Here is a 121,896-nt window from a genome sequence, read left to right as displayed (position 1 = left end):
GTTAAAGGTAACTAGTGAACTCTCTGGAGGTGAAATAGAATATTTTCGAGAGGACACAAATTTGACATTAACTCTAAATAAAGTTACTGCTTTCCTAGACTAATAAAGCTGATTTGATTTGCTAGTTGCCCCCTGATATATATAGATATGTATATCCCTGATGATAAAAACAAAATGCGCTAGGTTAATAATTAGGATAGATCTCTGTGCTCCCTTCCGCAGCACATACACTAAAATATATTTTCCAGTGGTGTTTTTGGTAGGTGAGAGAAAATCTTGCTGCTCAGTTGAAGTCAGTTACCAATAAAACCCATATATCCAACTCTGAAGACAAGCATTTGACGAAAAAAAGGGCAAATTTGAGATCTCTCATTTCCACTGTGGAAGCCTGTTTTGTCTCCCCCAAAACTCTGGGGCCCTGAGGCATTCTGAAATCCATCAGGCGTCCAGAAGCAGCTTAATGGGACATCTCAGAATGAAATCCCCGGGCGTCGGGGCCCAGGCGCTCCAGCCGGGATCCCAGCCTGCGGCCACTCCAGGCCGGAGGCAGGACCTCCTGGAAGGGCCGGTCGGGCCAGGCAGCCATGGCTCCACTCCGTCGCGGCTGTTTATTGAGCACTCATTTGACTCGGCCCAGCAGCCATCCCGAGCCGGGACAGAGATGCCCGGCCCGGGGACGGGCCCGGGTTAGGCTCGCACCTCGTGCACCGCGCACGCAGAACGCCCGCCGTGCGCGGCCTGGGGGCCCGGGGGACGCGGCCCCCCGGCAGGGCGCTCCCGCAAAGCGTGTCCCCCCTGCCCCGGAACGGGCAGCCATGCGGGGCGCGGCCGCGGATCGTGACCCGGGCCGCCGCTCGGGGAGGCGCGGGGACAAAGGGCGCCCGGCGGCGGCGGCGGCGGCGGCGGCGGGGCCCGGGGCGGAGGCTCGGGGCGGGGGCGGAAAGTGGGCGAGGAGGCCGGGCCGGCCGAGGGCACCGGGCGCGCTTCCGCCGGTCGCGCCGCGCACGCCGCGGTCCATGGGCGGCTCGGCCGGCAGGGGCGGGGGCCGCGCAGCCGGGGAGCTGCAGGAACTGGAGCAGCGGCCGGCGCCTCGAGTCGCCGAGCGCCGCGCCGCCGCCGCCGCCGCGCCGGGGCCCAGCCGTAGCCGCCGCCGCCGCGGGAGACGAGCCGCCCGCCATGGCCACCAAGGTGAGGGGCGCGCGGCGCAGGCCCGGCCGGGCGGCGGGCGCGGGCGGCGGGGAGGCCGAGGGGCCGCGCCCTCGCTGGGCCCGGTCGGCCGGAGGTCCCCGGCGGGGCGCGGGCGTTGCGGGGCCGGGTCGGGGCGCACGCGCGGCGCCGTCTGCGAAGTTCGCGCCGGAGCGCGGGGCTGCGGCCCGGACGGAGGGGACGAGCCTGCGGCCCCGGAGCGCCGCGCCGACCCCCGGACCATCCGGCTCCATCCCGAGCGGCGTCCCCTCCCCGCCGCCCCGCGCGGCCGGCTTCGGCGGCCGGGAGCGTCCCCTCCGTCCCCCCGAGGAGGGGACCCCAGCCCCGCGGGCCGGTTTGGGGGGCGCGCCCCCCGCCCGCGAGGACCGGGCGTTTTCCCCGCAGGCCGGCGAGCGGGGGCCCCGGGGAGGGAAGCCGCCGGTGGAACGGCCCGCGCTTCCCCTTCCTCCCTTTTTCTAGTTTTTTTTCCTTTTGTTTTGCTCGCTTTTCGGTTTGAACGGTGTTTCCAGCATGAATCAACTCCAGGGAGGGAAATAAACCCGTTTGCCTGAAAAAGAGGCCCAGGCCCGGATTACGTGGAGCAACTTTGAGGCTTGTAATTGGCTTGTAATTGGCCAGGAGCGGGGGGTTCGCTCATTTCGGGGGATTGTCGGTGGAATCGGCGGTCGCCTTTTACTACCTGAGTCTGCAGGAGCCGCCCGCCCCCGCGCCCTTTCCTGGGGCGTTTTCTTGAGTTTTTGATGTAAAACAGTCACTGGGAAAACCACGGGTCACCGAGCGAGGATTAGAAATAGGAGACCCTCCCGGGAGCCGCCGATGTGCTTTGGGAAATGGATTGACTTGTGCAAAGAGTTTTTGTGATGTCACCTCTGTAAACATCAGCGCCTGCTTCCACGTTCATTTTTGAAATCTCTAAGCTTCTTTGGGGTTGGTGAAAATAGTAACTTTTTTTGGCTGTCGGGTTTAGGGTTTTAGTAGATAACTTAGGGAAGTGATAAAGTTGAAATCCCTTTGAAAGATTAGATTATCTGATATCCTTTCAGTCTGTTAAATTTTGTACTCTGGGTCTGGCTAGGTGTGCAGTGTTGTTTTGAGAAAAAATGGAGATTGTCCTCCAGGGAACAACCTGTTGCTTGGTGTTACTGAAATAATTAGCTTCTTGTTAATATGTCGTTGGCTATGCTCTTCCTTGGTTTTGTTAGATGTGATAGAATTGGCTGGCGTTTTAACTTATATAATTTTGTGTTGATCTTTTGAAAAACAAAACTCAAGCCAGGGATTTCTAAGGAAATTTGAGGTTTGCTGCCAAAGATGCCAGAAATGACCAATTACACGTGCTATTTTACACTCATTCTGCAACCTTAAAAGCTGTTTGTGGTAGATATCTGTTCCATGGTGGTCATTGTTGTGGTATTTTGCTCTCTGATCTACTCATGCATGTTACACGTATTGTCCCTTAAGTGAGACCCAGCTTAGCAACTCCTGAGGGTGTACACAATGCACATTTTATTTGATTGTTAAACCTGAACTTAATTTTTCCGTAAAATTGAAAAGGATAGTGGTTCTTGCGCTAAACTTGAATTGCACGTGTCCTTGCTAAACACAAGCCTTAAAAGCTTGTGTCAGCACTTCCTACTGTGTTATCTACACTGCTCTCGAGACAAGTCCAGGAATACTGACTTTTCCTTTCTTTAACCTTTCTCATCACTATTCCACATGTTGCTCATTTCCATGTTTACATTATGACAAACCACTTCCAGTTTTAAAAAAAGGGGGAGCAAAGAAGCGTTTATGTAAAAAGGACCCTGCCTCAGTTTCCTGGTTTTCGTACTTCCTGGTGAGTCCTGGTGGTCAAACCAAAATCTCAGCTTTTGACTGTTCCCAGAGAGTAAAGTTGTCCTTGTTGTCCCCACCCCGCACCCTGCCCTTAGGAACGTCTGAGTAGTTTGGGGTTTTTTTCTTTCTTTTCTTTAATTGAGTAGGTAGGGAGAATGTACCTTTGGTAAGTAATAACATCTAACTTTTTATAAAATTGAAAACTCATAAGACACTTGGGCTCTTGCTACCGTGATCAGAAATAAAAACAGTATCTGGATATTTTAGGTAGTGTTGGGTTTCCCTTTGAATTTACCAGAGAATGGCTTCAGTTCTCTTCAGATATAATTTTCGTATTTGTTCTTATTTTCTTGAAGATGCAGCTATCTTTGAACTGTCATGCTTTCTTAAAAACTCCATTGGTGTATTCACAATAGAATGGAATTATCTTTTATAAGAAAAACTTGAATTGGGCCATTCTTCACTGCCAAAGAAAGTTAATCAGTAACTGCAGATTTTAAAGGGATTATCTGTTCTTTGTTTCTAATCGTTACTCCGGAGAATGCTGAATTCAGTTGTGAGTCTGTCTGTCGCTCTGAGGCCAGTCTTGTCTTATTTAACAAATACAGCAAAAGGCCAATAGGAGTGTGTAAAGTCTTGACTTCTACTCGAAACCTCAGGACGTTATTTCAACACAGTCGTATGGTGAATTTAGGAGTAAAATAAGTTTTATTTACTAAGTCTTGGGAAAGAAATTCTCATATTTGCCCATATATATCAAAAGGGACATGAAGTAAATAGTTAGTGGAAGTTAATCTGTTGCTGTATAATTTAACTGTAATTTCCATGTCAGAGTTGACCTTTAGTAACTGATTTGGATCCTTTTGTGCTGACATAGTCACTTTTAGGAGTAATCATTATAACAAGATTCTAGAAGTCCCTGATGCTTTTTTTTTTTCTCTCCAAAGATTTTATTTTTTTCGTTTTTCTCCCCAAAGCCCCCCAGTACATAGTTGTATATTCTTCGTTGTGGGTCCTTCTAGTTGTGGCATGTGGGATGCTGCCTCAGCGTGGTTTGATGAGCAGTGCCATGTCCGCGCCCAAGATTCGAACCAATGAAACACTGGGCCGCCTGCAGCTGAGCGCGTGAACTTACGCACTCGGCCACGGGGCCAGCCCCCCTGATGCTTTTTTTAAAAAAATTTTTCTTTCCAGCTCCAACATCTAAAGTTGTACGTTTGTGTTACTGTTCTTGTCTGGTTGAATTAAGTGGGTGTGGAATATTGAAAATACTGGTAGGAAATGAGTGAATTGGCCAGGACTGTTCCATGATATACATTAGTGAGAACATGTTAGAAAGCATAGTTTGTATATTCTGTCCTGAGCAAAAACCTCTTTATTTGAAGGAATGGAAATATCTTTCTGAAAGGCCTTAAGGCTTAAAGTTGGTTTTGATAGGTTTTTTTTTTTTAGACAGAATGGAAAATGCTAACCATTCAATTTTGTATAACAGTAATATTTTCTTAAGTGTCTTAATAAATAGAATATCTGGATAGTATTTGTATAGTCGGAGAAAACTTCTATGACAGTAGAAGGGGTCAACCAATTTCTAATTAAAGAAGGAATAGATTAGAAAGCATAAAAGTTTTGCTGTTTTTTATTGTGCCTTGTTTTCATGTTGACTATCTAAGAAGAAAATTATAGTTTTACTCTGATTGCCCACCTAACACTTTGTAACTTTGCATGTGCTGTTCCTTTCTTTTCTGGAATGTTGTTTTCTGGCCTCTCTTGTGTTACACCTTAGGTCTCAGCGAGAGCGTGACTTCTTCTGGCGAACTTTCCTGATCTCCCAAGCTGCCATCTTACGTTTGTTTCTGTCGCCTTTAGGATGTTGTCACCCCAGGAGGCTGGGAGCTTGTGTGTTTGCTCACCTTTGTATCCTCGGTGACCAACGCAGACAAGGCTCTTGATAAAGTGATATTACACTAATGAATGTTGAATTTTCTTGTCTCAGTTCCTCCCTCTCCAGTTTGAAAGAGCAAAAAGATATTCCATTGAGATAGGTGACTGTTAAAACTCCTTATCTTCAACTGTAAGCTTTCATTCTTTCAACTGTGCATTTTAGTAAACATTTTTTTAAGTATACGCGCACAATAGAAAATACACATCTACAGCTTAGATACTAGGAATGTTTTTTAAATAATTCAGTTTTACTAATGATTCTATGAGAAATTGGTTCATATGTCTTAAGGTAATTGAAACAAACTTCATACTTCTGACACTTGAAAGGGAATTACCTTTAATCCTTGAGTTGTTAGAAATGTGTTTGATTTCCAAAATAAGAGTTTTCCTATTTATCTTTTTGTTAATGATTTCTAGCTTAATTGCATTGTGATCAGGGAATCTGATTGATACTAACAGTATACCTGAAAATTTGCTGAAGCTAACTTTGTACTAGCATATAGTCAGAAATGTCCCACCTGTGCAGGGAAAGAATATATATATTCTCTAATCGGTGTGTGTGTATTTATTCTGTGTATGTCCATTACATTGAACTTAATTATGCTATTCCTATCTGTGTCCTTATAACTCTGTTTGATCTGGTGTATCTAACTGATCTTTTGTTTACTTGATGCAGATGTTAAAATGGTGAATTTTAAACTTTTTATCATTATGAAGGGACCCTCCTTATAGAGAATTTTTTCAAAGACACTTTTGTCTGAAGTTAATGCGGTTTCGCTGGCTTTCTTTTGGTAAATATTTCCTTGGTATATAAGGGTCTGGAGCTGACTTTTGCCTTTTTATGTAGTCTGGCAGTCTTTGTGGCTGGAGAGTTTTGTCGCTTTTATTTGTGATGACTGGTGTCTTTGGATTGCTGGCTGCCATCTTACAGATTGAGGATTTTCCCCCCTTCCTTCTTCGCCCCCTCTTGACTTTTTGGAAAGTTTGTCCTGTATGTCGCTTTTTTCCAGTGGTTACCATAAGCATGTATGTCACCATTTTTAAGTCAAAGTCGGAAATTACTCAATACCATTACCCTCATCCTGAATTGCTGGAAGACTTTTAGATATTTCACTCATTTCCCCAATATAGTCTTTTATTGCCCAGTATTTTAATTCTATCTTTTCCACCACAAATTAGACATTATTTTCGTCTTCTGTACAGTTAGTGTTTATTTGGATTTAATCACGTTTTACTTACTGTTCCTTCTTATGCTTCAGTCCTTTCTGCGATAATTTGTCTTCTGCCTAAAATGAATTCTTTGCAATTTCCATTAGAGAAGATTTGTTGTTGGTAAATCTTTTATGAGTGAAAACGTATTTTGTCCTGTTCTTGAAAGAGCTTCCTAGGCACAGAGATCTAGGTTGAGAGTATTTTCTCTCAGCATGTTTGAAGGTGGTATTCCCGTGTTCCACCGGTTTTCAAAACTACTGCTAAGAAGTTAGCCATCTGATCTTGTGCTTTGTGGATGGTTGGTCTCTGCCCTCTGCCTGTTTTTAAGACCTTCCCTGTGTCTTTAGCATTTTGTGGTTTCACTGCCGTGTGTCAAGGTGTGAATTTTATTCACATAGATTGAGATTTATTGGGTGTCTTAGGTCTGAGGATGGGTGTTTCAGTAGTTCCAGAAAGTGCGGTTCACTAGAACTTTCTGTGATGATGGAAATGTTCCACATCCGTGCAGTCCTGTATGGCAGCTGCCTGCACATGTGGCTGACCAGAACTGGAAATGTGGTTAGTGTGACTGAGGAACTGTGTTTGAATTTTAATTTAAGTGGCCGCACATGGCTAACGGCCTCCGTGGTGGGGAGTGCAGTGGTAGAAAATTCCCCGAGATTATTCTTTCATGAATGGTGCCTCTTCCTCCTCCTCTCTTCCTGGAACTCAACTTATCGTGGAAAGGTCCACCGACATCCAGTGTCCTGACTGTCCGCCTGCCGCGTTTCTTTGTGCTGCATCCTGGACGCGTTCTTTGGCTCTTTGGTTCGCTATTCTTTCTTTGGTTGAGCCTAATCCACTCTTCTACCCTCTCTCTAATTTTCAGCTGTATTCTATTTTTGGAAATTATATTTGGTTCTCTTTCAAATCTGCTTGGTCATTCTTTATAGTCTCTCATTTTTTCCCCGTTTTTTTAAGCTTCTCTTAAGCATAGTGCACATTTATGGTTGTGTCTGTTGATCCTTATGTCTGAAGTGTGATTCAGCTATCTGTTTCTGCTTCTTCTCACTCCTGGTGCCTTATTTTCTTCTGTGTTTTATGATTTTATTTATTTTTCCCGTGAGTTGCTCATTTTCCTTAGAACTTCGTCTGAGGGAATTTTGACCTAACTTGAAGTTACGTTCTTCCAGAGAGAACTTGTCTTTGCTATGCCAGTCTCCTGGGGACACTGCGTCCTTGGGGTCACTGTGACTTTAATTCCTGACTCGGTGGTTTTCCAGCCGTACTGGGGGACGTAAAGATGGACCTCAGATCTCAGGAAGTGTCCCTTATTCCCCTACTCTGGGTTGATGATAAGACAAGTTCCCTTCTTCCTTTTGCACAGCAGGTTCTTCGCTTTGCCCCTTTATGCTGAGATCCTTTGGGGTCCCAGCTTCTAGCTGAATCCAGGTGTCTTTATCCTTTACCTCCCACCCCCTTCCCCAGCCCTCCCGAGACAGCCTTCATTCAGCACAGACCCAAACTCAGGGTCTGCAGGGTTTGGAGGAGAGTCCTGGGTGGAGTCCTGTCTCAGCACGTTTTTCTCCCCTGGTTTCTGCTCCCACTTCCTCTGTGACCTCTCTGGATCCTTTCCTTTTTGCTGACTCAGCAATGTGTCTATTTGTGTGTCTTTTGCTTCTGATATTTTATTCAGCACTTCAGTGTTTCAGTCTGGTGGGGGTTCAGGGTGTCAGCCTGCTGTGCCTGCTGCAACTGAATCCAAGCCAGAGCGTGTTGATCAGAGCCTGTGAAGGGAAGGCATGGAATGTGTGTGCACAGAGCATTACTCTGCTCTTTGGAGGGGAAAGGGTAGAAAAGCAAAGTTGTTAAGCATTTTAGTTGAAAGCAGACCTTAAGTCAAGCAATCAAAGTAACAGACTGTGGGCATTTCACTTTGCAGTTGGTATTTCTTTTCTTTTTATCCCCCCTCTTGACTGTTAAAAACATGTGATAGATGTAGCCCATATTACTCATTTTTAGGCCTTGTAAATACAGCGCTTGAGGATGTTATTCAATGTGACTCAATTCTTCTAAGCTATTCTTAGTATCTGAAAATGGAGTCATAGAGTGTTACTACCTGCAGAGACAGGATTCAAAAGTCACCTGTTTGTGGTTGTTCATTAGGTCAAAAAGGCATGTAACGTTAGGGATAAGTTCACGAGGGCAAAAAATGCAACTTTATTCTGGGAACTGTTACCTGCCATTGTTCACTGACTCCATCATTTGAACTCCACATGGGCTCATTGCCAGGTCCTCTGCTCCACGCTGGGATGTCAGTCTGAAGGGCCTTCTCTTTGCCCTCAGAGAGCCCCTCACCAAAGTTTTAGTGTCCTAGGGGAGTGCAGACTTTCTGTGGGGCTCCTGCTCCAGCTTCTTGACCCAGCAAGGCTTTCAGAGGAGCTGAGTCTTGAAATGTCTATGTTTTTCTTTAATTCATCGGGTGAACGTTAACCCTCATTCTGTCACATCAGTCACCTTACAAACACTTACACAGTACATCTTGACAGTCTGCAAGTCCAGACTTTGTCCTGTAGGATCCAGATGTTCAGGAGACATTTCACTAGCTCCTATGTGCCTGTCTTATGCTGGAAGAGAGGGTGGTAAGATTTGGATCCTTGCCTGAGACAGCTGACATTCAAAAACTGATGAGCTCTCTGAAATGCACCAGTTAAATGCCAGTTTAAGTGGATTTTATGATGCAGGTCAGTGGAAGAGGGCTTGCAAAGGTAGATACACGTGTTAACAGTAGTTGTCTATCTCGTGATGGCTACACTTGGGCACTTTTTTCCGCCCCTTAGTGTGATTTGTATTCTCAAGATTTTGAGTAATGAATATTTATTGCATTTGTAATAAGGAAGAAATCAAGTTCATTTTTTTTTTTTATTTAAAAACTTATTGTCATTAGCCAGGCCTCTAAAGCAGATTCCCAGACTTACCCATCTTCTGTTAATTTGTTTTGAATTATACTAAGATGAAAAAACCTGTTTTTAATGAATGCTTATAAATAGTAGGTGGCACCTCAATGGGAAAATGCTAATACATTCAGGTGGAATACATTACAAGTGGAAGCATAAAAATTTTGCTTCCTCGAGCGCCATATTTTCTGACTTCTTCCAAAGGAGAAAAAGCATGCTTTTTAACTTTTAAAAATAAGTGAAAACTTCCTGAGCAACCAGCACTGAACCTGAAGGTCTTAAAAATTGCTGCTTTATAAATATGTCGTAATTTTCCCTGCCTGTCTGCACCCCCCCCCCCCCCCCCAGGAGCCTCGAGGAAGCAGAGCAGTAACCCTTTTTGGCTCAGGAGCAGTTTCATCACTTCTGTCCTCTCCCCACCTTCATAGATTCTCTAGTCAAGAGTTGAATTTAAGATTTTCAGCCCTTTCGTTGATGTGTCAGACTGACTTTGTCTCGTAATTGCCGTTACCAATAAATAAAGCATGTTCACTATCCTTATAACCACAACACCGGAAAGTCAGTAGCCTTTAGACTACGAAAGCCTGTGGTTATATTAGGTTGATCCATCTTAACAATTTAAACCTGAGGTGATACAAAAAATATAGAGGTTGTTTTTTAAAATTCTGGTATTTATAGCTACTTCTGGTTCTAGTCTTTACGCCTATATCTATAATATTTTAAAACCCATTCCCCTTTTTGGTAAGTAAAAATATCTCATGCTCTTCCTGTACTTTGTGTTCTAAAAGTGATAGGTGGTGGTTCTCTAAAATGCCGGTATTAAATAATTTCCCCCAAACTCCCCTCTTCTCTGACTCTTTAGGACTCTCTGTAAAGAAAGATTATGGCAGTGGTTATAAGCTTCCATCTAAGAGAGAAATTGGACACTCACTGAAGTGCCTCAAAGTTTTATGAGTGGCGATCGTGTTGCCTGAGTTTTCGGCATTAATGGTAGACCTGTGGTACCCGACTGCGTCACAGTCCCCACCCTGGGAGCTTGTTCAATCACAGATTGCTGCCTTCCGCCTCCAGAGTTTCTGATTCAGGGGTGGGGCCCAGAACACGCGTTTCTGCCATCTCCTGGGAGATGCTGCTGCTCTGGGGACGACACTTGGAGAACCACTGTTGCAGAAGATGGAAAAAGAAAGTAAGAACCTGGGTTCTGTCCTCGATTCCTCCCCAGCCTCTGTGGACTGTAAATTGGGTGGGCCGCGCTACCACGCCCTGTGCAGTCAGTGTTGTTTCTTGCTTAAAGGGCTCTTCTGTCTAATTGGGTTCAAGTGATGCTGAAAGTCAAGAGATTGGTAAATTCTCAAAAGCTGTTTAGTTTCTCATCAACTTGTGGTTTTCAGTAACTTTGCAGTGCCCTATTGATTGGTCATTTGTATTGTGTGCACAACGACTTGACACTGTTGGGGTCACTGGTGGTGAGGTGACTGGCCAGTTAGCCGGAAAGCATGCCTACGATTTTGTATGTCATTGTGGTTCACAGTAGTCAGTCCACATTTATTTGCTTTGTATCAGATGTTCCCAAAGTGCCTGTGTAATGATAAGAATTTTTAGTTCACTGGGGGGGATTACTGTATAAAATACTCTTGTTTGTAATTATTTTATAATTCAGATAATCTGATCTTTGTGTAAATCCAGTTTTTATCTTATTCCTGTGGTGTGCACCTGCACTTAATTTTGATGACTTTGAATTTCATCACAGTGAACTTTCCTCTTTGCCCACTTAGACGCCTCAAAGGAGTGAAATAGAACCAAATATAATTGCTAAAAATAGAATATAATTGAAAATTAACGGGATAGTAACAGAGCAGATTAGGCCCAAATAAAGAAAGAATAGTGACCTGAAGCCAAAGAAAGAAGAGCTTGAGAAAAGAATGGGGATAGTCCTCAAGTGGAGAAACCGCCCTTGGAATAATTAAATTGATTGTTCTAGGACTGACGTATGGATGAAGGCAGAGGTGTACACCGCCGTAGAAAGGAGCCTCATGATTGAGAGGCTGGCTGTGTGCACGCCACTTGCCTGTGCACTCAGGAAGAATTTACGTGTGTCTAGGAAGAACAGTGCAGGAAAATACTGTGAAGTCCTTGTTGGCATTTACACCATTCAGAGTCTTTTTGTTGGATCCATAAACAGCATATGCTCTTAGTTATGGAATACTATTCATTTTCACTGGCTGTGGGTAACGTTAGATTATCATCATACATAAATATCAAAGGATATTTACAGGAAATTTTAAGTGTGCTACCAAAAATTGAAAGCATGTTTCTTTTCATTTAACAGTCTCTCTCCAGAACTTATAAACCCTGTAAGTGAACAATGCATGCGCATTTTCCTACTCTCAAACAGTTTATCATTTAATGGGGGGGAACAGACACTTTCATCTCTTCAGTTAAGTTTAGTTGCTGTGGCAGAAGTATGTGCAGTGTACAGTGATGGCAAAGTATTTGGAGTCATGAATTGATGTCAATAAAGAGGCCACAGTTGGAAAATTTTATGTAAAAAAAAATAAACACTAGCTAAATACTCCAACGTGCGTTAGTGCTAATGTGGAAGAGGATCATTTCTCTCCTTGAGTAGAGTAGGGAGTGGTGTCAAATAAATGAAGATGGCTCCAGTTTGAGGTCTCCTAAAGAGTTCTTCCTTATAATGACTGCCCTCGCAGGCTGGGAAGTACATTTCAAAGAAGGCGTACGTTTCCAGTCTCCCTGTCGTGATCTAATATTTTATCTGGGGCTGGTCACACTCAGCCGCTTTCAGGAGCCAGTGAGCACCACGTGCAGAGTCTGTTTCTCTGGCACGGCTCGTTCTAAATCCCTGTGGCCGTGGACGTAGTGTCTCAGAATGGTTAAAACAGATCTGCTCCTTTTGCTTTGCAGCTTAGTGGTTTAGTTAAAATGTTTGGAGTATTTTCTGTGCCTGGTTGGAAAAATCCAGAGTTCATTCTAGATTGGAGATTCCCAGCTGGGGAGCTTTCAGGGGATCTTTAGATCTAAATGAGCAAAAACATTGTCACAGACTGTGTATCGTACTTCTTCACAGTTGCAGTTAAAATTCACAGTTGTTTTAAAAATATATGTAGATTATTAATAAAACATGGATACATTTAAAAATGCTAATGACTTCATAGTATCTTTTTGGTATTAAGTATTTCTAATGAATTGTACTTTTGTATAATTACTATTGTTTATGGGGCAACGTGTATGTAATGAATTAATTTTGAGGTTGTTGGCATTCCTCTATGATTCATGGTAGCTGTGACATAAAAGCGCATTTCCCTTATTACTGTTTGATTTCCCTTGAGTTTTACATTTAGAAGAGAAATTCTGTTGTGTCTTCTATTAGAGATGCAGTGAATGAGTGAAATCAGTTTTATGTGATGATGAAGTTTATTTCAATGCAGTAGTGGTGGAATGGCATGGAGATTGGGAGTCTGGGATCAAATCCAGCCACGTTACTTTGGAAAGTTACTTAGTGCTTCACTTTTCTCATCTGCAAAATATAAGTAATAATATGAACTTGAGTGTGAATTCCATTGCACAATCCGGATGGGCAAAAAAAATAGAACTTTATTTTTCTGTAATAATTTACAACAGCTTCTGTCCCCATCCTGCTGGGAAGTGGACCTGTATGTTCAGTTCGCACGCGGCCTCCTCTTGCCCAGGGTTAGGTTTGCTTTGAGGGCAGAGAGAGTTACATCATGCCCCGGGGGCGCACCCCGGCTAGCCCTCAGTCCCTCTGCATAGAGGTGTCGCTTGCTCCTGTGGTCCTCACCCCTCGGTGTGGTGGTTCCCTCCTCCACTGCTTCCTTGCTGTCACCATGCCCTGGAGGGACCCGCATCTCTGCAGCGCTGGAGAGACTTTCTACCCTGATGCAGTCAAGCGCTATTTTCCCTCCAGTCCACTTGTTGTTTCATTGCGGTCTGGCACCAGGGGGTGATGGTTCTATCTCCAGGTCTCACCACTGTCTCTAGACTCTGCTGTGTACTCCCCACTCTCTTTTCCGCAGCCCGGGTCATCTTTTCCAGGCTTTGAGGGTGGAGGCGGGGGTGGGAGAAACGAGGTGGGGCTTTGTCTCTCCTTTGCAGCATTTCTCACAGATGTTTCCCACTGAAGCTCAGAGTCCTTCTCTTCTGAGGGCCTTGGGACCCACAGCTGGGCAGACTGTGTTGTCCTGCTGCATCGTATCCCTCTCCTGAGGCAGGGGCCCAGGGGGCACTGCTGGTGTGGGTCAGGGTTGGGGGTGGGGGAGGGATAAGGGAAAAAAAGCCCTAAAGGTGAAAAAACAACGTTTCAAAAATACTGTCTGTACCACATTATCTCAAGAATTAAGTAAAAATTTATGGAAAGGGCTTACCAAAGGATAGTTGTTATGGTTGGGTAATCTTATTCAAATTATTGTAAAAATAAACTGTCAACTAGGATCTGACAGACGCCAAGGTCTAGGTCTGCCTTAACTGTATTCGGGGAGCTGAACCAAGTGTTTCTGGTTTCCAGTTACTCTTGTGGAGGTGATGAACTTTTCTATCTGCTGCTTCTTTATCCAAAACTTTGTTAACCCAGTTTCCCGTTGTCTGGGTTTCTGGCAATTTGAGTTTGGTTCTTTTTATCACTGCCTCAGTGTGCCTTGTTAATTCTGGTAAACTACCTTTCAGACATCCAAACGAGATAAAAACATTCCAAAAACAGTGTTGGAGGCATAGAAGACAGACGTATGAATGAGGTTCCGAAGCGCATTGGCATTACTAGAAAATCTGATGTGATACCACTGCGTGTGTTCAGCAGATCCGTTCACTAAGTTCACAGAGAGCAGCTCTCATTGGATCCTCACAGTGTGCCATCATCATGTTATTTTGTTCCTTCAGTAAATTGTTGAGCATCTACTATGGGACAGAAACTGCTGAAGCATTAGGAACACAGCATTAAAGAAAATAGTCTAAGATCCCTGTACTCAGGCAAAAATCCCTGCTCGCAGGGCCCTTGTCGTCTAGTGAAGGAGCTGGCAATAAACAAGGTCATAAGGAGAAAAAGAAGGTGAGGAGAAACACACAGCTGGGAAGGAGGAGAGAACGTGTGACGGGGTGTGTGCTGCTTGCATGCGCACAATGCTAGATGGGGTGACCGGTCACTGGGAAGGTGACCCTCAACTCAAGGCCTGAAGAAGGGAGGGAGCTCGCCATTTGGACCTCTAAGGAAAGAGCATTGCCCTCAGGCGGGAGCATGCCTAGAAGTCAGTGTGGCTGCGCAGAGCGGAGCTGGAGGGAGCCCCCAGGAAGAGTGGCATCGTCCCCCAGGTCCTAGAGTTCTGGGGGATGAGGGCTTGGCATTTTTTCTGAATGAGATTTGAAACCACTAGGTTTCAACACCTAAGATGACTTTTTCCTTTCTTTCTTGTTTTTTTTTTTTAAAGAGTTGAGCTTGCCTTTATTGACCAAAGCTAACTTCAGGGAGTTAACACTCTGTTATTTTTATATTGAAGTTGAGTCTTACTTTATCCCTTCTTGAAGCTTAATTGATTGGATCTAGTTAAAGTCACTCTAGGAAAATCCTGTGCTCCATTTAAGCCAGTGAGTGAGAAAGCTACAGAACGATTGATAGGTTATCCTTTTATATAGGAGGAATCTCCCAGTCAAGTCAGTTGAAAAGAATTTTTAAATGAAATTTAAAAAATCTCTAACATACTGAATTTTAGGTTCTGTCTGACAGAAAGTTTCAGATCGTGTCACCTGGATATACTGAAAGTAAATACAGACACCCATCAGACCATTTCCCCCTTTGGGCTGTAAAATAGTGGGATTGGCTGTCATCATCCTATTGACTTGACCGGTGTTCGTCTGGACTGTAAGTAAAATATGTCCAAACTGGCAGATTTTGAGCAGATATAAAAGTATTTATAACCAGTTACAGCCCACTACGTTCCTTTCCTAATTGGACTCGCTGCTGAAGCAGTTTCTTGAGTAAACTTTCTGAAGCCTCAGCAATTTCGAGAACAGCAGTGTAAGAAAGCAACCGGAACACTGAGAATGGGGTCAGAATGTTCTCACGGGCTTAGAAGAAATGGCATCAACCTGGCTTAGGATTTTCAGATTCCATGCGTCTTCATTTTCCTGGTTCCATTAAGTGATTTTTTTTTTGGTATGAAATATATTACTGAAATTTCATACTATTTGCACTTAAGAACTCCATGCCTGTGAGTTTTTAGGGTATTATCTAAACAGTTTGGCATGATTCAGTATTCTTTATTTTAACTTTTTATTTATAAAATTTCCAAACGTAGGCAAAAATAGAATATGTGGTGAACCCACTGTTTACTCATCGTCAGCCCCAGCAATTAACAACTCCTGGCCAAACTTGTTTCCTCTAAACTTCCTTCCTCCTTTTCCCCTTCCTTTGTTATTTTGAAGCAAATTTCACGCATACTATTTCATGATAAATATTTCTGTATGTACCTCCCAAAATAAGACTTTTTAAGAACACAGTAATTCCTATCACATTTAAAAATTAAGAATAAATCCTTAATATCTTGAAATCGCCAGTCTGATGGTATATGGTGTAAACATATTCGTAAATTAATAGTTTGCTGTATTTTTGTGGCTTGATATGCGTTAAGGTAAGGACAGTGCCATCTAGTTCGGCCAGATGCTTTGGTGATGATACTTAAAACTGTCATTGCTTGGCATTTGTATGAATCTGCCAGTGTTCATTTAGAACGGATTTTGCCATCGGTAGAGTGGCTACAGCTAACATCCCCAGAGGTTTTAGGATGTGTTATGTTGCTGTCTGCTTGTCATCTCACTGCACTTAACACAATCCTCAACAGACAAGGCGCTCCTAAGCTGGCAACAGGAGGATGCTTAGAACTAGAAGTGAAGAGAATGGGATTATTTGCATCTGTTACATCAGAGGTGACCAAGACATGGCCTGACCTTTCACCTCCAGATGTTAACTGTAGTTGGCTAAAAAGTTGATGAAAATAACAGTTGAAAAGGAAATACCATCTTTTTTTAATTTGAAGTACATAAATATACATTTATTCACCAATCCTTTGATGGAAAGACAAGGTCTTGTCTTTGATTCTGTTCCTCTGACTGGAGTTGTAAGTGATCCATCGTGAATGATAGAATGCATTGCCTCTGGCTTCCATTTTTAGTTTCTTTTAAAGAGCTTAGAGAATTTAAAAACAGTTTCAAAGCATTGTGAATATAGAATCTTAGATTATAAAAATTCTTTCCCATATGTCTTAACTGTTGTCTCAACTACACTGAACTTTGACAGTAAACTTTTCAGCAACTTATGTTTTATCAAGGCTCCTGAAAACATTCAACTTAATTTTCTTAGAAACAATTACTCTTTTCCACTGTCGTTTCATTAGCTTATGTAATAATTCAATTGCTTGGCTACAACTATAAGTACAACTGACATAAACGAGTTTGAGAACCATCTTGGTAATCATGTGATGATTCAACTGGTGGGATCAGAGTTGCCGCTGGATATTAGACAGTGGCTAAATGAAGAGTTCAACATGCCACGTGTTTTATACGGAGCTCAGAGAGCGTCAGTAATTGGGTAGATTGGCCACATGCCATACAGGCTGCATGATACTCTCCTATTAATGAGTCAGATTGTTGTGATTTGTGGCTAGTTCCCTGGGATTGCTTAGGTTAGAGTCTGGTTCTCGCAGGCCCCTCAGGCTTTGAGGAGAGTTGATGATGGGTGGTGAATTCAGTATTCTTTCCTCACTATTTTAACTTGATCAACTGCCTTTAGTAAATCGGTATCCTTGTGCCATATCATGATTTAAACAATTATCTAAAAAACAGCAAAATGTAGTTTACTTAAGTAATCTATCATTTTTGTTTTACAAAAGAAAATGGGATCATAGCTCTTTAAATTTAGAGGCTCCTACAAGGATGGGGAGCTTAATAGTTACAGTATCTGCAGTAGTCTTTCCTTCTACCCTAGAAGTAGGGGAAGACTTCCTCCTATGAAAAGATATATTCTGCTGGTGGCGATGGGACACAATCTTTCTTGGCATTTCAATTTAGCCTATTTTCAGTGCTTATTTATAATTTGAAACTAAATGAACTAGGTTTATCATGGAGGATATAAAAGAAGACAGACATGGTCTCTGTCCTTGAGGCCTTCGTGATTTTAGTGTTTTAAAAAACAACTATACAAGACCACATTCGATAGGAAGATGAAAGACACTGACCAAGTCGTTAAGGCTCAGGATACCCTCTCCCCTACTTTCTCGGATTTGTTCCCTCGCTGCCAACGCCTCCTTCCCTGCCCACAAATAAGATCTCTGCCCACTGTGCTGCCATTCTCCTGGTACAGTCTCTCTATTACACCACATTCTTTTGTAACTTTGTCTCTTTTCCCATCAGCCTTTGAGGGCAATGGCTCTTCCTTGTTTTCCTATCCTCGTAGAGTGATCAGTAGTAGACACTCAGTAGACGAGTTTTCGAGTAGGAGCTGGGAGCCACCTGGTATCCTGGAAAGGCCCAGGCTCTACCACGAGACAGTCCTGGGTTGCAGCCTCAGCTTCACTGCTTTCTAGCTCTGTGATCGTAGGCAAATTAGTCACTCTGGGCTATGGTTCCTCATCTGTAATTATGCCAGAGCCTATCATATCCTTTAGAGGGATGTTAAACTTCTTATAATGTGCAGGAGAGTTCCAAAAGAAAGAATATAAAAAACTGTCCTCCTGTTGCCTTGATGTGAATTGTGTCACCGTGAGAAACATTGGCCCAGGCTCATCAGGCCTAGGTCTGTCCCCAGAGCTGGACGTGGGGTTACCTTACCTGACTCACAAGAGGGAGGGATGAAAACCTGAACAAGATGGGGGTGGGGGTCCAGTAAAGAGGGAAGAGGAGGGCCTGAATGTGTGAGCATCTACACTGTGGCTGCCAATGGTGGCTTCCTGGGTGGGAGAAGAGAGTGCTGTGGGAGGGGGTTTGGTGTTGTGGAGGAGGAGATGGGGTTAGATTTTTAGGGTGGGGTTAGATTTTGGGCGATCTTGCCAGGGAAATGAATCTGAACTTGATCCTAGGTAAGAAGTTATTGATGTGTGTTTCTCAAGAGAGCCTCCAGCAGCAGTGTGCGGAGTTGACTGGAAGAGAGGAGAGGTGGCCGGAAGATCAGTTCAGGGGCCAGGATGGCTCCAGGGTAGCTGACATCACAGAAGCTGGAGGGCAAGGAACTGGATTAAAATTCCAGTTTTTCCGTTTGTCGGTCCTTCTGCCTCAAGGCAGGTTAGTCGAGGTGTGTAATTGGTTTGAGCTGCTGTTTCTTCTGTAAAACTGAGTAACGCCAGGGGCTGGCCCCGTGGCCGAGTGGTTAAGTTCGCGCACTCCGCTGCAGGCGGCCCAGTGTTTCGTTGGTTCGAATCCTGGGCGCGGACATGGCACTGCTCATCAGACCACGCTGAGGCAGCGTCTCACATGCCACAACTAGAAGAACCCACAACGAAGAATACACAACTATGTACCGGGGGGCTTTGGGGACAAAAAGGAAAAAATAAAATCTTTAAAAAAAAAAAACAAAAAAAAACTGAGTAACGCCACCATCCCAGGATTGTTTTGAAAATAAGTCTGGACCTGGGTGAAGTGCCTCATGCCTGGAGACGTTAGTTCATCCTCCCTCACTTTCCTCATCTGCTCAGATTTCCCTTTTTGTGCTGTTTGTTAGTTTGCGGGAAGGGTCAGCTGGAAGAGGAAAAGAGGGTGCTGGCGCAAACCTGGGCAGAGGCACATTTCGTGCCCCGTAGGTGTGTAGTTAGGCCGCCACCAAGGAGCTCTTCCAGCTTCTCAGTCTTCACACGTGACGAATCCCTCATTCGGTAATCTTTGCCCCTCTCTTGGTTGCTGTTTGGTCTAAATCTCTTCATCTGAACCACCGTGATTCATTCTTCCATCTTTGGTACAATAAACTTAGCCGCTCAAATTGTGTTTTGTTTTGTGACTTACTTCTCTCTGGCAGTCTTGTTTTACTAGATCTTGAACCTTACACCTGTGATACAGTTAATCCAGCTGTAGTTCTGTGGTGAGTTTTATATCAACTGTGAGAATCTAGAAGAGGAATCGCCCTAAAGAGAAACCGCTGTTAAAAATAAATCACAGTTAAGAGTGCCGGCGTTCCTCCAAGCGTGAGTTCGAAGCTGACACCCGTATTCCTCATGTAACCCAGTTGTATGTGTATTTATGTCGATGACCTTAAAGAGAAGCAACGTTTTGAGTAGTTTAATTTTAAACATCTGTACATTTCACTTTAGTGGTGTTCTTTAGATACATTAATGTAAGATATTTAACTTACGTTCTTTAAACAGGCCCAAAGGGCCTTGCAGGTCATGTAGTCTAACCCCATCATTTTTCATGTGTGAAAGCTGAGGCCTCGGAAATAAATATCCAATGGCTTTTACCTTCTACAGTAATTCATGGTTATGATGGAGACCCTGAGGCATTAAGAAGAATCTTTTCTTGATGAATTATACTTTCAGTGTAATCTTTTTTTGAAACCAGGTAAATGTGTGATACTTAGAAAAGAAGGACCATGAAAAATGGTTAATCATATATTCTTGAGGAGTTTTCTAAGTAAAGAAAAATTTGTTTTTAATTTCCTCCCTGTTGATTATTGAGCTTTAGGATAGACGGCAAACAGGCTGCCAGGAGGGCAGTGCTGAGAAGGGCTGAAGCCAGGTACAAACTGTGCTCATAGATGAGTGGTTCTAGCCGGGCCCAGGAATCGGGGCGCCCACCTAACATGTTACACATCTTCTCTTCTGGTTTTGGTAGCGCTTCATTCCTGTGACTTATTTTTCAGTATATTTTATTCATGGGTTTAATAAATAATATCCCCTTTTTCCTTCTCAATGCTAGTTGATTTGCATAGACACAGCAGGGGAGCCCTTCTAAAAATAAGGTGTTAATTTTAAATACTCTTTTTTGTAAAATTACCTTTGTCTTGTTTGACCTCTGACTTGTGTTTTTCCACTTAGCTTTACCCAGCGCGCTTTATCCAGGCTTTGCGGTGGCTGTCCCTCTTGCCATGCCTAGCCTCGGGCCTCCCCTATCCCTGCTCTTCACAAGCCGGCTTTTCAGAGTGACCTTCCCAGCCACATTATTTAATGTGGCCCTCCACCAGCCGCTTACTTATCACATCACTCACTCATTTCTTTAGTCGCACCTGCCACCGCCTGGAATTACCTTGCAAGTCGAGCGGCTGTCTCCTCCTAAAACCAGCGCTTCTGAGGGAGGTAGACACCTTGCTATGCTTTTCACCACTGTACCACCTCGGATGGAGCCGGCAGGAGTGACCGCCTTCCATATTTGTTGACAAAATGAATGCCTGTCCACCACCCAGCTTCAGTCTGGTATCCGGCATCAGCCTCAGCAGCCACAGAGCATCCGTGAGAATGCAGACTTTTGAAATTCCTGCTGATGGCTTTAAGCAGGAAAGCCTAGGATATTGGGGGGAAATTCCTCCCCAGAATCATGGTAGGGATTTAGGAAAAGTATAATTAAGAAATGTTTGGGGGGCCGGCTCCGTGGCCGAGTGGTTAAGTTCTCGCGCTCCACTGCGGTGGCCCAGGGTTCGGATCCTGGGCGCGGACATGGCACTGCTTGTCAGGCCACATTGAGGCGGCGTCCCACATCCCACAACTAGAAGGACCTGCAACTAAGATATACAACTGTGTACGGGGGGGTTGGGGAGATAAAGCAGGAAAAAAAAAAAAAGATTGGCAACAGTTGTTAGCCCAGGTGCCAATCTTTAGGGGAAGAAAAAGGAAGATTGGCAACAGTTGTTAGCCCAGGTGCCAATCTTTGGGGGGAAAAAAGGAAGATTGGCAACAGTTGTTAGCCCAGGTGCCAATCTTTAAAAAAAAAATGTTTGGGATAAGCATTGGCATTTTGGAAAATGAAGTTTACTTTGTAAACCTGAGACACTTAGGTTGCCTGTTAAAGCATTGGTTTTTGGTTCTTTTAGCTTGGGCGTTAAACCTAGACTAAAGAAAGTTTTTCATCTCAAGAAAATGGCACTTTCTATTACTTCAAAATTGAAACAGCAAGATGAAATTTACTTGGAAATGGAGTGAATTCATTAGCTTGAATGCCTAAGCACCTGTTAGGTAGTGGCTATCGTGCTGGGTGGTGAAGAGATTAATCATTCATTCAATCAGTCATTCATTCATTTGAGTGACTGCTGTGTCAGGTACTGGGCTGGACAAGATAGAGAAGGAACTTAGAATTTAGTAGAGAGTGCACCACAAGCAAACAAGCAAAACTAATAGCGTAAATACAACGATGGGGGAATATAGCGCAGGCCCAAAGGCAGTCTGCAGGAGAGACGCTCACCAGGTTTGGAGGTCCCAGATTGCTTCCCACAGTGAAATCTAAGCTGGGACCCGAGAGATGAGGAGGATTTGGTCAGGCAAAGAAGGAAGAAGGCATGTACGGGTTTGGGATCCATCAGTATAAAGATGGCCACTGAAGTTGTCAGGGCGCCTGTGATCCAGGGAGAGTGTATCAAGAGCATTTATAGTGTGGCCTGTGTCCACAAAGCAGCCTGAGAAAGGACAGGAGACAGACGGGGGAGGAAAAGCAGAAGAGGGCGGGGGCGGCAAAGCCAAGGGAGGAGAGTGCTCCAAGAAGGACGAAGTGGACAGCAGTGTCCAGTGCAGCGAGGGGGAGAAGCGAGCTGAGGGCCAGCAGGCTCCCCTGGCTTTCTTAGGAAGGGGGCTGGTGTCCTTGGCCAGAGCCGTTCCGTTGTGTGACTGGGGCGGAGCTGGGCCACTGTGGGTCCCAGGCGAGGAGCAGATGAGGTAGACACGATGACCGTGGCCAGCTTTTCTCACGTTTCTGTTTCTTAAGAGTAAGAGAAAGCATGGGGCACAGCGGTCTTTGGGGTTGGGGAGGACTTTTTCTTTGTAAAGATGTGACACATGTGGGTGGTTTAAATGCTAATGGGAAGAAGAGTGCAGAGAAGTTTAAAATCCTGGATAGTGAGAAAGCCTCGGGGGCTGAGTGGTCCCTCTGTCACTGAGTGGGTGCATGAAGGTTACCTTCCTGCTTTGCTGAGGGAGTTTTCTCATGGCCTCTCCTTCCTTCCTTTCTTTCCTTTTTGAAGTTAGAGCTAAGGTCGTGTGCTTACATGTAACCCCCAAAAGTGCCCTCAAGCAAAAGTTTGGAAGTGGTTTTTCAGCGTTAAGCTCATCTGTTTCATAATGCTTGGTGATTGTAGATTTAAAGTATTTTACTTTTCTTTTAAGGCTTCTGGCAGACCACTTTTGAGAGCATATGCTTGTTCCTATGGCTTGTCAACCCAGAGGACTGCTGGCTGCTGGTGGCTGTGAATGTGTTTGAGTGTCCCAACTGTCAGCTACAGAAGGCTAAATCTGTAGAAGGAAGAAAAGTGCAATTAGGGTACAACCCCCCGCCCCCAACAATTGGGCATTTTTATTTATTTGTATGGTCTTCTAAAAATTGTGGTAAAATGTACATAACATAAAATTTACCATTTTAACCATTTTTTAGATGTACAATTCATTGACATTAAATATATTCACAATGTTGTCTAATCATCTCCTCTATTTCTATTTCTGAAACTTTTCATCATCCCAAATAGAAACTCTGTCTTGTTACTGATAACTCAGTATTCCCTGCCCCTAGCCCATGGTAACTTCTCTACTTTCTGTCTCTGTGTATTTCCTATTCTGAGTACCTCATACAAGGGGACTCATGCAATATTTGGCCTTTTATATCTGGCTTATTTCACTTAAAATGATATTTTCTAGGTTCATCTCTGTCTCAGCATGTATCAGACTTTCGTTCCTTTTTGTGGCTGACTAATATTCCGTTGTGTTTTGTTTATTCATCTCTTGGTGGACGTGTGAGCTGCGTCCACCTTTTGGCTCTTGTGAGTAGCGCTGCTGTCAACATGGGTGTACGAGGATCCGTTTGAGTCCCGGCTTTCAGTTCTTCTGAGTGTGAACCTAGATGTGCTCTGTACCTTATGGTGATTCCACATTTAACCTTTTGAGGAGCTGCCAGACTGTTTTCCACAGTGGCTGCATTGTTTTACATTCCTGTCAACCATTCACTTTGTTTTATTTCAGCTATTTTAAAAAGTATGTCCGAATTTTACAAATACTCTAAAAGAATAGTAGTTCGAACTATTTGAAGTGGAAATTAGTTTGAATTAATGAAATAGCTGAATTACCAAACATCGAAAACTGATTTATGTTAGGTTATGACTCTCAGAAGTCACAATCCTTTTTCACTCTGCCATATATCGCCCTGATTTCTGTGACTTCTGATTTCTTTATGGTGACATTCCATTATGCTAGACTATACTGAACCAGAGTTTGCAACCATACGGCTTTTTGGTTAACCAGGGCTGCAAGTATACCTCTGGTGTCACATAATAGTATGATAGAATACTATTTATGAAATTTTTGCTTAATTTTCTATTGTTCAATCTCATCCTTTTACCAATAATCATGAATTCATGATGCTATTTATTCAATAATTTCTCTCTATAATTTAGAAAAATAACGTCTATAAGCAACCTAATGTTACTAAGCAATAATTATTTCTAAGTAAATTATCCTTCATATTGTAGTTACTCAGTAGATTTTTGTTGAACAGATTCTAAACTTTGCTTAAGAACTAGCACCCAGCTTTAGTTGCTTTGGTCTGCATTGTGTATATATCTTTTGAGTGAATACTTTTGTTTTAAGTGACCTGAGAAGCACGTAGGCTCTCGGTAAAGAAAACAAAACAAACTTTGAGCTATCTACAGTAGAAGATTACAGCCCTCCTTAGTTTCCTTGATTCTCATCAGGGTATTTTTTTTTTTTTGCTGGGGAAGATTCACCCTGAGCTAACATCTGTGCCAATCTTCCTCTGTTTTGTCTGTGGGTCGCTGATAAGTAGTGTAGGTCCATGCCCAGGAACCGAACCTGCACTGCTGAAGTGGAGCACGCCGAACTTAACCACTAGGCTGTGGGGCTGGCCCCTCATTTAATTGTTGTGTTTGCATCCTTCCAGATGTTTCTAAGATACATTTATACACAAGCGTACACATAATTTTAATAAACAAGGTCATACTGCTATTCTGTGACGTACTTTTGTCTTTCAAAATATATATCTTAAGAGCTCTTTGTACATCCTTATAGATTTACATTGGTCTTTTTAATTGCTATATCAATGTTTAATTAATTTAAAATTAATGTTTAATTTTTAATGTGTATTATAATAACTAATTTAATGTTTAATGTTAACTTGCCACAGATGATAGAATTAGTAGACATTTCTGGGTCAGCTTCCATTGCTTCCTTCTCACCTCGTTGGGGGTCCCTTTTCCTGCCTGTAACTTTTGACTGGATGCCAGGCACAGTGAACTTTACCTTTTTGGGTGCTGGATAGTTGTGTATTTTCCAGAACATTCTTGAGCTGTTTTCTGGGATGCAGTTAAGTTGCTTGGAAACAGTTTGATCCTTTTGATGCTTGCCTTTCAGCTTTGAAGGTGAGGTCAGATTAGCCTTTCGCAGGGGCTGTTTTCTCCCAAATACCGAGAAGGGTACCTGACTGAATAATCTACTCAGGCCTCGTGGAGCACATGGCCTTCCACTGTGGCTGCTGGGAGCACCACCTCTGGGTGGACTTTGGAGGTGGTTCTGTCCTCGGGCAGCTTTCCTGCACGCGTGTGCTGATCAGTTCTCAGCTGCAGACTCAGAGGGAGGTCCCTCTGCAGATCTCCGAACAGTCTCTGCAGCTCTTTCCTCGCCCCTGCTCTGGCCAGGGGACCCTCGCCCTTTTGGCCTCTTGCGAACTCCCACCTTTGAGTCCGCAGCGCGTAGAGACTGACAGGCTTTGCCTGGGTTGCCCTCCCCGCACTGTGGCCTGCAGAAAGTTCTTGGGCTCACCCCGTTTCTCCCCCTCGCTCAAGGATCACTGTCCTGTACTGCCTGCTATCCATTGCCTGAAAACTCTTGTTTCGTAGATTTTAGTGTTTAAGTTGTTTAAAGTTTGATGCACCTGATTGTCCATGTTTTGGGAAGTTGAAGTTTGGCCCCTATTTATTATGAAATTTTTGTGTACTTTCTAAAGTATGTTCTATTAAATTGACCTTTTTCCAGGGCCAGTTATCTTCAGAAAAAAAGTGCCCAGATCTCCTCCTCCTCTCCTCACGGCTCACTCTTTCCTGTCTCTTGTGTAGCCGTTGAGGAGTGACGCCTGCCTGCCTGCCTGCCTGCGTTTCCGCACACGTCCAGAGTCGGGTCGTACAGGCCTTCAGAGGGGCTGGCCCTGGGTGCTCTTAGGCATCTGTTTGATGCAGTCGCCCGGCCAGCTGGCAGAGTGATTGGGTCCTGGAGAAAAAGCTGCCTGGCCTCCCTGTGCTGCCTGAGCCTGTGTCCTGATGCGGGCCCTGCAGCAGTACTCCCGTCTGTTTGCAGCTTTCCAGCGTTTTCCTCCTTCTGCTTTTGAGTCTTCTGTCTCTTTGTACTTAAGGGGCATTTCTTATAGATAGTTTATAGTCAGGGTCTTGCTTTTTTAATCTAGTTGACAGTCTCTGTCTTTTATTTAGAGTGTTTGGACTATTTACATTTAATATAATTATTGATTTGATGTGGTTCAGGTGAACCGTCTTGCTGTTTGTTTTGTATTTGCCCCGTCGATCTTTTGTCCCCTTTTTTCCTTTTCCTGCCTTCTTTTAGATTATTTAATAGAATCACTTTTTATCTTCACCACTGGCTTATTAGCCATACAGTAGCACCCCCTTATCTGCACTTGCACTTTCCATGATTTCAGTTACCCACAGTCAACCAAAAATATTAAATAAAAAAATTCCAGAAATAAACAATTTATTAAGTTTTGAATTGTGATGAAATCTCTTGTGGTCCCACTCTGTTCCTGCCAGGATGTGAATCATCCATTTGTCCAGCATATTTGTGCTACCCACCCAATAGTCACTTAGTAGGCATCTCAGTTATCAGATCACCTATTGCACTATCACAGTGCTTGTGTTCAGTAATTTCGATGTGTGATCCTTGTTTTAATAATGACCCCAAAGCACAAGAGTAATGATGCTGGCGATTCGGATATGCCAAAGGGAAGCTGTAAAGTACTTCCTTTAAGTGAAAAGATGGAAGTTTCTGACTTAATAAGGAAAGGAAGGAATCGTATGCTGAGGTTGCTAAGGTCTACAGTAACTTTTATTGCAGTATATTATATAGTCATTCTATTGTATTATTAGTTGTTGTTAATCTCGTACTGTGCCTAATTTATAAATTAAAGTTTATCATAGGTATGTATGTATAGGAAAAAACATAGTATATATAGGACTCGGTACTATCCATAGTTTTAGGCATCCACTGGGGGTCTTGGAATGTATCACCCTTGGATGAGGGGAGACACTGCACATAAATAGATGCATCTTCCATTTCTTTTCTTTTCTTTTTTTTTTAGTGAGGAAGATTGGCCCTGAGCTAACATCTGTTGCCAATCTTCCTTATTTTTTTTTTTTCTCCCCAAAGCCCTGGTAAATAGTTGTATATCCTAGTTGTAAGTCCTTCTGCTTCTTCTATGTGGGATGCTATTGCAGCATGGCTTGATGAGCAGTGTGTAGGTCTGTGCCCGGGATCCGAACCAACAAACCCCAGGCCACCGAAGGGGAGTGCACAAACCCAACCACTATGCCACTGAGCCAGACCCACATGTTCTTTTTCTTTTACTTTCGTTCTTCCTTTTTCCCCCTCCCCCTCTTCTCCTCCCCATCCCCTTTCCTCTCTCTTCCTTTCTTTTCTTTCTATTATTGCCCTCGGGTTCACAGTATGCATTGGTGTCTTGACACATTCTAACTTTGAATAATACTATAGCACTTCATGTATAAGAACTCTGTGACAAGATACTTGTGTATTTCCCTCCTGTCCTTTGTGCTGTTTTTGTTGTACATTTTATTTCTCAAGATTATAAACGCCACAATACTGTTGTTACTCTTGTTTTAACAATTATCTTTTTAAAGTCCATTATCTATTAGGGAAATTAAACAATGAGAATTATTTTTATATAGATCACATATAATTTCTGATGCTCTTGTTTCTTTAGTGTAGATCCAGGTTTTCATCTAGTATGATTTTCCTTCTGGTTGAAGAGCTTCCTTTAACATTCCTTGTAGTCTTGGTTTGCTGGTGACAAATTCTCTCAGCTTTTGGTTGTCTGAAAGTGTATTTATATTGTCATTATCTTTCAAGGATGTTTTTACTGGCTATGGAATTCTAGGTTGATAGTTTTGGTTATTTTTCAGCACTTTAAAGATGGATTTTTAAATTTTTATTTATTTATTTTTTTGCTGAGGAAGATTTGCCCTGAGCTAACATCTGTGCTAATCTTCTTCTGTTTTGTAAATGAGTCGCTGCCACAGCATAGCTGCCACAACCTCGGCCGCTGAAGCAGAGTGCGCCAAACTTAACCACTAGGCCACAGGGCCAGCCCCTAAAGGTGGAGTTTTCCTTGTGTTGTTTGTGATGAGACGTCTGCAGTCATTCTTTGTTTCTTTGTGTGTCGTGTATCTTTGTATCATGTACTTTTGTATGTCAAAGGATTTTTTCCTTTGGCTGCTTTTAGGACTTTTCTCTTTATCGCCGATGTTCTGCAATTTAATTATGATGTCTGTTTGTGTGTTTTGTTGTATTTTGTTTTTTCTTTGTGAGATTTATTCAGCCTCTTGGATCTGTGAGTTATAGTTTTCATGAAATTGGAAAATTTTTGCCATTACATCTTCAAAAAGTTTTTTCTGTTCCACCTCCCCATCCTTCTGGGATTCCAATTACATGTATGTTAGACTGCTGATTACTGTCTCACAGGTCAGTGAGGCACTGCCCGGTGTTTTCAGCCTCTTTTATTCCTGCTAATAGTTTCTCTTGCTATTTCTTCAAGTTCACTGACCCTTTCTTCTGGAGTGTCTAATCATCTAAGTCCATCCAGTAAATTTTTTCATTTCCAAAATTGTGTTTTACAGCTGTAGTCGTTCCAATTGGTTCTTTTTTATAACATCCTTATTTTCCTTATTGTGATCATGTCTTCCTTGAAGTCCTTGAACATATTTATGTTAGCTGTTCTAAAATATCTGCCGGTTTGATTATGTCTGTCATTTCTTGGTCTGTTTCTGTTGACTGATGTTTTTATCCTGAGTTACGTTCTTCTGTTTCTTGGCTTGTCTCCTTATTTTTTATTGGCTACTAGACATTGTGTTGGCACGTTGTTAGTGTCTGGATTTTGTTGCCTTCCTTTAAACGGTGTTAAAGTGTGTTTTGGTAGGCAGTTAATTACCTGTGAATCAGTTCAAGTCTTTCAAGGCTTATTTCTGAGTTTTCTTAGAGTGAGTCTAGAGTGGCCTTATCCTGAGGCGCATTTAGCCCTCCCTGAGCCCTATTGGGATCTCGACCACGAATGCTTTGGGTGTTCAGTGAGGTTTCCCGCTCGGGCTACTCAGAACTCTGATGTCCTCCAGCTCTGCCTGCCCTCTGAGAATTGTTTCCCTCCAGCTTCTTTGCTTGGCCTTCAAGAGCCTCACCCTATTGTGTGCAGTTTTGCATTCCTGACCAGGCTCAGGTTGGCCTCTGTGCAGGTTTCTGTAGCTTGGTCTCGGAGCAGCTCCTTTCTGCTAGTCTGTCCTCAGGTTCCAGCTGCCCTAGCCTCCTGGGGTTCTGGTCTCTGTCTCTTCAACATAGCAAGACCTGTGCTTTCTGCTCGGGGCTCTCTGCTTGGGTTCTTCTCCCAGCGTTTGGGTCAGAAAATGCCTCCAGGCAGGAAGCTGGAGCCATCACAGGGCTCCCCTTGTTTGTTTCACTTCTCAGGGTCCACTGCCCTTTTGCCCAATATCTAGAAACTCTGGTTTCATGTATTTTGTCCAGTTTTCCAGCTGTATATGGTAACAGGGCAAATCTGATACCAGCTACTCCATTGTCAGTGGCTTTCTATTTGCTTTTGGTTAATTTAGTTATTTTAACCACTTGATTTTGATGTATCACTTATTTAATGTACTAGTTTTTCTCCTCTCTTTTTACTTTATTTGCTAGGAAAATGATACTGAAGTTCTGGGGCACAAGTTTATTTTTTGCCGTCTTTGCATGTAATCAGTGTTTCACAGTTTATCCGCAGGGTCTCCAAATAGCGATGCAGACTGCGCTCTAGCTTGGAACCCCGTTAGTGCCCAGCACACAGGTGAGCCCTCTGAGAATCTTTGTGTTGCTGGGGAAATACGGATTTAGGAGAAACTTCAGTCCATGGGAGGAACTTAAGGCACTGAGTGTAATAGAATATTTTGATAGGTACTTTGTGAAGACTATTTCTCTTAACTTTTATGAGATAAGGCATTTCTTTCTAAACAGAGTTGTTGGACTACTCAGTACAAAGTCATCAGTGTGGTAAAGGGCTTAAATAATACTTGCCAGTGGTCATTAGCATAAGACAAAAGGGACTAATAGCTAAAATGGGAATTGATTTTACAGGACAGTTTAATCTGGAGAAAGTTTTCAACCTCATGTGGAAAATAAATATTTCAAGGTAGTTTGTGCCATTTTGGAAACTATGCTGAGTTTGTTTTAAAGAGCTGGATGAAAATGTTGAAAATCTTCACCATATGGTCCCTGGCTATTGATTTTTTTTTTGTGGCCTTAAAGTGCTAAAAATAAAGTATTGCCATTCTCTGTTTCTCAGGTCATGTTATGTTTCAGGTGCCCCTTTTTAAGTGAGCAGAGTACATTTGGGACAAGTTCACTTGTAATTTCTCCCAAAAAAAGGCCCTTGGGGTTTCGGATGAAACGGCCCTATATTTAGAGACAGACGTCTTTATGGTTTTTACCTTTGTTCTCAGGAACAGAGCATGGTATATTGACATGGCTTTCTTCACTAAGGTTTTCATGCTTTTGATTATCTCTTCTGCTTTGTTTTTTGTTGCTGTTGGGAATATCGCCCCAATTATGGTTTTTTATTGTTATTGATTACAGAAAAGCTGTTGATTTTTGCGAGTTTGTTTTAAGGTTGGTCTCCTTAAATATTTGTCATTCTGATGTTTCCCGAATGACTGGGGTTGGGGGACTCCCTGTGGGACTGTCCTCAGCTTTGCTGGGTCCTCCCCGCCTGTGCACATGTGCCACACTTGGGGCTGGCGTGGGCCGGGGGCGACGGTTGACCCCCTCAGGTGGGTCTGGTTCTCGCACGATCTGGTGAAGTTGACTCCACCACCTGTTGTGGGAACAAGTAAGACAGTGCTCAGCTCTTTCCCTGGAACCCTGAAGCTAGTTCCAGAACTTTCAGCGGGCAGGAAAGAGGACTGTTAGGCAACAGTGTTTAGCACGTGCAGAACGTGTATATAATGTTCAGAAAACCCAAAGGTCGTGGTACCTCACATTGCCTGGGACCTTTGTGCTGTTACCATTCTGAGCGCTTTGTAATTATGACTTCATTTATCGTTTGTGTCACGAGGCGCATGCAGTTATCCTGATCTTATTCTTGAGGAATTTGAAACAGAAACTTTAAGGAATTCGACCAAGTTTTACAAGGCTGGTGACTCGGCGGAGCTGGGAGCTGAACCCATGTGCTGTGGCTCCGGAGTGAGCTCAGAATCGCATGTGGCCAATAATTACATCTCCCCCGCTCCTGGGGGGAGTCAGAAACCGTCCACACAGAGTGCTGCGGGAGGGGACCATGTGCTGGGTGGGGGTGAGTTTTCTACCAGTTGTCTCCAAGGTTTGGGATTTGGGGACTTGGAGTACGGTTTGTTTTTCAACTTTCCTGTGTTTTTTCCCTGCAATGCACATGTTACAATCAGGGAGAACAATGAAGCTGTTTTAAGTGGGGCTGGAGGTGAGGCGATTTTCTTAGCACAGCTGAGTGAGTTTTCATGCGCTCGGCTCTGGAAGTTGCACAGGGATTAGTAACCTTGCAGCTGAGAGAAGAACAAGGTGGATATTCCAGTGGGACGAGTCCTAAGAGAATAAGACATGAAATGTAGGAGGGTGTGTGTACTTTGGTTCAGATTGGTTCAGCGTGTCTGTGCAAACGCATGATGTTTTCAAGGATACTTTTAGATCTGTCAGTGCTTGTGCCCTTTGGCAAGAAAAGAGAAACATTTTTAACTCTTGTTTTTTTAACTTCAGTCTATTACTGTTGTTGTGAAAGTGCATTTATGTATATATTTATGTACAGTGAAAACAGCAGGACTCGGGATGAGAACCCCAGCAATATGGAGCCTTACAGACAGATTCTGTTTGCCTTCCCATCGTCCGTGGAGTTACACTTTGGGGCATTTTGCGCTTTGTTATAACCAGGAAAGCATTGTCTAATAAACTGTGGTATTTTCAACAGGGTTCTGAGCTGTTTTGGCAGAGATGTAAGACGGTGATTTCAATTTTTAGGTTTTTTGACTAGGCAGTAGGTTCATTAAACACACACACACTAAAAAGGTACGAAAGGGATAACACTGAATATTCTTCCGTTATTGGACTGTCTGTCCCTTCCCTCAGCCAGCCATCTCCTCTCCCCAGAGGCAGTGTCACCAAGTTCTTTTCTGTCCTTACAGAGACAGTCTGTGCGTGTACAAGCAAATGCATCTGCCCCCCTCCCAGGCTTTTTTTTGTGTGAAGAAGATTGGCCCTGCGCTCACGCCTGTTGCCCGTCTTCCTCTGTTTTGTATGTGGGTCGCCACCACAGCTTGGCTTGACAAGTGGTCTAGGTCCACACCAGGAATCCAGACCTACAAACCCTGGGCTGCTGAAGCAGAGCATGTGAACTTGACCACTGCACCACCGGGCCAGCCCCACATTTTCCCTTTTTTTGTACATAAATGGTGTACTTTGTGGTGTTTTCTCATTTAATACATATACATTAGAGATAATTCCACATCCAAAAAATAAGCAAATACTTCTTTTTTCCTGGGGTGCCCGTATTCCATTTTTTGGAGGTACCCTTCTTTACCAGGCCAAAGCAGGCCCTCCTTGTGGGCTGTCTGGTCCTCTGCTGTCGTAAGCAGTGCTGCAGCGAATGGCCTTGGATGTGTGTCGTTGCACGTACGTGAGCATTTCCAGTAGTTCTAGTATTTCCCAGGGGTGGAATTTCTGAGTAAGGGAGTGTGCGTGTTTGTGACTTTGTTTGCAACAAATTGCACCGTCGCCATCACGATATTATTATTGGAGTTTTGCTTTTGTTTTTTTTGTCAGCCTGATAGGTGAGAAATACTATTTGTTTAGTTTTGTAAGTGAGGTTCTACATTGTTAAGAGCCATTTTCCTTTTTTTCCTTACTGATTTGTGTTACCCTTTATAGAGTGGGGAACCAACCTTTAGACTGCGATGTGAATTGCATTTTTTTCCCCCAGTTTGTCATTTATTTCTTATCTTGTTTCTATTGGCTTTTGCCAGGCAAGGCAAGTATGTTTTATTTTGGGTGAAGAGAAATTTCTCCATCTCTCCCTTTTAAGGACTTTCGGGTTTTGTTTCATATTTGAAGTCCATCTCCACTGCAAGATTATTAAAAAGATTCTCCTAAGATTTCCTTTGGTACTTTTTATAGTTTCTTTAAAAGCCTTTTTATTGTGGAGGGGCTGGCCCCATGGCCAAATAGTTAAGTTCACGCACTCTGCTTCAGTGGCCCAGGGTTTTGCCAGTTCGGATCCTGGGCGCAGACATGGCCCCACTCATCAAGCCATGCTGAGGCAGCGTCCCACATTGCCACAACTAGAAGGACCCACAACTGAGAAAAAAGACATAACTATGTACCAAGGGGGCTTTGGGGAGAAAAAGGAAAAATAAAATCTTTTAAAAAAGAAAAACCTTTTTATTGTGGAGAATGTCAAACATACTCAAAAGTAGAATAGCATAATGAAGCCTGTGTACCCATAACCCAAATTCAGCAACTGTTGACTCATCTCGTTTTGTCTAGAACCCGTCAACTTCCCATGCTCTTGCATTTTTTCACTTCATCCATAAATATTTTAGTGTATATGTCTAAAGATGGGGGAGTCCTTTAAAAATATAACCATAATATCATTTTGACACCTAAAAATTGAACACTTTTAGATGTTGCATAGCCCTTAAGTATTCAGATTTCCAACTGTCTCAAATATCATAATCTTGTTTGCAGTTTGTTGGACTCACAATCCAAATAAAGTCTGTATGTTGCAGTCGTGATCCATGTAAGTCTCTAAATTTGTAGGTTCCCCTACTTCCTCTCTTTCTCCCCTCCACACCCGGGCTTGTTTTTCGAAAGATTTGGGATTTGTTTGTTAGAGAAAATGGGTTCTGTAATTTCCTGCATCTGATTTTCTTATTGCATCTTCATTGCATAGTTTAATATATTCCTTTGTATTTGCTGTAAATTGGTACAAGGATCTAGAGGGTCAGTAAGGTTCAAATTCTTTTTTCTTTTCAAGTATATTTCAAAGCTGGCATTGTATTCCATTAGAAGGCTAATATTTCCTGGTTGTCTTTTGGGTATACTGTGCTCAGATGCAGTAAATTACTGGGGGTTGAAAAGTGATGTCCTAATTCGTCTGTTCCTTTTTCACGTGTATACCGCATTTTCTTGGTCCATTCGTCTGTGAAGGACATCGAGGTTGTTTCCATGTCTTGGCCATTGTGAATGGTGCCGTAGTGAACCTGGGAGCGCTAATACCTCTTCGAGACCCTCATCTCAATTCTTGTGGATAAATACCCAGAGGTAGAATTACTGCGTCATGTGATAGTTCTATTGTTAATATTTTGAGAACTCTATACTATTTTCCCTAGTGGCTGCACCATTTTGCATTAGCTGGAATGTTTATAGAAAGAAAACCTTCTTAACTGCTACTTGATTAATTAGTGGTATAGTTTGTAAAGGAGAGGCAGAATAAATGCCTGATTTTTTTCACCTTTATTTACCAGTTTTCAAAATGAATTGGTCGCCTTGTATCCTATAGTGGTGCCCAATTAGCTCTGTCATTTGAACTCGTGGGTTGAAACAGATTTGATGTGTGCGGTCCTTATCCTTATGGATACTCTGTTGTCAGTTAGTTGGACAGCAAGCTCCTCTGCAGGTTGGAGCCTGTGTCCTTTTGATGCAGCCGTAGTAGATTTTGCTGGTGTCTTTGATATCTGGTAAGTAAAGACGTTCCAGGTGCATCTTACATGTTGTGTATGGGTTTTCTTCTTGTTTTTTTCCCTAAAACCTGGAATCAATCATTTCTCTAAATAAATCTGATTCCTTTTAATGAAAAATGCTGTTTGGAGATTCCAATCTGGGTACTAGATATGTGGTTTCTTTTCTTTTTTAATGTAAATCTTTGATCAATCTTGGAATTTATTTTGGTATAAGATGTGAGGTAGGGATTCACTTGGCTTTTTTCCAGATAGCTATTTATTTATTCTAAAACAATATGATGCCACCTTTATCGTACTACTGTATTTCTGTGTTTTGGGGACTAGTTGTGGACTTTCTACTTTTCTAGTGTCTGCTTGTTTTTTTGTGAAAAAAATTTTTTTGGCTATTCTTGTGTATTTATAATGATCCAGTGTTGGATCCAAATCAATTTTAGGATCAGTTTGTTCTGTTTCAGAAAAAAAAAAATCCTGTTCATATTTTTATTAGAATTAATAAAGGGAAAGTTGCTATCTTGATGATATTGGGACTTTCCATCTAAAAACATGAGGAGGTTCTTTGTATGAATTAGTTTTTGTTGCATAACAAACTACCCCAAACTTAGTGACTTAAAACAACAAACACGTATTATTTCTTATAGTTCTGTGGGTTGTCTGTGGGTGTTCTTGTGGTCTGGAAAGCCCGGCTGAAGCTGGATGGCCCTGGGTGTCGTCGCTCACGTGTTGGGGTTCTTACCTTCTACAGCTAGGATGGTGGTCTCTTGTCTGCAGAGGCTAACCCAGGCTGGTTCAGTGGTTACAGAGGTCCCAGTGCTGAGAGAGAGCAAGACTCCGGTGTGCAAGTGCTTTTCATGCCTTTGTGTGTATCACATTTGCTCTCATTCTGCTGGCCAAGGCAAGCACATGAATGAGTCCAGAGTCAAGAGGAGGGAAAAACAGCATTCACTTCTTAATGGGAGGGGTGGCAAAGTCACATTGCAAAGAGGTATTCATACAGGGAAGGTAAGATTTATTGTGGCCATTTTTGCAAACAATCTGTCATACTCTCCAGTTTTTCCAATTTTGTGTTTCTTTCAGGAACATTTTAAAGCTTTTTCCAGATAGGTCTTACACATCTCTTTAGCTTATTCCTAGATATTTTATCTTTCGGTGCTACTGTAAATGGTGTCTTTCTCCCCTTATTTTAATTTAGAATTCTTGGGTAGGTGATACATGTACACAGTTAAAACGATATGAAAAGAAATATACTGAGGATTTTCCCTCTCACTTCTGTTCTTATCCACTCATTGTCCTCTCCCATCTCGATAGAAAGCCAATATAAAAATGATTTCTTTTATTTATCTAATGCTGCTTCTTGGAAATACTGACAAATATAAATATTCTTCTGCCTGTGAAAAAGGTTGCATACTATATGCTCTATTTTGCAGCTTGCAAACAGTGCTGCAGTAAATAACCTTGTACACATGTGCACGGGTGCATCTAGACAGTGGATTCCCAAAGCGAGATTTCTCGGTCAGAGGGTAAATGTATCTTTAGAAGTATATTGGGGTAGCATTTTTCAATTACTAGTTTGGCAAAAATCCAAAAGTTGGGTGATTTATCCTGTTTGTGAAGAACCATCACTTTTGTCTGTATTTCTGGTAGAGGTTTAAATGATGCAGTCCCTAATAGAGGGCAATCTGGCAACATCTACCAAATTAATTCATCTTTTTTTTTTTTTGAGGAACATTAGCCCTGAGCTAACTGTTGCCAATCCTCCTCTTTCTGCTGAGGAAGACTGGCCCTGAGCTAACATCCATGCCCATCTTCCTCTGCTTTATATGTGGGACGCCTACCACAGCATGGGTTTTGCCAAGCAGTGCCATGTCCGCACCCAGGATCCGAACCAGCGAACCCTGGGCCTCCAAGAAGTGGAATGTGTACACTTAACCACTGTACCACTAGGCTGGCCCTCATCTTTTTTTCATGTGTAAAATTGAGCATTTTTTTTCACATGTTTAAGGGCCATTTATATTTTTCAGTGAACCCTTTATTCCTCTGCCCATTTTTCTGTTAGGTTACTGGTCTTTTTGTTGACTTCCAGAAGCTCTTTATATGTTAGAAGGATTACCTCTGTGATATGAATTGCAAAGATTCTTTCCTTTAGACCTCATGTTTTATATATTAATGATTTTTACATAATAACTTTGTTCCCAGCCATTTTATAGGGATCAGCAAATTACAGCCAATGGGCAAAATTGGACCTGCCCAGGTCAGATTTTGTGTTTTGTAAATAAAGTTTTATTGGAACACAGCCACACTCATTTGTTTACATAATGTCTGTGGCAGCTTCTGCACTATAGCAGTAGAGATAAGCGGTATAGCCTGCAAACCTTAAAATGTTTACTGTCTGGCCTTTTATAGAAAAAGAAAACCAACCCCAATTTAAAGCATCTACATCAAAGTGTTTCGTATGATGCAGCCGTTTTTACATGGCCTTAAAAATAAAAAATCCAGTTGCTTTCATGTGTGTGTTGTGTGTATGTTTAATTATGAAGCAATGGGCAGAAAAGCAGTCGCATGTGGGTGTCAGAAGTGTCTTTTCTGGCACGTTACTTGGTAACAGTGATGTTGTGTGTGACACAGCCAGTTTGATGCCACCACATCAAATAACTGTTGAAATGCCTTTGTCTGATTATTCTCATGTACACCGTGTAAAGAAGCTTTGATCCGGGTGAGTTTGGGTAGAAAGTCTCTTAAAATCATCCCAAATTCCAGCTGTTTGGTCACAACATGGCCTCCAAGCTCTCTCCGGAACTGTCCTGCGTGAGTGGAGAGAGGGAGGGTGATGTGGAAGTGGATGGTACGGCTTGACTGTAACTCTAAGTATTCGGAACTTTGCTTCCCTCTCGGGATTGTATAATTGCCCTTGGTTACACTTAGATTTGAGATTATTCTAAATGTTTCTTGGAAATTTATATTCCTACACTCAGTGATTTTCTATTCACATTTCTGTTTGGTTGGAAATTTCCCAAACTGCTTGTCTAACTGACCGCCAGTTAAAAAATTTCTTTAAGTACATCATGTTTCAGGAAAACAGATATAAACCCATTTTTAGGAAAAACGTTTTTGAAGAACATATCAATTTTACTGGTAATTCTTAAAAATTTTGCCTAAGAAAAATTAAATTTTCAGCCATTCTCAATGGCTGCTTCCGATTCTTTGTAGAAATTTCTTCTATAGGAAAAAGATCTTTTACTAAAACAACTATTAAAATACAACTTTAACAGAATTCTGTCATCTTAGCTATGTTCTTGAATAGATTATTAAACATTCCTTGTGAAAACATTTAAGAAAGCAGACGACCTTTACTTCCTTCTTTGGAAATTTTAAGAGCACCATACCCAAAACGTGAGAATTAATTGATCCGTACCCCCGTGGAAAGGATTCTTAGTGTGTGCAGCTGTCTGGGGCCCTGGCCCTGCGATGTGTTAACAATGTACTAATGACACAGGTGACACTATGGAGAGCAAGCTTGTCAGGCTTTTGATGACTCAGCAGAGAAGCATCAGGGATAATTGGATGATGGCCTCAGGGATAATTTAAGATTCTCTATTTTATTCAGAATAACAACTGAACAAGCACAGGCCGGGATTTAACAAAGACTGTTGAAAGCACAGATTGATATAAACTGAAAAGTGTTTAAGCCTTAACCAATTAGAATAAGGACAAAGACATCTACATGTATTAATAGTATAATAATGCTCTCAGAGTCTCTTAGAGTAAGTTCTGTTTCTTCTGGTGATTTTGCTGGTTAGGTAAAGACGAGCTGCAGGAAGGCATTAATGTGTAAGGTTTTATAAAAAGTCAAATGGGTGTGCTTAAGTAAAACAAGCTTGCCGTTAAAAAAGTAGTTATATAGAAATATCACCTACATGCAAAACTTTAGTTCTCAAGGGTGTCAAATTAATAAGATCCTTGAGTCCCTTGAATTTCTGAAAGTTTACGCATATTACTTACTTTTTAATTAAAGTTGGGAGAGGCACATTGCTGAAAATTTACTGCTTTTTCCCAAGATTTAGTTGTGCTTTATGTGAAACTAAAGCAGATGCTTAAGAATGGGGACTTGTCTTCTGCGTTCTAACCCCCCTATGAACTTTTTTGCTGTCAGGATTTTTTGCTATTTTGAACCGTTTAGTTTAATTCTCTATTATTGTTTGTTTTAAAAAGGCTCTAGTGTTTTGGGGGTTTTTTTGTTTTGTAATATAGGAAATACAGCAATGTACTTCTTACATCCTGTGTTTTCTTTATTTAGAATGTTTCCTTTGTAAATTCTTTGATTTCAGGTGATTGGTTTGGATTAACGTGCACTCTCTTGCTTGCACGGGGCAGAATCTGAAGTCACAGTAGCTTAAGCACCAAGGAGAGACCTTGCCTCCTGTGACTGAGATGTCTGTGCGGGGAGAGAAGGCTTCTGGCTGGTCCTCCACTTATCTCAGCTTTGTCATTCCGCACAACTCTTTTTTCAGACTTGCCATGCCTCAGCTAGTTAGCCATTGCAATAGTATCAGAGAAAAAGACCCGCTCTCCCCAGCCTCCGTGTCGGTTTCTAGGAGAGTTCTGATTACCCCTGTTTGGGTTATATGCTCACCATTCACTCGGAGTCAGGCAGGAACCGTTTCCGGAAGGAAGGGATTGGCGCAGACAGAATAACAGATGTTTACAACATGGGTCAGAAAGAGTGAATGTTTTTTATACCCCTCTCCTCTCCCAAAAGGAAATCTGTGTTAAGGATGATGGCTTATGCACATATCAGACAGGTGTATGGGGGCGCACTCGTGTTCCAGTGCCTAGAGCATTTGGTGTGAAAGCTTTGACTTCGCCAGTGTTTATTTTGCTGTATCTGGATAATGGGACTCTTCTGTGAGATTGTTGTGTACTAGCCTTTCACCTTATCTGTATTACTTTTTGAAATTGCTGTTGAAGAGATTGTGGTTGACAGTATGTATTCAATATATAGTGTGAAGTTATCTACTGACCAGGAACTGTGTGGAAATTTAGCTCTTAAAGCTATTTAAGTCTTCTCGAAAAGTACAGCTAACTTTGGAAAAGGCAATGTAGAAAAATGGGCCTTTTCTTTCAAAGGCCACATCAAAAATAGCTAGACTGATGGGCATTTGGGGTCGAGGTCAGCATCTTTATCTGTTTGGGTACTGTCAGTGGTGAAGGGGACAAAGGGGAGAAAGTGGGAAGGCTAGGTGGAAGCTAGACACAGGGATGGGAGAGAGAAAAGACGTCGGGAACATTGCCAGTCTCACCGAAGCTTCGTAAGAGTGGTTGCTCCCCTAGGCTACATGGTCAGGTTTTTTTTCTGTTGACATGTTATGCTCATTTGGGCATGTGCTTTTTCAATCTTTTTGTTCTCTAAAATTATCCTCAATTCTAATTTTTAAGAAGCATCTCTAGGTTAAAAAAAAAACCTCTGAGATCAACGTTTTAAATAAACCTACGATGTTTGTGTACATTTTTCCATGAGTAAATGTTCAGTAATACTTGAATGTGTAAGGGAGTTTCCATTTTTTTATTTTTGACTTGTTTCACATTCTGTTTCGCCAAGTAGTCATTTTAGTAAACTAGAAGCTTTGGTTTTCTGTATTTGGGGATTGGTGGATTTAGCTGGATTGAAAACAGTTGTTAACCAGGATTCTTCAGGAACAGTAACAAAGCAGCAGGTTCCTCATCCAGCTGCTCTGGGGACCCCAGGCTGCTGGCTGTCCTGTGGGTGTGTCCTGGCCTGGGGACCCTGCTCACTCCTCACACATTTGTCTCACGGCTGCCCTCCTTGCACGAGGGGTTGAGCCTGGTGTGACATACTTTTAAAAAACACTCTACAACATGACAAGCAGAACTGTATCTACTTTTTCAGCTGTTTTGAGAAAAATAGCTCAGCACAGTTTCGTGGTCCTTTGTAATGACCCAAGGAAGGCTGTAAACGCCTACAGAATTCTCTCTTTGCCTGCAGTCCCGTCTTTCACTCCCCCTTCCCAGCCTCTCAGTGGACAGAATTCAAGGAGCCGAGGCCGTTTCTTGACTGACAGGCTGTACACTACCATTGGTTTCTTTCCAGCATTTTATCATGAAAAATTTCAAATATGTAGAAAAGTTGAAATCACTTTCCATTGAACACCGTGAACCCACCATCTAGATTCTATAAATAACATTTTATTATACCTGCTTTATCACATACTCATTTATCAATCCATCTTATTGTTTTATTTTTTGAGGAAGATTAGCCCTGAGCTAACATCTGCCACCAATCCTCCAGTTTTTGCTGAGGAAGACTGGCCCTGAGCTAACATCCATGCCTATCTTCCTCTGTTTTATATGTGGGACGCCTGCCACAGCATGGCTTAATGAGCGGTGCATAGGTCTGTGCCTGGGATCCGAACCCGCGCACCCCAGGCTGCCAAAACGGAACACATGAACTTAACAGCTACACCACCGGGCTGGCCCCCATATTATTTTTGATGTATTTCGAAATAAATGAGTTTTTGGGTTTTTTCCCCCTAACCTTTCATGGCTACATATGAATCCTTAGTCCTTGTCATAAGGATGTCAGGCATCATTAAGTGCACGTAGGGAAGAGCAGTGTTGAGTGAGAGGGCCGAGCTCAGTTGCCATATGGTAGGTGTTCAGTCACGTTTGTTAAATGGGTTCAGTTCCCAGTTCTGTGTGACAGTCCACGGAAGACAATTACTTAGAATTTGAAATGGACTAAAAACATATATGTTTATTATATATTATAAAGTCATATAAAATATATTTTTTTATAATACTGGTTCTGTCTCTTGGAATACGTAAATGGCAATATTCCAAGGAATCTGCATTTCTGGGCTGATTCCTCAAGGGTCGTCTTGAGGAAGAGGCTGAAAGAGTAGCCCCCTCACGTCAACCACAGCAGCTTCCCTTTGGTCTGTTTTCTATGAAATTAAGATCTCATTGCAGGATAAGTTTGAAAATCGCAGCTATTGAGGTTACCTGATCTCCTGGCAACCTGACCTACGCAGGCCTGTGAGCGTCGTCGTAGCGTGGGAAGGATTACAGAGGAAGCCTGTCAATGTGTCTTCTCCCCAAATCTTACACTTCTGAGTTTAGTTGGCTCGGGACGCTGCATTATCTCTTGGTAAAGAGTAGGGGGAGTTTTAATTGTAAGGGATGAATCTAAAAGGGCATGAATCTTCTATATGTGTACATGTTTGTATGTCTGTATGTATACCTCTTCAGTCCTCAAGAGCACGTGTTCCCAGAATGAACGATATTTGTATTTCCACGTCTTACCTCCTAAAAGGAACGGCGTGCTTTTTCCCTCCTTCATGAAATGGGTGTATTTTGAGTACTTCTTGGGTGACCTCTAGGTGCAGTGTGGGCAGCTGTCAGAAGCCTTGCCTGTGTCCAAAGCAGAGCAGGCCTCCCACGCTGGTGTCGTTCTTCCTCACGGTGGGGCTGATGAATCATTTCGGTAATGTGTCTTCCTTTCTTCCAAAACAACCCCGGCCACGGGCGTGAAGCGTTTGTTCACACCGGCAGGTTTACAAGTGAACTGTAAAGGTGGTTCGGGTTTTTTCTGTTAAGTTTACATTTCTAACTTCCTCTTTTCCTCTCCACTCCCAATAGGCTCGGGTTATGTATGATTTTGCTGCTGAGCCTGGAAATAATGAACTGACAGTTAATGAAGGAGAAATCATCATCATTACAAATCTGGTAAGAGGACTGTTCTGTCCAAATCTGATTCTCCCTTCAGGACTGATTTTTAAAATTGTATATTTTTAGTAAGTTGATCATTCAGACCCACATGAATTTTTGTCCTGTTGCTTATGAAGTATTGATGGTCAAGTAAGAATCGATTATATAAACAGTGAGAAAAGTTAAGTCCCCTAACGATAGCTGGCTGGAGTTCCATCAAACAGAAATGGAAAGACAGACGTCCCAGACAGATGCCGGCCGGATTGAAGGTGTGGAGATGAGAAAGTATTCAGCTGTTCTTGGCAGTCCCAGCAGCCCTTTCTTGACAGCCTAGGAGCCAGGCGTTTGGCTCAGTCCTGTGCACATGTTCTTTGATATCTTTTCCCCATGAACTCGCTGAGGTTGGTGTTTTTCATCTGTTTTACAAAGCAGGGTAATGAGACTCACTTAGAGGTCAAGTAACTGCCCAAGATCGTCCCGCTTGTAAGTAGCAAAACAAGGATTTGAGGCCACGTCTGTTTGGGCTCTGAGGCTCTGCTTTTTCTTCTCCGCTGGGGAACACTCTGTGTAGACAAGTGTCCCACGAGCACCGGGACAGGGCATGTATATGCCAGTGGGAGACAGGCCAGGAAAACTGGCTCCTAGAGCCAATCAGACAGGCCTGTGGGCCAGGCTCTGGACTTCAGGCTTAGTTTGGGAAGCAGTGGGTTCATTTAAGGGTTTTGCTTGGTGTTTATTGTTGATATTGTTGCACTTCAAGGAAATTAACGTAGCAAGGGTGTATAGAATGAATTGGTGTGGCTGGAGACTAGGGACAAGATTTGGGTGGTAGCAATAGGAATCAAAAGAAAATGGAGGCAAGAGGCTTTGAGAGTCAGACCAAGAGGACCTGGTGCTTGATTAGATGGTGGTGGTGAGAAAAGTCAAGGATCACTGAGTTTTTGGCCTCTGCACCAAATGATGAATGATGAGAGAATGATGAATTTAGTAAAGTACGTAGGTCAGGAAGAAGAGCTTTGGAAAGATTAAATGAGTTTATTTTTAGATGTGTTGAGTTTAAAGAATAGTAAATAATCACCCCTGCCCTATAATTTTGCATCAGTTTCAACATGGAACTGCAGAGCCAGCCCTGATGCCTTGTGGTTCAAGTTTGGTGTGCCCTGCTTTGGCTGCCTGGGTTCATTCCACAGCATGGAAACACACCATCAGCCCGTCAGTAGCCATGCTGTGGCAGCGGATTGCAATAGAAGAACCAGAAGAACCTACAACTAGAATATATAACGGTTCACTGGGGTTGGGGAGGGGAAAAACAAGAGAGAGGGGAAGATTGGCAACAGATGTTAGCTCAGGGCGCATCTTTCCCAGAAAAAAAAAAAAAGGGAACTGCAGAGGTAGAGATGAGGGAGTGGCCTGGCTCCCCAGACTATCCCTTTGAGAGTAAGCATGTCAAGAAAGGCGCTAGGAAGGCCGAGGAGACTCTGGGAAGAGGAGGAGGAGAAGCAGATGTGTCCTACCAGGTGGGAGGGAGGAAGGGAGGACTTTGGCAGCACAAAGATGAAGGAAGGAGAAGGAGGAATGCCCAAAAGGATGGTGGTTTCTTAATATTGATAGTATTTTTTAAACCTATTTTATATGTCTTAGATGCAAAAAGGAATTACTTGGTAGAAAAAGTGTATGTTTTAGATAATGTGCTAGTAACACGTATATAAGTAAATAGGTTCTATTTTCAATCAGAGGAGAGAGTAAAGATTCTTTTATCTGCTCATCTATTTGGGGGGAGGTGGGGTTGAGGAAGATTAGCCCTGAGCTAACATCTGCTGCCAATCCTCCTCTTTTTTACTGAGGAAGATTAGCCCTGAGCTAACGTCTGCTGCCAATCCTCCTCTTTTTTACTGAGGAAGATTAGCCCTGAGCTAACATCTGCCGCCAATCCTCCTCTTTTTTGCTGAGGAAGACTGGCCCTGAGCTAACGTCCGTGCCCATCTTCCTCCATTTTATATGTGGGACGCCTGCCACAGCATGGCTTGATAACCGATGCGTAGGTCCCTGCCGAGGATCTGAATCTGCGAACCTCGGGCCACTGAAGTGGAGCACATAAACTTAACCACTACGCCACCAGGCCGGCCCCTAATTTTTTTTTTTTAAACAAAGAAGTATTCTTCATTTCTTGGTAAAATAGTATTGTCTTTAAATTACTGTTGTATCAAAAATGGACAAATTTGTGACTTAAAGTGATTTTTAAAAAGAATGTGTGTTCTAGATTCAGGTAATTATTAACTAATTAGGGCATAATTTATGAACTTAAGACAACTCATACTATTTTAAGGGGAAAAAGTAGGACATTGCTGCAATAATAGATTGAAAAATAGGAATCCTGGTATAAAGTTCTTTATTATTTAGCTTATTAATACTGCTTATCCAGAAGAGCTAAGGAAACATAGATCAGTTAGCTTTTCCTAAATAACAGGCAATCCCAAAACTTAGTGGCTTAAACAACCATGTGTTGTTGCTCAGCAGTCTACAAGTCAGATGGATGACCTTCCTGACCTGGGCTCGCTCACGCCTCTAGCAGTTCCGCTCTTGTTGGCTGGCTTTGGATGGGGCTACAGGGAGACTGGGCCTTGTCTCTGTCATCATCTAACAACTCAAATTTATTTACGTAGCAGCTCTTTTGGAAAAAAGAGCGAGCTGAGGGGCTGGCCCGGTGGCACAGCGGTTAAATGCACGCGTTCCACTTCAGCAGCCCAGGGTTCGCTGGTTCAGATCCTGGCTGTGGACATGGCACCACTCGTCAAGCCATGCTGTGGTAGGCGTCCCACATATAAAGTAGAGGAAGACGGGCTTGGATATTAGCTCAGGGCCATTCTTCCTCAGCAAAAAGAGGAGGATTGGCAGCAGATGTTAGCTGAGGGCTAATCTTCCTCAAAAAAAAAGAAAAAGAAAGAAAGAAAAAAGAGCGAGCTGAAATGTGCAAAGCCTCAAGGCCAGGCTCAAGGCCAGGCTCAGAACTCAGCCCATATTATGTCCACCTCGTTCTGCTGGCCAAAGACGTCACACGGGACAGCACAGATTCTAGAGGGGGGGTGTGCATGCTACTTTCTTGACAGTTGGAGCTGCAAACCATTTTTGTAATCTACCACAGACCAGTAAATAGAAAGGAATTACAAAATGAAGGCATTGTATTAATGGACTCTTTTTCAAGCTTTACTTATTGTTGAAGTTTGATTTTTCTTATTTTTCGATTATATAATTTTCTGGAGAGAAGGCCTAAGAATTAAAAATTTTGAAGTGTTAACTCTGTAGGAATAAAAACGTAATTTATGTTAATTACTTTTTCATGTGTAACAATTCCCAAATCAAAATTTCTACCAGAAATTCCCACTGTAATCTTTTTCTTTTTTTTTAAATTTTATTAGGATGTTGGTGGAGGATGGTTGGAAGGAAGAAACAACAAAGGAGAACGAGGCCTTGTTCCCACAGACTATGTTGAAGTAAGAACGTACTATCATTTATTAATTAAACCTGGACTCTGTCAAACACATTTTTATAAATTATCAACTTAAAGGACAGACTGGAAGATAGCAATTTTATTTTTAATAAAAAAAATTTCCATTGTAAAAGTAATACAGGCGAATTACATAAACAGAGGAGAATACATTGGAAGTAGAACTAAGAAAAAATATTACCTGTAGTCTCAAGCTCCAAAGAGTGACTCCAAATGTTTAGATTAAGTTCCTTCCAAGGATAGCAACTTTTACTTATTCTGAATAAAAGTATCTATTTTTCCTTTGTTCCTATTATATGATAGCTGCTGCCTCCCATACTATGTATTGTAGAATTGATTCACAAAGTTTAAATAGTAGATTTTTCCTGCTCCCTGTGCTAATTTTAGGATGTCTCTCTCAATTCCTTCTTCTGGAACATAGACAGAAGGGTCTAGAATGAGCTGCTGTGAGCCATGCCCGGTTTAACTCTCTTATGATAGATGCCAAGGTTGGTGTGGCAACACCGGAGAGAGGGCTGCCCAGGGCACGCCCACTCAGCTGACAAACCCTCTTCTGAGTCAGCCTCCTGGCACCCCCTGCTGGTGGTCTGTAGGTCACTCAACACTGAGTACTGGGTACTTGGTGAGCTTGCCTCTCATCTTGGGTGACAGACAGTAAGGCTGCCTGGTGCCCTGTGAGCAATTGAGTGAGATGGAGAATGAAGGTCCCCTCCAGCAGAGAGGAATAATGCCCTGGAGGAGGTTTGCGTGGGTGCTGTCTGTCTGCTGTTCCTGATTGGGAGCTGAGGTGGGAGTTTTGAACCCTCTGGAGAATCTGATGAAATCTAGACCATTCTCTCAGAATATGTGCCCGTGCACGCACACCCAGCCTAATCCATACACTGGTCACAGGTCCCTGAACCCATTGTGCGTCTTCTGTTTGTGCTGTGTTTACCTCCGTACACTATGCGCTCAGGACAAGAAGCAGGAAATTCTGAGGATTTACGTGGAAACTGGCATGAATTGCATTTTCTAGAACTCTGCATACTTACAGAAAGGAATAGTTAATACAGACATTCTCAGGCTTGCTTACCGTTTAAGAATATGAACCACTTTTCCATTATAGTAACAATTCTTGCTGCCCTTCAGGGACTTATCTCTGAAATAACAGATCTATGAAAATAATTGTGGTCCTTTCTAATATTCAGATCTTGCCCAATGATGGAAAAGATCAGTTTTCTTGTGGAAATTCAGTGGCCGACCAAGCCTTCCTCGATTCCCTCTCAGCGAGTACAGCTCAAGCCAATTCATCAGCTGCCAACAGTAGTAACCAGGTAAGTCTTGCGTCATCCTGCTGGATGCCCCGGCTTACTGAGCGCAGAGGGCATTTGTGAAAGCTTGTGATGTGTTAACGCTGTTGCTCTCTGCTGCAAGCATAAACAAAGTAGCTGTTAGATGTTTGTGTGGCGTTTTTGTTGGGTATTAACAAAGAACTCACCTGTTAAGCCTGCTGAAGACTGTTTTTAAAGTTGATTGTAAGAGCGAAGGCAGGGTGTTTATCGATCTGCTTTTAAAAGTCTGACATGATATGAACACAAACCCTGTAAATTGCAAATACTCTCTCAAGTGAGGGTGCGGAAAGAAAAGAAGGTTCCTATTGTTGGGACGGTCAGTGTCAAAGCTCTGGCTGGAACAGGAAATGATTTCTCCACCCTTGGCCTGTTGTTTCCATTCTCAGCTGGAGCCCCCACCTCTTGCAGGTGCAATGCATGTACAAGTGGCTGCAAATCTGGCGCACAGCACTTGGTACTATGGCTGTATTGCTTCTAGAAAACTTAGAATCATGGGGTGATTTGAGGAAAATACGCTGAAGTTTTCTTTAATTTTAATGAAAATTTGACTAGTTTGGTTATTGCTGGATGATTATCCAGAGTAACAGGCAAGAAAATTGAGAAGATGGATATCAAAATGTTATTGCTACCTACGTCTTTAGAAATGAATGGGCGTTAGGGGATATTATTTCCTGATAATTTTTAACTACATAAAAAATTTTAAGTTATGTGAAGTCTAATAATCATATCACTTATAATTATTTGTTACAGAATGTCTGTATCTTAAGCTCCCAAGAGAGTTTATCAAAGTGGTATTACCATATATTAACCACAGATTTTATATAGTTTAAAATAGCTTTTTGTGGACATCCTGAACTGCAAATTAGTTTGGCCCAGATATTTCAGATTCAGAGGCAAGGTGATCCCCATACTTGAAAATTTCGTTGTTTTTTATTAAAGATTGGCACCTGAGGTAACATCTGTTGCCAAGCTCTTTCCCTTTTTTTCCCCTTCTTCTCCCCAAAGCCCCCCAGTACATAGTTGTACGTTGTAGTTGTAGGTCCCTCTGGTTGTGCCATGTGGGACGCCGCCTCCGCATGGCCTGACAAGTGATGCCATGTTTGCACCCAGGATCTGAACAGGCAAAACTCTGGGCCACCGAAGCAGAGCACATGAACTTAACCACTCGGCCGCAGGGCCAGCCCCCATTTTCCTGTATTTTGTTACTCTGTAATACCCGAGAACGTTGGTCAGTTAAAGACTGCTGCTGACAAAATGTGAGGAAACCACGGTTAACCCTCACTCGCAGTTTTGCAGGGATTCCCAGCCTGAACTGCTAACGTCGGGCCTGAAGCTTCCTCGCTGGGATGCTGAGCAGCGTCCCTGGCGTCTGCTCACTAGTTGCAGCACACCTCCCTCAGTGTAACAGCCAGAATGCCTCCAGATATTGCCACATGTCCCCTGCAGGCACAGGGCACCCAGCAGAGATTCACTGAGTTATGCAGAAACATCAGGGAAATGCGTTTGCGTTAAGTAAAAGGCAGCATTTTAATAAAAGGGAATTATAATGAGATGATCATAAAATAAGTGAAGGAAACAAAAGATGAAAATATCCATCTTATTTTTTTTCTCCCCAAAGCCACAGTGCATGGGTGTGTCTCCTAGTTGTAAGTCCTTCTAGTTCTTCTCTGTGGCCCGCCACCACACATGGCAACTGACAGATTAGTGGTGTGGTTCCATGATGGGGAAGTGAGCCCGGGTCACCGCTGAAGCGGTGCGAGCACCAAGCTTTAACCACAAGGCCATCAGGGCTGGCTCAGGACTCATCTTACTTTAATTCAGGGACCTGCTTCAACCATTGTCTCAGGAGAGGCTGACGCACTTTAGCCGACGAACACAAACCCGAAATCAGGCTCAGATCTTGTTCTGTTGTGAAGTGAATTCCTCAGGATTTAAATGTGCTAAAGTACACTGATTAGTGTAAGTCTAAACTTTTTTTCTTTCAAGTTATTTGGAAGATAATATCAGCAACTTTTTTTTAAAGTTAGATTTTACTAATTCGATCTAATGTTAAATCTAATCAGATCCTTTGAAAGCAAAGAAAAGGTGAGCTGAAAATAGAAGTAACACAATACAGAAAGGATAACCATAATTGATGAATTTGAGCATTTGAATTTAATTTAAATCAGGTAAAAATATTTTTAACAGCCATTGGTGCTCTCAGTTATCTGGGATATGAGAACAATTTAAATAGGCCAAAATTGTGGTTTTATTTTATAAATGCCATGAAAGATGTCATGAATAAGAAACCAGACAACCATTATTAATTGATAGCGTTTAAAATCTTTGCTATCAGGTTTCCCCGTTCTTTGATTTACTGAATGTCAGTCAGAAAATATTATTTTGGTTCCAGGGATATTCTCTTGGGATTTTCTAATTACTCCGGTGTTGGGCTCTCTCCCAGAGGACCATTTTGTTTTGAGGGCAGGCATGTCAGAGGAGCCGGCCTGTCTCTCCCCGTCGGGGCTTCCATCTCCTGTCACTCAGTACCCTGCAAACTTCCAAACCAGGATCCGTTTCCTCTTCTCAGCATCCCTAGTTTTAGGTTTGGCTTTCTTCCCACACATCCAGCTCCTGGTTATCCAATTTTCTGACTGTTGTATCTTTCTTTTAAGTCATGTCTTTTAAACAAGACCTCTCTAGGAGGTTGTCCAGCTGCAGATGTCCCTGAAGAACTCACTTCGAGCCTGCTGTTTTTCAATTTATCTGAGCCTTCCTTGCCTTTGTATTTTTAGTCTACACTGCATTTCAGTTCATAAATTTATGTCTTAATATGTAACACAGCACTTCCTTTTGTTTTTCTTGAAACTCCTAATTTCAGGTTGCGTGGGGTACCTCCTGGTTCTAGGTTCTTACTGAGCAATCACTGAGGCAGGGGGCCTACCTGGGGTCGAGGTAGGTAACGTGGACACATTCATTACGGGACCTTTTATGAGCTTTTCCTTCCTTTGACAGTAGATGAGGGAACCTTTGTAAAAACATAGTCCAGTCGCTTGGCTGTGGTATAGACTAGAATTGTAAATGTCAGAGGAATAGAATGCATTATTTTTGAAACGTTTTGGAACAATTTAATTTGGAAAATTATAAAACTTTTTTTTTAAGTACTTGGAGAGAATATAGACCTTATTTTTTACAGCCTAGGAATATGGAATGCCTTTCTAAGCATGACATAATGTCTAGCAGCCATTAAGGAAAGAATTGATACACTGAAGTCACAGTAATAGTCAACTAGGAAAAAGATTTCTAACATGCCACAGATATAGGCAAATTCTGTTAATATACAAAGAACTCTTGCAAATCTATAGGAAAAAGATGAACAACTCAGGAGAAGAAAATGCTCATTTTGAGATTCCTTTGTCAAATTAACAGAGAATTAAAATGTTTTAATACCAGTGTGAGGAGAGGCGTGGGCAAATAGGCGTTCTGGTACGAAGCTGGTGAAAGGATAAATTGATGAAGCTCTTTTGGAGGACAGGTTAATAATGGAGATTAATATTTAGATGCATGTACTCTCTGACTCAGCACTTCTGAGTTGATCCTGCAGATCTCCTCTCAGAACAGACATGGGGCAAGGGGTTTAGTGCAGCATTGTTCTGTCTGTCATGTAGGGGAGCTGGCCAGGTAGACTACAGGACAGCCACCCAGTGGGAAGTGGTGCTTCTTTTAGATGTACAGATATGGATGTATTATTTTTTAAAGGCACCTCAGTATGGGTAATGTTACCTTTCTTGTGTTTACATATACACACACCACAGATGCAGTCATGTAGAACATTCATTGAAGTATACCCAAGAACTGAATCAAAGTCTCCTTGTCGTCTTATTCTTTTTGTTTTTGGTTTTTTTTTTTGAGGAAGATTAGCCGTGAGCTAACTATTGCCAGTCCTCCTCTTTTTGCTGAGGAAGACTGGCCCTGAGCTAACATCTATGCCCATCTTCCTCTACTTTATATGTGGGACACGTACCATTTGCCAAGCAGTGCCATGTCCACACCCAGGATCCGAACCAGGGAACCCTGGGCCACGAAAACAGAACATGAGAACTTAACCGCTGCGCCACCGGGCTGACCCCCATGGTCTTCTTATTCTAATGGGGATTTTCAGTTGGATGAGCTACTGCAGTACCTTTGGAAGAGACTGATTTTTAGTGGTTGATATTAGTTTCATGATTAATTATTTACATGGTGTTTTCCAGTTTCGAGAGCACTTTGTATTCAGGGCTGTGCCGCTAGAATGAGTTAGCCGGCTGATGGAAATGAAGCTCAGAAGTCACTGAAAGACATGTCTTGTTAATAGTTGTCCTGGTCTTGTTTCTCACCCAGTTAATAGGGTTTAAATTATATCATTGCCTCGATTCTAAAAAGGTTCTCAGTATGGGTGTATAAAAACATCCTTCGATGACTTCCTCTTTCAAGTAGAAGCTAACGGGTGGGGCCAGCCCGGTGGCCGAGTGGTTAAGTTCACAAGCTCCGCTGCGGTGGCCCAGGGTTTCGCAGGTTCAGATCCTGGGCGCAGACATGGCACCACTCATCAGGCCACTCTGAGGCGGTGTCCCACATGCCACTGCTGGAAGGACCCACAACTAAAAGTACACAACTATGTACCAGGGGGCTTTGGGAGAAAAAGGAAAAATAAAATCTTAAAAAAAAAAAAAAAAAGAAGTTAATGGGAAGTTTTTGTTTGTTCTTTTTAAAGAAGAATAATGGAGATTCAACATTAATTAAAAGTTCTATAAAACTAGATGTTCTATCTGAAGATTTTTGACTTGAGAGATTCATATTCTGTCTTCTTTAAACACTGGAAGGATATACATACTTGAAATAAACCGATTCTCTTTTTGTAAAGTTCTTGTTGCTTTTTAGCACGCTGTATCCCAGTTCCCCTTGAGTGTCTGTTTTTCCGTTTCACGGTTTCTCATCCCATCCCTCCTCCTCCCCCCAGGCAGCTTGGTGCAGCAGGAAGCGTATGAGCTCTGGGGTTAGACCCCGGTTTGGCCGTCTGGCTCCTCTTCGTAAGAGTTGTGGCTTTGGTATAATACCCGCTCCCTGAATTGTTGGAGGATTCGGCCACCTGTGTAAAGAGGTGCTGGAAACGTGGGAGACATTTCATAAATATTTTCCTCCTTTTCTCTCTCCGTTCTCCATGAGATATTCTCAATCCACTTATCCTTTTTCGTTCCAGCCTCTCTCCCTCTTCTGCCCTCCTTAACTGTGTAGTTGATTCCCTTATACGCGTCTCTCCAATGTTGAATTTTCTCTTCAGTTTGCCCACCTCCCAGCTTCTTGCTGATCAGCCCTATGTGCCTCCTCTGTATCTCAGACTCACCATGCGCAGAATCCCTGATTATTTCCCCACAGAGCTGGTTTCTCTTCCCAAGTTTCCCATTTGTGTTTCTCTGAAATGTTATTTATTTCTCTGCCCTCTTTTCTTTCCACTTTAGAACCCAGAGTGTCATCCTGAGCCATCGTTATGGACAGGAGTGTTGTGCATCCTTTAGATGTGTAAGGGCAGGAAAACCCTTGGTTTGAATCCCAGATCTCATACTTTCTGTGTGACTCAGGGGAAGCTACTTAGCTTCTGTGTGCCTCAGTTTCCTCATCTGTAAAACCTCATAGAATTGTTGGAAAGAGTAGGTGGGAAAATACTTCTAAACTGTTGAGAACACTTGGTACTTAGTAGGGAGTTAATGATTGTTCATTATAGTATGTTCTACTCTGCTGCCTCTAAAATAAGACATTAAGCATGGCAGTTCTTTGCTCAAGAAACTTTAGGAGTTCCCTGTTGCCTCCTGAAACAAGTAAGCATTTCTACCTGTCAAGAGAGAGCTATCTGAGGAGGTAGTCACTCTCCTATCAGTTAGAATTATGCACTCAGACACTGAATGATGCATGGTAGGGAAATTGTAGAAGAAACTCATGTGAATTTGAGGTGGGACTGGATACTTTTCCAGCCTCGATTGTATTTCTGTGATTCCACAACATGGCACCATCCTTACCTTACCTCATATACCTAGGCTTCAGCCAAACTGGCTGTTCTCCAGTTTGCCCCATTCTGTCCCACTGCCTCCTTGTGTCTTTTGCTCTCTCTTCCAAGAATGACAGAATGACTCCTTCTGTCTCGCAAAAGTCTGCCCATCCCCCCACAGGGATGGTTCAACATCTGCAGATCAGTCAGTGTGATGCACCACATGAACAAAATGAGGAACAAAGACCACATGATCATCTCAGCAGATGCAGAGAAAGCATTTGACAAGATCCAACATCCATTCATAATAAAAAAAACTCTCAATAAAATGGGTATAGAAGGAAAGTACCTCAACATAATAAAGGCCATGTATGACAGACCCACAGCCAACATCATACTCAATGGGCAAAAACTGAAAGCCATCCCTCTGAGAACAGGAACAAGACAAGGGTGCCCACTCTCACCACTTTTATTTAACATAGTACTAGAGGTTTTAGCCAGAGCAATTAGGCAGGAAAAAGAAATAAAAGGAATCCAAATAGGCAATGAAGAAGCGAACCTCTCTGTTTGCAAATGACATGATCTTATATATAGAAAACCCTAAAAAATCTGTCAGAAAACTATTAGAAATAATCAATAACTACAGCAAAATTGCAGAGTACAAAGTCAACTTACAAAAATTGGTGGCATATCTATATACCAATAACAAACTAACAGAAAGAGAACTCAAGGATACAATCCCATTTACAATTGCAGCAAAAAGAATGAAATACTTGGGAATGAATTTAACCAAGGAGGTGAAAGACCTATACAAGGAAAACTATAAGACATTACTGAAAGAAATTGATGATGACATAGAGAAGTGGAAAGATATTCCATGCACATGGATTGGAAGAATACACATAGTTAAGATATCCATACTGCCTAAAGCAATGTACAGACTCAGTGCAATCCCTATCAGAATCTCAGTGACATTCTTCACAGAAATAGAGCAAAGAATCTTAAAATTCATAGGGGGCAACAAAAGACCTTGAATTGCTAAAGCAACACTGAGAAAAAAGAACAAAGCTGGAGGCATCACAATCCCTGACTTCAAAATATACTACAATGCTGTTGGAATCAAAACAGCATGGTACTGGCACACAGGCACACAGACCAACGGAACAGAATTGAAAGCCCAGAAATAAAACCACACATCTATGGACAGCTAATCTTCGACAAAGGAGCCAAGAACATACAATAGAGAAAAGAAAGTCTCTTCAGCAAATAATGTTGGGAAAAGTGGACAGCCACATGTAAGAGAATGAAAGTAGACCATTCTTTTACACCATTCACAAAAATAAACTCAAAATGAATCAAAGACTTAACCACTTGAGACCTGAAACCATAAGACTTCTAGAAGAAAATATAGACAGTGCACTCTTTGACATGAGTCTTAAAAGGATCTTTTCGGACACCATGTCTTCTCAGACAAGGGAAACAATAGAAAGAATAAACAAATGGGACTTCATCAGACTAAAGAGCTTCTACAAGGCAAGGGAAAAGAGGATTGAAAGAAAAACAAACCCACCAACTGGGAAAAAAATATTTGCAAATCATATATCTGACAAGGGGTTAATCTTCATAATATATAAAGAACTCACACAACTGAACTACAAAAAAACAAACAACCCAATCAAAAAGTGGGCAGAGGCTATGAACAGACATTTTTCCAAAGAAGATATACAGCTGGCCAATAGGCACATGAAAAGATGCTCAACATCACTAATCATCAGGGAAATGTAAATCAAAACTACACTTAGAGATCACCTTCCACCCATGAGAATGGCTATAATCACCGAGACGAAAAATAGCAAATGTTGGAGAGGATGTGGAGAAAAGGGAACCCTCATACACTGCTGCTGGGAATGCAGACTGTTGCAGCCACTATGGAAAACAGTACAGATATTTCTCAAAAAATTAAAAATAGAGGGGCTGGCCCCGTGGCCGAGTGGTTAAGTTCGCGAGCTTCGCTGCAGGCGGCCCAGTGTTTGTCAGTTCGAATCCTGGGCGCGGACATGGCACTGCTCATCAGACCACGCTGAGGCAGCGTCCCACATGCCACAACTAGAAGAACCCACAACGAAGAATATACAACTATGTACCGGGGGGCTTTGGGGAGAAAAAGGAAAAAATAAAATCTTTAAAAAAAAAAAAAAAAATTAAAAATAGAAATACCATATGACTCAGCTATCCCACTACTGGGTATCTATCCAAAGAACATGAAATCAACAATCCAAAGAGACTTATGCACCCCTATGTTCATTGCAGCATTATTCACAATAGCCAAGATGTGGAAGCAACCCAAGTGCCCATTGACTGATGATTGGATAAAGAAGATACGCTATATATAGACAATGGAATACTATTCAGCCATAGCAAAAGACAGAATTGTCCCATTGGCAACAACATGAATGGACCTTGAGGCTATGATGTTAAGCGAAATAAGCCAGACAGAGAAAGACAAACACTGTATGATTTCACTCATTTGTGGAAGATAAACTTACGGACGAAGACAACAGTTTAGTGGTTACCAGGGGTAAAGGGGTTGGAGAGCGGGCACATTTATATGGGGACTGACAAATGATAATGTACAACTGAAATCTCACAATGTTATAAACTATTATGACCTCAAAAAAAAAAAATCTGCCCTTCCCTGAAGTTCCATGTTCTTTATGAAGTCTTTTTTAATTTTTCCTTTCTCCCCTTTCCCCCTTCTTGTAGCACCGTGTGCGATTCTTAGCACAAATGATATTACTTACTTATAAACTTGGTGAGAAGCAGAGATTTTGTGTTATTTTTTTCTGTTCCCATAACCCATAAGAGGCCTTGCACCATAATAGAGTGCTCTGCACATGTTTGAATAAGTTTTTGTCCAGTCCTAAATACATCAAAAGGTCTCTTACAGTGTAAAATGTTATGAGCTTTACGGATTTCAGCCTGACTCCTGTCTGAAGGAGCTGTGTGTTCTCAGCATCGGCTGTAGGACTAGGAGCTGCCCCAGCCCATCCTCTACCATCTGCTGGGTTACCCAAACAAAAAGAGTTAAATTCTCTTACAGAAAATCCTCTGAGATTGTTCATTATTTTTTAACAGATTAGATATGAAACAAAAGCTTCAAGTTACGTGGGTATTTAGGAATATAACATCTTTTTATTATGCAGAGATTTGCAATGTAATGATACTTGTTAGGAAGGAATTTTTATTGGTTAAGGGATGAGGAAGACAATAGTAACTACGTTTTGCTTTCTCATTTCTCAAAAATAGTCCATTTTTAGTCCATTTAAAAATAAGTCAGCAAAAGAAACAAAAGTATTAGATTGGCTTATTATTTGATTGTCTCAAATGAGGTCCGTAATGCTCTAGACGTCTCAGGATTGCTTAATGGGAGATTGCCTCTTTAGGAGATTCTTATTGAAAAGATTTTCTCTGTCTCCCCATCCCCACTGCTAGCCCACAGGAATCCCTTTTACTTGGTTACACGGCTTTGTGAGGAACGCTGTCTACATCTGTTCAGAGGATGTGGTTAGAGATATTTGCCCTCGAAACTGCACCAGGCTGGCCATGCTAACTTCTTTGTGCTCACAGATCTTTGCCTTGTAAGAGACAGCTGTGTTCATCCAGGGACCCTTTCAAAAATGCGTGCTGGTGAAATTTATAGTTTAGGGTGGTTTTGTTGTTTGCTTTTGTCTAACTGGAAGCAAATGACAAAAGCAAAGGGTTTGTTTTGTTTTTTTTACCTTGAAACTGCTGTGATGAAAGGCCAGTCAGCATTGTACGCATAGCCTATCGTCAGAAGAGTGTTCATGAAAACCCATTTCTCAAGGACCTTCATTAACAGGTCTACCTGGGAGTAAACTATGTTTTTTACTTGTAGCATCATCCTATTTGGTACATGAAACTACCTATTTTAAGACTTTGTGCTAATAAGCAAATTCTCTAAGCTAATACAAATATTATCCATTTTTTAAGGCAAATTTTATGCTTTTAATTTTCTTTATTTAAAAAATAAATACCTGGAATTGACATCTGTGGGTTCAGAATGTAAATTAACAAAGGATTTGTTAAGTAATTTAAACTCTTTTGAGTAATTTCCCGTCGGTAGTGTTGACGTGACTGGCTAAAAATGGATTTAATCTGTTCTTGTGATCTAGCCTCATTTCAGAAAGAATGTACAAGTTTTATGTTTCTTTTAGTGGTTTTCTGAAGTCTGGAGAGGTTTGTCTGTAGAATTAGATGATGTCCTTGGAGCAAAAGATCTATAAAGAACAAATAGGAAATTTTACAAAGTCTTCTCTATTTTGAGCTAAAATGGTTAAGCTTTTTACATAAGAAAATTTTATACCCTCTCTCGGCCCTTTTGATAAAAAGAGTTAAATCTTTGTCCGAAACTGATTGAACTATTTTTGGGTATAGGAATCACATTATTTGCTTTCTGTTCCCACTTCCTAACACAGCTGGCACACAGTTATTAAATGTTTGATGAGTGAGGAATGTCAGAGTAAAGACTTTGATATCTCGGCCGTGCAGATGAGTTGAAAAAGAAAAAGCATAGTAAACTCAGCCTTCACAAAACAAGTAACTTTCCATACATTTTTGTTGTATACCCCTGGACAAAGTCTTGCCCTGGAAGTTTCTAGTTACAAAATTCCATCCTTTTTCCTTTCCTTCCAAGCAGGAGACCATTTATTAGGGGGCAGTTGTGTCATGGGCCATGGCTGTGATAACCAAATGACAGCACGTGTGTGACTGAGGCACAGCAAGAATTTCCTTGTGTGAGATAAGCTGGACCCTCAGACGCTCCCGGGGCCTCTCCCCAAGATGGTAATATAACAGGCAGTGAGCCCGTGATTAGGGACTCCCCTTACCTGGTTGACTTACCAACTGAATGATCTCTGTTGACCTGGGTTGAATTTGGGGCATCCTCTGTAAGGAGCTGGGTGGGCCATTGGAGCTGTGACTACTTACCAGTTTCTTTTGAGCTTCTTCTATCTTCCGGTGAAGAAAATCAGCCCTGAGCTAGCTAACATCTGTTGCCAATCTTCCTCTTCCTCTTTTTTTTTTTTCCCTCCCCAAAGCCCCAGTACATAGCTGTGTATCCTAGTTGCACGTCATTCTAGTTCTGCTATGTGGGTCGCCGCCACAGCATGGCTTGATGAGTGGTGTGTAGGTCCATGCCCAGGATCTGAACCAGCGAACCCTGGGCCACAGAAGTGGAGTTCACCACTCGGCCACAGGGCTGGCCCTGAAGAACAGTTTCTGTTGGAGTTCAGTATACATGTCCAAGGTTCATATTACCAGTTTTCAAGTAAGAAGTTTTTTAAATGACTGCCTCAAATAGTGACAAATGAGTTTTCCTATCTTTCTTTCTTTTAGTATTATTATGTACTCCTGGATTTACATGGATTCAGTGTGTTTCAGTCCACTAGAGTGGCTTTTTTCTTTATGCTTAAATTTGTCACCCCTTGGAAGCCCATTCAAAGTGTTGCCTCTGTCTCATTGGTATTCGAAAGCTTCCTTCTCTTAAATATTGCTAATTCTATTATCGATGTCATTCCTGAGTCAGCTTGGGTTGGCTGGTTTTTCTCTTGCTGTGGGTCATGTTTTCCTGCTGTTTTTCATGCCTGATGATTTTTTATTAGGTACCGGACATTGTGATTTTTACTTGATAGATGCTGGATATTTTCTCTTCCCATAATTGTTTCCTAGTCTTATTCTGGCATCCAGTGAAGTTACTTAGAAACAGCTGAATCCTTCAGGTCTTGAAAGCTTTTTAAAGTGGGGCTGGAGCAACCTTTAGTCCAGGGATGTTTTTGCCTCACCGTTGAGGCAAAACCCCTTTTAGTGCTTCACCCGATGCCCTAGGAACCCTGAGGTTTTCCCTTCTGGCTGCTGAGCACGGCCCAGTGGGAGGGATCGCTACTTCATCGTTTCCTCTGCTCGTTTGCCCACATGCATATGCGGTCGCTACTGAGCCTCAGCCCTGAGGCCCCCTCTGCAGATCTCTGGAGCTCTCTGTGCCGCTCTCTCCTCCCCAGTTCTCTGCTCCGGACACCCAGCTCTGTCTCCTCAATTCGCAGAGACCACTGGGCTTTGTGTGGGCCCCCATCCCCGATCTGTGGCCTGGCAAATCTCTCCAGGCAGGATCAGGTCCTTTATTGCCTGATGTCCAATGATTTGAAAACAGTTTCATATATTGGGTCTGGTTTTTTTAGTTTTAAGTGAAAGTGTACACTGGATCCCAGTTACTCCATCTTGATTATCTTCTTTGTGTATTAACTGATTTCTAAAACTGAGTTTATCTACATCTGTAGAATGGAAATAATACCACTACTTACTTCACAACAGAGTTGAACCTGGAAAGCGCATTTTCGTAACGCTATGTAAATGTTAATGGTAATGATTTCCCTACTAGACAGTTGTGGAGCTGGGATTGAAGCCTGGAAATTGGACTGCAAAGTTGTTCTCCTGGCAAGGCTGCCACTTTGGCCATTGGTGTCTTCATGGGAGTGTATCAGTTATCTGTTCTCACAGCGATGCTGCGCTGTGAGCCAGGCACCCTCAGGAGCGCACATCAGAAGCCCTTGCTCCTGAGAGCCTGGCCTGGCCTGGCCTGGCCGCTTTGTGCCCACAGCTGGGCTCGGTGGGGCTCATCGTGGTGCTGTGGTTGCTTCACGTCGACCAGGTGGCTTTGCTCATCTCGGTTGGGCTCTCTCTCATGTCTGGTGACTTTGAAAGCAGAAGGTTCAACAGCTGAACGTTTTTTAAAGCTTGGCTGTGTTTTTCCTGTGGAGCTTCTTTCATCGGCTGTATGACTTGCATGGTATTTGTTCTGTTCCTTCTGTGGTGCTTATAATGATTGTTAGTGCTTCAGTGACACTGTGTTGTGACAGCAGCAGTCTTTAGAATATGTACTAATCCGTTGGAAATAACCCACTGCTACACGATGGGAGCTCTGCTTTTGACGTGTAATGTTTTGAATGAGTGGCATGCTAGAATTTTCTGGTGAACTTAGACCTGCCATAAATTTACATTTTTAGTTAAAAACTTTGGTATACCCTTTCTTTTTTTTTCTTGCCCATTTACTGAGCACCCTTTTTATTTTAAGGCGGATATTTTGGCTCAGATTGGTTGTGTCGAAAGTCTCAGCCACTCGGCACCTTCTTCATCTTCTCCTCCCATAAATAAGGTAAAATTCAAAGTTGAAGGCAAGAGGAAATAAACATTTAAAACCCCTAGAAGCAATCCTTTTTTCCAAGAGAGGAGCCTTTGTCAGGTAAAGATCTTATCAAAGCTATTCATGGGGCTCAGGAACCTGGGAATTGAGTGTTGTGGGATCAGGAACTGAAGGGTCATCGCCATTTACACCTTGGAGACCTTTCCGCTGAGACCTGATTGATGAATTTATTCACTGGCAGTGAGGTCTAATGAAGGGTTTTAAATTTCATGTGGTTGATAGTTGGTCAGGAGGGGTTTGGTACCACAAAGGGAGGGAGAAGAGGACGAAGACATTGCTCAGCAGAGAGAAGAGAGGAGGGAGCTGGACGAAAAGTAGAGGAGAAGCGCCTCAGAGTTGAAACTGAGTGGGGGAGCGGAATGGATTATTGTGTGACCGCGGGTCTGAGGGACCAAAGGGGTTATTGGGATTGAGAGCACAGAAGTCGGAGGCCAAAGGATCATTAAACCAGATCGTTGTAGCCTGTGTGTGACAGTAGGGGGTAGGCTTTGAAGAAAGCAAGATCTCAGCGTCTGGCCCACAGAAAATGTTTGCCCAGAGCCCCGAGAATTAGGAGTTGCTGTTGAACTTTATGGTGAACCATTTCTGTCTTCTTCCTCTTTCCTTTATGTATCTGAAGGAAACAGGTCTTTGGCTAGAATAGACGATATCTTAAGTGCCTGTTATCACCTCTTCAATTAAGTTTCTTTATTAATGTGATCTGGCCTTGAAACCATTTGGAAATAGAACTGTCTGATCTTTTCTTGTATAGCATAATCTAGTGAGTGGGGCCCGGCCTGGTGGCGCAGCAGTTAAGTACGCATATTCCGCTTCGGCGGCCCGGGGTTCGCCGGTTCAGATCCCAGGTGCGGACATGGCACCACTTGGCAAGCCATGCTGTGGCAGGCGTCCCACATATAAAGTGGAGGAAGATGGACACGGATGTTAGCTCAGGGCCAGTCTTCCTCAGCAAAAAGAGGAGGATTGGCGGCAGATGTTAGCTCAGGGCTAATCTTCCTCAAAGATAAAAAATTTAAAGAAAGAAAAAAAACAAAACAAACTAGCAAGTGTAGTACTCAAATGGGGATTTACTCAAAGAACTGCCAGTCTCCATTCTTTTCCTTCTGTATTCTAGATGAGCCCCTGTCTGATAAGGTCACCCCTCCTGAATGCCCCCGTGCCGTGCACCACATGTTAAATGCTTTATAAGCATTATGTCATTTAATCCTTACAGAGCCCCTGTGGGGAAGCTACTGTTAGTATACCCATTTTGTAAGTGGCAATTAAGAGAGATGAAGTCAGTCGCACAAGGTCACTTGGCAGTAGCCCAGATCCACTGGCTGTAGAGCCCGAGTTCTTCCCCGCTGTAGCCCCGTAAGATGCGCTTGAGGCAAATTCCTGCTGGTTCAGAAAGGGATGTGAAATTTACCCAGTGGACCAGTGTGCCTACCCTTGTTCCTTTTATGTGTTTATACCCCGTATTATATGTTTGTAAAATGCACAGCTTTCCTACAGTTACCATCTCAGGAGTGCCCAGCACTACCCACCCTCATGGCCATCCTGACCCCACTGCGGTTTTTCTGGCTCTGCAGTCAGGCACAAGCCAGTCTGCTTTCCAAAGAAACTTACCTTAGGCTATAAATCTTTTCAGTTGATGTATTTAAATAAGTCTTATGATATAAAGCTAAGGTAAGTGTATTTCTCTGTTTGTCTTATGAGGATAGGATAGCTTGTAAATTCAGAGTGCTAAATCAGCAAATGTATTTCGTATTATTGCTCCTGGCCTTAAGGAACATTTAATTCAGTAGGAGTGGGGGTAGGGAGAGTGTTGGATATAATCAGCCAGTTCTAGTGCAAGGTGGATTAAAACGTGTTTGTAACAGAGATACAGATAACCATCCTTTGGGGGCATACTCATTTAGCACATCCTGAATTTACTAAGCCATTACTGTGTGCCAGGCCCCTGTTCACAGGCAGGCGGAAATCACTGGTGACCTGATGGACACAGTCCTTCTCTGTGTCCCCTGCAGGCATCCTAATGGAGTTCAGAACCCAGAATGATTGTATATACAATTTGTGTTTGTTGGATTTTTTTCACTATTTGTTAAAACTTCAAGCATAGAAAAGTTAAACAAATTTCATAGTGAATAATCGTACGCCCCCCTTCTGGATTTGACCACTAACATCTTACTGTTCTTGCTTTATCACACGTCTGTCCGTCTGTCTGTCTGTGTCTTCCGGCTTCTTTACAGTGGCCTGATACAGTTATTATGTAACTTAGAAGGCGTTGTTGCTCTAAGAGTATGGTGGTGTCATGTGCTAAAAATTGCTTGTTCTCTGATTGGCCACAGCAGGTTATTTTCCCAAAAAAGACTCAAGTCAGTATACATAAGGAAAATCTAATTTCCCTCTTCGTGAACTAATGATAATCTTATAAAGTTTAGATGTCTGATAAAGAATAATATGTATTTCACACAAATACCCAAGAACATCATATTTAAACACTAAAGTAAAAAAAAATGTTTGAGTCCTTACCACTTTATGTAAGGCATTTTGAGAATCTTTTTGGGGGAAATGTTTTTTAAATAAGGCAGGCCTTGTGCTCTGGACTTCCTAATGGGAGTGACCAGCTGATATGCAAATACCTCTAACAGAAGACAGACCTTGGGAGAGTGTGGGAGGCCTGACTGAACGGCAGCAAGCAGGCCCTGAGGCCAGAGCCCTGAGCGGGAAGGGCTGTGACAGAATTTAGGAAGATTAGGAGGAAGGCTTTGCGTGCGCTAGAGAGCACAGTGTGAGCAAAGGCAAGGTTGTAGGAAAGTCTGGGAAGCTGAGGGTTGAAGCACAGAGTGAGGTTCAAGCGAGTCATGAGAATGGGATGTCATGGAAGGCGAAGTTAGGATCTGGACCGATGGACTAAGAAGCTAGGAGTTTATTCCGTGGGCAGCGGGATCTAATGAGGGGTTTTTAATTACGCGTGCTTGGTAAAGGCAGGAGGGGTTCTATACCACGATGGTAGGGAAAAGAAGATGAAGACATTGCTCAGTAGAAAGGAGAAACGAGGGAAAACTGGAAAAGTATCAAAGAGGCCCCTCAGAGCTTGAAACCTTAGCGGAGGACCAGAATGGATTACTGTGTGAGCACACTGTGCAGTTGAGGAACAGAAGGGTTATTGGGGGTGAAAGCAAAGAAGTCGGAGGCCAAAGTGTGGGAAGAGTGGGTTCAGACAGACAGAATGTGGCAGATTGTGCGAGCTGATTATTAGTCATTGATGTCGGAGGTCAGGAAAAGGTCATCTGAGAGAGAGAGAGAGAGTAAAAAGTCAGTGATAGAAGCTGGAGAGGAAATTTCCAGTTGGTCAGGTTTTGAAAGATTTATCAGCAGGAGTCAGGTTGAAACAAGATGGAATGTTCCAGGGAAAAAAAAGACCCAGAGAGAGAAGCAAACAATTACTGGATTTACCTACCAGGATTATATAGCCTAGGTAGAGAGCTAAGATCATATACATAACCAAATAATACAGCTGTTACTACAAGCAATTTAGAAACAAAGTAGTTTTTAAAAGAACTTCCCTGTTACGTGCTTCTCTCCTAATAGGTTTTAACTTTTTTAGGATACTTGCTATGAATAGTTCACATGCAGGTTTGTCCTCAGTACTAAATTTTCATCTTTCTTTGACAGCTTGCTGACACTTAGAGTCTTGCTGTTATAGCAGTGCTGAACTTTCACTCTTCTGTTCTAGTTCTTTCTCAGTCGACTTCATTTAGCTTCTGTTAGTCTTTCTGAATTGAGTCAGGCTGCCTGGGTTGGAATTCCCGCCTGGGGTTACCCAGCTAGAACAAGGTGGAGCCAGGAGTGCAAGCAGGCAGCCTGCCCTCCTTGGCGCCTTCCACTAACTGCTTCCTGGAGGCCAGGCCCAGCCCTTGGCTGCAGGTCCTGCTCAGTCAGCACTTCCGGAAATCACGCTAGACAAATGGATGTCTGTTCTTATCATCTTACTAGCCAAAATTTTTGTGCTTTTTGAAGTTTTTATTCTTAAAACAAAACCTCGTCGTTTAGAGTTTGGAGGGCGCAGAGTATATGTTGCTGAATAAGACTCCCTCCCTTAAAGAAAGCTGTGGAAGGAAGCGATTCTCTTGCATGGGGTGTGGTTGTCAGGCCCTCGGTGTGACCGCCTTCATTTCTGGTATCCACAAGAGTGGCTGGACAGTCTCACTTTGTAAGCCATGTGTTTGAGAAATTCAGTCATGTGGGTGACACGTCTTTCTGATGTTAATACTTAGAGCAAAATCACTAGTAACTTCATTTTTTTCTTGAAGGTATAAGAGATGCTAGAATGAAGACATGCTTCCACGTGTAGAACATATACTCTGTTCTTTGATGCTTCTGGTGTGTGGCTGGAGGGCAGTTGTCCACCCCATCTGTCAGTTAAGAGTTAAAAAGACCAACCACTATAGCATTCTAAAACAGTGAAGAGGTATATTAGACAGTTTGGGTAATTTTCTTGCAAATCTCTCTCGCTTTTTTTTCTTTTAAATAAATACCAATTTTATTTTTTTAATGTAAGGAAGAAGACTCAAGTGTAGAGGAAAATTTGCTATTCCGTGTTCTTGGATAAACAGATTCAATATTGAAATTATTTTCTTTTAAAAAGGCACCGTTTATTTTCCCTGAATTTATATGTGAATTTAAGGTGACTCAAATGAAAATCAGCACTTTTTTTAAACTTAGCATTCTAATGCTAAAGCTCAGATTGTTTTAGTTTTAAAATGTTAAGCTCATGCTACAGTTCGTGAGTGAAAATAAGCAGATGAAAGATGGCATGCTAAAGTACTGATGGTCTTCTGTCTCGTGGGCTCCAGCGTAGCTTGGTACTAGTACAGATAGATGGCTAGGATACGACAGAGGGTCCAGAAATAAGCCAAGTCCAGGATGTGATCCAAGTGACGTTTCAGGGCCCAGCCCCATGGCCGAGTGGTTAAGTTCGCATGCTCTGCTGCGGCGGCCCAGGGTTTCACTGGTTCGGATCCCGGGTACGGACATGGCACCACTCATCAGGCCATACTGGGGCAGCGTCCCACATGCCACAACTAGAAGGACCTGCAACTAGAATATGCAACTATGTACAGGGAGGATTTGGGGAGAAAAAGCAAAAAAAAAAAAAAAAAAGATTGGCAACACTTGTTAGCTCAGGTGCCAACCTTTAAAAAAAAAATAAGTGACATTTCAAATCAGTGGGGGAATTGGTGTTGGGGAACAGACTGACCACAGCAAGAAATGAAGCTGGATTCCTATTTTTTTTCTTATACTGATGTAAATTTGAGACAAATTAAAGATTTAAAATTTTAAAAATCAAGGAAATGAGAAACTGTGGTTGCCTCGGGTGGGGGGCAGTGATGGGAAGTGGCTACAGGTCCTCTTACTGCACTGCTCCTTGAAATTGGGTGCTCTGATTGCCCATTCCAAAATTTTATTTATAATGTTAGTAGTTAAACTATGAAATTACTCAAAGGAATAATGAGAGAAAAATATTTTAAAAATAATTTTGGAGTGTGGCAGTCCCCTTTTGTGCAAGACAGAACCCCTCTGGCCTGTCAGTGGTGTGCAGGGCTGTGCACCACAGCGGTATTTCCAGGAGCGAGATACTGGAAGCGAGATGAATGAGCATAAGCGAGTGCCGGTTGAAGTGTCACAAGTCAGTGTGGTGGAGCTCTGGAGCCGTGTGGAGAACGATGCCATCCCCGTGTGCTGTTGCACCTTGGACAGTGTTTCAGGCTATTAAGTGGGGAAAAAGCCAAAAGTGCAGAGCAGAAAGTCTAATTTGGGCTCTCTTGTATGTTTAAAAACAAATGCTTTTTATGCTTTCCTACATGTTTAAAAAATTTGTTATTTAAATTTAAGATTGTTTTAAATTTCTATCAGTTTTTTTCAGCACCCTCGTTGTATTCAACTGTTAGGTGATTCCTCCTGAATTGAGTAGTGCTTTCTAGAAGTCACAAATACTCTTTTTACTTTTTTTACCCCTCACAACAGGTCAGCAGTGGCAATGACCCCTGGTCAGCCTGGAATGCTTCCAAATCTGGAAACTGGAACAGCACGGATGGCTGGGGAGCCAAGCCAGAGGGGGCTGCAGCCCAGAAAAGCACTTCCAATAACTGGGACAGTGCCTTTGGTCATCCCCAGGCCTACCAAGGACCAGGTGAGGAAGAGGAGCCCACGCTTAAAGCCAGGAGGGCATCCGAGTTAAAAATAGATTTTAATCAAAGAGGCTGTTCTCAGGTGCTCTCATTCATTAACAGCGAACCTGTTTTTCTGGATCCAAATATAGGTGGTCGTTAATTATGATCTCTAGTCCAGTCTCAGTTATGTGTCAAGGAGTCACAAACACAAACACTCGGCAGGGGCCAGGTTCATAAAGTGAAAGAACAAAGCGGCCCTGAGGCTGCGGAAGACAGAAGAAGGCAGCCCTGCTCTGGCCAGCGGATTGAGACCATTGCAGGAGAACTGAGCCCGTGTTCCTGCCTCCACAGCTCCAGAGAGAGCCTGGAAAGCTCGATTTTTATGTCATCTTCCCACTTTAAAAATCTTGGCAACTAATGCACATTTATTTTTAAATCTCGGGCCAAAACAATGTGTATACAGATCGAATATGGTTTATCACCTGCCAGTTTATGACCTCTGACCCTCCTGATCTGCCTGTTTGACTGCCAGGCTATGAGTGGAAGTACTGAGGCAGAAGAGGAGTTGATTGAAGGGGAAACAATTCAGGAATTAAGAAAGGGTATTTATGTCTGTTCTGAAATTAAATGAAAAGAGATCTGCACATTATTTTTTTGTGTGTTCCCTGTATGAGCACCATAATGGGCACGGGTATGGGTTCCAAGTTCCTGCTCTAGACAGGAGCTGGCCTGTCACAGGACCAGGAGTCATGGGCTGGGCAGAAATGTTGGGACCAGACTGCTGACCTCTAGTTCTGTAGTAACTTGGCATGACCCCGGGAGACTGAGCCTAGATCCTTCTGATACTTTCCATTCTTTTCTTTTTTGTTTTGGCATTTGTCTCAGCCTCTCGTGGTGGCACTCTTAGGGCGGAGGTCCCAGGACTATGGACTGTTTCCTGCCTGATAGTGAAAGGACACCTCAGGCCCTGAGAGGCAGGAGACAGGGGCACAGACAGTGGGAAGAGGAAGGAAGGGAGGACACTGGCAGCATCTTATCTGACCCGGGGATTATTGTTCGAATATTAGGCTACAGATGCTGGTTAATTACTCCTTGTCTCTCTCTTCTCTCTCTCCCTTCTCCACCCTCATCCGGTTCCTTACCGTCTTTCCCCTCACTGCCCTTCTCCCACCTTTAGTATTATTAGTGTTAAACAATTCCTTTTCAGAGCTCTGTCATCCCATTTGTCCTCCTCAATCTTCTCGGTGTAAAGGGCGCTTTACCTGTTTATTGGCGAGTTTCTAAAGCTGGGTTCAGCAGTGAATAGGCCTCTGGAGGGCCTTCCCTTGTGTACCACGCGGCGTTTTCACAGTCTGCATTTATCTACAGTTCCTGGGGCTGACAGCCCTCTTAAGTTGTTTCTAACTTGTCTTTGGCACTAAAGGGCAGACTCTACAGTTCAAGCCTTAAAACTAGGTAGCTGCAGAGGCTGTACCCTTCACATCTGCAGTACTCCTGTACCGCACCTGTTTCTTCTTTTTTTTAATTGGTTAGCCCAATTGGCAGTTAGTAGAAAATAAAGTCGTCCTTTTCTCTTTTTCTTTTTTGATTGTTTGGCCTAGTTGGTAGTTAATATCAGAAAATTGTCGTTCCACTTTTATTTTGTTTTCCTTTATTGACGATCTTCTATGCCACCTCCAGCAGCTGGTGATGACGACGACTGGGATGAAGACTGGGACGACCCCAAGTCGTCGTCTCCCTACTTCAAGGATTCGGAGTCGGCCGAAGCAGGGGGCGCTCAGCGGGGGGGCAGCCGTCCTGGCGCCTCTTCTATGAAGCTGCCACTTAACAAGTAGGTTTAACGGAATCGGGGAACATGGAGTCTGTGTGGAAACAGAAGAGAGCCAAAGAGACTTTCTCTCCTTCCAGTGATCTGTAAAGTTTTGGGTGTGAATTTGGTCATTTTTATTTGCATCTTAGCTTGGAAGCTTATTAAAAAATTTTTTTTTTTCATTTTAAAGTGAAATATCTGTTCTATTTAATGATCTGCCGAATACTGTTTTTACCTTTATCAAATCAATAATGTATTAAGATTTTATTGCTGATGTTGCAGGAAAGCTAAAAATAACAATATTAATAATAACTCTTTTAAAAATGTTTTGCTATTTATTCGTGTCAATGAATAAGAGGCGTAAACTGCAGAAGGGGCAAAAAGTTTACTTGAGGTCTCAAGAATTGCAATTCGGGAGACAGATATGAGTAGAAACTCAGATGCGCTCTGAGGAAGATGCTAGAGGCAGGGTTTGTGAAGGCAGGGGACACAGGCCTACAGAGGTTGACACTGAACAGCTCATGGTTGGTTCTGGCATGGGGTGAGCTGACTCAGCAGCACGCAGTTGGTCCTTGAGTCGTATCTAGGCAAGTTGGCCGTTCTTGGAATGAGGAAGTGCTTCAAGACGTGATGTCTGGCAGCAGGTAAAGGTCAAAAGTTCAGTTAACATCTGGCCACGGTGGATGTGGTGTGCGTGCATAAGCCTCACTTCCTTAATGGCCTCCCAGCTCCATTTTAGAAGCCTTGACATATGTTACTCCATTTTGTTATCGTCATCCACGTTGATCACTTACCACGTGCCACACGTTGTGCACAGCAGTTTCTGTGCATTCTCATGTGTCCCTCATGGCCCTTTGTGGTGCATATAATCTCTGTTTCACTATGGCGGAAACTAAGCCCAGGGGCTAAGTAACTGCCCAAGCGCACCCGGGTGGAAAGTGACTAGTGTGGATTCCAGTCCAGTCCCTCAGTGTCCTGAGCACATGCCTGCTCTCAGCCACTCTCCCTAACATGTTTAAGACTTGGTTTTCACGTAGATTTCTCTCAGATTAAAAAAAATGTTTGAACAGTACCTGTAGCTAGGCTGCTTACCGGGAAGGTGTGGGCGAAGGGGCGAGTGTGGACAGAGCCGTGACAGATCCTGCAGAGAGTTCTGGCTCAGTCTGCAGGCCCCCTCAGTGTCCTTGAAGGAGATAGAATTTATGACTTCGTAAGAATCTTCAGATACTCTTCTTACAGCAATCAGGTTTAAAATCGTTTTTCTAAAATGAGTAACACTTTTTCTCAGTGTTCCAAGTCCATGATTCAAAGCAGATATCAAAGAATGTTAATCCGTGTCTGGTAAAATTGTAAACAGTGTTTGGTAGAGATCTGGATATCAAGATCCAGATCCAGATCTGCATATACGTGAGTTTAATGAGCCCTGCAAGTCGGTGTATCTGAATAGCATCAGGTGATTAAATGAGTTATCTTTTAGCTACACACTTTTCCTACCCTTCTCTTCGGTTTCTTCCGTTTGTATTTTCATGTTCAGTTGCACACGTAATAGAGTTAGTCGTTCGTTGTTGACTGTGGCCTATTTCTTAGGTCAGATTTGAAGTTCTCAGTGTATGGTGATGTGCGTGACTCTTAGTGCTTTAAAGCTAAATACGGAGTAAATTTAAAACCCACTTTATTATAATGATTCTCTCAGCCCCATTTTGAAAACGAGGAAGCAGAGACTCTGAGAGAAGTGACGGGTCGAGTTTTCATGGCTAGTAAGTGCGGTTCTGGCTCGAGCCCAGGCCTCTGACTGCTCTCCTGGCTCCCCCTGCTCTCTCAGTTGCTGTATGATCTTGGGGAAGTTGGTGGCCCCTTTGAACCTCAGTTTCCTCATCTCTAAAGTGGAGGAGTTGACTTCTGTTACGAACTCTTCCTGCTCTAAACTTTCAGTCCAGGATGAAAGCAAATCAGAGGGCTCCTGATTTGTCCCTGAACCTCTGAGGCGCTCCTCTCTCCCTGGTGCTGGGAGCTGTTTAAAATCCTATGTATTTTTATTTAACTAGACTAATGTGTAAATGACTCATTTATAACAGTTGTAAAACTTTTTTTAAAGTATTAACACTTTTCAGCAGCTAATCCATTTTATATGACTGCTGTAGTCCAGTCATGGGACATAAACCTTATACTAGAAAAGGAGATGAGAAATTTGAGCGGTGTAGGAATCCACCTTGATAATATTCAGAAAATTTCATTGCCATTCAGTGGGTATTAACTGAGTGCACGGCTGGCCCTAGAGTTTTACTGTGGTCCATAAGAATGCCAAGATACGTGTGAAATGTGATTTCTGCACTCAGAAGCTTACGGTCTAGTCAAGGAGTTGTCACTGAGTGTAATTCCCAGATTCTTCCAACAGCATTTTCTACCAAAATTATAGGTTCTTTAATAAAAGTGGCCCAGGTGAGCCAATTAATTCATTAAGCATTTAGTATATTCCCATAACTACTTTAGGTCCTGGAAGTGTGAACGCTTTCTCTAAGGTAGTTCTAGTCTGCTGCAGTGTGTAAATGGATAATGGCGATTACGCATGATAAATCGTACAGCAAAAATATGCTCTGAGTGTGGAGGAAGCACAGAGAAGGTTCTACCTCAGTGGTAGGGAGTATTTCAAAGAGATGATGGCGTAATTAGAAATAATTCTAATTTAGGAGTACATACTAGGCTCTTTACATAGATCTTTTCATTTAATTCCCTTATCACCTTAACAAGTAGATCGTATTGGTCCCATTCTTTGCACAAGGACACTGAAGCTCTGAAGGTCACATAGCTGTTGTGTTGGAGTTGGAATTGAAACCCAGGGCCATCCCGCTCCTAGACTCCTCTTTGTTCTTTCTTGGATGAGCTGTGTTTTAAGCATGCCTGGGGAAAAGGGAATGGAGGAAAGTCAGTAGAGAGTGGAAGAAAAGATCTGGGCCCCTGAGAGCATCTTGTTGGCCTTGAACTTGGTATATGAATGAACTTCGAAGTAATGGAGCTGGTTTTTTGTAGAAATAAGATTTCTTTTGCTATATTAGGTATTTTGCTTTCTGAAGGTTTTTTCCTTCCTGGTTATTAAAAAAAAATTCTAAAACCCAAATTAATTTTTTCTTCTTTAAAAGTAGCACTTTGTGGGGGCAGCCTGGTAGCATAGTGGTTAAGTTCACACGCTCTGCTTCAGCAGCCTGGGGTTCACAGGTTCAGATCCCAGGCGTTGACCTAGGCACCACTCATCAAGCCATGCTGTGGCCGCATCCCACATAGAAAAAATAGTTGAAGATTGCCACAGATGTTAGCTCAGCAACAGTCTTCTTCAAGCAAGAAGAAGAAGATAGGCAACAGATGTTAGCTCAGGGCCAGTCGTCCTCACCAAAAAACGACAAAAAAAAGTAGCACTTTGGACGGCTATGCATTTATTCTTGCCTTTCTCCAAATTTAGAACTTTATAGATTTGATTTCTGGAGGTAGCCAAGCTTATTTGTTATAATTTGAGTCTTTTTAGTAAGGAGACTGGTTTTCTTTTGTGTCTCAGAAACTGGTTCTGAAGGCAATTCCAAAAGGGTACAGTCAGCAATGAACAGTGTCAGCTTCTTTGGTTTAGTTGTGGCCTTCTGAATGGAGTGTGCTGAAGGGCGGCTTTAATTTGGATATGCAAATGCTGGCGTGTGGCTGCTGCCCTGTGTGGTCGCTTCACATTGCTGTGCTGAGTACTTCCCCTCCTGTGACTAGGGCGGGGGTGGGGGACATTTTCTGGTCTGCCCTTCACTCTTCATGGGGTGACAGAGTGTTTCAGATCAAGTTAAGCAAATAGAGCACCCATAAATATCACACCTTCTGGAGTCACACTGTTCAATTAGCAGATGAAGCTTAATTAAATGTCTAATGGGCCATTGAACAATCTGATTGTGTCGGGTCTCATTTACCGCAGCTTCCTAGTTCTAGTCCATCTGAAAGACAGAACAAGGTGAAAACTAGCGTTGAGTAAACTTGGACGAGAGCTGTAGAATTCTTAGAAGGAAAGACGTAAGACTCACAAGCGTTGTCTTCATGATTAGGTTTCCTGGATTCGCAAAACCTGGAATGGAACAGTATTTGTTGGCCAAGCAACTAGCAAAACCCAAAGAGAAAATTCCTATCATTGTAAGTTTGTCCATTTTTGTTCTTTGCTTTGTGTCTCATTAAACTCCTTTATAGTAGCTTAAAGCCAGGAGAGTGTATTAGTCTTTGGAAAGCGTTTTTAAACACATTTAGTGCTCCAAGTAACTGACAGTATGTTTTAGCATGTCAAGAGTAGTAAAGGTGATTAGCATGAATTAATGCTTGTCATTATATTGTGTAGATATTCTTTATTTTTACTTTTCAAACTATTAGTATTGAACCAACAGCACTCATAGCATATATTCTTTTAATAACTTTCCTTCTCTGAAGTGTCTTCAAGTATCTTTTATATCCTGTTTTTCTACCAGCCCTATATATTTAGCTGATAAACCCAGTTCAGGTATTTAGGTCTCTACACCAGCAAAGTACATGCATGTTGTCAGAAGGTGCCTTTTCCACTGGTTGGCAATAGTCTTCCTTCCAGTAAACCAGCTGTCAGCTCATGATAAGAACATGGCAAATAAAAGCTGAGCGTTGACGACACCGTCAACATTATCTGTCTTAGAATAACTTGATCATTACATACGTGAAGCAGGCTCTTTGGTGTCACCCAGATGCTGATTGCTAATAGATTTTTTTCTGCCTAAGCATTATCTAGCTCTATATTCCCAGAAGAAATTCTGGAGAAGAGAACCGTGGCTATCTTCTGACCCTATTGACTTAGCCCTCTCACTCTAAGATGAGAGGGAAGCTTTGAGTGTAATCACCGTGGACTCAAACAAGGATGAGGAAACATCTGGTCTTATTCTATAGTCTCTGGGTCCTGGGAAACTTGATAAAATTGCGAGAATAATACTGGATTTTTTTTTTATTACTTGTTCCTTTATCTTTGAAAGGCTTGAAATCCTAGAACCCTCCAGAGAGAAGGGCTGTGACCAAGATCCCCTTTTATCCTCCTTCCCTCAAAGCAAATTTGGGGTAATCTTCTGAGTGGTTAGATTTAAGATTATTTTAAACTTTTTTATTCAGACTTTTTTTTAAATGCTGGACGTGCATCATTGTTCTTTTCATTAAATTTAAAGCCTCACAGAATTAAGAGCCTGTGGCGCTGCCCTCAGATGTTCAAGGGGACCTTGTCACAAGCCTGATAGTGTTGGGACAGAGCTAAAGGCCCCCGTGTTTGAGTTGTCCCACAGCTTTAGGCGGAACTGGGCCCACGTCCCCTGTGGTCAGTCCTGCCTGTGCAGACCTCTTCTGTGGAGAAGGAAGCTGAGGAAAGCCGTCGAGTCTTCTGAAAACCGAGAGAAAGCAGAGACCTGGTTCTCCGCTTTTCAGGCACAGTAACCCTCCCCACTAATAAAGTGTGACCCTGTGCCTGCTGGGTCCTCGCGGGTCAGTGGTGCCTCTCTTGGTCCCAGGGCTCGTCTTAAACATTCCTGCTCTGTAGCTTTAAGAGGGTTTTCCAGATCTGGGCTCCCTCTTGGGCAGTCATAGTAGCTTGCTGTCACAGGTCTTCTTTTTCATCCCTTATTAAAATTTCCAGGCTCCAGTCACCTTCCTGACCTGATAACCTCTGAACTTTCGTACCGCACCCCACTTTTTCCTCCTGTTACCTTTAAAAACAATTAGGACTGGGTGCGCAGAAAATGAGAGGAAGTGTTGAGGAAGTGTGATGGCAGTTGGACGTTGTTGAGACATCCAAGTGTATAATTTTATATTTCACAAAACTGTCAGTCTGTGATAGATTGGAAATTTTAAAAGGAGCCTTTCGTCACCTATAACTAAGACAGCTGAACTAGAGAGAGAAAACTGTGTTCCATCCAGCCCTCCCCAGAGGGGAGGCCAGCAGGCATCTGGGCCCCGTGGCCTGAGACAGCCCACGTGGGGAGCAGAAGGGTTCGTGTCAGCAAGCGAGTTCTTTAAGTATGACCCCCAGGGGAACAGAGCATTTATGCAACTTCTCAAAGAGGGGCAAGAATGACCCTCGAAAGGACTTCGAGTCCTAAAAAGAATCATTTGATGACATGTCAGTTGTATCACTGTCTTTCCACGTAACAACGTTAACTCTTCCTGGAACACTGTGTAGGTCGGAGATTACGGCCCAATGTGGGTTTATCCCACCTCCACGTTCGACTGCGTGGTAGCAGATCCCAGGAAGGGCTCCAAAATGTATGGTCTGAAGAGCTACATCGAGTACCAATTAACGCCTACTGTGAGTATCCCGGTTAGCAGACACAGTCGTGGTCACCTCACTAGTTACAGTTGGCTTTTTTCTTCATTTTCTGTAGCTGGCCTTGGTAACTTTTTCCTCTTTCTCTTATTTTGTAGAACACTAACCGATCTGTAAACCACAGGTATAAGCACTTTGACTGGCTATATGAGCGTCTCCTGGTCAAGTTTGGGTCAGCCATTCCAATCCCTTCTCTTCCAGATAAGCAAGTCACAGGTGAGTGTGTGTGACCCAGAACCAGGATGACAAGTGACAGGACTCCATTAGAGCATCATCGTATAAACTGGTGACAGCATTGTCCATCCTCCAGAGGAGCAGGATGTATACGTTTGGAAACAGTGGCTAAATGTAGCGGTATCTATTGTACATGTATTTGGAAGTTACCTAAACACCTAACGAGAATGTCACATAAAATTTTCTCTCAGAGTTCTTGTGCACATATCTTAGATTCCAGCAAAATTGTTGTGTCTTTATTGCTATACTCTTTCCTATAGAAGAAATATGTGAATTTTTAAAATGTGAAAAATGACACTGGAGAAAATAGAAATGATCCAAATAGCCTAAAATGGCAATAGCAATGTGTGACCCAAATGATGCAAACACGTTATACAGTGCAGCTGTGTCGTTTTCATTACAAGTGTGTAAACGTCAGCTGGAGAAGTGGCGGAGCTTCCAGGTGTTAATGCAGGCAGCTGCCAGGTTCTCTGCTCAATTATTTGAGTGATTATTGATATTCGAGTGTTGTTATTTATCATTGATTATTACACTCTCCCTTTCTTATTTGTTTAAAGTGTCGTGTCCCCCCCCCAACCCCACCCCAAGTAATCTTCTGGTAACGAATCCACAGTGCTGCCACAGCCCCTTGTAAATATGCAGATAGAGAGTATTTATTTCTGTGTCCGTTTTGAGAACGGTCATTGAGTTCCTTCTTCTCCAGTGTAGTATAGAACTTGGAGTTTGTGTGCTCAGACTCTGATTGTCTCGGAATAAAAGTTTGTAAAGAAGCTAAACTTTACTAAAGAATAGAAAGGGGTTTAGTGTGTAGCTCGAAAATTTTGAGATAAGTGAAACTAGTAAGTATAGAAAGGACGGGGTCGAAGATGAGAGTAAGGCTTAGAAGATCAGAGCTTTATTGAGAGGCCTCCAAGAGAAGTGAAAGGCTGAGCCCAGAAAGGAGAAACTTGGGATCTGGGAAGGAGGGGCTCTTTCCCCAGAGGGCGGGGAACACCAGAGAGGGGCGAGTCTTGACTCAGCAAGAGGCCAGATCAGTAGTTGAGGGAGGGACTGAGAATCTTAGCCAGCCAGATGGCAGAGGCAGCTCCAGATGTTCTCAGGCTCCGTTTGTCCTGACGTGCCAGGTGTGCCGTGTGTCTGGACGCTTCCCATGTGCTTTGTCACTTCAGAGCAGAGACCTTAAACGGGCGCTGCTCACTAGCGCTAAGAACAGAATTTGAATCTGCTTCGGAAGCCGGCTCTGTTGACCTTATGAGATGTGGACCAGCTTGTCTTCAGCTAGAATTAGTAACCTTAGGGGAAGAAACTTATTCTCCTTAAAACTTCACTTTGTACTTTACTTTGTTTCATGTTTGTTTCCTTAAAACTTTTTGAGGAGATGGAAAGTTTTATTTTTAAGGAAGTTGTTTTGATTTGGATTTTTTGAAAACTTTTCAGAAATTTCAAATTGTCCTAGGAGAGTGGAGGGTGGGGTGGCATGGCCCGGTGGATGAACCCATCCCGGCCTCATATGGGGGTCCTGAGCAGTCCCTCGTGGAGCCAGGCAGGTGAGGGGAAGCCGTATCAGGGCGACTAGGTCAGCATCAGCTGCCACTTCTTCCACACAGAGGTGTCACCATACCCCCAGTCCCCTGCCCAGTTCAGATACTCACTATCCCTCATTTTTGCCATTCTATTGCGTTAAATCACAGCTCTCTTTTGAAAAATTTTAGCATTCTTTCCATGGAAACTTCAGTTCTGCCCTTCTCCGTATTTTCAAATTTCAGTCCGTTTCCTGAATTTTATCCTCTCCTTTATCAACGTGATTAGCCCAATATGCACTCTGTAGTGTTTAAGGAAATGGATCAATGAGCTGTTTTAGGGTTGTGGAGATTTCTCATATCTTTCAGGCTTTAACACATCTATTCTGAGTCAGATAACTTGGTGCCATTTTAAAGCATCAGAGTCACGGTTATCCTCCCATACTAAGGTTTGTCTTTAAAAAAAGCAGTTCAGGCCTGAAGCCGGGGGATGTCACAGAAAAGCGAGAAAGCAGCAGCCCCCAGTCAGAAGAGAGTTGGGCTTTGATTCACTGGCTGGGATGTGTGCCGAGGAAACGGAAAAGCACAGAAGCCGCTTTCTTTCTCCCTGATTTGCCTCCTGCCCGTGGTACCAACCAGACGTGATTCTGTACACTCCCCTCTCACGGAAACCCTGGAGAAAAGAAACCGGACTGCCAAGTGGATGATGTCATGACACTTCTGTGGACTCGATAATGGCTCCGTGAAACACTTAGAGATAACGTTTTTCATTTGTGCAAGGATTTTGTTCTTTGTGAAATAATACTGAATGAATCTGGTTTGATTCCTGGACGCCAAACTGGTACATTCACATTCTTAGTGGAAAGCTAATAAGTAAGGTTCATTGAAAATGAGGAAATGGCAATCCTTCCTCCCTGCCTTTTCCCTGATTCTCTGGAACCTGGTATGAAAATCTTACCAAGCACAAAATAACTTCCGAAGTCATAGTTTGGAAATAAACCGGCGATGTCAGAAAATAAGAAGAAGAAGAAGAATCATTAGTTAATTAATTTCAACCAGTGAATAGATTATGAACTCTTGGTGTAATTCACTTTCTCCTATGGGAAATTCAGTGTAATCCTGGTCCACAGTGAGTTTCTGGGTCTCTTCTGTCCGGGAGGTGGGTCTGCATAGCTTAAGTTTATGTACTACTTAATCTCTACTCCCAGTAAGTGCAAAATTTGAAGTGTTTTACTATACAGGAGGTGTCCAGACCATCCTGCTGTTCATGGGTTTTTGATATGTGGGTTGATAAGACTCTTCTCATTAAAAGACTTGTGCTTATTTGTACTCATAATTTCTAAAGGAAAGTCCAGGCTGCATTTTTTTAAATTTATTTTTAAACTTACATACAGTAAATTAACTCCTTTTTGGTGTACAGTTCTAAGAGTTTTGACAACTACCACTGCAGTCTTGTAACCACCACTGTATTCAGGCTACGGAAAGTTCCATCACCTTCCAAAATTCCATTGCTTCCCCTTTATATTCAACCCCTCCCCCTGGTCCTGACTCGTGGCGACACAGGTCTGATCCTTGTCTCTATAATTTTGCCTTTTCTAGAATATCATAAATGGAAGCATCTAGTGTGTAGTCTTTTGAGTCTGGCTTCTTTTACTTAGCACAATGCACTTGAAATTCATCCATCTTGTGTGTTATCAGTAGTTTGTGTCTTCTTTTCACTGCTGAGAAGTATTTCAATGTATGGCTGTATCATAGTTTGTTTCTCCGTTCACTCACTGAAGGACATTTGGGTTCCTAGGTTTTGGCAATTATAAATCTGCTATAAACAGTCACATACAAGTTTTTATATGAATATAAGTTTTCGTTTCTCTTGGGCAAATAAATACCCAGGAGCAGAATGACTGGGTCATGTGGTAGGTGTGTGTTTAATGTTTATGAAATTGCCAAACTCTTACCCAAAGTGGCTGTACCATTTTGGAATCCCCACCAGCGATGGATGAGAGTGTCAGGGCACTTTTGGTAGTGTCAGTTTTTCTTGATTTTAACAAGTGTAGTTTAGGATATGTGGTGGTATCTCATCATGGTTTTAGTTTGCATTTGCCTGATGACTAATGGTGTTGAGCACTTTTCATGTACTTATTTCCCATCAATGTCTTTCCTTTGGTGAAATGTCTGTTTAAATCTTTTGCCCATTTTTTATTAGATTGTTTTCTTATTGTTGAATTTTGAGAATTCTTTATATATTCTGGAAACAAGTCCTTTTGCAAATAATTTCTCCCAGGCATAGCTTGTCTTTCTCTTAACAGTGTCTTTTGCATAACAAAAGCTTTTAATTTTAATAAAGCCCATTGTGTCAGTTGTTTCGTTTATGGATTGTGCTTTAGGCATTGTGACCAAGACCTCTTTACCTGACCCAAGTTCACATTGATATTTTCCTCTACAAATTTTGTAGTTTTAGGTTTTCCATTTAGGTCGACCATGCCTTTTGAGTTAATGTTTGTATAAGATGTGAGGTAGGGTAAGGTGGTATCCACTGGTTCCAGCACTATCTGTTGGAAAGAGAGTATCCTTTTTCTGTTGAATTGCCTTTGCACCTTTGTAAAAAATCCAATTGACCAGATTTGTGTGGGTTTATTTCTGGCCTGAGGTCCTGTTCCGTTGATTTATGTGTCCATCCTTTTGCCAGTACCACACTTTCTTGATCTGTGTACCTTCAAAGTAAGTCTTTAAATCAGGTAGTGTGACTCTCCCAACTTGGTTCTATTTCAAAATTGTTTTTGGCTATTCTTTTTCTTTTGCCTTTCCCTGTAAATTTCAGAGTGAGTTTGTAGATAACTGTAAATAATCATGCTGGGATTTTGATTGGCATTGCATTGATTGCATAGATCAATTTTGAGAGAATTGAAATCTTAATATGTAGTCTTCTAATCCAAGAGCGTAAATATGTCACATTTGATTTTCATTAGTATTTTGTAGTTTTCAGCATTCAGATTCTGCACATATTTTGTTAGATTTACATGTAAGAATTTTATTTGAGGAGTTCTGTTATAAATGGTACCATTTGTTTTCTAATTTCTGTTTTCCAGTTATTTGTTGCATCTAGAGATAAACAACCAATTTTTGTGTATTGACCTCATATCTGCAATGTTGCTAACTTCACGAGTTCCAGGAGGCTTTTTGTGAATTCTTTGGGAATTTTTTATGTAGACAATCGCATTATCTTGGAGTAGAGATGGTTTTATTTCATCCTTCCCAGTCTGTCTGCCTTCCATTTCTGTTTTTGCCATATTGACCTGGGTAAGGCGTCCGGTATGATATTGAATAGAAATGGTGAGAGCAGACATCTTTGCCTTGTTCCCAATCTTAGAGAGAAAACATTGTCTTTCACCATTAAATAGGATGTTAGCTGTAGATTTTTTGTAGATGTCCTTTTATCAAATTAAGGGACTTCCCTTCTGTTCCTAGTTTGCTGAAAGTTTTCTACTTGAATGTATCTTGTGCATCTGTTGATGCAATTGTACAGTTTTTCTTAATATGCTGAACCAGCCTTGCGTTCCTGAGATAAACCTCACTTGGTCCTGACATAGTATTGTTTTTTTTTGTATTACTGGATTCAGTTTGCTACTATTTGGTTGAAGATTTTTGTGTGTGTGTTCATGAGGGTTATTGGTCTATAGTTTTCTTGTAATGTCTTTGCCTGGTTTTGGCGTAGGGTAATGCTTGCTTCATAAATAAGTTTGGAAGTATTCCCTCCTTTTCTGTATTCTTGAAGAGATTAGAACTGATATTATTTCTTCTGTAAGTGTTCGATAGAATTCACCAGTGAAATCATCTGGACCTAGAGTGTTCTTTGTGGGAAGGCTTTGAGTATGAATTTCCTAAGTAGGTATAAGGCTCCTCAGGCTCTCTCTTCTTCAGTGAGCTTTGGTTGTTCAGGTCTTTCTAGAGTTGATCTGTTTCGAGTAAGTTGTTGGGTATGAGTTCAGAATTGTTCACGGTATTCCTTTATACTTTTAAGGTCTGTGGGGATAGCTGCTCCTTCATTCCTGATTTTGATAATTGGTGTCTCCTCTCTATTTTCTTGATTTTCTCTTTTCTATTTCGTTCTTTTCTGCTCTTTTGTTGTTTCTCTCCATCTGTTTGCTTTGGATTCAATTTACTCCTTTTCTAGTTTTGTAGCATGGAAACTTAGATTATTGTTTTGAGACCTTTCTCTTTTTCTGCTATGAGCATTAAATGCTACACAATTTCCTCTAAGTCCTGATTTAGCTGTATCTCATAAATCTTGATATGTTTCATTTTCATTCAGTTAAAAATATTTTCTAATTTCCCTTGTAAGTTCTTTGACCCATGGATTATTTAGAAATAGGTTTAATTTCCAAATATGTGGGCATTTCCCACGTTTTTGTTGTTGCTTGATCTCCAGTTTTTTTCTGTTATGCTCAGAGAACAAGCATATCCTGTATGATTTTAATCTTTTAAATTTATTGAGACTTTTTTATGGCCTGTCGTGGGGTCGTCCTGGAGAGTGTTCCACGTATCAGCTCTGCAGCAGTTGCATAGAGCCGTCTGTGTGTCTTGTTGGTTAAGCTGAGGTGATTGATAGTGTTGTTCAGGTTTCTAGATCCTTGCCAGTTTTCTTTCTAGATCTGTTCATTATTGAGAATAAGGTATTTGAATCTTTCGCTATTATTGTTGGACATGTCTCCTTTCAATTCTGTCACTTTTTGCTTCATATATTTTGAGGCTCTCTTGTTAGGTGTTCATTCAGTTTGTAATTGTATCTTCCTGATGTAGTGACCCTTTTATCATTATGAAGTGCTCCCCCTTGTCTCTAGTAAGATTTCCACAGGAAGTCTGTGTTTAAGTCTGTTTTGTCTGTTTTTAATATGGCCACTGCAGTTCTCCTATGGTTACTGTTTGCGTGGTACATTGTCTCCCATCCTTTTACTTTTCATCTGTCAGTGTCTGTGAATCTAAGGTATGTCTCTTCTTGGCACCATAGTTGGATCTTGCTTTTTTATCAAGTCTGACAATCTCTGCATTTTGATTAAAGTTTTTAGACTATTCATATTTAATATAATTTTTGATCCAGTTAGACTTACATTTGCTGTTTTGCTGTTTGTTTTCTATGTGCCTTGTTTATACCTCTGTTCCTCCTTTACTGCTTTTCTTTTGTGTTAAATGTTTTCTAATGTGCCTTTTTAATTCTTCCCATTTTTAAAACTAAATTTTACAAGTTATTTTCTTAGTAGTTGCCTTAGTGGATATAATATGCATCTCTTTGTAACATCACAGTACACTTCAGATTAATATTAATTCTAGTAAAGTTAATAGAAAATTTTCTTCAATATAACTCCGTTGCCTTCTCTTTTTATGCTGTTATTATCATATATTACATCTATATATGTTAAAAATCCAGCAATAAAGTGCGATAATTGTTGCTTTCTACACTCATATCTTTTGAAAAAGTTAAGAGAAGACACGAGAAAAAATACATCTATAGTGTCTTTCATATTAACCCACATATTTCTGGTGCTCTTCATTTCTCCTTGTGGATTTGGGTAATTTCATTTTAGCCTGAGGTAATATCCTTTTAACCTGCAGGACTCTTTATAATATTTCTTGTAACACAGGTCTGCTATCAGTGAATTGTCTCAATTCTTTGTTTATCTGGGAATGTCTTCATTTTTCCCCGTTAGGAAGGATAGGCTTATTGGTTATAGAATTGGTGGCTGATAGTTTTCCTTTCAGCGTGATGAATATGTCCCTCCATTGTGTTCTGACCTCCGGGTGTCAGATGACAAACCAGTCTGTTCTGTCGATCACACAGCTACACACCTGTGCGCACACTCCCCATAAATGTTGTCGTTTTTCACTTACTACTTTCAAGATTTTCTTTTTGTGTTTGTCTTTCAGCAGTTTGATTCTGCTGTATCTTGGTGTGGATATCTTTATATTTATCCTACTTGGAGTTTGTTGAGCTTCTTGGAAGTATAGATTAAAGTTTTCCATCAAATCTGGGAAATTTTTCCCCACTATCGCTTTAAATGATTTTTCTTTTTCTCTCTTGTCCTTTGGGGTCTCCCATTACACGTATGTTGGTGTGCTTGATGTGGTCTGGGGCTCTGTTCATTTTACCTCAGTTTCTTTTCTGCGTGTTCTTCAGATGAGATAACTTCTGTTGAGTTATCTTCAGAGTCCCTCGTTCTTCCTTCTGCTGTCTTGAGTCTGCATTGAGCCCCTACAGTGAATTTGCAGTTTCGGTTATTGTATTTTCAACTCCAAAATTTCCATTTGATTTTTTTTATAGTTTCTGTCTCCTTCTTAAGAACCCCTGTTTCTTGATTTCTTTGCATATTTTTCTTTACTCTTTTAAACACGGCTTCCTTTAGTTCTTTGAACATATTTATGGAAGCTGCTTTGTCGGCCCTTTTGTTTTTGTCTGCTGGAGTCAAACAGTCTAGGGGGACGTTTAGAGACAGTTTCTAGTGACTGCTTTTCTTTTCCCCCCTCAGTGTGGGTCATACCTCACTGTTTCTTTATGTATCTCTTAATTTTTTGTTGAAAACGAGACATTTTAGAGAATATATTTTAGCACCTCTGGATTCTGGTTTTTCTTCTCTGAGGGTCATTGTTGTTTCTGCGTTACGCTTGCTTGTTTGGTAAGTAACTTGCCTGGGCTACGTCTCTGAAGTCTGTCTCCCCTGCAGCTCCATTATTTTTATGTTTTCCTTGGTGAGTTTGGCTCCCCAGGCCTGCTCCTGTGTCTGTGTAGGTTGGCAGTAAGCCCCCCTCCAGCCAGAACGGCCTCTGTCCTCTGCTGATGGATCTGTGTGTGGGCAGGGAGTGCGTTCACAGTTCTGGTCCTTTCCAAGTTAGCCCTGACTTTTACTTTCTCGTGGGCCCTTTCGTGTCTCCTGTACATGTGCCTGCAGCCTCAGAGGTGGCTAGGAGGATGTGGCTGGCCTGGACCCCTTCTAGTCCCCTCTGTTTCTCCTCTCACTCTCAGCCTGGAGTATGCTTGGCTCAACCGTGCAAGCTTGGCCTCTGGGTTGTCACTGCCACCACCCCGAAGCCTGGGTGTCTCCTGCTCCAGATCGAGTGAGCCTCCTGCCTCCCCAGGGAAGCTGCAGCTGCAGTCCTCGCAGCTGGCCTCGCCCTGGCACAGCCTCCATGTGCACCAAGTAGAGGGTGGGGACGTGCAGGGGCAACAGGGACCACGGGAGCGGCCCCAGGCCAGAGTGCCCCATTCTCCCACTCTTCTTGCCCGAAGTTCAGCAGTTTTGCAAACGTAAACACTTCTTAGATGGCTGTTTGCCTTTGCTTGGTTTCCAGAGCACTGCTTTGGTGGGTTTTGTTCAGCTTGGTAGTTGCTTTTTGGGGATAGAATTAGCTGATTCTCTCCCTGGGCTGTAGCCAGAATTTCCATCTCCAGGAGCCTTTTAACTGATAGTGACTTTGTTTAGTAGGCTTATAAAAATTCTCAGTACTCCTTTGATGTTTGGTACGTTAAGCTGATTTTCTACTTTTAAAACAGAATATCACCCATTAAGCTGTGTTTTAGAATAGTCATAAGTTCTGGGATAGCAGCTTCCATTATTGCATTCATGGAAAAATTGCTTTTTCTATTTTCAGTTCAAGTAATTTAAAAAACAAAGCAGATGAAAAAGCTATAGCCCTAAGTTACTTTTCATAAATACTAAATTTGAATTTGTATATCTGAGATTATATTGCATTTGGGCACATTTTTATAAATAGAGAAATTTCATGTGCTTCATAAGAATTACTTATTAAATTCCACTCTTTCACTCCTTTCTTGCCTATGGGGCTTCATATGGCCACAGGAACTGGCGTAATGTTACTTTATAAGAAAGAGAATTTTTCATATTGAGGTAAATTTGCTTTTAAATTTGTTGAGTATTTTAGGGATCCTTGAAGAAAATAGCAGTTTGAGGCTATGATTATTGTCTCAGTTAAAAGGTTTGTTAATTTGTTAACTTGGAATTTCGTTCTTTCAGAGTAACAAGTCTGTTGTATCTTTCCTGGAGGTCTTTGAGCATTCACTTTGTTGCTTGGTTTTAGGTTAGTGAAAAATTGACCCTGGTTTCCCTTTTACTAAATGACTTCCTACCGAGTAGCCAGCAGCGATGTAAACGGCTCTTCAGTTGGAGCAGCAGTAATCCATTTAGACGAAGTTGCACCTCACTCCGGGCCTGTCTCTTGCAGGTCGCTTTGAAGAAGAATTTATCAAAATGCGCATGGAGAGACTGCAGGCCTGGATGACCAGGATGTGTCGCCATCCAGTAATCTCAGAAAGTGAGGTTTTCCAGCAATTTCTAAATTTCCGAGATGAAAAGGTAAGGCTTTTTGTTATGATAGCCTTAGAGGATATTGGGAGTTCTCACATTCACACCAATTTTGTGTCTGAAAGGAGTTAAAATTATGTTGGCCGCTTGGTGATTTCTCATTTCCTCCAAAGACAATGAGGAAACGGAAACGTAAGTCCCAACCGTAGGAAATCCGTCATGACGTTCAAAAGAGCTGCTGCCGGAACGGTTCCCGTAAACGGGGAGAGTGGGCTGGCCCAGGGTGGGCAGCGGTGAAGGACATGATAGCGTGGGGAGTTTTTTCCTAGATGCTTTTAAAACTAGGATAAACCCCAAAGCACGCAGGATATCAGCATGAAGTGAGGGCAGTAGAGTGAATGATTTCTCACGGTCACGTCTTCATCTTACAGTGTAATAGCATTTTGAAAGGAAAAGTAGGTTTGGAATTAAATTGTGCTTCTCAAAGCCAAGTTGTTTTCCAGAACTGTAGTTGTGAGTGCAAAGTAAATGCTGGGGTCTGCCTGCCCCCGTGGGCTGTCATTCTGCCAAGTCATCTGTTCTTTTTTGAAAATCAAGACAAAATTGGCTACTTGACATCTCCTTATTGTCTGCTTTGGAAATCGTTTTCTCTCTCAGCAAGCTTTTACTGTACTCTTTATTGTACCTTTTTATTCTCCAAAGGTGTTTTCTCCAGAATTTCTCTCATAACAAATATTACATATCTTAGAAAACAGTCTGAAGAATAAAAGCATTAGTTAGCTCGGGCGCCAAAGGCAGATAGGAGATATATTACGATCCTAGAAGAAAGTCTTGACATTATTTTCATGTTTGATCAAATAATAAAATACTGTATACCGTGTTGGAATTTCAGAGATTTACTTGCTAAACGTCTTTGTGGTACTTTTCTCTTCATACAGTGAACATGTTTACAATAACAAGCGTAATATTAGGGCTGTGCATGTGTTTACAGACTTAGGCATACACTGAACATAGTTGAAATATTTGGGGCCTTATTTTCAGTTACCGCTTATTTCTAGAATTGACGGGCTCATTTGCGTGTGTTGTACGTGACCAGGTCAGGAATTAGAAAAGACTGATGCGCTTCAGCATTTCTCTGTGAATTTGTATGTATCGTAGGTCTGGCCTTATGGTCTGCTCTAGAAAACTCTATAGTTTTCCTGGCGAGATGCGATATTCAGTCACAGTATGTCGTGTAGCTGTATAGTAGTGAAACTAGGTTCTTTGGGTGAATTCTGTGTAGTTACAAAACTGCACGGACCCCTCCAGGTTTTCTGCCTGACTCATTCCCCACAGGACTTTAACACGGGCTTGTTTGATTGATTTGCCACGGATTTGATCTAGAATGCACTTCTAAAGGTTGTGTTTTATGCAGAATGTTGTTATTAAAAAAATAAATCTAGACGTTGGCTTTTTTGGTGGTTTTGATATATTAGAAAAAAGAAAGAACGCGCAGCCAGGGCACTTGAGTTCTAGTCTTGGTTCTGCTTCTGATTACCTCTGTGGTCTCAGCCATGGCATTTCATCTCTTGGCCATACTTTCCTCTCCTACTAAATGACAGTGTAAAACTAGATAATCAGTAAAAACGGTGATTCTGTGGTCCATAGTAGCTCATAGAGATGGGTGGACCTAGAAAATCCCAAAAAATCTGCAGAAAAATGCTTAGAAATAAGTGGTTAGTAAGATAGCTGGATATAAAACATTGCATGTTTATATATGAGCAAAAAACAAAAAGGAAAGTCTTAAAAAAACTATAATTTACAATAGCATCAAAAATATCGAATATTTAGGAATAAAAATGATCAGTGTACCTAAAAATGTATGAAACATTGTTGAGACAAATAAAAGAAGACCTAAATAAATTTTCCAATACTGTTTCATGGGTTGAAGATCAGAAAAGATGTCTTATGTAGAAAATCAAAGTGCTGAGAATAGCCAAGATGCTCTTGAAAAAGTAAGAAGTGGGAGGTGGGACAGCAAGACTCATTATAAAGCTAAAATAGTTTTAAAAGCATAGTATTGGCGAAGGACAGACAGACCAGTAGAGCAGAATAGAGGGGACGCTTGCTTTATGACAAAGGTGGTGCTGAGTTTAGTGGGGGAAGGACAGTCTTTTTGGTAAATGGCGCTGGGTCAGTTGGATGGCGTCACTGGGGGAAAAAGAAAATGTGGTCCCTCCTTCACAAAAATCTACTGTTGATTTTGTTACAGTTGATATTGGTGTTGTGGTTATGTTCTTAAAACATGCTCTTATCTGTTAAAGACATGTAATGAGGTATTTATAGGTGAAATGATACTATGTCTCAGATTTCCATTAAAGTAAGCTGGAAAAGATGAAAGGTAGAATGGAGAAGAGTGGATAAAGCAAGATTGGCAAAATGTTGATCGTTGTGGAAGCTGAGTCTGTAGGGGTTTATTATACTTTTCTCTCTACTTTATATGTTTTTAAGTTTCCATTGTAAATAAAATCAAAAATAAAAATGAAGTCAATTCCAGATGGTCCACAAGTCTAAATGTGAACGGCAACACAATAAAGCTTTTAGAAGGTAACATAGCAGAATATCTTCATAGCCCCAGAGTAAGGAAGGATTTCTGAAATAAGACACAAAAATGACTAACCATACAGGAGTAGATTGATAAATTAGACCACATTAAAATTAAGAACTTCTCTTTCTCAAAAGAAGCTATTAAAAGTGAAAAGCTCAAAATGAAGATATATAACCAAAAAGGGCTGGATTTTAGAATATAAGAAAGATAACCCAGGAGAAAAATAGGAGATTTGGTAATGTACCTCACAAAGGGAAGTATGTGAATCATCACCAGATGTATAGAAATGCACCTAATCTCACTAGCAATCAAGGTAATGCATTGAAAACACAGCAAATACCACTACACACTCCCCAGAATGGCTAAGATAAGCAAGACTGACCATACCAAGTGTGTTCTTGAGATGGGTTGCTGCTGAAACTCTCACCCACTGCTGGTGGGCGTGAAAATTGGTAAGACCAATTTGGAAAACAGTTTGTCATTATCTACTAAAGCTGAACCATTTTCCACCCTCAATATATACCTAACAGAAATGCGTGCACATTTACACTTGGAGACATGTATCTAGCAGCTTTATTCGTAACTTGGCAGGGGCTGGAGGTGGCTACCATTAGTAGAATGGATAAATAAATTGGGAAATATTTGTACAGTGGAATATTATACAGCCATGGACTGAGTGAGCCACAGCTGCAACAGCAGCGTGGGTGTAGCTCCTACGCACAGGTTGAGCAGAAGAAGCCAGACACCAAAGAATACGCTGCATAGAGTTCTTTGCTAGTTCAGAAAACTAGCAGACCTATAGTTTAGGGACTCACTCTTAGATGGTCAAACTGTAAAGAAAAGTGAGGAAGTGATAGCCATAGAAGAGAGGATAACGGCCCCTTTGTGGGGGAAGGAAGGGGTAGCGATTGGGAAAGGCTATGAGGAGCTTCTGGAATGCTAGCTCTTTGCTTTCTTGGCCTCGTGGTAGTTAGACAGGAATTCACGTTGTGAGAATTCGTTATACTGTGTATTTTTCCTTTGGGCACTTTTATATAAATATCTTGCAATAATATGTTTTTTATAAATAGCTCATAATATGAGTTCCTATATTATATTTTAGAAAAGCTTTAACCTTTTTTAGAAAGCAGTTAACCTAAAAGTTTGAGCAATTTGTTCACATTGCTAGGGTGTGTTTGTTGTCGCCGTGTTTCTGTTGGTGTGCAGTGGGCAAGGCAAGTGGCTGACTCACCTCACTCCGAAGGTCCTGGGCTCATGGGACCGTTGCGCAGTGGCATGTTCACATGCAGGATTGCACTTGGGATGTGTGGGCATTTGGTCCATGGTGCAGAGGGATATGGCGTGGGAGCTGCTTCCTGAAAGTTAGAAAAATAAAGATGATCAGCGAGCTGATTCTGTTAGGGAATTTTGAAAGACTAGTTTGACTTTGCTTTTCACTGTAATGTTACAATGTTCCTATTTACAGGAGTGGAAAACTGGGAAGAGGAAGGCTGAGAAAGACGAGCTGGTGGGAGTTATGATATTTTCCACCATGGAACCAGAGGCCCCTGACTTAGACTTGCTAGAAATGTAAGAGAGATTGCCAAACTTTCCTTCTCAGACTGTGTCCGCCGTCTTTGCTTACAGGTTTTGGCCAGTACAACTACAACTGGAATTCCAATTGTCAGACTAGAGCGTATGAAATGAGTGGGGTTTGTAGTCAGATACAAGGAAAGCGTCATGGGCACATGAAAGCACTGTCTTTCTAGCCATAACAGATGGAAGTCTGCTTCCTTTTACCTTGAAGCCAGTGATTTCATGGCTGGCACAGTGGTTAGTAGTTATTTCCAATAAAGTATGATGGAACACAGTGCCCAGAGCCAGCCAACACCCACTGAATATTCAACAAAGCAGAAATTTCCTTGAATATTGCCTTGAAGGAAGCAATTTCTGACCTGCTTGTTCTATGTTTTTTTTAATCTGTTATCTTTTTTTTTAATGTAGGCTTGGTTGAAAATCTGGAGTAATTCCTTTTCTATATAAGGACTAATAAGAAATCTTAGGGGATTTTTTTATTTTAAGAAGCTTTTTTCTTATCACGAAATCAATGCTTGTGTGTTACCAAAAATTTTGACAGGAAAAAAATCCACAGTCTTCCAGCTACCCAGACAGAAAACCATGTTAATATGTTGTCCTAAGTGTTTGGTCTTCCAAACAAACCCTCCTCTGTACATACGTATCTAAAGAAAAAATTGTTTAAACAAAAATCATCTCACACTATGCGTTCTGTCTTATGATTATACTGCTTTTTTCATTTAGCAATATATTATGCTAATTTTTTCAGGTGGGTAAATGCTTTTTACATCCTTAGAGAACTGGTGTGTTCAGTATCACTGAGATGATTGCACATGCAGGTTATTTTCTCTGATTCATTAAAGTGCTTGCTGGAATTGCTGGAATGGTTGAGCAGCTGCCATCAGCAACCATGTTGTTGTATAGTCCACGGTACCTCCAGTGATGGGATTTCACTAAATAAGATATGCAAGAAATGATTCTTTTATTTACTTTAGAATAATTTTCGTTAAAATTCACGAGGAATTGAGGGGGAACGGAAGCAGAGTTAAAATATAAATGGCAGATTTTTAAGTAGTTCTTGAAAAACCTGCATCAAGCCTGTTTTTAAGACTAATTTAGTTAAAGGACAGTTGTTAATAATGCAAGAAAACAGTAGCCGTGGTTCTGTTTGGTGAGAGTCTCCCTTGACCGCAGCGATCTTTCTACTCTTATGCCTCACCCTGTTGGGACATTTGATAGCAAAGGCAAGGACGTGCCTTCTTGTGTTTCTGCCCCACAGAGAACAGAAGTGTGATGCTGTGGGTAAGTTCACCAAAGCCATGGACGATGGCGTGAAGGAGCTGCTGACGGTGGGCCAGGAGCACTGGAAGCGGTGCACAGGACGTAAGTGCCGTCCTCCGGTTTTTAGAGGTGGCGACGCAGGCTCAGCTTTATGACTTCCATCACACTGAGGAACTGTACCCCCCAAACAAAAATGCATGCCGTGAACTGAAGTCACATGGTTCCCAGAGCTCTTTGACGAACCCCACTTTTCAGCCCTAGTTGGACAACAGAAAAGGGGCTCCAATAAAGCCAGTTCAAGAACTCTGACACAAAACACCATGTTCAGGGGCCGGCCTGGTGGCTTAGTGATTAAGTTCACACACACTGCTTCGGTGGCCCTGGGTTTGCAGGTTCTGATCCTGGGCACAGACCTACACATTGCTCATCGAGCCATGCTGTGGCAGCATCCCATATACAAAATGGAGGAGGATTGGCACAGATGTTAGCTCAGGGCCAGTCTTCCTCACAAAAAGAAGCCCCACCATGTTCACTTAAATATTTCCAGTTATTTGCAGTTTGTAACCTATGGAAAATTCATTTTTTCTGCATGTTTAGAGAGTGCTTTTGTTTATTTTTAATCTTATAATTTTACCTTTTAATCTTCATCCATTTGGGAAGATGTATATTTGACCAAAGCCCTAATTTTTAGGAAAGACTAGTATAGTTGGTAATAGAAAATACAAAAGAGGGTCAGGCTAGGAGCAGGCCTGGGGGAAAGAGGCGCTGGCAGCCATGGCCTTTCCTGCTCTTTCCATGTCCTTGAGAACTTCGTGTCCCCCCCCTTCCCTATGTTCGTAGACCGTCATTCTGCTGGACTGTGTTTTCCTGTGCTCCCCAGAACCGTGCAGCTCTGTTGTCAGGTGGCCCAGGGGAGAGACACAGGAGTCCGGCTGTGGGGACCGCGCCACAGCATGCTGCCCCATTACCCCTGAGGCCCGGAAGGCTGTAGAGGCAGTGGACTCGCACAGATGCCATTGACTGCCTAGGGTACAGGAGTTTTCTCCCCGGTCTATCCATCCATCCTGCGCTCACTGCCAGCAGCCTTCTGAGTCCCAGAGAGAAGGCTGAGCTCTAGCTGCAACCGCCCAGGGGAATCTCTGGGAAAATTCGAGGCAGTGCTAGTCTCTCACGAAGAGTTTTCTGGCCTTCAGCTCTTACACTCTACAAGAATACTGGTTGTATTTGGTTATTTCTTAAAAATAAAAATGGTTTCTAGTTTGTGTAAAAGTAATACATACCTGCCTTCAGAGTATGTCAGTCCTGTGGTACTCAGCGTACGGAGGAGCTTAGTTATCTGTTTCTGTGAAGATTTTTTAAAAGGTGGTATTTTTCTTCTAAGTAAAGGAAAAGAATCAGAATTTTGAAGTCAGAAAATAATTTTCATGAACAAGAAAGTGAATCGTGAAGTGACTTGTAGATGAATTCTTCAAACAGCAAAGCCAAGTTAACAGCGGTATTAAGGTCTATTAAATCCAGACCCGGAATCTAAGCCTTACATCAGAAGGTGGCAAACCGTGGCCTGCAGCCCAAGTCTGGCCTGCTGCCTGTTTTTGTAAATAAAGTGTTACTGGAACACAGCCATACTCATTGATTTGCGCATTGTCTGTGGCTATTTTCCTGTTGCAGTGGCAGAGTTGAGTGCTTTCAGCAGAAACCTGTGGCCCCACAAAGCCTGAAATATTTACTGTCTGGCCTTTGCGGAGAAAAGGCCAAGCCTTAGACTGAATGGCCCTCTGCCATTCGCATAATAATAACAAAACCCCTGGTAGTATAGCAGCTGCTCGTGCTCGAGGGCCAGACGCCAGGAGTAATAACAGTTGCTCCTTTCTCATGGCAAAGAAATATGATGCTGTGTCCTAAGGATAGAACGAAGACTGAAAAAATAATGTATACAAATGCAGCATTATAAAAAAACGCAGGGGCTGGCCCGGTGGCGTGGGGGTTAAGTTCTCACGCTCTGCTTCAGCAGCCCCGGGTGCGCAGGTTCAGATCCCGGGCGCAGACCCAGCAGCACTTGTCGAGCCACGCTGTGCAGCAGCATCCCACGTGGAACAGAGGAAGATTGGCACAGATGTTAGCTCAGCACCCATCTTCCTCACAACAAAAAACCAAAAGACAAAATCTGTTTCAAGCCGTGGTCACAGGGAATAACTCTTTAGCAAAAAGGGGAATGACATTTCTCTAAAATAGTAATTTCATTTTAAAATAATTAATTTTAGCTATAAACTCTTAGGAGGCCATAATAGCAGATCATTTAAATCTGTATATTCTTTGAAAGCTATTTCCTTTTTTTGGAAATATTTTAAATGAGTGTAAGTCTTGCAATCAAATCTTTTAGAGGTATCACAGAACCTCAGGATTATGGTTTCTTTTAAAGAGTTAAATCCTGGGGCTGGCCCCGTGGCCAAGTGGTTAAGTTCGCGCACTCTGCTTCGGCAGCCCAGGGTTTGACTGGTTCAGATCCTGGGTGAGGACATGGTACCACTCATCAGGCCACGCTGAGGCAGTCTCCCACATGCCACAACTAGAAGGACCCACAACTAAAAATGCACAGTGATGTACCGGGGGCTTTGGGGAGAAAAAGGAAAAATAAAATCTTTAAAAAAACCACCACATAGACTATAATCACTTCAAATTTCTTTTATTATAAAAGGAATCACTTTTAGAAAATAGTTGAAACCCATTTCAGTTCACTCAGAGGCCTAGTCAACAATTTTTTCCTTTTTCTCTTCCAGCATTACCCAAGGAATATCAGAAGATAGGAAAGGCGCTGCAGAGTTTAGCGACGGTGTTTAGTTCCAGTGGTTATCAAGGTACGTCTGTCTTTGTTTATTCTTTGGGGCTCCAGTGTCTTATCCAAACCAGCTGCCTCTTCAGGCTCTTGCAGACCAACGGTAACCCCACAGTCAAGAACCCTTGTCCCTGACCCTAAAGTGGCCAGGCGACTCCAGTCGGGACTTCCGTGACCTCACCGTGTTACTTTCGAGAAAAGTGAAGGTTGTTAGAATTTCTATTTTTTGCCAGCTTCTTTGTGCTCAGATACAGCCCTTGGGTTGTAATAAAACAGGCGGGCGATACCTAACACTCTGCCCTTGCTCTCATTTCTCTGCCACACTCTGAAGTCAAGTCTTCCTGTTACAGAGGCCAGAACCCATCAATGTCATTGGGAGGAGCAGTTTTTGACTAAGTAACCAATTCACGTTGCCTGTGTCTCTCCATAACTCACAATTGGTCTCAGCGTGCCCCGAGCTCTGTGGCTCACCTGTGGTGTTTCGAGTTCACTGAGCTGTGTTCACACTGACAACACTCATGAGAGCATCTTAGCTGTTTCTCCTTTATATTTTGGTTTATGTTTACGTAATTTGACCTGTGGAGCAGGTTGGAAGTAAAAGGATTTGTCAGGTGAGTGACACGTCTTAAATTTGAGTGTGTCTGTCACTTATCGAAATGACAGAACTGGCGTTTCACCAGGGTGTTTTCCTGATCCCCAGGGAAGGTAGGTCTTTGGGTGTCAGTCTCTGAGTATTCTCAGGAATAAGAAATTGGTCTCACCAAAATTTAAGATTCGGGGCCCCCGTATGTGAATATTTCTCATCGGCCTGGCTGAAATGTGTCTTATAATCAGAACTTTTAGGCTGGACAGGAACTTTGAAGATTGGTCTGGTTCCCTCGTTTTCAAGATGGGCGACCTGAGGCCTGGAAACATAAGCACCTTGGCCAGGGTACCACAGGTGGTTGATGGATGAGCCAAGACTAGAGCCATATCCATTGCTCAGGTGCTGGGCAGACTCTGAGAGCCCGTTCGTCTCTGTGGCTCTCTAGTGTCTTGAGTTTGTTCTGGAGTTTCTGGAAAAACATCTGGTTGGTCCCCATGGCGTCCTTCTATGTCAGAGCTCATCTGAATCCACGCCTGCCTTAAACCTCACCTGAGGTCTCTGCTCTTCAGCCCTGCCCTCACTTCCCACTGTCACTTCTCGGTCCACAAAGTCCTTGTGGGAGAACCAGCTCTGTCTTGGGGCCCCTCCAGGTTCAGGTCCCTGACACCAGCCCACGTGTCTGGTGAAAGCTCAGTGGGTGCCTGCTTGTCTCAGCAGAGCTCCTCTGCCGGTGGAAGGCTCCCTCTTCCACCCCTCGGTGCCCCCAGACCCAGCAGCTCGCCTGGGGCGCAGGCTCACCACTGTCTGAGTTTATGTGTTTGCATTTCTTCCTTCCAGCAGAGATTCCATGACTCTGAGGAAAAGTATGACTTGTTAATTTCTTTGGTGTTTTCTTGTTGTGATGAGAGCAGCAGCCTTGCAGTCATCCACATCCTATCTAGAAACGGGACCTCTCCGAGATTAGGTTGTTAAGGCTAACAATGGTCCTTCAGTCATTTCAGAATTCGTTGCTAGGTTATAATAAATGTGCCCAGATTTGGGGTCTCTCGTCACTTGAAGTCACATATAAAACTTAGAAACTGTTGAGAGCTAGACCATGGAATTTTTAAAGAGCAGTTCACTTGTTCTCCTGGTCGCTGCTCAAAGAGACAAAGGTATCACTTGCTGTTGCCTGAATCTGCTGTGATTACGGAGGGTGCAGATAAGTGAACGCCAAGTCTTGGGAAGGGAGGAAAGAGAAGACAGTTATAATCTGGGAAATGGTTCCTGGAGAAGTTCTCCGACGACTTGACGCTGTGAATAAGTCTTTTCATAGATTACTCATTCTCGTAAAAAAATGTGGTAGAATTCACATGCCTCCAAAATGATCAGGTTCTTCTGGAACTGCTGTAGATATTGCAGGGTAAGGCAAGTGTGTAATTATGTTACTGTTAACAACGAAGATTTTTTAAATGAAAGAGATAAACATAAAAATCAGAAGTTTTAAAATATATTCAGAAAAGCCCTAGAGTCCTAAATTGGAATTAGAAATATCAACATGAGCTCATCATGTGTTTTCCCCTTTGAAAAGTAATACAGTTTGCCTTGCTGTGTTCACTGAAAAGGCCTACAAATAGTGACCCAATGTGGTAGCAAGAGGCAGCCTGACATCACCCACATGGTGATTTCTAAACACTTTGTCCCCCTGAAATGCGCCAGCGCTCCTGCTTATCAAAAAGAACTCTGCAGCGAGCTTGAAGAGCCTTCCACTGGCCAGTGAAGAGGAGATCTGAGCATCAGCGGAAGTAATCATCACTGTGGAGTGAAGCATACCAAGTCTGTTTCAGTCCAGACTCACAATGATGCTTAAACGAAGTTAATCTCTGTTACCCTTGGGGATGGTAGGGAATCACCTCATTATTCTGAAAACTGTAAAGACAAGGAATCAAGCATTTAATCTGCTTTTCCTGTTCAGACTTGCCTCAGGGTAACCGAAAAGTTGATGAAGGAAAGTTTCTCTTTATAGAAGCATTTCAGCTGATAAAGAAGGAGTGCTAGAAGCAGAGTAGCAGCATTTTGCAAACCTGTGCTGAAATAAAAGGTCCAGACAGGGATCATTTGTGGCTTCTAACACTGTACAGAATAGAAATGACTGGACAACGTGTCTTCTGAATCCGATCAAACCTCTAGATCTAACGACTGGTGTAGAAAGATACGGGAGACAGGACTGTTACGTCATCACCACAGAGATGCAGTCAGCAAAACCCAGACGGGGTACCAAGGCAGATGAACTGTTTCTTCAATCCCCCAAAGAGAAATTTGCAAGGAAAAAGGGGGCGGGGAGAAGTAACCTGTGGATTAAGAAACTCATCGGCTCTATGCCGGGTGGACCTTCCTTCTTCCTGATTCAAGCAGCCGCCTTGACAGGAGACACCAAGAAGCGGCACGCTGACTGGATAGTCTATATCAGGAACGCTTGTCGCCTTAGCTGTAGTGCTCCTATATTGTCCTTATTTTTTTAAGACTCCTTACCTTTTACGTAAAATCTGTGGATGAAATGCTATGTGACCAGTGAAGGGGGGTAGGGAGTAGACAGTCCAGGTGAAAGAGGATTGGCCATGAGCTGTTAAAGGGGAGACCAGGTGATGGGTGGAGGGGGCTCATTGTCCTGTTCTCTAGTTTTTAAAAGTTTGAAATTGTCTGTAATAAACTTCTTAAATAAATGAAAAGAGAGTCTAACTTATAACCACTGGTATAACTGAATGATTTTCAGGCGAAACAGATCTCAATGACGCAATAACGGAAGCAGGGAAGACTTACGAAGAAATTGCCAGTCTTGTCGCAGAACAGGTATAAACAGAACCACGTAATGCCAGTTAAGATTTTATACTAGTTAATGCACGTTTCATTTAAAACCTGTTTTAAGACACTTTCGAAATGGCTATCCTCTTCCTTTCTGGCCCTATGTATCTTTGTTAGCTGTATTTGGTAATAGTGTTTCGTAGGTTAAGCTGAAGTGATGGATAAATCTGTCTTCAAGAAATCTATGAATACCTTCCAGTGTCAGTGGCTGGGATCCCCTCTTGGCCGTCAGGGGATTAGGACATACGGGACGAGGCGTTGCCCAGGTCTCCATTTGGACTCCCTTAGCCTCTCTGAGCCTTGGTTTCCTCATCTGGTAAATTTCGACGGTAGCTCCGACTCCGTGAGGATCTCAGGACTCAGCAACTGTAGAGAAGAAGCTCCTGCCCCAGCTCCTGGCATGGAGCAGGGCTTCGTTCCAGCCACATGGCTTTCACTGCAGTCTTTAGGAGCCTGATTTCAGTTCTTTTTACAGACAAAAGATAATAAGTTCCCTTAAGGAGAATAACCATCTCAGTTGTTTCAAATCTCTAAAGTAAAAAATTTTTTTTCCAGATGACTTCTAGGAAAATGTTTGTGCATACACACTCATGTGTACGCATTCATGTGGTCATTAACCACTCTCCTGATAATTGTAAAAAAGATGCATTTTTAGAACTGTACATAACATAGCTGTTAAAAATTGTAATTCAGAAAAATGAAAAAATTCAAAGTTGCCTCTTAAGATAATTACCAGATTTATTAATATTTTTATATTCTCTGCTAAAATTTAGACATTATAGCATCTTTTTTGCTTATATACATTCTTAACTAGTTTTTTTTTCTCACAGTATTTTGGGCTACCCCAAATTGCTAATTTTATCAACCAACCTGAAAATGATCCGATGTTTTATCGTTTTCTTGACAACCTGTGATGGAGAGTATAGTAGTCTTGGGGGTTATTTTCTTGTAGGAAAACAAGGCTGAATGTGTGGCACTCAGTAACTGAACGTGGTCCCTGGGGTTTGGCTAGCAGTCCTCAGATCTGACAGTTTTCTTTTCCTTGACCGTCTGAATTCCTCTGCCGGTAACAACCACCTTGTGTCTTGTTATAGCCGAAGAAGGATCTGCATTTCCTGATGGAGTGTAATCACGAATACAAAGGTTTCCTTGGCTGCTTCCCGGATATTATTGGCACTCACAAGGTAACCTGATGGTGGAAGTTTCCGGAGGATGCTGCGGTGACACAGGGCCTTGTGCCTGGCCACCTGCGCCCCTCGCCTGTCAGCACATGCCTGAGTCGGGAGGAGGGGCCCGCTAACGTGTTTCAGTAGCGAGGTCCCATAAAACTAGGGGTGGTTTTTACATGTCTTTTCTTCTATAAAAGGTGATTTTGAGGGAAGTGAAAATATGAAGAATATTTCTTTATGCATGTGGTTAGGTCATGTGTCAGAATGGTCATGGTGTTGGAAATTCAAGACGGTAGTAAAAATAATACTTTCCCTCATCAGTGAGACCCCGTGAGCTGTGGGCAAGTCGAGACGAAACAAGATTTTCTGTCCCTGAGTCTCGTGAAGGGTTTCCTAATTAAAATTGAAATGAGAATCTTGATTTATGTGTCTGTATTAATAAAAAGGAAACTATATAATTCCCAGCAAAAAGATATTTTTAAACTAAATGAGAAATTGGCTTAGGGTGTCCTCAGGTTTTGGTTATGGATAGTTTTTCTGTCTCTGTGTCAAAATCTGTCTATTACCTCAGAATCGTGGGTATTTAGCAACTGCAGTGCCCCCAGGATATTGCGATGTACCTGGGTTTGTTAGGAAAATCCCTCTCGAGGGCTGGTCTGTGAGCCCAACAGTCCTGCCTGTGGCCATTTGGCATTTGGCTTGTAATTGAAGCACCACGAAGGGTGGCATAGGAAACAAGAAGGCTGTGCAGCTTCAGACAGCTTAACGGAAGACTCCAAACGCTTTCTCTGTCCACTCATCTGCCAGTGGACACTTAGGTTATTCCCATATCTTGGCTGTTGTGAATAAAGCTGCAGTGACCATGGGGGTGCAGGTTCCTCTTGGAGACAGTGATTTTGTTTCCTTCGGATATACACCCACGAGTGGAATTCCTAGGAGAGCAGATCTTAAAAAATTCTCATCACGAGGAAAAAAACGTTTATAACTCTGTGAGGTGATGGATGTTAACAAAATTCGTTATGGTAATCATTTCACAATGTGTACATGTGTCAGAATCATTATGTTGTACACCTTAAGCTAATACAGTGTTATATGTGAATTATATCTCAGTTAAACTGGGGGAGGGGGATTAAATAAATAAATAAAAATTTCAATAAATGAAAAACTCAGAACAGTTAGCATGTTTTCGGAATTTGTGCCAGCCGAGTTAGCATTATAGGCATGGAGCCTAATTTATGCAGGAGGAGAGGGCTTTTCTTTCCAGACGGCACTCAGTAATGAGCAGTGTGATGATACTGGAGTGGGAGATGTTTGGCAGCTTTTAAACTACTTCCATCTAAGTGTTAATTTAAAGTTGATTCAGTGCTGCTTACAGACAATATGGTGAAGCTTGAGCCTCAGGACCAGCTGGCTTAGGCAGCAGCTCAGGAAACACTGTAACGCAGAGAGGACCTGAGCGTGCACCCAGGACTGCCCTCCTCAGAGGACCCTCTAACGCACCAACGCCAGCTTTCCCCTTAAACCCTGCCCTTGTGCTGGCATTGGCTTATAAATATCACGCAAACAGTGTGCTCGGGGTTTTCTATTTTGTTATAAAATAAAACTATAAACCTTAACTTAGTTCCATTTTTCAACAGTGGCAGCCTTTTTGCTCGCTAGTGACTTAGAGGCAGTTACATTTCACTGCTTTCCTATTGATGCTTTTCCTATCGATGATGTTCCTGTTTCGTGGGGACATTTTCCTGTTCAGTAGCAAGGCAGTTGTAGAAGACGTTAGCACTCTTGTAGTTTAAACGAGTGACTAATCCTTTTAGCTTTGTTTTCGTAATACCATTGCATTTTCTATTTCACAGGGAGCCATAGAAAAAGTGAAAGAAAGCGATAAACTGGTTGCCACTAGTAAAATCACCCCGCAGGACAAGCAGAACATGGTGAAACGCGTGGGCACCATGTCGTACGCGCTACAAGGTAAGACCAGAGGTTTACGCCTAGCTGGTGGAGACCTTTCCCCCAGCAAAGTGGCTGTTTTCCTTGCTGGACAGAAAGCCAACTGTGAATGACAGTTGAATAAATGAAAGCTGATTTAAAATATCCTCATACGCCTCCTGTTTGCAGGATCCCAGTGTTAATGAAGATCTGTAATATTTATTTACTCTTTCGCACATTTACCTGCCGTAACTGTGGATGACAGCTCGATTAGACCTGTCTTAGAGATGTTAGAGATGCCTTTACAGCCCTTGACATCAGCACCTGTCACAAAGCTCTGTTAGACTCCAAAGTTCAGCCTTTAGCAGTGTAACCTTCATGCCCCGGACCACAGAATGTGAAGGGAGTGTGGATGTAGCATTTTCAGCATAGTGTGACTGTTATTAAAAAGAAGGTGTTAATTAATTTTTATGTCTTTGAGTGTTTTCCTGCAGACAGGAGCGGTAAATGAATTTTTCCCGTTTTGGTGGATGGACAGAATATGTGTGGGCAAAGGAGAAAGAGGAAGGATGTTGTAAGATGAAAAAAGCACACAAAACAATGGTCCAAGATTCTGTCCTTGGCCTTCAGGAATAAAGCATACTTGCAGGTTATCGGGGAATAAGTTTTGGTGATTGTGGAGGTCCCTGAAAGCCAGGCAGAAAAGTCTAGACTCGATGTGGGCATTAAGAAGCCACTTAAAGTTTTTGATGGGGAAAAAAAAATGGTCAAGGGAGCAGAGTTTGATAGCGCCATGGAGGGCAGACGTTCGCCAGGCAGCCCAGCCAGACGACCGCTGCTTCTGCGCTGAGATTGTAAGGGCCTAAAGAAGATGTGGTGCTGGGGGAGGAGAGTGAAGCGCGTCTGCAGGCTTTTCAAGGAACAAGCTGCAGGCCTGGGGAATTAGTGGAGAAAGAGAAGAATGGGTGCAAGAGTTCCAGAACTGAGGCAACTAGGGGCAGAACTGGGGAAACCTGATTGAAGATTTGGGTTTGGAGGGTTTGAAATGGGGAATTTGGCTTTGAACTTATGTTTGAGGTAAATGAGAAGTTTTGTACAACTTCAGGTGACTTACTGTAAAACCCATGGGCCAGCCTGGTGGCACAGTGGTTAATTTTGCATGCTCCACTTCAGCAGCCCAGAGCGCACAGGTTTGGGTCTCGGGCACAGACTACACACCACTCGTCAAGCCATGCTGTGGTGGCATCCCACATGCAAAGTAGAGGAAGATTGGCACAGATGTTAGCTCAGGGCGAATCTTCTTCACCCAAAAAAAAAGAACTGCCACCACCCAGAACAATTAGCTTTCTGTAGGAATTTACACCAGCCCTTGGCTTTCTGCACCCGGGGAATCATGGCAAAGGCAGGTGGGGAGGCGATGAGGGGCTCCAATAAGGAAGGCCTCGCCAGAGCTGTGATGGGGTGGGGACGGTGTTGAGAGAAACTTCAATAGGGGATTCATGTGCTGAATATGTACCTTCAGCCAAGATGAAGAGTGGGTGTCAGATGCTCTCGCCTGGTGAGAGGCTGCATCCTGACAGCCCTGGTGCTCAGGCTGCAAAGCGCCATTACTGAAGAGGGTGTCCACTGCGTCTGCTCGTCTGCCCAGCCTTCCAAAGGCCCTGAGACACCTGCCTAGGCGGTCGCTGTGCGAGAGGGAACGTGGCCCACTGGGGCCTTGCCAGCTCCGCTGCAGACAGACGTGGCATTCTGACCCGCAGTCATCTGAGGAGAATTACCACCAAGTGGTTTCCTGCTCCATCAGTTCCGTTAGAACAATAGTCCACATTTGGGTGATAATCCGTTTTGGGTTTCATCGTATTTAACATGCAAATCAGCAAAAAATCATCCATCTACTAAAAAGTGTTGTTTGCCATTAACTGATCCAGTTGCTTTTCTAGCCTCTTTGTAAAGTGATTTGCCAAGAACCGGCACTGCCCTGCAGCCAGGTTAAACCTGGCAGCGATGAGTCCTACGTGAGCAGGGGGCCAGGTATTGTCCTCTGGCGCCTGGGGCTGACTGACGTCTTGGTTTTGCTTGCAGCCGAGATGAACCACTTTCACAGTAACCGGATCTACGACTACAACAGCGTCATCCGCCTGTACCTGGAGCAGCAGGTGCATTTCTACGAGACGGTAAGCCGCCTGCCTCCCTGGGCTGTGCGGGGCCTGGAGAGAGGGCTCCTGCTTGCCAACTCGGACCAGATGAAGTCGATCTGTTGGTGTTTTTGTAATGCTCAGTAACAAACCAAAGGAGGCCAAATACTGAGCAAGGGTTTTTTCAAATCTCTTATTTCTGTCTGCTTTTTCCTTTTTGAGTAACACTGGGTTAGAAAAGGTTTTCTTTTGAAGAAGAAGGGGTGTTGGACGCTAGTCGTGAGGTCCCAGAAGTCCTGACTGTGTCGTTCCTGAGTCCCTCCCAGCCTCTGGGCACAGGGACACTGCACAGCACGCTCTCCGCGGAGCCTGGCACGGCACACACCGCGGGCAGGCTGTTGATGAGGGAGGTTTCACAATGCATAAGAGGAATTCCAGAAAGAAAACAAAAGAGAGCGAAACCTTAAATACTTTCATTCAGAGAACAATCATGAAAACATAAACTCTTATGCCTCTACGTAGTAATTTTGTTGTTTATCAGTGTACAGAAAAGAAAGATCTTGCATGGAAACGCAGACCTGAAGACAAGTTCTGTGACGTTGTATTTGACCGTGTGTTGGTGGCCGTGTTTCTTCCTAAGGTCCCCACTGTTCTGTGGTGTTAGCTCATGTGTCTTCAGGGACGTGGCAGGCAAGCCCCACGCTCACGTGCAGGCCTTGTCGCCTTTGGGCTGGACGCTGCCGAACTCGCGTCTCCGACGGCGGGTGCTTGAGAGGGAGCTCTGGCTGAGGCGCCCCATGCGTGTTGTGAACTGGGGGTCGGAGCTGAGTTTACAGAAAGCGTTCCGCCAGCTGCTTCTCCCCCGCAGTGTGCGGCTCCTGCACTCTCCAACCAGACACTTTCTATTAGTTGGTGCCAGTAGGGCTGCCTTGCATCAGGTGTTAGAATAACAGATTACGTTGTTCTATGTCCGAAAATAATTGAAGGGCAACTCCTGAAATTCCGGTAATGTTGATCACTTAAGACTCAAGCCCAGGTGAGTTGTAGTTATCAGTGACATTGTAATTCAAAATAGAAAACCAGGTATTTAACCACCATCTTTGTTAGATCTAACCTGCTTTTATGAGAAGGTAACCCTTAAGTTATTAAAATGTGTGTATTTGTTCATGTAACAAACATTGATTGAGTGCCTCTTATATACCAAGCGCTCACTCCATTGCTTAGGCCCCAGGGACGACTCAGACAGCTGTGTCTTCCTAGGAGCTGGGTCCCCGTGGGGGAGACCGAGGCCCAGAATCCTGACGCAGTGCAGCCCCAGCCTTAGAGGAAGGTGTGTACTGTCCGCACTGTGTAGGAGCCGCGGGCTCGTCAGCTGGGTCTCAGGAGCTCATAGGTGCCCCGCAGGAGGAACGCAGGCCCAAACGAAGACCCGTCCACCTGGCTCGCTGGGGAAAAGCGGGTCATCTGGAAATGCTGCTGTGCAGACGGGCAGGGGCCACGGGGAGGAGCCGGGGCTTCCTGCAGGCTGTGGCACCACCATCTGGGGTATAAGGAGGTCTCTCCTGCAGGGTGGAGGCTGGGTTGATGCCAGGAGGGACTGGAAGCACAGACCAGTGAAAGTACTTGAAATTTTTGTAATGTTTAACTTATAAGAGGTGGAAATAATAGAATACTACAACGTCATAATGGGAATAATATCTCAAAATTGTTTTCTTTCTTCACCAGATTGCAGAAAAGCTGAGGCAGGCCCTCGGCCGCTTCCCGGTCATGTAGAACAGAACGGAATGTGAAGAAAACTCCGAAGTGCTTCTTTCTGACTTGGGGCAATGCAATTCAGTTTTTTCCCCTATCTTCCAAAACAAAGAAAAACAGGAAAAAAAGAAAACCAAAAAGAAGTAGAGTTGCAAAAAACTGCCTTTACTTTATTAACCAGCCTGAATGCATCCGTTATCTGGGGATGGTCTTCTTTTGTTCGTTTCCATATCCATTATTAACCAATGGAAATTCTCTATTTTTGGAAAGTACTTAAAGTTATCAGAATTTTGAACAGAAAATTAGGGGTTCCCCCCAGTGATATTTTACATAAAATTGTAATTTGTAAGTTACCTGCAATCTTCTTGTTCTTACCCCGTGTCAGATAATTACTAATTGCTTTCTTAAAAATATGAAATACGCCAGAATAAAAAATATATATGTTTGTATATTTTTATAACTTTTCTGTCCTTTGGGATTCCTGTCTCTTCAGGAGAATCCACATGCCTTTCACTGACATATTTATGACTCAAGTGCTTATGTTTTCAGGAGAGGGAGCAGAGAGGCCTAGAGGACGCAGCTTGGCAAAAACCCATGGGCAGATTCTCCTGCCCTCGCTTTCCTTAGGAACGTCCTTGAAGCGTCGTCTTCCCCCAGGAGGGCTTTCTCTCTGGCACCTCCTTCCTGAGCATGGGGAGGCGTTCTTGACACTAGGAAGAACACCTGGAAACGCTGGGGATGTTTTTGAAATGCTCGGCCTGCTCCCGGGCCTGGAGCGGCGCCCTGACTCCTGTGCTCAGGAAGGAGCACTCAGGGGGCACACAGGCTCCTCCCGAGCGTTTAACCCCCTTGTCAGTGTTCAGCTGTTCAGTCAGGCATAGTGAGAAGTGCCAGCGAGACACGATGCGCCACTTGATTTGGATTGTACACTAGCAGGCCAGTTGGTATTACCTGAAAAGATGAAAAACACAGTTGAGTAAAATGGAAAGTTTAGGCACTGATAAGGGCTGCAGCCTGAAGAATGCGCAGTAACCCCCAGAGCGTTCGTGTTTAAGAAAAGTGCAGAGGGCTCTTCTTCCAGCCTGTGTCCCAAACTTCAGACTGAATTTTTCTCATCGCTAGTACTTCAGCTAATGGCATAAAGCAAAGCAGACTCTGCAAACCGTCAGCTTTGAATCTGAACACGTGCCGCCACGCCGACCTTGCTCCTGCAGACGCCGTCCACCCTCCACCGTGGCCTTACGACAGTCTCTCCAACTGCTCTCATTTTTATGACCTAGGAATTATAGAAAATGGAAAATTTGGGCCAGCATAAATAAACTGAAACCAAAAAATTAGTAGAAGAGGAAATCAAATGAAGATGAATATGAGAACTTCTTGTTCTTAATATCACGGGTTTTTGTTAATGTTTTATAAGTAATTTTCCCTACTTGATTTTCCTTTTATAAAATCTCATAGAACAGTGTTTATGATACAGCCATTTAATATATGTACAAATTGTAAAGAATATGTACAAATGTTTTACACAAATGTAAGAGCATGTAGAAGCCGACATATAAATAAATTGTTAAAAACACTGTACAGTAAATTCTCAAAGCACTTTTTCAAAACACTTTTTGGCGTTTTTGTGTGATTTTTGTTTTTTGGAAAATTGCTGCTTGTTGCCAGGTGCTGACCAGTCCAGGTAATGAATTTTTCCCCAAAACTTATTTCTCCTAACATGATTTAGTAATTGTAATCTCTTATGTCAGAGTTTTAATCCTGGAAGCATTTTGTCCTCACCTGGAGACCTGTAAGGAACAAATACAGAGTGTTAGGCTCTAGAGAAACAGAACCTGCGCGCGCGCGTTTGTGTCTGTCTGCCTGCCTGCCTGCGTGTGTGCGTGTGTGTGTGTTCCTTAAGTGATGCTTACTCTTCTTGACATCCCGTAACTTAATTCTATGCTGTAAAACTCTTATGTTACATCATAAGAGAGGAAAGAAGACAAAGGTTTGCTTTACACACACAGGTACTCATGACGAAATAAGGAGGAAATGCTCATGACAATTACAGTCCTCTAACTGGTCACATGGTCGTAGCCGGTATTTATAACTTCCTTCTTCCACTACCCACCCCTATTCCCTTTGCCTTCAACAAGCACTTCAGCTGGTCATGGTTCTCTACTAAATAGGGTCACCCAAACCTTCATTCCTGAAGGGTCTGAGTCATTCCTAGCCCTGCCTGGATTGGGATATAGTTTTCCATTGGCCATAATCTCAGGACATGGAAATACTGTGAGATGCTCTAAGGGATCTCCTATAATCCAGACATGCTCTCCCTTGCCTCCACTGTGGGGTCGCAGTCCAGTTTCCACTGTAGTCAGGATCAGTCACCCCAGCCAGCACAGTAACTCCTTCTTTGCCTGTTGATTCAGAGGCATGAGGAGCCGAAGAGGGCCGGGCGGCAGTCTTAACTTCTGGTTCGGTGGAATCATTGTTGTGTCTCCTGATGGAAGCATTCCTCCCTTTGGAACTAAGACCTCTAGACCTGCAGAGCATAAAATCATGGAAACAAGAGGCAAAAATTTATTAGAGGTAATAGGTGATATCAAGGACCAGTATACACGGGTCGTTGATTCCTGGACCTGTAGACACGGGCTATGGGAGAAACAGCCCCACATTGGACGCTGATTCACAGTATATACAGCATCCTGGAGAACCTTGCCCAGTCCTGCAAGGTGTTGCCACCTAGCTGGCCCTGTAACTGAGTCTTCAACAGGCCATTCCACTGTTCTGTCAACAAACTGTGTCTGAGTGGTGGGGAACATGGCAAGACCAGTGAATTCCATGGTCACGGGCCCATTGGTGCACTTCTTTTGCTGTGAACTGAGTTCCTTGTTCAGACGCAATGCTGCGTGGACGCCATGACTGTGGATGAGGCTTTCTGTAAGTCCCCACCAGCCATTTCAGCAGAAGCATTGCACACGGAGAAGGCAAATTCTTATCCAGAGTAAGTGTCTATTCCAGTAGGAACAAAATGCTGCCCCTTCCGCTATGGAAGTGGGCCAGTGTAGGAAACCTGCCACCAGGTAGCTGGCTGACCACCCCGAGGAATGGTGCCATATGGGGGCTCAGTGTCGGCCTCTGCAGCTGGCATATTGGGTGCTCAGTAGTGGCCACAGCCAGGTCAGCCTAGGTGAGTGGAGTGCGTGGTGCTGAGCCCATGCACACCCTCCATCCCTGCCACCATGGCCACTTTGTTCATCAGCCCACTGGGCGATGACAGGAGTGGCTGAGGAGAGAGGCTAACTGGTACCCACAGACGGGGTCATCCTATCCACATGGTTATTAAAATCCTCTTCTGCTGAGGCCACCCTTTGGTGATCATTTACATGGGGCACGAATACCTTCATGGTTTTTTGCCCTTTCAAAGTGCTCTGCCCACATACCTCTTCCCCAAATTTCTTTTTTCACTGGTTTTCTAGTCATATTTCTTCCAAGTAGCGACCATCCAGCCAAACCATTGGCCACAGCCCAAGAACTGGCATCTAATCACACGTCAGGTCTTTTCCCTTTCCAAGTAAAGTGAACGGCCAGGTGCGCTGCTCCAGGTTCTGCCCCGGGAGGATGTCCCTTCACCGTGTCCTTCAGGGATGTCCCAGGTAGGGGCTGTCGGGCTGCGGCTGTCCACTCCCGGGTGGTCAGCTCTTCCTCTGTCAGCTGATCATGGGGACTCCCCGTGAGGCCGTCGGTGCAGGCTGGGAGGAGAAGGTGTAGCAGGAGGGGGGACCGGGGGCATTTGGACCACTTCTTCACGTGACTCACTTGTGCCTTCAGGCCTGCTGGGCCGGGCCGCATCCACCACTTCCACTTGGTGATGGAGTGCCACTGTGCACGCGCAGCTTTACGGCTGGATGGGTCAGGTGACGCCCAGGTCGTGATGGCAGCTCAGGTCGCGTGGTGACTTGGTGCCCAGGGTTAAGCGCTCCGTCTCTGAGGAGGCCCAGTAGCAGGCCAGAGCCGTTTCTCAAGAGGAGAGTAGTTATCTGTGGGGGTGGCAGGGCTTTGCTCCAGGATGCCAAGGGCCTGCGCTGCGATTCACCTGTGGGCCCTGGCAGAGGCTCCCAACAGCGTCCCTTTCTGCCCTGACACTTCGGGCACCAGTGGATCTGCTGGGTCCGCGGCCCGGGTGGCAGAGCAGCTCGCGTGGCAGCCTGGTTCTGTCGTGGAGCCTCCTCTCGTCCTGGGCCCCACACCAGATGTCTGGGCACCCTTTGGCCTAGTTGACATATAAGTTAGTCAAGTTGACACACAAAATTAACCATCACACTCAGTGTCCGCCTCCCATATATTCTGATTAAATTGGTCTAAAGAAGAGGCAAGGAGAACGAAAAAGGAATCTAAGAAAGGAGATGGCATGGCTCCTCAAAAACAGTGGTAGCTGACTGTGAGCCAGAAAGAGTAAAGGGGATTTGAGAGAAAGTGAGAAATTATCCTTCGGATGTTGATGCTTGGAAAATCCTCCAAGCGGCGAAATTTTAATGACCTAGTGTATGTTTCATTCTCTATGGGTTCAAACACATATGTGGTTCTTATATGATACGTTATTTTGATTGTTAATTATTTGTATCAACCTTTAGATATCACAGCAGAGCTTTAATTATAGAATATAATTTTTACAAATCTTCGCAATGTAAAAATAGTAGAGAAGTGTTTGGAGAGGAGAGAGAAAGGCATGGCGGAAGAAAAGCTCAGTCTGCTTTTCGACGAGTGACCCCAGCTGCCTGCCACCAGAAGCTGCAGCCCCAGGATGTCACCTCCCTGTACGGTGCGCAGGTGTCAGGGACACCAAGAAAGACACTACTCACAGACACTGGATGGAGCAGTGCTTTACTCCCAGGGAGAAGAGACGGAGCGATATCAGCTTCAATAATGAGCATCCGTGCCCTGCGGCCAGTGCGTCTGGTCCCGCAGCCGAAGCAGGGAGGTGGTCTACACACACCCCTCTCATGCAGCAGGCCGAGAACCCGGACCCCTCCCACTGGGAGCGGATAGAGCAGTGGGGTTTCCAGATGCCCCATGACGCACATGCTCAAGCAGAACATAGAAGTACACATGAAGCCTGGAACAGGGTGAGGTATTTCTGGATAAAGAGCTATCCCCCACTCAGACGTGAGGGCTCTTGATCTCCGTGTGAGGAACGGTTCCAGGCTGGAGACCACTCTCACATGGCCGCGGGTCGAAAGACTGTGCCCACGAAACTGGCTTTCCCAACACTCCCAGTGCACATCTTCGATGGACTTTTCTCCAAGAAACTAAGGAGAATTCTAGTTCCTTTTGAAGGGGACAGTTTCCACAGGTCTTGTGCTCTACCTGGCTTTGTCGGCTGTGCCAAGAACGCAGAGCCCTGACTGCGTTCCACCAGGCAGTTTCTCAGTACTGTTGGCAGCAAGCATCTTTGATGGATGAGGTACCGTTCTTCCAGGAAGAACAGGCGTGCTTACTGCTTGTTATAAAACGTGGGTTTCCCCACCTCCAGGTTCCTCTCCTACAACACAACCTGCTGCGTATGCAGGCAGCCCTTGGACCCTCAAGTCACCCCCCCAGGGACTTACAAAGCAGAGGGAAACCAACGCCTACAGGCTGACGCGAGTGCTTCCTGCGGTGCCTCGGGTAAGGAAGTCCTTTGTCTCTGACTCAGGAGTCTTGTGTCTCCTGCCAGCATCTATGAAACAGCAACAGACTAACCAACCTATTTGCTTGTAAATAAGGCAAAATTAAGTCCTAGACCCAGCAGTTACTTTTGTAAGAAAACATTTTTTAAAAACAAAAGAAAAAGCCACCAAAAATATATACACTAACATAGATGGTTAAATGATGAGGAATAATCTTTCCCACCGTCAGCAAACTCTATGAAAGAACCCGAGGACAAGTCTTAGCAAAGCAGGAAGCAGATTTTTTTCCCCAGCTTTATTGAGACATGACTGACATCTAACATTGTGTAAGTTTAACGTGTACAGTGTAATGACTTTGTATATGTATACAATGCAAAATGACTACCATAATCTGAACTTATTTGTCACCTCCCATAGTTGGAATTTTGTGTGTGTGGCAAGAACTTTTAAGATCTACTCTTAGCAACTTTCAAATGTATAGTATATTGTTAACTAGAGTCACCGTGCTACACAAGGAGATTGTTTGAATGCTGTTGACAATTCAAAGGACAATGAGCAAGGTTGTCTGAAGGCCATTAAACCTCTGTGGAGAAGACTTTAACTTTTCAGTCAACAGAAAGGCCAAAGGTCTCTAATAGGAATAGATGTTCATATCGCAGGGAAAACAAAAATTGTGACGTCCCATCCATCAATCACTCTGTCGGATTTGCAGAACTCAGTGGAGAGAGAGAGAGAGACACACAGTGACGTGTGTAACTTGAATCCAGGAACCCCGGTTATGCAAGACCAGCTGCGTTTCAGTTTTGAAGCACTATTTTTTTTAAAGAGTGAGTGCTTCCCACGTGGCTCACCTCTGGGAGCTGCCCTGCAGTTTGGAGGGGAGCAGGGTGGGGACACCCAGGTGGTGGGTGGGTGGTGAGTTGTTAATTCTGGAGAAAAGCCACTGACTTAACTGAAAATTATGTTGGTTTACCAGCAGGCCAGAGTCATGCACTTCTCCTCTGGGAACAAAAGGGTGTCATGGTGTCTGGTGCTGAGCATGGACACAGTGGCCACCCGTGGTCAAATGCCTGGGCCCAAAGGGAACCCGTGGCCCCATCAGTTGTCCTTAGAGCGGTGGTTCTCAGCCAGAAGCCATCTTGCCCTCCAGGAGACATTTGGCAATGTCTAGAGACGCCTGCTGAGGGGGTTACTGTCATCTGGTGGGTAGAAACCAGAGATGCTGCGGAACATCCTCCAATGCACAGAGCAGCCTCTACAATAAAAAATTATCCACCCAAAATGTCAATAGTAGCAAAACCCTGCTTTAAAGCAAACAGACAACTTTTGTTTGCCTGGGAATCAACAAGTGTTCTCAGGTGTATACAGGAGGTGCTCAATAAATGCATGTGGATGAGGATGAAAAGCTATTGTCCATGGACTCTAGCAGAAGAGCCCAGGGTAGTGCTGGGATAGAGGGCGGCAGGAGAGGCTCCTAGGCTGCAAATGCAGCCCTTGGACCAGGAGGCAGGACCCGGGCTAAGATTCAGTTTCTACAGTGGTTCTTTGAGGGTATGATTGTGAATGATATTTATTATAAAATTATATTTTTCTGAGTTTTTTTAACAAAATGAGCTTGTATTATAATTTTTTCTTAATTACCTGTTAGAAAGACTTAGTTTCCCAAATCATCTGTTCACGGGACTTTCCTTAGTCCCGACTGAGAAAGGGGCACCGATTCCCTCTGCACCTGCAAATCTCAGTTCACACTTTACAGTTCACCCCTGTGATAGGGCATCATCAAAAGTATGAAGACCTTCCTTCCAGGGAAGAAACTCTTAGATGTAAGGAGATCTGAATTGTGAGTTGGAGCCCTGGGGTCTCGTTGCAAGTCTGACACCAACATCTGTCACCTTGAACAAGTCTTGTGAGTTCTCGGGACCTCAGTCCCCATGTCCCTGGAGTGCCAGGACGAGAACAGATGCGTCCCATAGCCCTTGAGTGGCTCACAGAAGAGCAGGTGGGGGCTCAGGCCCACGGCCTCCTGGCTTCAGCGAGGGGGCAGCACCTGTCTGGTACAGCCCCTGCTGGGCCTGCCTCCCAAGTGACCCGTATGGGACACAGTCCCAGTGTGTTGAAGGGCAGCACAGGGTGTGTCCCCAAACTTTCTGCTTTCATCGCACGTCACGTCTTGCCAATTCAAAAGGAGGACCTGGCCACCAGGTTACACCAGCTGCTCCAGGCACATCTCACCTGGCAGGAGATACACGTGAGCTTAAGAGCAACTGTGGTCTGGGGTGCATGCCAGAAAACCCTCTTTTCCCTACAAACCTTCTTGATCTCAGAGTAACCAGTTGACTCCCATGGCAATTAATGAGGTGAGACGTGGCTGCCAGCTCTCCTCTATGAGTCACTGCCACTGTTTTCACAGATGGAGACGCTGAAGCCCAGGAGTGGCACCCTCTGCTCCAGACCCCTCAAGTGCCTTTAAGTTCCGAGCATCAGCCATCATTCACTGGTTTCCTTTGCCCTGAAAAACTCTGATCCTTCACAAAATGATGATCCTCTAAAATAATGAGGGAGTTCTGTCATCTTTCTACTTCCCTGAGGAGGCGTCAGCCGGGCTACAGGAAAGAAAAAAGGGCTTCTCCAAGGATTTTATTATTTTTATTTTCTTTTAAAGATTGGCCCTGAGCTAACATCTGTTGCCAATCTGCCTCTTTTTTTTGGTGAGGAAGATTGGCCCTGAGCTACTATCTGTTGCCAATCTTCCTCTTTTTTTTCCTTCTCCATAAAGCCTCCCAGGGCATAGCTGTATATTTTATTTGTGGGTCCTTCTGGTTGTGCTATATGGGACACCGCCTCAATGTGGCCTGATGAGTGGTGCCATGTCTGCGCCCAGGATCCGAACCGGCAAAACCCTGGGCCACCAAAGCAGAACGTACGAACTTCACCTTTCAGCCACGGGGCCAGCCCCTCCAAGGTTTTTAAAAGTTATTACTAAAAAAAGACGAAAAAAAAAAGAAAAAAAAAAGTTATTACTAGCGCTTCGGCAGGCAAGCTTCTGTGCCCTTCCTAGCTTTCTTCTTGACAGTACAGTCTCAGAGAAGTCCCAATCAGCTGAGACACTTTGAGTTTATTCTGTGAACATTAAATCCAATATCATGTGCTGTGCTCTGGCTGGAACGCTAACCTGAATCACGTGACGGCCCCCGGGGGAGGCCCGGGCCTCGTTAAAACTGAGCCCAGGAGCTGGAGGCAGGGCCTTCTCAGAAGGATGCTCGTGCCTGCTCCACTCCCTCTGCCGGGATGAGCTGATGTGCTCGCCCACTTCTCACTCTGGTTTGCCTACTTTCGATTATTTTTTAAGTTGATTCTGTTTCTGATCAGCACCTGTGTATTTTTGGCAGTCAGATATTAATGGTGGTTTTCTATTTTGTTTCTTAGCCATCAGATATAAATAATTCTCACGTGAAGAGGTGAAAGGACGGTCAGTAACAGAAAGGTTAGGAAAGGCGGGGACCTAGAATTCCACATAGGCCATTAGCTCTGTGCAGGTTACCTCGCTCACCGGCTCCGCCCGTACAGTTAAGGAGACGATCTCAGGCTAAATTCAGTTCACCCCTGCAGTTAGTGAATGTTGGCTATTATGATTATTGAGTTGCGTGGACCTCAAGGAGATGCCACGTCTGAGCCACTGAGGACCACGGTTGGCTGAAGGACCGCAAAGCAGAAAGGCCGTCAGGCAGGAAAAGCAGGCTGGATACAAGAACTGGAAGAAGGCCACGGTGTGGCAGGAGTGGTGACACGTGGACTGGGCTCCAGGCTGACAGCCCCCGCCTTTCTCCTGGAGTAAGCAGAGCTGCGAGTGGATTTGCGTTTCTGATGGCTTCCTCAGGCTACAGAGAGGAGAATGGGTTATGGAGGAAAAGCTTGAGGCCTTCGGCAGTGATGTTTCTCTGAGGAGCCTGCCCGACGTCTGTGTCATGTCTTCACACTCTGGCTGGTCGCTCTGGGACCTATTTCCCGTCCCGTGTGAGTTCTGGGAATTGTTCGGCCTGTTGATTTCTGGTGGTTGTGTCACCGTCCTCACATAGTTTCCCCCGAGGGATGCATCCAACAATATTCACCAAAGTCTTGTCTTTCTAGGGCCCTCTCCTGCAGAGCTCCAGGACACACAGCCCCTCTTTCTCGCTCTTCTCTCTCTCTCTCTCTCTCTCTCTCTCTCTCTCTCTCTCTGTAGCTCCTTTCTCTCTCGTGCTCTGCCCTTCAGATCCTAGCCACCTTGGTCTCCCTGAACTCTGACCTCTGTCTCCTCAGCTCAGTGAAACCACAGAACTATTTGGTTTCCCCTCCCTGACCTGGGCCTGGAATCTGCATTCAGGCAGTCATTTGGGGCCGTTGTGGGAATTGCCTTATTTGTTTTTCCCTCAGTGATCGAAGTCCTTCATTGACTGCGGTCTCATGTCTGAAACGATTTTTCATATATTCTACTGGTTTTTCTCTTTATTTGGGGAGGAGTAATCTGGCCTCTGTTACTCCATCATCGTTGTAAATGGAAAACTGATCATTTGTTTTTGAAATCTAAGGCACGGGTGGGTTTTCTATTCACAGAGAACATCTTGGCACACACATCCCTCCAAATTTATTTTCGTTTTCAAGCATATGCGAGCAGCCCCTGCAGCAGGCACGACAACTTCTATCAACATTTGGTTCTCATCTTCCTCCAGACCCACTGATGGACCAGGCGTCTCCATCCCCATAAAATGAGGCATCACTCCGTGACTTGCTTTGGCCAAAGAAACGTGGTGGGAAGCCATGTGTGCACATGTGATCCCTGATGCTCGTCTGTCCAGCTCTTCGCTTGGGTCCCACGGTGACAATGGGAGTAAGTGTTGACATAAAGGGGCTGAAGGGTTCAGGCAGCTTGGAATGCTGAACCATCACAGAGAGGAGCGATGGGCTGCGCAGCCACTGGAGCCACAGCAGAGTTTGCACAAGCAGGAAAGAAAGTCCCGCCGCGTGGAGACACTGGGACCTGAAGCTGTGTCTCATGCGCATGAGCTGCGCCCGCCTGTCCTGACTGGTGGAGCCCTCTTCACTGAACCAGAGCCTGAGTTCACCCCGACCCTAAACAGGCGTCTGAAATTATACTGGCTTGAGAAAGCAGGAGTGTTTGAAAATGTCCCATTTGAAAAACTAACAACCCACCATAAAATAGGAAGCAAAACAAAACAAGAATTTACACAAGCAAACCATTTTTGTGAGATTGCATTCTTTTGTTGATATGTTTCAATCACTTCCAGATGCATCAATCCATTGTAATTCAGAAGGGTTTTTTTATTCCCTTGCCGCGCATCTGGGCAGAATGGAAAACAAATTTGCGTAAGTGGTGGAAATACGTCATCTACAACAGAAGAACTGACCCCTGGTGGATTAAAATTCTTCTTTGAGCAGCTTCAGTTCTTGATCCTTTTCTTTTGCATGATGTTAGCTCCGCATGTCCCTGTGCCACTGGAAATTTCTTTGTAGTTATGATTTATTTCCCAACCACCTTGAGAGTTCCTTCTGTGAGCAGCTTCTCGTAACTTGCGTCTAAAATAGGAATTCTTGGCTCACGGTCCATGTAATACTGGGGTGTGTGTATCAGTGAATCACACGCAATTTAGGCAAATTATTCATGTGCGTACTTTACAATTTTTTCTGGGAAAAGGGTTTGTTACCTTTCATCAGATTCTTAAAGGTATAGGTGACTCAGTAAAGGGTCCCTTTAAAGACAAAGTCAATTTCCTCTGCTAGCCAGACTTTTGTCTCACATTTCGTCAACCACATCCTGTTCTTTTTCTTATAATTGCTTCTCCTTTTCTTTCCTCTTTCTTAGAACACTCGAACTGAAAGAATGTCTTGAAGAGGGCGGGATGAATAATTTTCACAAGTAGATGGGAGGTAGTTGCTACTCAGTTCTCAAAGCTTGTGGCTGATGACCCAGGTCAGCTGTCTGAGCGAGATACAGTATTTCACTCTGTGCCATCACTGTGGAAAGTGCCCAGGGCTCCTTCTGTTCAGAACAACTGTGATCAGTGACAGCAGAGCACTCCCTTTGGCCAAAGGAGGGGAGAAATGGAAAGGAGCTGAGCCTTGAGGAGAGAGGAGAAAAAGTCCTTCCTCTGAATAGCTGTGCTTCCTTTCACAGCTGACTGCCCCCTGTGGGTGGGTGTGGAGTTTTAGATTTCTCTATTAAATCCTGATGAGGAGCCAGAGAAAGCTTGTTTAACTAATTACGAGCAAACCCTTCTGGATACAAAGAGAGAAAAATTCTGGCAGTCTAGTCAATATTATTGTCTAAATACGTGTGTGTAAGCCACCCGGGGTCTGCAGGGCACTGGAAAGCAGGAAGCAAGCCAGGCTTGAAAACAGCCGCTGGGGCTGAAGATGCTCAGCTCACACACGGATGCTTAGATGGAGCTGGTCCTGGAGGCATCGCAGATTTTTAATGTAAAAATATGCTTCAGAACACAAACCATAGGACAGTTTTGTAGGACAAAAGCCGCATCTTCACTGAGAATCAGACTGAAAACCTCTTTTAACAAGCGGTTCTTTAGGAAGCTGGAGAAGCAAGGACACCTAAGATGGATATGAGCACAGTGATCTGAATGAATGCTTCATTTTTGCTTTTTATTGTGGTCACTCAACTGGGGCCGATCCTTTTGTAGTTATCATTTTTGTTACATCTTACGTGGATTCATGTTCACTTTTGTTCTTAAAACAAGTCACTAGCTCGATCTGTAAAAATGCTGTAATGCTTTTCCAGTTGCCGTCAGCTTTTTCGTTCACTTTATCTTTTATTCCACACTCCTGGAGAAATATGTCCGTGGGTCCAGTGATGAATTGGTCTCATGTCTGTAGAGCTGTGCTGAAAATACCAGTGATCCGTGCGTGAGTCAGCAAACGGGAAAACCACTATACCCTGCTGAATTTGTCAGCAACACAGTGGAAAAACAAGTTCTCTCAAATAGATAAAATATGAAATCAGAGAGGTGGTGTCGCCAACAGAAAAGACACTGAGTGAGAAGTTTGGAGACCTGTTTCTAATAACAAGTCCTGTCAGGGCTTCCGTGTTCTCATGAACAAGTCAGAAGTGATTGCTGTCCTTTCCTGAGTCTTAAGTGGAAATTTGTTGGGAGCTTCTGGAGAAGTTTTGCCTTTTTCTTATAAAAGAGACAGATACAGCTGGCGTGGATTCCTCTCTTCTTTCTACCTTGAATATCGGTGTGATGCCTGGAACTGAAGCAGCCATTTTGTGGTCATGAGACAACAAGCCAGCATGCTAAGAATGATGGAATGGAGAGAAAGCACTTGCCTGGGTCTTTGATGACATTGCTGAGCTGTGGGTGGCTTACCCTGAGACTTCTTGTTTATTTAAGATGTTTATAGTTGAGTTTTCTGTTACTTCCAGCTAAAGCATTCCAAAATACCCCTGATACACTGGCTATGTTATTACTGGAATATTTAACTAAATTAACATTAATCAAAAGGGAATCTCCATGTAGTAATCCACAGTTTCACTTTACTTTTCAAAACTAACTACATGATGAAGCAAAAGTTAAGAGCAAATTTTTAAAATTTTGTATTTTGATAATTTTCAAACATACAGAAAAGTAGAAAGTAGTTTATTTTAGATTTTATTTATAAAATTTATATTTTATTTTAAATTTATATTTGATTTTTAATTCCTTTAAAAATGTATATTTTTAAAGTTTTCAAACATACAAGACAAAAATGGAAACATAGCAAAAGTTTCTTCTTTCTCACACACCCACAGGATGGGGCCAGCACCCAGCCTCTGTCTGCATTCCCCCAGGGATGGGGAGCTCACTTCTACACACAAGGCAGCCTTTTTTTTTTTTTTTTTTTTTACCATAGCACATCTCTAATTGCTAGAAAGGTCTTTTGGATGTTGAACCGAAACTTATCCCCATAACTTTTTTCTCCGCTCTCTGGAGTGACAATGTACAGGCCTTGTTATAAAACACTTCACAATATTTTCTATCTACAGATCTTTCTATTTGACATCTAAGGATCTTGTAGCCCAATCAGGAAAGGGGCATTTCGGGGAAGGGTTGAGGATAGAAAGGAAATGGGCCTGCCCATCCCCAGACGTGAGAGCACATTCGAGAAGCCTGTTCATCCTCTTGTGCAGGGAGTGCTGGGGGCGGGGAGCTCCAGTGTCACCCCACTTCCTCCCAACCCCCGGGTCTATTTTCCCAGCTCGCGTGCTGGGGCACAGGGCTGCGGGACACAGACCTTCGTTGTCAGAGCGACTTCAGTCGACAGTGACCGAACGAACAGCCAGATTCCAGTCTGCACACCCGTCCTGCCCTGGTGGGTTCTCCCTGAATGTGGAATTGGACTGAACAAGGGACACGCAGACCCTCGCTGCTCTGGGCATGTGAAAGGTAGCCCCCACCTGTGACAGGTGTGCTTTGGGGTTGTTTTTCCAGCTGTGATGCTGGTGGGGGCCCGAGGCCCAGTGTGTGCGGGGCTTGGTCTCGACCACAGGAGTGAATATAGCTCACGTGGTCTCCAGGGCCCACAGGCGCCCACACAGACCAGTCTCGCATCAACCCCCCAAAGCGAGGGACCTTGTTGATTTTCAGTAACGGACCAGGAGGGAAGGATGGCACCTGGGGACCTCGAGCGGAGAGGGCAGGTGCCACACAAACACGTTGGGAGTCTCTGAATCACCGGGCTTCTGAGCTTGCTGAGCACGCCACTGTCTGCACGGCAGCCGGAGCCGCCAGGCCGCCAGCCACACGGTGGTGGGGAAGGTTTGACTCGGTGTCTGGGAGGTCCCAGCCCTGGGCCATCCTCTGAGGGTCAAGGTCTTGGAGGTTCTGCTGCTTAAAGTACATCATGAGAAAAGCTAAGAGTCTATACCCAGTTATCTCCACCTGAGGGCGTAAGTCGAGTCGGTGTGTGTGTGTGTGTGTGTGTGTGTGTGTGTGTGTCTATGTCTATAGATAATTATAGATAGATCACTGCCTCATATTCCTTTTCGACAAAAAAATAATAACAAAATGAACTTCCAAACAACCGCTCCTATTAACTCTGCCCAACCCCCACCCCACAGCACGAAGGCTGGCAGAGCCGGGCTGGCTCTCCCAGGGAGCTGAGCCAGGAGACGTCAGCCCACACCTGCGCCGTGGGGCTCTTCCCAACCCCAGGGGGTGGACGGCGGCCAAGACGCACAGCTGTTTCTGCCTCCAGACGCCTAGAAAGGAGCTCGCATGCTCCCCTCGCAACTGGTAGACGTCAGCTCAGCGATGGGCAGCCCAGTCTTCCTGCGCTGGAGGCTGCCCCCAGCCGAGAGTGTCGAACCAGCCTCCTCATTCTCCTACGATGGTAGCTCCTCAATCTTTCTCTTGTGTTATCAGGACCGTGTGCATCAGTGTTTGGATTCTAGACTCTGGGAATGAAAGACCATGGCACGTATCATCTGAGCTACGCTTTGCCCAGCGTTGACTTAAGAGGCTCGATTTCCCAGCCAGCTCCAAGGACGTGTTCACGTGTCCTTCATTCCTTCACTCAACAAGCACTCATTGAACGCCAGGCGCAGTGTCAACAGTAACTATACAGACGTGGCCCTGGCTTCACGGAGCCAACGGGACATGGGGGACACACACAGTGGTAGCTTACACCTACACAGTGCCCACCATGGGCTACTTTACAAATGCCAATCTACTTAATTCTCACAACTTCTCCATTTAAAAGATGAGGAATCTGAGGCTCTGAGAAGTTAAGTAAACTGCTCACGGTGGCCCAGCCTGGAAAGGGTAGATCCAGGACTCAGACCCAGGCCGCCAGGCTGCAGAGCCCTTGCATTTGATTCCGACCTGATTCTGAGCAAAGGTGACCAGCTAATGCACAGATATATGGAGGATTCAGAGAACGAAAAGAATAGAGGACCGTGGTGGGGAAATAGTGTGGTCAGATCCCACATACGCGGGGTCACGTGTAAGCTGAGGAAAGAAAGCTGAGAAGGACCCAGCCAGGGGGCAACGGTTCATACGGGCGTCTTGAGTTGGGGCTTGGCATGGTCATGGCACCAAGTGAGGGCGGTGTGCTTGGAACTCGGGGGTGAGGGGAGAGTGGACTGGGGTGGATGAGAGGACAACAGAGGCAGGAGGATGGACTGTACCCAAGTGCCGTTGGAAGCTGTGACGAGGGGGTGACATGACTCACCATGCGTGCTGTGTGACAAGGAGAGGAAGCAAGAGGCCAGTTACCGTCAGAGTCCAGTGACAGGGTGATTGCAGTGGTCAAGCGGAGAGAGGGGCCCAGGCCAGGTTTCCCTAGTTCGATGTAGACTTGATGGTCAGTGCTGGATGGCCTCTCCAGGTTGCCTCCAACACCGCTGAGCAGCGCTGGAAAAAGCCCACAATGCTGCAGACTGGCTTCGTTCCAGGCTCACGATGTCTGAGGAGGGCCACATGAGAGGGACGAGGGGTGGAGGGAGGGTGACAAGGGACAGTGGGGATAACAGAAGGAGCAAAGTCCTTGGGGGGGGCAGATGGACAGGGTCCGAGCAGGTGTGGAGAAGCAGGGACTGGTCCCATCACTGCAGGGAAGAAGATGAGGCCGGAGCGACGGCGGGTGAGGCAGTTCTTTTCTGCGAAGTTCTTTCTCAGGGAAGCGTGAGGCCAGGTAAACCGCTGAGAGTGAGGGGCAGAGGGGGGTGGGATGTGTGAGGAAGGAGAAAAAGGTTGAAATAATTGTCTTAGAGAAAATGGGCTTAACTATAAAACTGCCTTGGATTAAGAGGCAGTTAAGTCCTGAGACCATGAGGTTAAAATTCACAGGCGTCATAGCACCCAGCTGTGGTCTTGAGGTTCCTTTTTCTACCCAAAAGAATCAGGACTTCTTGGAGAAATGATTGATCCCAGGTCTTGGGGGCAGAAAATGTACAAGATGAGCCTGATACTGTCATGCCAGAAGGCGTGGATCCCATGAAAGACCACTGGGTCACATCAAGAGGACTCAGGAGCCAACTGGAAAGGCTCCCACTGGCCAAAGAGGGAACTTTTTTTTCTTTTTTTTGGAGGAAGATTAGCCCTGAGCTAAGGTCTGCTGCCAATCCTCCTCTTTTTGCTGAGGAAGACTGGCCCTGAGCTAACATCCGTGCCCATCTTCCTCTACTTTGTATGTGGGACACCTGCCACAGCATGGCTTGCCAAGCGGTGCCATGTCCACACCCGGGATCCTAACCAGTGAATCCCAGGCCGCCGAAGCAGAACGTGCGAACTCAACCGCTGCGCCACCGGGCTGGCCCCAAAGAGGGAACGTTTGAGCATCAGTAAAGCTAAGACTGCAATGGACTGAAACACATCGAATATGTTTAAACTCAAATATGATTCATAATGAAAAGAGAAAAAAAACTAAACCAATTGGTCACCAGTGGAAGGTGTTCATGGACCAATTCACTCATTATTTTGAATGCTAGGAAATTAAGGAAAAGAATCCTATTCTACCTATTTTATGTTATCGTTGAATAAAAAAAAGTAGATGGGAATATTCTGTTTGTAGATGAATTTTAGCTACTGAATGGAGAAGGAATGGTAGAATAGAACACAACGGTTTTGCAGGGACCACGGCATCGATGATCAATGGCTGGTACATGAGAGAGAGGGACAATCAGACACATGCTTGCTGACGGGAGAAACACCCCCAGCCACGAGACAGGATCTGCTCCAGCTTCTGTGTCCAAACACCGAGCCACAGACAGCAGAGAGGGCAAAGGAACAGGCTGCAGGACCCCACAGGGACACATGCAGCAGAATCCCGTCTGCGGAGGCCTGCTGGGCGTGCAGCCTAGTTTTTTCAACAAAAAAAATTGCAAGGGAAAAAAAGAAATGGAAGGGAAACCTACATATTAAAAGGAATTTAAGAGACACGTCAGTCACATTGTGTAAGCGTTATGAATGTGATTCACACGAACTGTGGAAAGCAACTTAATGACATTTATGAGACAATTGAAAACGTGAACACTAACTGAACATCTGATAATATTAAATAACTATTGTTTAGAAAAATGACACCAGTCCACAAGGTCATGCAATTTCTCCAGTGACATTAAAGATTCAGAGTGAAGTGAGCGGGAGGCCACTAAGCAAATTCATGGGAGGTGGCAACCTGGGTGAATGAATGAATTTGTTAATTAATGACTTGAGAATATTGGTTTTTTGCCTTAAGTATTCACAGTGTTGTTCATATCTAATGAAATCTTGTACATAAAAAGTACTTTGAAAAACTGGAATTTCATTTAAAAGTTAGGGCTAGAAATCTGTGAAAGCCAGCCAGTCAGTACACATGGAGACTCAAAAATACATTATCTGCTGATGGGTTGATTCGCTTTGCGGGGATAGTTATGGTGATCATATTTTTCTGAACCCCAAAAGGGACATGGGGTCTGACAAAAGGATATTTTCTGATTTGTGAACGCATTTAGATGAAAACTCTCATTAAGGTATAAAACTTGTCATAATGAATTGTACGTTTAATGAATCCTTTCTAAGGAAATTACAATGGTACATGAAATTGACACGAACCCAGAGAATCGTGTGTATCCTCACCTTAACTATGCTCCACGTGAGTCAGAGCTCATCAGAGAATTGTGTCCAGTGTGACCACATTTTCAGAAGCGTGGAAAGGGGAAGACAGTCCAAGAAAAGGAACAAGTGTCACTGGACAGACAGAGAGGAGGAGGCGCGAGGAGTATTCAGAGGAACCCAGAGTGCTTCACCAGGAGAAGCTACTGTCTCCGAGTTCATCGCATGCTTTTAATAATCTGACGTTGGTAACTAGATCCTCAGGTGCACAGAGGGTCAAGCAAGAAGAAATGGGCCATAAAAAGGAACCACTTGTACCCCCACCCGCCCTTTAAAGCTGCTCTCATAAGGGGCAGCCATGACCTCCAGGTGGCTGAAACCAAAGGACCACCTGACTGGACCCATTGCCACCTTTGCTATCATTGGGTACCACCTGCTCCTTCAGATGCTTCCCTTGGATTCTGGGACCCTGTA

General features: G+C 43.4%; 1 protein-coding gene across 9 annotated transcripts; it reads left to right on the top strand.

The window, feature by feature from the left end:
- Positions 1-477: 477 nt before the first annotated feature.
- Positions 478-104,796, top strand: SNX9 (sorting nexin 9). 9 transcript variants are annotated; one of them, XM_070603086.1, is made up of 19 exons: positions 39,425-41,473; positions 41,965-42,051; positions 45,450-45,524; positions 46,726-46,851; positions 60,018-60,098; positions 66,159-66,324; positions 67,985-68,135; positions 72,185-72,269; positions 74,314-74,439; positions 74,556-74,673; positions 84,441-84,571; positions 88,573-88,676; positions 89,941-90,044; positions 92,720-92,797; positions 96,114-96,190; positions 97,297-97,386; positions 99,225-99,339; positions 101,380-101,471; positions 103,158-104,796. In XM_070603086.1, exons 1-19 carry the CDS (start codon positions 41,408-41,410, stop codon positions 103,203-103,205), a joined length of 1,920 nt encoding a protein of 639 aa, XP_070459187.1. In that variant the 5' UTR covers positions 39,425-41,407; the 3' UTR covers positions 103,206-104,796. The 9 variants fall into 9 exon arrangements, with proteins under 9 accessions (XP_008531545.1, XP_070459188.1, XP_008531547.1 ...); XM_008533323.2 differs by lacking the exons at positions 39,425-41,473; positions 60,018-60,098 and adding an exon at positions 478-686; XM_070603087.1 differs by lacking the exons at positions 39,425-41,473; positions 60,018-60,098 and adding an exon at positions 956-1,188.
- Positions 104,797-121,896: the final 17,100 nt, after the last annotated feature.

Source organism: Equus przewalskii, chromosome 32 (assembly GCF_037783145.1).
Source record: "Equus przewalskii isolate Varuska chromosome 32, EquPr2, whole genome shotgun sequence".
NCBI lineage: Eukaryota > Metazoa > Chordata > Mammalia > Perissodactyla > Equidae > Equus > Equus przewalskii.
The sequence above is the reverse complement of the archived record's forward strand: the minus strand, read 5'-3'. Positions and strand labels throughout refer to the sequence as shown.

Excerpts from the sequence above, each read along its gene's own strand:
- SNX9 (XM_070603086.1), top strand. The coding sequence starts at position 41,408 with ATGTGTCTTCTCCCCAAATCTTACACTTCTGAGTTTAGTTGGCTCGGG. Across the intron at positions 41,474-41,964 it reads GGACGCTGCATTATCTCTTG|GCTCGGGTTATGTATGATTT; the intron begins GTAAAGAGTAGG and ends CACTCCCAATAG. Across the intron at positions 72,270-74,313 it reads AAGAGAAAATTCCTATCATT|GTCGGAGATTACGGCCCAAT; the intron begins GTAAGTTTGTCC and ends AACACTGTGTAG.